At 40.3% G+C, this 144,179-nt stretch overlaps 4 protein-coding genes across 4 annotated transcripts; all 4 read left to right on the forward strand.

Moving 5' to 3' along the window:
- The first annotated feature begins 1,327 nt into the window (after positions 1-1,327).
- pus1 (pseudouridine synthase 1) lies at positions 1,328-4,150 on the forward strand. The gene is made up of 6 exons (XM_080510174.1): positions 1,328-1,546; positions 2,123-2,343; positions 2,431-2,568; positions 2,833-2,935; positions 3,042-3,742; positions 3,838-4,150. Exons 1-6 carry the CDS (start codon positions 1,483-1,485, stop codon positions 3,868-3,870), a joined length of 1,260 nt encoding a protein of 419 aa, XP_080366300.1. The 5' UTR covers positions 1,328-1,482; the 3' UTR covers positions 3,871-4,150.
- A 731-nt stretch (positions 4,151-4,881) lies between these two features.
- On the forward strand, positions 4,882-10,129 carry noc4l (nucleolar complex associated 4 homolog; the record flags this gene model as incomplete). Its single annotated transcript, XM_080510628.1, has 15 exons — positions 4,882-5,034; positions 5,175-5,295; positions 5,468-5,574; positions 6,676-6,783; positions 6,959-7,105; positions 7,190-7,292; positions 7,416-7,450; positions 7,544-7,594; positions 7,702-7,813; positions 8,703-8,763; positions 8,888-8,998; positions 9,112-9,275; positions 9,430-9,512; positions 9,652-9,765; positions 9,875-10,129. 15 exons carry the CDS (start codon positions 4,882-4,884, stop codon positions 9,992-9,994), a joined length of 1,590 nt encoding a protein of 529 aa, XP_080366754.1. The 3' UTR covers positions 9,995-10,129.
- A 4,241-nt stretch (positions 10,130-14,370) lies between these two features.
- Positions 14,371-83,002, forward strand: rimbp2a (RIMS binding protein 2a; the record flags this gene model as incomplete). The annotated part of the gene is made up of 24 exons (XM_080510589.1): positions 14,371-14,508; positions 24,125-24,271; positions 50,465-50,554; positions 53,612-53,734; positions 58,578-58,682; positions 60,721-60,771; positions 63,603-63,807; positions 65,632-65,789; positions 65,953-66,032; positions 66,144-66,253; positions 67,933-68,751; positions 69,000-69,023; positions 70,047-70,198; positions 71,296-72,072; positions 72,304-72,459; positions 72,825-72,971; positions 75,793-75,895; positions 76,915-77,031; positions 78,337-78,506; positions 78,610-78,778; positions 78,892-78,992; positions 80,028-80,099; positions 80,256-80,423; positions 82,775-83,002. The coding sequence occupies 24 exons, from the start codon at positions 14,371-14,373 to the stop codon at positions 83,000-83,002; spliced, it is 4,410 nt and encodes a 1,469-aa protein (XP_080366715.1).
- Positions 83,003-99,924: 16,922 nt separating this feature from the next.
- LOC308140237 (transmembrane protein 132D) lies at positions 99,925-142,057 on the forward strand (the record flags this gene model as incomplete). Its single annotated transcript, XM_080509922.1, has 10 exons — positions 99,925-99,979; positions 104,583-105,510; positions 114,099-114,245; positions 121,109-121,280; positions 125,915-126,058; positions 131,884-132,092; positions 135,114-135,294; positions 137,465-137,578; positions 137,659-137,850; positions 140,573-142,057. 10 exons carry the CDS (start codon positions 99,925-99,927, stop codon positions 142,055-142,057), a joined length of 3,627 nt encoding a protein of 1,208 aa, XP_080366048.1.
- Between the last annotated feature and the right edge of the window lie 2,122 nt (positions 142,058-144,179).

Genomic DNA, 144,179 nt, shown 5'->3' on the forward strand with positions numbered 1-144,179 from the left:
AACCCAAGGTCAAATTGTGCTGCATGTAACCTCTGGCTGAAATGAATTCGACGCTAAGGATTTTTGGACGTTGAGTAATGATTCTCAATGTGGGATTCTGCTGCACTCAGGTGGACAGAAATTTTATTACACTTGGCGTTACCTAATCTTGAGTTTCAAGCCTTCTCATCAAATATTTCACCTCCTAAATTTAGTACGTTGAAATATCTGTGTATAATATATATGTTTAATCTTTTTTCTTTCTTTAAGATTAGCCTGCATATTAAAAGGCCTTTCGGAAAAAAACTAAAACAAAACAAAAAAAAATGTTATTTGTACTAATGACGCATTGTCAGCAGGACAACTGTTCAAATTACATGTCATGAACATGATCTATGACAATTTATTAAGAAGGAGGAAAATGATCAAATAAATAAAGAGGTAAAGGAGAAAAAAGGAGAAAGTTACATTTCATGATAGACGATTTTGATTTACATAAATACAGTCAAATACAGATTTCTACAGCTTTAGTCACATTTAATTTGTCAGTGTTTATTTGAGAAATTGCCATGCTTAAGCTTGTTGTGAAAAGTAATAAAACATGTTTTCCCTCCAGTGTATTTATTCAAAACAATGAATGTCATATGTTTACATCAAGAGTAAGTTAGTAAAAAGTGTTTTTTAGCATACAGTTATCAAAGAATCCAAATAACACCCCCCCCCAACAAAATATCAAATGATTTTCAATATTGCACAATTTCTGCCAAAGCTTTTTTGTATAAATCTGTTTAATTTATCTCAAAATACGTTATTGTAATTGAATAAAGGACGAACTTGACACATGTTCCCAAGATCAATATAGTCAACAGTAATTCAAGCATGAAGGAATTCTTTAATTAAATACTGTATATATCAAAATTGTGTTTTCTTGTACAAAGGGGACTGATTCATTTGGAATGTATCAAATGTTTTGTACGAAGTTGGGGATTCCTATTAATGAAAAACTTCAACTTCAACCACAGAATTACATTCATGCCCAATTCATCATTTACATTCTGAAACATCAGCCCAAACGTTATCATATTTTCTGTGATGAGACTCAGAAATGAATCAAATCAGACCAAAACTTTTGTATTTTAGTGCAGGAGAAGAACACATGGTCTGTTGTCTCATCGTCAATACCATCTGCGTTCAGTTAAAAGGCAACGTGCACCATGTTGTGCACTGCATCACGCTGCACTTCCAGATAGAAACGAGATCTGAGCAAGTCTCGCGAGACTTGCGTCAGAGGTCAAAGTTGGTGGTGCCATGTGTTTTATTCCTCATCTTCGGCATAACACCACACAGACAAGCTGCTCCCTTCAGTTAACAATTTCAATTCATTCGTAAATATTGATTTGACCGAAGGATCATCTTACTTGATCGCCATTGCTTCGCTTCCTCCGCTCAGTTGTTGTGTCGTTTCGCATGGAGCTGCCGGGTTTAGTCACCATGATTTAACTTATGTTTGAAATCCGACCGCTGCTTGGTGTCTTGGTTAACTATAGGTGGACGCTAAAGACACACGGTGAGTGTTTAAAACAATGGGACGTCACCAGACACACGAGCCATTTACTGTGTTGTTTGTTTTACGATCTATGTTTAAACTCTTACGTCTGTGTACTAACGATTTGGCCATTGTCATCTATTACACATACTCACGTTACTGTTACACCAATGGATGCTTATAGTTTAATTAGTATATATCAATCACGCCATTTCATTCATTCGTACAACTTACACCATGTATTCTACTCCACTACTGTTTGTTTCAATTTAAATTTGTCATCCAAACTTGTGATTGGCATTCTTGTTTCAAGCAATTTTATCCTGCAGTATATCTACACTTGTTTCTCGTTTGTGTAGACTGTATGTGTAAAACGTCTGCTTTGAAAATAGGTATTTTATACAAGTGCATAGAATGTCCTTTAGAAAGTGGTATTTATTGTTTCTTATGTATAATTTCACCATCGTAAGAAGTATTTTCTTAACTTTTACCTGTGTCTGAATATAATTCAAACAATGTAACAATATTTATTACTATTTGAGTCAAGTAATTCAGTGGTCTTAAGACATACAATGATTTTTAATGCGTTCCTTCCAGGTGGCCTCAGCAAGGTCTTGAGAATGAGTGAAGCATCTACGGATCAACAGACAGCTAAGCTGTTGAAACGAAGCAAAGAAGAAAATGAGGACTCCAGTGAGAGGCTGCAGGCCACGAAAAAAGTCAAAACCGATGAAAACACTGAAGATGAAAAGAGATATCCAAAAAAGAAAGTTGTCCTTCTCATGGCGTACTCCGGGAAGGGATACTACGGCATGCAGGTATAACTCACAAATTAATTTAGTCTCTTATTTTGTCAACACTGTTTTTTGATGTTAATTGACCTGCATGTTTTTGTTTTGCTTTAGAGAAACTCCGGGAACTCTCAGTTCAGGACCATCGAGGATGATCTGGTGACTGCTCTGGTTAAGTCTGGCTGCATTCCAGAGAACCATGGTGATGACATGAAGAAGATGTCTTTCCAAAGATGTGCCAGAACAGATAAGGTATACGGTTTGTTTGTAGGTGAAAGACCTTGTTTTTATTGTGTTACTATCAGTGATTTTTATTATAGTGAAATATTATTTGGGAATCCAGCAATACGAGAGACTCAAAACAGCTTTATAGGACATCTTTTGTAGGCACAGTTGCAATTCATAGCACATTTCTTCAGTAATGGAGGACTGATGGACACATCCATTGAAACCATGACATTTTTGACTTTATCAACCGTTAACTGGGAATTTTTTTTTTTTTTTACATTTGTACAGGGTGTGTCTGCGGCTGGCCAAGTGGTGTCACTAAAAGTGCGATTAATTGAAGACATCGTTGAAAAGATCAATGAGCATCTGCCAGCGCAGATCAGAGTGCTGGGTGAGACTTCTCTTAGAATAATGACTTCTCAATGTATTTTACTGATGAATCCTGACAAAAAACACTCCGTCTTAACCTTTTTAAATGTCTTTCTGTGCGCCCGCAGGACTGAAACGGGTGACTCAGGGTTTCAACTCGAAAAACAACTGCGACGCTCGTACCTACTCGTACATGCTCCCAACAGTGGCCTTTTCCCCAAAAGACTATGACACGGCGAAAATAGCAGCCTTTCGCCTGGAAGCAGAGACGCTTCAGAGGGCGAACCGTCTCTTCTCCCTCTACAAAGGCACTCATAACTTTCACAACTTCACCTCCCAGAAGGCCCCAAGCGACCCCAGCGCCCGCCGCTACATCACAGAGATGGCCTGCGGGGAGCCTTTCGTCAGCAGCGACTGCGAGTTCGCGGTGATCACCGTGCGAGGCCAGAGCTTCATGCTCCACCAAATCCGCAAAATGATCGGCCTGGTGATCGCTGTGATCAGGGGCTACGCGAAGGAGGAGGTGATGGAGCGGAGCTGGGGACAGGAGAAGGTGGATGTTCCCAAAGCTCCGGGGCTGGGGCTGGTCCTGGAGAGAGTCCACTTTGACCGCTACAACAAGCGCTTCGGAGGGGACGGGCTGCACGAGCGCCTGGATTGGTGTCGCGAGGAGGAGGCGATCAAGGCTTTTAAGGAGGCCCACATATACCCCACCATCGTCGAGACGGAGTGTCAAGAGGGCTCCATGGTCAGCTGGATGGCCACACTCCCCATCCATGACTTTGAAACCACCGCTGGAGAAACGCGGGAAAACAAGGATCAAAAACAGGTTTTTCTGCATATTAAGCATGAAATTGTAAAGATCGAGAATTGATTTTGTAATTATAAGCTCATTAAATTATTGCTCTTTCTTTTCTTTTTCAGGAAAATGCAGATGAAGGAAATGAATCGGATTAGTTCAATGGCTCGACAGAAAGCAACATTTCCCCATGCAAACATTCTTTCTTTTCATGAAAATTTGCTTTTATTTACAATGGTGTGTGAGAATGTGTGTGAATGGGTGAATGTGATGAATCATGTAAAGTGCTTTGGGGCTGCTCTCAGTGAAAAGGCGCTATATAAGTGAAGTCCATCTACTATTTACCAATATGACAGTGTTGGCATCTGTTTTTTTTTTTATGGAGATAAATTGCTGTCTCATTTACACTTGTTTATACCAAATAAGATAATAAAAGAAGCCTCTGTTGTTCCTTCTTGAAACATCCTTGTCTTATTTTCACACCAAAAATACACATGAATACCTGGTTTATTATGTTTCTACAGTGACACCAACATATAGAGTAGGACAGTAGGTCCTCATTCTTACCACAGCTGATGTAGGTTTATAGATGTCATCGAAGTAGTCAAAGTATTGGTTGCAAATTACAATCTCGGGGCTACAGGTTGCATTCTTTTTCCAGACATTAAATTCCTTCGTCACATAAGTTTAATGTAATTGTTAAGACTGATAAGTTATTTCTACATTTTATAAATATGCTCGTGAATGGTCAATTAAGGCCATGATGACGACAGTGCTTTTACATTTCATGCACATGTTAAAAAGTTCTTTAGTATGTTCAAGCTGGTCTGGACCTGCATTGTAAGCTCACTGGAAAGTGTTTATTGAAACTTCGACTTCCAGCCACCAGGGGGCGATACTTGCTGTGACGTGGGGGGACTAATGTCGCATTCAGGAACTCGCGGGTTCCTGGATGCCTGAAAGGTTTTAACCTTTTCCATTCAACGTTGCTTCAGAAATAAAACATGTATGTGCACACGTATGGCCCTACCCAGTAATTTCTAAACAATTTTATCTAATTTTTACAACCGCGGTAAACAAACCAAAAAAATTCTAATTTGTTGGTGTTGCGGTCATGATCATTGTTTTTCCTACGCTCTCGGAGTTACCTAAATGCATCACCAGTCAACATGGCGCCGACCAGAAAGCGCATCGTGAGTTCAGATAAAACATCAAATCAAAGTGTAAAAAAGGCTAAAATCGACCCCAGCAGCAGCGTTGAACGTATATTAGAGAGCAGAAAACATGCCAACGACGTTTTTGACATTCTTGAGGTCCTTCAGGTAAAATTAACTTTTATTTCTCTTAGTTTCCTGCCAAGGTTGTGCTTGTGAACTTTAATTTGCATCACTGTAACTGAGCGAATCTTGTACTGATTTGTTTTATTGACACATTTCTGTGAATTCACTATGTGTGTTTGCAGTCAGAAAAAGAAAAGGACGTCATCAGCGCCGTTGAGGCATGCAGCACGTTGTTTTGTACTTTGTTGGAAAGGAAAGATCTATTCATGGGAAAACTCCCTGCAGAAGAGGAGGCATTGAGCGGTGAGTATAGATGAATAATTCCTTTAAATGACTAGTTATGAAGTGGAGCCAAAATATCAAGGTTACAGGAGCTACACTTCATCCTATTTTGGACTCTCAGTTGTCTTGTGTTTGATCCTGGCAGCTCAGTAGGCATGAATGTTTCTGAAAATGTGTTTTTTCATCGTTAAAGGAGGGTACTCTGCCGAGGAGAAGTACCGCATCTTTGTGCGACATCGTTATACAAGTTGTGTGGAGATACTTCTTGATCACCTCAATCATGAGCTTCATACCATCAAGGTGAGGCCAACCGTTTCTCATTCCAAATCTTTAAATTTGGACCACAGGAATTAAGTTTTATTCCACATACTTTATGAATATAGACTTGACGTTATTCCTATATAATGTTTCTAATCTAATCAAGTGTGATTAAGTGCAGTTGTATTGCAGTCTGGTATTTCTCCAGCTTCACAATTGGTGAGTGAGAAGGAAAACAAACTTGTTCCATAGTACACCACAGTGTCATGTTGGCATCAACTGATCTTCCCTTCACACTGCCTGAAAAGTATATCATAGAGGGAGCGTAGAGACACAAACAATTACACACTGTTGTATACGTTTAATACATGTTTTTGGATGCAAAAGGGCTTGCAGAAGTGGGAAAAACATGCACAGGCAGAACATACTTTAAAGAAAGCTGGAATCGAAGATGGAAGCTTGTAGTGAGATGACAATCCTAGACTATTCCGTCATTTTGCAGCATATAAACAAAAATTATCAATAGACATGTACTTTAACTCATTAAATTATACCAGAATACAGCACAAATAATGATAAACATGATATATTTCATACAATAGAAAGAAAACAAACATTTGTTTTTCTCGAACACAGCCATTTATAGTACCAAGAAAACATCACTATGATTGCTCACTTTTGCACCTTACAGAGCTTATAATGTTTCGGGAAGGACTCGGAGCCCAGCAGCAATTCACATAGTTAATATTGAGTCATGACATTATGAAGAATCCCTCATAGCCTCAAATTAACCCCATAGTTGTTCATAAGGATTGCAGACCTCGAGATGTCTGTGTTTGCAACATTTACAGACTCTTTTTCACTATTCACACCATCTTCCCGCTTTAGCTTTGGATGCAAAACTTACTCTTACTCTTTAAACAGTTTAAACTCTTCAGACTCTTTACAATTTGTCATAGTCTCGTATCAGGGGCTTCCATGTTGATATACAGTATTGCTCACTTTAGTCAGTGTGGGTAAAATGATGTTCATTCTGCATTTATCTTATTACTGTTCCACACTATCTTTTTAATTGGAAATTCCATTTTTTATTCAATCTAAGGTAAATCACAATATTAAACTCTGAATGCTTGTTGAATACAGGAGAGTGCCCTCTGCTGCCTGATAAAGTTTGCTACAGCAGAAGGACAGCATCCTCTTGAGGACTTGGACTGGAGTGAACATTACAGCTTCCCAAGGGAACTGATACAGGTGGGATTATGTCACCATCTATGGTTAAAAAAAAAAAAAAAAGCACTGCTTTAATTGTCTGTTTAAACACTTTGATTTTCATTAACCTACACAAAAATACTGAGACATGAAGTTGAATATTAACCTTTTGTCCTGAGTAACTCAATGAACCTTCTGCTGTGCCTACTGTTGTCAGGAGGTGGTGGACAACCTTTTGTCTCAAACTGCAGACAACTCCCTGCTGATCTCCAGGTTTCACGAATTCCTGGAGATGGAGGATCTGCGCTATTACGTGATGAGCTCCATCCGGGACAACATAGGCAGAGTGATGGAGAAAAACAAGGTGGCATGGAAACACATCACATGTGCTCGTAACGAAAGTCTCTTTTTCATGTGCTAAATGATGTTTGCATGCCCCCCCCCACAGACTGTGATGGCCATATATCAAAACAACGTGTTCACCCTCATGTCCAACATCAGCATGCCGAGCAAGGAGTCCGAGCTCACCAACTTTATGGTCAAACAGGAAGGTAAGCGCAGAGTTTTGAATGTTCTAAATGCCTCATTATGGGTTTCTGCTTTGTGGTGACGCTGAAGTGTGTCTTGTGTGAGCTACATAGCTGTAATCACCAAATAAATGCTTTTATCTCTAGCCAAGCATGACGACTGGAAAGCTGCAAAACTGAATGTGAGTACAATATTTTGAGTCATATCTGCAGGTTTCTGCCAGGAATTAAAATGTTTTATTGAATGACCTGCAAAATGTTTTTCTCCATCTCAGGAACACAAACGTGCATTTGAGAGGATGTGGCTTGGGTTTCTCAAGTATAAGGTAAATATCTAGTTTTTACTTGGTCGGAACTGTTCTCTTCATATCTGTAACACGGCATCATCCACATTGTGTTTAATCTCACTGGCTTGTTCATTTCTGTGTTCTAGTTGCCAAGCAGCATGTATAAACAGATCTTGGTGATCCTCCATGACTCCATTTTGCCTCATATGAGCAAACCCACTCTGATGATTGACTTTTTGACTGCTGCCTATGATGTTGGTAAGCCGTTTCTCTTTAAAATCACTTTGCCTTTTTATTTAAAAGAACTAATATTGTCAGCAATTGTTGTAATAGTTGCACTTTTTCACTAATTAATAGCTTTAATTTGTCATTGAAGCTCCTCTTGCACCCACATCATTGTTTTAAAACCACAGCTGTCCAGTAATTTATTATACACAACATTCACTGATGCACAAAAGACATAAGTGGGCGATTTGATTTATACAATTTATATATCCACAAATATAAGAAAGCAGTAGCTCTATAGTCATTTTGTATATGAAGGTGAAACTATGACTGAGCCTGTGGTTGGTCAAAACACCAATTCACCTGATCATACAAGTCACAGCAGTGTGAAGAAATATCAGCATACGTATCATGTTGACCAGTTCCTCCTAACATGCAGCCCCAACTGCCATGTAATGTTAATTACCATTGTAACCGACCTTAAAACCAGTAAATCAGAGCTAGTTTTAGTGTTTCATTCAAGTTCATGTGGATTTTAGTGAGAAGCACAATTACATATTTATAGTTTTCTCTTCTTTTTTTCACTATCATCATTTTTCACTTTTGAATCATCTGCACTTTTTGTATTTGTCCCGTATATCTCTCCTGTCACTGTAATTTCGTTTTTGGAAACATAAACAGCCTTCCGTTACAAATTCGGTTGTTTCTAAATGTTAAACGTTTTTGAGCTGTGATTCACAGGTTTGGGAAACAAAAATAAAATGGATTTATCAGGAAAGATTGATGCTCAGTGTAATAATTAAACTAGTCTCTGTAAAGACTGATGAAGTGCTGCAGACATTCTTCTCTGGGATTAACGTTGATAAACTTCCACTGACGTCCAAACCTTTAAGATAAATGTGAAACTGATTTGATTGAACAGGTGGAGCGATCAGCCTGCTGGCTCTCAATGGCCTTTTTGTTCTCATTCATCAACACAACCTGTGAGTATTACAAGAAGAGCATCCTTTGCATTGAATTGCAACGTTATTTCCAATAACTGTCTTCTTCTGACTCTGAAGATGACTTTTAAATTAGTTATATTAAATACCCTGTGTGTGTTTGCAGAGACTATCCTGATTTCTATAAGAAGCTCTATAATCTTCTTGAGCCCTCCGTCTTCCACGTCAAATACAGAGCGCGCTTTTTTCATCTGGCTAACCTCTTTCTTAGCTCCAGGTAAGGTTGTTTCGGCCTCAACGGCTGAAAGCATTATCAAAGTATTTTATAGCCAACTTGCTATTCAAAATGCCTGCCAATGAAAACACCTCTTCTGTGTGCCCGTTCTGCAGTCACTTGCCTGTGTACTTGGTGGCTGCCTTTGCCAAACGCCTGGCTCGCCTGGCTCTGACCGCACCGCCCACGGCCCTTCTCATACTGCTGCCCTTCATCTATAACCTGATCCGCCGCCACCCATCCTGCAGAGTCCTTATTCATAAGCCAAACGCAGAAAAAGGTGAGTGTCAGCCAGATTTCTGTTGATAATAAACCAAAATTCCTGCTCAGACGATGGTAGTTGATTTAAAAAAAAAAAAAAAAAAAAAAGACCTGTATATGATGCACAGAAGTCATTTAAAATAGACGATGTATGTTTGCATTCATAACGACAGAGGCTGTCGAGGACCCGTATCTAATGGAAGAAGAGGATCCTGCTCAGTGCCGTGCCTTAGACAGCAGCTTGTGGGAAATTAAGGTGCGTTTGATCGAAAAGGTGGCTTGTGGATCACCAGATTTGCTGTTTATCCATCCTTTTGCATTTTTAATTTTGTGAAAGAAAATGAGAAATTGGAAGTGTCATAGAAGATGTTTATTTTTTTGTGTTTTCCCTCCAGACACTTCAGAGGCACTATCATCCAGATGTGGCCAAAGCCGCCATGTTGATCAACACGCCGCTGTCGGATCAAGAGGAAGACATCAGCGAGGTGCTGGAGATCACGGCACATGAGGCAAGATTCTTTTCCTCCGTTTCCTTTGCTCCCAATTAAATTTCATCGACACTCATCGTAGACTCACCCGAGCAGCAAGAATAATGTGTTTTCATGCTCTCTTTCACAGCTGATGGAGAAAGACCTGAAGCAGTCCCAGGTCAAGAGTGTCCCACTGGAGTTTGAGACCGCGACACACTTACTAAAAGGAGGTGGAGAAGTGCTGGGGCAGCATTTTTGTCTGGTTTAGGATGTGTATTTTATTTTTGTAAAGTACAACTTCACATTCTTTTTATTCATAAGGGACAGCACAACTGACTGATCCTACAAGTTGTTTACAGGTTTTTGAGACTTGCAGAAGGAGGAATACAAACAAAATCATGTCGTTGAGAAGTGTAATTGTGACCAATGTACATCAATAAAACCTTTTTCAAAGTTTACGGTTTGGGGGAACTCGGTTTTCTATTTTTGAGACTGCTGCATGGGGATGCACATGGCTGCATCGTCAGAAGTCCTTGTGTAACACTGATGTGTTTGTAGTCTGGATGAGGTTTTGGATAAAAGCATTACATTTCGGCTCATGCCACATAGAGTGAAATATAGTTCAAGCTTTTATTTCTTGAAATGTAGATTATGGCTTACAGATAGTGAAAACCTAAAATTCAGTGTCTCAGACAATTTGAATATTGTGGAAAAGTTCAGTTTTGGAAAGTCATGGTGTCGCACCCTCGGCTAATTAACTCAAAACACCTGCAAAGGTTTCCTGAGCATTTAAATGGTCTCTATCTGGGGCACTAGACTGCACAATCCTGGGGAAGACTGCTAAATTGACATGTCCAGAAGACACTCATTGACACCCTTCACAAGGAGTGTAAGCCACAAAGGGTTATTAGTAATAAAGCTGCTTGTTCACAGAGCGCTATATCCAAGCATGTACATAGAAAGTTGAGTGGAAGGAAAAAGTGCGGTAGGAAGAGGTGCACCATTAAAAGGGATGACCGCAGCCTTGAGAGGATTGTCAAGCAAAATGCATTCAAGAATTTGGGGGAGCTTCACAAGGAGTGGGCTGAGGCCACTCCGCACAGACTAATCCCAGACATGGGATACAAATGACGCATTCCTGGTGTCAAGCCACTCCTGAAGAAGAGACAACTTCAGAAGCATCTTGCCTGGGCTGTAAAGAAAAAGAACTGGACTGTTGCTCAGTGTTCCCAGGTCCTTTTTTTCCCCCCAGATGAAAGTACATTTTGCATATCATTTGGAAATCAAGATCATAGAGTCTGGAGGAAGACTGGAGAGGCTCAGAATCCACATTGCTTGAAGTCCACTGTGAAGTTTCTTCAGTCTGTGATGATTTTGGCAGCCGTGTCATCTGCTGGTGTCGGTCCACTGTGTTTTCTGAAGTCCACAGTCAACGCAGCCATCTCCCAGGAAACTTCAGAGCACTTCATGCTTCCTTCTGCTGACAAGCTTTATGGAGATGCTGATTTCATTTTCCAGCAGGACTTGGCACCTTCCCCAGACTTCCAAAGTTACCAAAAGCTGGTTCAATGACTGTGGTGTTACTGTGCTTGATTGGCCAGCAAACTGGTCTGACCTTGAACCCCAGAGAGAATCTATGGGCTATTGTCAAGAGGAAGGTGAGAGACACCAGACCCAACAATGCAGATGACCTGAAGGCTGCTGTCAAAGCAACCTGAGCTTCCATTATGCCTGAGCAGTGCCACAGGTTGATGGCCTTCATGCTAAGCAGCATTGACGCAGTAATTCATGCAAAAGGAGGACCGACCAAGTATTAAGTACATAAAAAATGACAATATACAAACTTTTCAGAAGTCTTACATTTGTGTTTAAAATATCCTTTTTTTCTTGATCATGTGTAATAATAAAATTTTCAGAGACATTGAATTTTGAGTTTTCATTATCTGTAAGCCATAATCCTCAACATTTCAAGAAATATAAGCTTGACATATTTCACTCTGTGTGTCATGAACATATATCATATAATGTTGAACATTTTCATGATTTTCTAATTTTTGCAGACCTCGAGATGTCTGTGCTTGCAACATTTACAGACTCTTTTTCACTATTCACACCATCTTCCCATGTAATTTTAGTCATACTGAAGTGCAATTTGCACCATGTAATCAACTTCAGTGAAATATATATATATATATGTATGTATAAATGTAACACTGAATTACTGCCCATAAATTCATGTGACTATGCTTTTCTTTATGCTCTCTTTGTACAGGTGAGTGGTTGGCCTGAAATACTCTTTTTCCAGCTCATCTCCACGTTTCTTGCTCTTGTTAAGCGTGCCATATGGTCACACAGCCGGCAGCCCCGGGTACAAGAACACCATGAGATAAAATTCTGAATCATAACCGACTTCTGTTTGGAAAGAGCAAGTCATATCACTGGGAAGCAACGTACCTACCGACAGCAATGCCTGCTGACAGCATCAACATATATCTGAAGTGATGGAAGCTACTGGATGGGTTGTCTATTCATGTCATTTCAGTTTGATGTGTCTTTGTTTTTTTTGTTGTTGTTTTTTAACTTTGCTTGGCACACAGAACAAGAGTGAGAAGCTTGCCCTAAGAAGAGGATGAGAGAGGCACAAGTCCTTTTATTGAATGGGTAAGTTCAATAATTTATATATTTTTTAAAGTAATTGAAACTACAGCTGCATCTCAGAAATGTGTTTATTTGTGCCATTATTTAAGTCCTATTACACTTAAGACCTGTTTAGGCAATCATTATAACACTATAATATACTAATCAAAATGTAAAAAAAAATGCTTATATCTTTGTGGTATGCATGTTGTAAGTATAGAAATAATTGAGAAAAGCATTTACCTTGATTTTCATTGTTTTATACAAGCATGTATGTTAAATTAAGCTAGATCATGGCTTCAAAGCCATCCACAACTATGTTTTGTTACATTTTTCAAATATTGCAAGAAACAACCTTTTATAAAACTTTTTCCAGCAACTGTCTGGACAATTTTGTGAAAACTGGAGCGGGGAATAAAAAAAAAAAAAAACAAGTAGAAAATGACACTAGAATTTTGTAAGGAGGAACACAAAGCTTCATAATATAAGTCATATTATGAAATTAATCAAAGTGATGGGTAGATTAGTTAGTGTGTGTGTGTGTGTGTGTGTGTGTGTGTGTGTGTGTGTGTGTGTGTGTGTGTGTGTGTGTGTGTGTGTGTGTGTGTGTGTGCGTGTTATTGTTGTTGTTGTGTGTGGCCTCCGCCTCCACAATCCCTGTGAGGAAATAGAAGCTGTCCAAGGTGAGTCAGTACAGAGAATCTGTTTGAACATTTGGCCAAGATTTCAAGACAGGCAAATGAAGAGAGCCATTTTTAAAAGATGTTTTTGTCTCTCGTGAACAACAGCCCCATGGTGGCGTAGTAAATCGGCCTCTTTGATCACAACAAGAACAAGTTTCTCGGTGTCGTTTGCATGTTCTTCCTGGGTTCAAAAACATGCACGTCAGATGAACTGCTCACTGTGAATATGAGTGTTTTTGCCCTGTGATGGAACCGTGACCTGTTCATGGTGTATCCAGAGTAAGCTGGGTTTCCCCCACCCTGACCCCCAGTTGGATAAAGTGCTGTACAAGATGGATGAATTATATCAGTTTAAAACTCAGTGAACAGATGACACAAAGCAGAGGCGAGCACTTCTCGTGATGAAGCAGCAGCAGGAGGATAAAACCTGCTGAGGTACAAGCAGCATTAACTTTCAACTCCCTGCCTGTGTCACCGCCCTGTATTGTGTTCACTGTGAATACTCTGGCGTGCCAGGAAGTGTGTGTTTGCACAATGTTACAAAGCAGACCGGCGTGGACGAGGATTTAGCGCCAACTTATGAAAGCTTATGTTTTTTTTTTTCCCCACTCTCTCCTGATATTGTGCTGCTGTCAGACAGTAATCCTCTCTTACGTAAGAGAGTGTAGCTTCCGCTCTCGCACCAAACACACACACACACACACACACACACACACACACACACACACACACACACCAGTCAGCACCCACGGATACACTGATGTGGGGGCGACAGTGTCAGACGGGAAGGGTAATTTTACTATCATTTCATGTCTGATTTTTTTTGTCAGGGTATCATTATGTGGTTTTTAAACTGACAGTAACAAGCAGGTTTTAAGTGATTTCTTTTAAGAAGATGAATCAGCTATTTAATAAATGAATGTTCTGTTTATTTTTGTGTTTATTTATGAGTTACAATAACCATTGCTCATATTTCTCTGCATGGTTATTTTAGCAATATTAGAATTACATGCTGGATTTAATTGCAATTATTTGCTCTATTTAAAAAAAAAAAAATCTGCTGTTAAAGACTGACATGTATTGTTTTAGAAGTATGGAATATAAAAAAGGTAAAACAGGCAATACATGTTACTAAAATGAGTAGACTATACAGTATAATACTAAAGTAAAATATTTAACTGTATGCCTGCTCTTCTGTATCTGGTATTGCTGTATTTACTGTGTTGAATTTTACAGCCAGCGATTGTATGGAGGTGTGAAGACGACGGAAGGATTTTGTTGTCTATTCAGTCTATCGTCTGTGGTTGTTTGTTCGCAGATCACAATGCGGGACCACAAGTCCAGCACTGACTTGGAGGATCTGCTGAGGCAGTCCCAGATGGAGTTACAGTGGATCCAGAGACAGTTGGCCATGATCGCTGCCAGAAACCTACACCATCACCACCTGCACCCCAAGGGCAAGGTAGCGCTCGGGCCACTGTAGGACTGTGTATCTAATGTGGAGATTTATAAAGCTACAGCACTGTAAAACCACGAGTATTGTCAGTAACACTCTAGTAAATGATCGATACTATTAAATTGGTTCATTACAACACACTATCAAAACATTTTAAATAGGAGCCAAGAGTTAAAGTAATGTTAAAGATTCTTCTATTAGTATGTAGTTATTTTTTGTTTAGGTAGCTAGTCAAGTACGTACAGTTCCTATCAAAGAAGAAACTCACTCCCACCCATGACACTGGCTGTTAGATCATAAAAGCCGAATAGCTGCAAGGGCAGTGACTGTGCCGGGATCGAGCCCCCACCAGCCCTGAAGCTCTGCCCTTCACTATCACATCACACTACTTACTGTTGTAGCCAAGATGAAACTGACTGAGGGGAGATTAATCTTAGCTTAATCTTTATCCGGATATAAGTTTAAAGATCCAATTGACATTGGATCTCAGCGGATCTGTGGTTACTGACCAAACTGCTATTATCACTAAAGGCTGAATGTGTGCCACGTCTGCAGGGAGGAAGAGGTTTTATAAATCCTATTAGTATGTCTGGAAAAGGAAAATGTACACCGAAAACATTACATGGACAATCTACATTGGCCATTGTGGTGATTTTCTTTTCCCGCCTCGATTTGTTTTCTCTGAGAGGAGGAATCAGAGAGGTTGAGCAGATCAACCAATCAATCAATCAATCAATCAACTATATTTATATAGCACTTTTTTTTTTATACAACAAGGTGATGCAAAGTGCTCAACATGATTTAAAAACAGTGCAGAGAAAAAAAAGATAATTAAAAAGCAAGTGAACACACACATACATGCTGACACACACACACACACACACACACACACACACACACACATAAATGAATACATCTGAGATCTGAGGAATAAACAGTGCAACACCTGCGACCAGTTGTGAAGGTATAGTTGTTTGGTTGTTAATTGTTTAGTTTGTGCAAATTTTGAGTTTGGAGTAGGTTTTCAATCAATCCTTTCCTGTGATTTTAATCTCTTTTGATTCTCTGTTTGCTTGATGATATTTACTTTGAAAAGCAACACTTGAACTGCAGTATTCAATATACTTATATGCACATTAAGAAAATATAATCAGGAAACAATTACCTAATAGGGAGTTCTAGTTATGTGTATTTATGTTCTTCATACATATGCAAACAGAGCAAATGTGATTTGAGAATAGAAATGCTTGTTCTCTTTTTTAACATTTTCTTTCTGGTTCTTGTTAAGCTACAATCAGCTACGCACCTTTTCATTCATTTTCTTTCAAATACATATAGTTATTGGTACTTTCTTGCTCAACTTTGAGCTGTGACTGACAGCGACTGACAATAATTCATTTATGTTGGCCTCATGAAAAAAAAAGTGTATTACTGAAACACACAATATAGGGACAATGTTTTAAAAAAAAAAAAAGGGATTTTCATTCATCCCCAAAACTGCTTCATCAAATATTGTGTCACAGGGGGCTGGAGCTGACCTCAGCTGGGTGGAATCCATCACAGGACAAACAGAAAGAACACAAATAAATAAATAAATAAATAAATAAATACTTTTTTTTTTTTTTACTTTGCCATTGTCCAGATATAAAGATCTGCATTCATATTAAAATGTCAGAATACACCTTAATCACCTAATTGTTACGAGACGCTGTTTGCCAAAAACAAAGCTCATTTATATATTTTATAATGCATTCCCCGATTTACTGAGCACAACAGCAGAAGAGAAAGTTCATTCTGTAATTTTAAAACCCATGCAATGAAAAAAAGAAGTAATTCCAGCATTCATGTTAGTTGTGCAGCATAATCACCACTTTTATTCTGGTCATTTTATCACTAAGAGTTTTTTTTTTTTAATCTCAGTCCCGCTGTGCACTTACATGGTCTTTTCAGTTATTACTTTGAGAGATTTGTGTTTCTGACCAAATTTTTTTTGCCCCCCCCCCCATGTATTTATTCTTATCTTCACCTAGCTTGACCCGCACAAAAGTAATCCTGTCTGCTGTTGGTTTGAAACTTATGCCAGGAAGTTTTCAGGAGCACTTGACAGAAACTGGCAGGTCTGACTCAGATTAGCTGTGTGAGGCTCAAAATTTAATCCTCCTTTGATAAAAGGGAACAACAGATTATCTATCACCATCCATCAGCTGCAGTGAGGGTTTATTATAACCATATTGCACACCCTCCCTCAGCACCTGACTCTCACGTTAATAATTATGTTGAGATGATATTGAAGGCTTCTATTCATGCTATTTGCATTAAAAAAGACTTTATTCATGCTTGTTATCAGCATTCAATTTGAATTTACTTGTCTTGATATATATTTAGAAATATCATAATGTTTTGACTTTAAGCTGATTTCACATTTTAATTGGCTTCTGTGACACCAATAATAGTGTGTTTTCTCAAAATGTATGCTTTGATAGAAATGATTATTTTAGGCTTCGTTTTTCCATTCTGAATGGAAAAAGGAATAAAACGGCTGTGAAAAGGCCCCTTGATCCCAAGATTTTCTCCTGCTGCCCCTCTGGGGACTGTCCCACACTTTGAAACACCACTTAGGTATGCGATTTAACCTTCAGCGCTGAGTGAGCTAACAGTCCAGAGGAGGACAGCACACGTCTGCAATTAAAGTCCACTAAGTTGGGGCCGATCCCAGGCACTGTCGTGGTCTAAAGTTAGAAGCTTGTTTAAGTGGTTAAAAGACCATCTGCCTCCAACTATTTGCATATTTAAAAAGGAATTTGCATGTTTCTGCCCAATCTGATTTCCATCTGTCCCTGAACCCCGGTCTCTCAGGGCTTTATGTCAAGCCTGCAGAGCAATTTACAGCGAGAACCATGCGTCGACGATAAAGATGGGAATAGACAGTGAGGTTGCTAGGCAACAGAGTGGCTCTGCACATATGTTGTGCTTTCTCCTCTCACTCATGCTCACTTAGTGTCCCTTTCATTTCGTCCGCTCCTCTGTCCTATATTAATATATGTTTACCTTTTATAACAACCTTGCATACCACTACGATAATATTAAACCCATATCAGAGGATTCTCACTTCATAAGGAGCTTTTCCTTTTTTTTTTGCTGCAATCTGGAATATTCTGATACAACATTGACTGATTTCAGGGTGCAATAAATGAGTGTATGTGTTTCTATTATAGCTCTGTGATGGACAGTGGACTTGTCCAATGTTTTAAATACATTAACATCTTACTGTATTATGTTAAAATTGCTGATGTTTCTACTTTTGTCGTACGCAAAAACACTTGCTGAGTCCAGCTTACTGTTGGTATTAATGTTGAAGTTGTTGCCAATTACAATTTTACTGAACTAAAATCCTGAATGTGTAGGATAAAACCGATATTCTTCTCACTGCAATTATAGCTACTTCACCTGCAGGCCAGACAAAAAACAAGAAGTAGTTGTGTTTTAAACTCCCAGTTAAGCAGATGTGCCAACTCTAATGGTTGTAAAGGAAAGTCATTATATCTCTAAACTCAGAGGCACAGGCTCAGCAATGTCATCAAATGTCATATCATCGGTATAAAACACATCCTTGCAGGCGAGATAGAGGCTCTTTGAAAGATGACCACGATAGATTAATAATAATAATAATAACAATAACAACAACAACAACAATATTTATTATTATCATCATCATCATTATTATTATTATTATTAATAATAATAATAATAATAATAATAATAATAATAATAATAATAGTAATAATAACAACAACAACAACACATTTTGTTTAGTTTGCACTTTTTAGGACACTCAAAGACAGCACAGGGTAAAAAGAAAAATATAAATAAAAACATCAGGAAAGATATGAACTTACAATTGCTAATGTTGTTCAATACCTTTTATTATTTTATATTGTCTTATATTTACATCTATATTTACATCCCATTCTGTTTAGAAATGTGTCTTTAATAAATGTTTTAAACTCCGGGACTGGAAGTATATCTGGTAATAGGAAACATTTGTACCCTTAAATATATTTTAAGATACACAATGATCATGTTTGTCATATATTTTTTTTAATTTTACTGTATGTAATATACACTTTACTTCTGTTTTCGATGATGAAAGTCACTGCACACCAACCTATGCCACGCTGCCGCGCGTGTGACGCGTGCTTGAGCCAATTGAGCAGCACGTGCACATGTTCCTGGATGGAGACGGGAGGGAGGGATGGAGGGAGGGGGCGTAGTACGGCCAGTAGATGCGCCATTCATTCACACGCTGTGATGGGCGCGACAGAGCCGGATCGGTGGCTGTTTTTAGCCTCATGCTTGCCAGCAGCCAGCGGCTACAGCGCGGACGCACACGTGCACGCACGCGGACGTGTCGCCTCCGCTTTCCCAGCCGGTGTGTGATGTGACGTGAACTGCGGCGAGTCATTTTGGGACTAAAAGGGGGGGGGGGACTTGCCTGCAAGGTAGGCACATTGTCATTACGATCTGCAAATGCCTGCACAGTAATGGTCACACTCTTTACTCCCTTCAAAATTAAAAAAAAAAAAATGTGCTGGTGATTTTCTTTGTATTTAAATGTAACACCATACTCCCGCAGGTGATGAATTTCTCAGTGTTTTATACGTTTTCATCAAAACATCCTGTCACTATAGGTGCAATTATTAAATTCTGATTTTATCTACATATAAATATGTCTGAATGTACATCCGCGAGCTAAATAATGACAGAAATATGAGTAATGTGTCTGATGGTTGTAAAACTTGATGTCCTTCCAAAGATTGAACGTACAGATCAGGCGATCTGTTTCTTCGTAAGTTCAAAGCTGTCCACTCTTGCAAGTGTTTCCTTCACACACCAGATGGCGATATGAGCATTTACTTCAACCATCCATCTCTCCTCTACGGCCAATTCTGCTGGAGCCCATCCCATCTGACAGTGCGAGGAGGCAGGTTAAAGCCTGGACAGGCTACTAGTCCATCACAGAGACAGACAACCAAATGTACACTCACATTCACATCTATAGCCAATTTCATGCAAACTCTACAGTGTGCAGCCCTGACTACCAGTTGAAAAGAATCACACTACACATTTTCACAGTGGCCTCGTTCAAATCCACTTTCCTAATACAAACTACAACATCCATTTGACGTAAATCAGCCAACACTGCAGAAATCCCAGGAAAACAATTCCAGATATGTTTTATATTCTAATGAAGTAAACTGTTGAATGACTAGACACAACATTTATCTTCTTCATGCTGAATTAAAACCAGTAGCTATTAATTACCGGAAAAGGGGAGGGAAGCCTGGCTGTGCGGGCAATAAAGTTGTAAAAAGCCCCTATTACATAATTATATGCTGTAACATCTTAATAGCTACCCACATTATCTGCTTTGGTTAATAAACAGTTTCTCCAGCCCCCAGTCATTTGGCAGTTTTAAAGAGATAATCCATTCAGTGTGCAGCCATCATTTTCTGTCTGCAGCTTTGTGCAGGCCAGACAGTTATTGTAGAAAGTTATTTTTGCCTATTTTTTAAATTTTTTTAGTAGACCATCAACAGCTGGCTTTGATTTCATAATATTACAAAATGTATTCTACTCGTGTTATTCCTGGGATTGAATGAAAGCTTGCTTAGTGTGTTGTTCCGAAGGTCTTTCCCCTCAGCAATACTGTTTTAGTGTTTTAAGCCGGTGTGGTCGGGGACTTAACAGGAGAGACATCAGTATTTGCCTTCAGAGCAGAGTTTTGTTTCTCACAGCCCTGTTGTACACAGATTCTGAAGACACTTGCATGGATGTTGTTTAAAAGCATCTCAGAGACCGAACTACAGGGGGGGGGGGGGGGGGGGTCAGAGGACAGCAGGGAAGTAGCAGCTATCCACCTCATTACCCTGTCTGTAACCACAGTGCAGCTTAATGTCACCTGTCACTTTACGCTTCTATATTTTATTCGAAGTTTTTATTCTTTTTTTGCTTTTTTTGTTGTTGTTTTGCTATTTCTATTTAGTAAAGGTTAGTGACGAGTCTCTATAATATTGTACATATTTATTTATTTAATTAAATTCAATTTGTTTAGACTTATCCTATTTTATTTATTCTTTATTCTTTGCTCTCTGTGTGCTGCTCCTGTCCTGTAAAAAGCTGCTGGAACTTGAATTTCCCTGAGGGAGTCATCCCAAGGGATTAATAAAGTCATTCTGAATCTGAATCAGATCAGAAATGTGATTGTGTAGATACTCTGTGGAGGCGACCAACACTTCTAGGACCCCTTGTTCTCTTAATAAACACTGGCTGCATGTTTCAAGTTGTTTTTCTTTGTTGCAGAATGAATGGTAGTATATGATGGATGAGATATATTATAACATCCCAATGCTTTGCCAATTACTACATTTCTTAAGTACTTTTGGAGTAATTTGCATGTTTTACTGTCTAGCCTTTGAGAAATGCAACAGCCTCTGGTACTTCTTTTGTTTTTCATGGCTTTTATGATCTTGTTTGCTGATTTATTGGGGATAAAAGTCATATTCTTTTATATTTAATTGTTTTGTCAGACAAATGAAAATATTTCCCAGATATTTTTTCACAATTCATTATTTATAAATATTACCTTCAGCTAATAAAGCTGATAGAACTTTCTAAAAATATTGCAGCATATTGTTTATTTGATCTTCGTTTCGTACGGGGAAAAATGTATTAAGAAAAAAAACCTAAAACAGACTTGTAATGTTTCAATTTCTGAATAATGAATCCAGACAAAATGGTAAATGGAAATGGTGTCTTACTTTGTGGGTGACTTAAATAAAATAGTGTTCATTTATCAAATAATACAATTCAACCAACAACTGCTGTTCAAACCAGTCAAGTAGAATCAAACACAAGCATCGCCTTTATCAGCTGTTGTCAGTATCCTCATCCTGAATTATACTGCTCCTATTATGGAATAAAATAGCCATTTGTAATACACTGTTTGATTACACTGGATCAGAATATCCATATAAAATACAGATAAACGCTTGGGAGTGACTGCACTGTTTTATTTGGATGTGCTCAACATGTAGTTTAGAAAAGGATTTAGAAAAGATTCAACAACACAAAAGAAAACCCTTAGATGGTAAGTCTGTCAAGGACTGCTTGAGGGCTTTTCCTCTGAAATTACCTTGTATGCAGTATTTCTGAAGTAATTATTTCCTTCTGTTCTGCTGCCATCCTTGACATATTATGTTCACAAAACCTCAACCGACTTCGTATGTTGTTGCAAAAACCTGCTCAGAATCTTCCCTCCTGGCTCATCTTTACAAAGACAAATTGTCAATATTTCTTGTTTATGAAAGTGTTATGATTGTCGGAGTGGCTGTGGCAGCTTGTTACTTGACGTCTCCGTCCTTGACAGACAGCACATTTGGGCTCCTGTCCCACGCGAAGGTGGCCTCAATCAATCTTTGTCTGTCCTATCCCACCACATCTCAGCCATCGCTCGTCTCATCCCACTGATTAACCGACGTAACCTATTGTATCTTATTTGCTAACGATCAGAGTAGTTGAGTCAGCCAAACAATAGGGGAACTTGGATATTTAGATTTTTTTTTTTTTTGTCTGAAGAAAAATTAGCCGTAAAAGTAAGTTACAACGCTCCCTCGCACCACTTCTGTGTTACACCCACTGTAACCGCAAAGCTTCATATCTATAGTTTTAAACTGTTGTTAGATGTGTTAACTGCAAAGTAATGGCGGCGCTGCAAATGAGCAGAAATGGAGTGTGAAAATAAATTGTGCCTCCTGAGCTTAGTTTCATCCCCCTCTTAGTTGGTGTTCATGATGACGAGCTTGTTTCAATGGCAATAAAGCACCAATTCCAAAGGCCACATTCCTTTTTTAGTCTTATTGTGAGATCGCTGTAATGTGGGAAATGGAACCTTCTTAACTGGTATCTGTCACGGCTCCCAGCCGCGTGACTGCAACATTATTTATTGTCTTTATACATTGAACTTGTGTTTTCTGGTCTTGAGTGTCTCATAAATCAGCTCTCACTGGGATGTCCATATGGCTCAATATCTTGCTCTAAATAGGCCAACTGAATGTGTTAGTCCGACTGTCTGTTTGGTAAACCAGCAGCACTGCTTGGCAGGTCCATCTATCTCTCTGTCTGTTCTTGGAAACTCCACCATATTCCACTGGTGGGTCTATCTGTAGGCTTGTCTGCTTGGCAGGTCTGCTGTATTAGCAGGTGGATCTGGCTGTCTTTCTGTCGGGCTTGGCAGGCCCGTCATCCTGGCTTTGGTTGGCTTTCGCTGCCTGGCTAAACTGACATCTTGTCTGCAACTTTGTTTTTAGTATTTGTTTTGTGGTGAGTGATCAACTGGCGCACGACCAAGGAGATCGAGTTATCGTTTGCACGTGTGTGTGAATTATTTCTTTACCAAATACCAACTGTTTTGCTAACACGCTAATTGATTTATTAGGAGAATGTAAACTGATGTGAGAGCCATCTGTTGGTTGGTCTGTCGGTGATGATTTTAAGGAAAAAGTGCTCGGAAAGAACAACAGACTTTCACCGCTTCCTTAATTTGCCTCCGAATGGAAATGTTGACGTGGAAATGTTGAAGTTGAGCAGCAATAGGCAGTGGAAAGATAAAAGTGAATAGATTTCAGACGTATGATGCAGCAAAAGGCAAAGGTTTCTTTTGTCTCGGGCGATAATGTTTTCCTTTTATAGCTGTGGTAATGTTGGAGTGGCTGGGTTCGCGAGGAGTGCTTTTTCAGGAGGCAAATAGGAAGACTGCTCCCCATTTGGGATTTCAGATCGTAGCTCTCCAACATGTTTCCATTTCAATTGTTATTTTTTTTTTTTATCTCTCAAAGTAAAGAGACTGGAGAGCAACATCAAATCTGTTTTTGGATTAACATACAGGGAAGAATCCTATCTCCTGACAAACGCCAGAGCAAATTGCGTCTCCCGATCCTCAGAGTCTGCTTCATTTCAGGAGGACCAGACTGAGTTTACATCCTCTTCCTCTAAATCATCTTCCTTCTTACCTCGTCCCAACAGCTGCTTAATTCCCCTGTGATTTGAAAACCCTCTCCTGGCTGCAAAGTCTTCACTTTTTTTTTTTTTTCAAAAGCTACCAGATTGACAGCACAGCAGTTCTGCTCCAAAAGAGGACAACAAGGAACTTAAAAGTGTCACCAAGTGGTGCAAATTGACAACTTTTCTGGAGGAGGACTAACTGAGCAACACAACAGACTATCCACAGCTGTCAAGTGAGGCTTCGAGCCTGCTCGTTACAGATATGCAAGTACATTTCCACGGAGAGTTTAAGAGAGCTATAATTTGGTTTGAAAGACTATAGCCATCACGAAAATTAGCAATGTAAAAAAAGAGAAAATAAAACACTTGTGTTCAATTCTCAGAGGCTCAAAACCTGGAGCAGCATTGGCTTCGTTTTCAGGCTGATTAATCCTTCCACTATGGCTAACGCAAAGGGCCAGGACCAGGTTGTGGTGATCTTGTCTTAAATGTACCAACTAATAAATCGACAACACTACAGATGTCCAAGCTTGATAATATATGTATATCTTTTGTCTTTCAGTCAAAATATGAAATTTTATCCCAGCAAACAACTGGCAACTCTACAGTTCACAATGTGAACCGCTTTCGACTGCTGGAGGAGAGGAACCGCGCTCTGAAGCTTGAAGTAGCCACTCTCCGCCAAGAGAAACAGCACTACAGGAAACTGGTATGCTCCCTTATCTCTCCACCCGACTTCAATAATTTGACTTCCACATATGCCGTACATACTCCATATACATTTTGTGTTTCTTGATCAGTCTTCCCTGATAACACACCTGTAGTTGAGGTGTTAATTTCTTATGAATTTCAATTTAATGTTTTGAAATGGAGCCTTCTTTTTGGCTTATGGTCAGATTAAAAACCTTTGTATTGTCGAGTTTCGGCTTTCATTTGTTGTGTGTAACAGTCAAAAGAGGCATGTGTGTGTGTGTTTGTGTGTGTAAGATTCATAATGTAAAGCATCTTGTGGGTTGATAAAGCGGTGGAAATATTGTTGGAATCCATTCACAATTTAGTGTCTTTCTGCATCATTAATGCGTTATGGTATGCCATTCGTGGCAGAGCCCCCTCATCCTCCACTTATTTGGGGAGTACCTAAATATACCTACAGTGACTTCACTGAGTGCTCATTGCACTCACTTGTTACTGTTGCAATTTTTTATTCTTTAAGGAAGCTGTTGATTCAAGGTGGATTGCATGGTATTTCCCACACATACTATACTCCTTCTGCTTGGTCCTAATTATGCAGACATGTGGGTGTGCACAATCTGGTGTTAAACAGAAATGTTTTATGCAGTTAGGGGAGTGTTGTGTACGGGGGTTTGTTCACAGCACCATTCGTATTTTCCAGTGCATAGTATGTTCATGTATTTATGTATTTAGTCAATTTGTCCTTTGGGGGGGCCTTCTCCAGGTGGTCTCAGATGGCAAGGTGTGTGAGCTGTTGTCTTGGCAACACGCCCATATGCAGCAGCGTGGACATGCTGGCAGAGGGGAACTGACAGAGCATAATGGCTGGCTTCTGTTGTAAGCCTCAATGGCTTGAAATGAGTTCCAGTAACATTGAGCGAAATCCGCATGCTGTGCTGTGTGTTCCCAAACCTGATGATAACACTAACCCATAATAGGAAACAAAAATATTATCCCAGTGTTTTGTGTTTTGTTTAAGGATTCCTTGTTCATTTATCTCTTGATGTCTGACAAATAATTTACAAAATGTTATTATTGGAGCATTTCTGCCACCGATTTCCTCCTTTTATATTGTAAAATGTTGTTTTCATGAGTTCTCCTCCTCTTGTGGGAACTTTCTAAGTGTGTATCTAAGAGAAATACAGCTACTTGTCCCCTTTGCACCAACAGCAACACTGATGTTTGATCTCGACTCAAACTGACAATCAAGTATGGAACACACTAATGTTAAGTTTTTTCCCTTGGGAATATACAAATATTCCAAAATTAAGGACCACACGGTGGTGTAATGCCTTAAAGGAGAATATCCCTGGTTCAGTTCCAGGCTTGGGGGCCTTTCAGTGGGGAGTCTGCATGTTCTCCCTGTGCATGCTCCCTCTCTGACTTCATCTCACAGTTCAGAAACCTACATATTAGATGGTTTTGTGTCCTGGATTCACAGTTGTCTGTCTCTCTACAGTCTACATACACATTACATAGATTGGGACATGGATTCAAATGAGAGAAAAAACTAATGTTTTTTGAGCATTTGCTGCGTTTATCCACTGAAACTATATGGAGGAAACAAAAAAGATCATTGATAATGTAACGACTCTGCATTCACCATTTCTGTGTGTAGAGCTTACGGATGAACTGCTAATGCAGTTTCATCTAAGTGTATGAGATAAGAAAGACATTTGCCCTCTTTATCAGGGCATACAAACATCTGTCTTAGAAATGTTTGGATTCAGGGTAGCCTGGGAGATTTTAGCGGAATTATCTGTCACAGTAGCACAAATCATGTGGTTGTGTAATTATGCCTGTGTCTGTTAATATGTGTTGCTTTTCTTTTGTTTTCATATGGGAGAGTTCCTGTTTTGAGGCCGTTCTGCCTTCTGCCTGAGAGTCTTTTCGCTGCTGACAGCTTCACTCACACAGGCTGCATCATGGTCACTCATGCAAAGACAGACTCGGCTATGGATCAGTTAATCTGAGAGCGGCTCAGTTATGAGGGTTGGTTCATTCTTACATATTTGCTTAAGCAGATATACTATGCACTGACACTGTTAGTGTATTTAAAGTGAAAAAGAGACATTGTTTTTGGTCATCCCTTCCATCTGCATTAATTTGGTTTTGAATGTCTTTTTTTTTCAAAATCTGGTGAAGACAAATATGCTCAAATACATCCCATTTTTTTAAGCCTCTATTGATATTTGGATTTGGGGTCAATTGGCGCCTATACTTTGACTGTAGGTGTGAATATGAACATGTGTGTGAGTGCACTGTCTTTCTGTGTTTGCCTTGCAATGGACTGACAATATGTACGGAGAGCTTTGGATCGCAGATAGTGAATTAATCTGTTGGACAAAACCCACAGTGGTACACTTGCTGAGTTATTAATTTAAGGACATGTTTCAACATGAAAATGCTATTTCATACCAGAAATGTAAAATTCCAAATGGCTCACATTGCTAATCTGCACTACACGCGTTTCCGGTTCAGACATGACTCATTCACCCAAAAGTCTGAATGTGTGTGTAGGATGGCTTTCATCTGTGTTTGCCCTTTGATGAAATGCTGTACTATCCAGAATGCACCCTGCCTTTTACCCATAGTCCACTGGGATCAGCTCCACCCCGCCTCGTGGGTATTGTAGATGGGTGGAAGTATGACTAATCCCAGACATGTGGCATAGAGTACTGAATTCATATCTGCTTTGTTATCAGTAGCCTGAGCGACTTTCGATCTTCCATCATGATCTTCTGGTTCCTCTCAAGAACGTCCGGTTTATATTAGTGACAGTATTTGTATTGTCATCATATTGTAGGGAAGCATTTCCATGGTGGTGTTATGTTATGGGAATAAGTGAGATGTGTTTCTAGAACAACAGGATGTAGAAAGAGAAACGCGTGCTTGACTGGTCATGTATTTCCCACCACGTTTCCTTCTTCAAAAGGTGGTCTCAGCAAAATGTCTAAACTCCGCTGTAGTATTCTCATTTCTATACTTGTATCACTGAAAAGAATCTTCATAGGCTACCTCAACCAGACTGTAATATCTTTGTCATTCTCTTGTGTTTTGTTGTTTTTCTACCTAAATGGCAAGAAAACAGACAGAGAAGGTGGACTGTTTTCCAGGAAAACAAAGAAAATAGAATGAAAAAAAAAAAAACCCAAACAAAACAAAACTCTTTGGACTAGTTGCCTGGAAACAATCTCTGATGGACAGTCGGAGAAAGGTACCCTCGGTGAGGAGTGACCTTCTGTGTGGCATGTAGCTGCTGCTAAAAGGCCACAGCTGTCTCCCTAGACACCGTCCCTATGGCAACAATTGTGTATTACTAGCAGCTGGTCCATTCAGATGATAGAGGCCGTTCCAGTGCAAAGGGGACCAACGGCTAATCAATAATCACTAATAGCTGTGTTGTCTCAGCGTACCCTGCAATGTCCATCTGAAGTTGCTCTAATCAGATGCACAGACAAGTCCGGGGTTAATAGTTGTTCAGCATAATGTGAGTCGATTCACAGTTCAGCTGGAATAACACTGCCACCACCCACAGGATGCTTAAAAAAATGTAAAAAAAAAAAAATATTGTTTTGACTTGCAAAGTTATTGTAGCAGCAGATATTAAAAGGAGTGTATTCTGGCAGAGGATTTCATTCTTCACTTAATTCAATTTACCTCAGACAGTGTTCTGTCAGATGTTCCCGTTTAATTATATTACCCCCCTCCCCCCCCCCCAGTCAATTCTCCAGTCCATCCTTTGTGTTATTTCTGAAGAAATAATCCAAAGCACAATGAAGAAGACAATATAATCAGAGTTCTTGAATACCAGAACTGAGATGGACCACTTCAATCAGCAGATTAACTGTAAAATTATTTTAACTCAGGAGATTTGGTTTACTCAGCCTTACCTACTCCTTGCCCAATCTTAACCTGGACTGGGTTGTGTTCGTAGCGACTAATCTGTCCGTCAATTAAACACAATGTCAATTAAGACTCGTCGACGTGTCTAAAATAGAAAACCACACAAAAAAACCCCATCCAATTTTCACATTGCGTAATCAATCTCAACATATTCCATTAACTTGGTGAAGCCTTCACCATCAACAAAGCTGAATGGAAGCATATCTTGTAAGCTCATTGTCATGATGAGTTGCATTATCCTCTCAGAGTGGGTGGCATCACGGTGTCTCTGGGTGAACATTGTGAAATTACCTTGAGCCTGGTGAGTGCCGCTAACAGCAGCTCCGTGCAGGTTAGTGTCCAAATGCTTGAGTCGAGTGTGGTTGCTCCAGTGCAGTGCTTATATGTCTTTTTTTTTCTGACATGGCATACATGCTGTCTTGTTTTCAATTGTATGGATGAGGGTATACTGACAAGCTGTGCTCAGTTTTCAAGAAGACATCGCTCCAAATTCTCACCGTGCTGTAGCCCCAACTTGTGCAGGCATGACAGCTGAGCAACCACCTAACCCTAATCTTTGTCATCGTTTAAAAAAAAACTTAATAATTTTAAAATAATTTTCCTTTTTGTGACTTGATTTCTATTCTGAGAAAGAAGACAGTTCAATCAAATATGTAAACAGGTTTTGGTACACAGAGTAATAAACACACATGCACTTCATCGGTGTCCATACCAAGATGAAGAGGTTGACTGAGGACACTGGCCCAGCCTGTCCAGCTTCCATGCTGGCAGTAATCAAAGCAGATATGATGTATATCAGGTTGGGCTGTGCCTGTTCATGATCGAATTTGAGATGTTTTCTGGGAATTCATTTTCAGCGCAAATTTAAAAGAAAGGATGCGCACTTCCTCGTGCTTGTATCACGTGGCACAGCATCATTTGAGGTTTTCTAGTGGTCATAATGTACAATCAGAACGTGCTTTTGTAGTTTACTTCAGTGTCCATGAAAAGAACATAGAACAAAGCAATGCTTTACAAAGGCAATTAAACTGCAACAAACACAAGCACCTAAGCATCAATGCAGCCCTCCCAAATGTGCAGATGCAGCATTCTTTGCAGCAGACACCCCTACAGTGCAAACAGACATCCACCAAGCACACTGCACCCGTGCACAGAAATCTTCTCTGCCCTGGGGTAAAAAATTGAAGACATAGAGGCAACTTATTGTCCCAATGGCTTTGGGAAAAAAGCCAACACATGGTTTGGCAAAAACCTGCAAACACAACGTTTCCTCGTGGCATGCAGGGTGTTCCTTCACAGTCCCAAATGATCCACTTTGTTGTGTAGTGAACACACAAATGCCAGCAGGATTAATGATCTGGCCAATTTGTGAGGGCCAGCGTTGAGTTCTGGAGGAATGCAGGCTGAGCTGAGACTTCCAGCACCGGTCAGCACTGAACAGCTCAAACCTTGAATCCTCAGCTGGGATACTTGTGCCAATACATAGAAACTATCATGAAAATGTACATTTACTGGCAAATACAAACAAACATTACAACAGAAGCTTTTTCAAGCTGGTGTGTCATTAAACTGCTTCTGAAGTTTCTCTCACTAATTCTAATATAATACATTTCATCTGCTGTAGTCTAAAATACAAACTGTTTGTCATGAGGACCATTTTGTCTGAAATCTTGCAAAGGTTTGGACGTTTTGTTATGTTGGACTTGATTGGCAGTTGCTAAAGGCCCTTATTAGTAAATATAAAATGTACATCACATTGCTACTTGCTAAAAATAAACCTTTATTTTAGCCCTTTTTTTCAGTTCAGCCTTGAGAAACAGGAGACTTCAATAATAACACAATGGGTGTTCACATGTGACATACAGAGCAGCATAGTTATGTACTGTAAATGCTGAGCACTGGCTGGATTTAAGAACACAATGATATAAATCCAAACCACATTTGTGGTCCACCGTACACTTAAAAAAATAAAAATAAAAATAAAACAAATTCTGTTGCATTAGTAGGAAAATGTGCTAGAAATTTGTCATTGAATGTAGGGCCCTCCTGGATTAATTGAAAATCCCTTTAACTGGATTAAGTCATTTCAGGGGCTAACTGTGGCGTACCCACACTCACGCACACTTGCATGGACATGCATGAGTCCCCACACACAAGCTGATGTCAATATGATATAATTAGTCATTGTGACAAGGCAGTGTAGGCAGTGTGATCGCAAGTGTGTGCTGTGTTGTGGTTAAGGGCTAAAAGCTGTGAAACTGCGAGGATTACACTTGGAACCGACAGGAAATGGAATAATGGGTCATATGGGGACAAAATTTAGCCTCATGTTTTGTGACATGAAGTGAATTTTATAATGAAATCCCAGCTGTGAAAAAAATACTTGATATTGAAGTGAGATGTTGCCTGGTTCTTGTTCAGCCTCTCTGTTTGGAGTTTTATCTCCTACATCTGGACAGTAAGATCAACGGTTGGATATACAGTAGTTCCATAGTATTTTATGCAGATATCTTTGGTTCCCAGGAGGTAAATTTACTCTTTTCTACTCGTGCCAGCGTGATGATTTTCCCATGTTGTTTTACTAAAACAACCACCGCCTCTTAGTCAGCTCAGAAGAGTCTGATCAAACAGAATTTAGATTTTACACCTTATTCTAAAATTGGGTGTAGCATGGTTATTCCGTCTCTTTATGTAATATTTCCTATTCTTCACCTTAAATCTTATACCTTGGACAAATACATGTACCTGAATAATTGGCTGTACTTTATGTGAGCATAGAGTGTGCATGTTAATACAACTATTTTGGTAGACGATGGGACTCCACACATCCATCGTTTACACTGCTTTATTAAACTCAGGGTCGTACTGGTTGGATTCTCCAACGTGGAGTTTATCTCACCCTGGACAGGTCTCCAGTTTTTGTTCTAGGCGATACAAAAAAAAAGAAAAAAGAAAAAGTCCACTTAACCAGCATAAAATCCCAACCTTCATGTTCTTTCTTTACAGAGCACCACAACAAACTGAAAGGCTGTTTACTTATTGCATTTAGTATTGCAGCTAATGCAGTACGCCACAAATGTACAACAGTTGAAATGTGCCAGCATGGAATAAAATAGACTTAATTTGTGAGTCACTCCCTGCCCGCCAACAGTGCACTATAAAGCATAATTACATAAGCAAATAACATCAGACCCCAAATGCAGTGGCATAACTTGCTACCGTAAATGAAAGCGCAAGGAAACGATTCAAAGCAGCAGAGAGAGACTCAGATCTTCGTAGAATAGGCAGTGATAGTGGGCATTCATGTTAAATATAGGCTTTTGCGCTGGGATGACTTGCCAGCTGAGGTGCTCATCATCACTGGGGATGTTCGTGAAAGATCAAAAGTAGCATCAGTCAAGTAACGTCAAGGATAAAGACACAGAGGAGCGGAAGTGAAGAGGGCGGATCTATCTGGGAGCAGCCTTCCAATAAAGCGTCTCTATTGTGGAGTCTTCCAGATGTCTATTTCATCTCATTGCCAGTGATACCTTTCCTCCCAACTGTGTCCCACTGATGTAGCTGATGGTTGTGGCGGTGGAGCGAGCTGATTAATTCAACAGAGTGGATTTCTGCAGCTCACTGCACACTCGTACAGGCCGAGAGAGGAAGGGGAGAAATTGAGCAGAGGAAGGGAGAGAAAGGAGGAGAGACAGAGCGCGTGGAAGAGAAAAGGAGAAAATGATGGAGGAAGGGTGTTAAGGAGGAGGGTCTTCGGGGGTGGGGAGAGAGTGAGAGGAAAGGGAAAGAGAGCATGTAGAGAGGGGGCGGAGGAATGAGCGAGGGAGAGAGGGAGAAAGAGAGAGAGACATACACACAGGCCCCGGAGCTGCTGCTGATGCTGCTGCTGCCGCTGCTGCAGCCGTTTGACTATTCCCCACCCATAGAGAGGAGAAGGGAGGAGATCAGAGCAAGGAGGAAGAAGGAGTAAGCGGCACCTTAGTAAAGATGCTCCTGTGCTAGCCGGCACACACGGTAAATACAAATCCTTTATCGCCACCCGGCTCTCTCGTCACCGCTGCTCTTTGTCTGCGTCTCTGCACCATTGGCTCGAGTGTGTTTGTGTTTGATTTAGCTCTGTTGAGTCCTATATATAGTGCACAGGGTTAGCATAGCCCAGCAGCTGGGGAAAACCTATCTGTACAGTTGCTGCGGAAGGAGACAGATGTGCACAGTGAGGTGGAAAGGAGTGGGGTATTAGTACATTTTGTCTCTTCTGGGATTTAATGAGGAGAAAGCAACATCCAGGGTTCACTGTTTCTTGACTGAGGCAAAGCCACCTGTTTGGAGATGTCCGTGTGTGTGTGTGTGTGTGTGTGTGTGTGTGTGTGTGTGTGTGTGTGTGTGTGTGTGTGTGTGTGTGTGTGTGTGTGTGTGTGTGTGTGTGTGTGTGTGTGTGTGTCAGTGTGAGGGGTGGGGTTACAGCGTACGGTCTAATGGTGTGTTTAATGCTCGGTGAGAATAATGTGTGCATGTGAGAATAGGTGTGTGTCAAAGTGGAGGGTAGCGCTGCCTTTCCACTGCTGTCAAACCATGAATAATGAATAATCTTTCTATACTATGTATACGCAAGAATTATGTGTGAAACACCATCTGTGCACACATGATCACTTAGAGACTCAAGAAGAGAGACAAGCATGCAATGCTTTTTCAAACAAATTGATTTAGTGTGCGTTTGTGTGCGCGTCGATGTGCGTGCGTGCGTGCGTGTGCATGTGCGTGTGTGAGTGTGCTTTGACGTTATCGGCTCCGGTAACCTGAGCGTTTCCTGATTCCTGCCTGCTGAGGGGTTGCCAGGTGTTGCTGATGAATATTAACCCACTCATGGCTGATTATTTCTTGTGCTATCCTTATGAGTAAAAGTCACTCACTGGGCGTGTTTGTCTGACTTCACACCCCGTGAAATGTATGTTATACACTGGGAAGCGTCATATTTCTGATTGTGCCGAGATATGTGTGACTTTTATTGTGGCTATTCTCTGTGTGAGAACAAACCTGATATGAAGAAGTCATAATCACAATTTCTATCTCGCTTTAGTGCTCACCACCACAGGTGAGTTTAGGAAGTGGTTTACGGTTTTCATGCTCACTATCCCTGTGCATTCTCATTGGCTATTCCAGATCAGATATGTTGTACAAATACAGCACAACGACACGCCAGGACAAACTCTGGTGTGTCACTGAACAGAGCTGATTTGCTGATGAGGAAAGTTTGCTATTTCCAACAGGAGCTGACTTCTGGAGTACTGATTAAAACAGACACATGGATGTAACAGCAGCTTTGGGGACATTGACAGTGGAAATTTAAACAACTAGTGGCTACATGTTGCTTCTGTGTGCTGCATTATTTTTAATTTGATGGGTTATAGAAAGTCGGTTCAGCACTTTGTGGTTATAAAACACATGTTTAAAAAAAAACAAAAAAAACAGATTGTGAGGCAGAAGCTAAAGTACCTGGAGCAAACCTTGATCCAGATTTGAAATGGAAACGTCCAGAAGTGAGATGACCATGGTAACCACTGCTCCACTGTGCCATCCCATTCCACCTGACAATGAGTGAAAGGCAGTAAACATCCTGAACAGGCTGCCAGCCTGTGGGAACGGTTGTGATTCTCTGAATTTATCCGATCCATTTCTGCAACTATTAAAGCAATGCAAAACATTGAACCCATTTTTACTGACACTTGCTCTGTGTTTTAACCCCTCACAGAATAGTTGTCGCATGCTTCACCTACTAGCAGTATTCATATATTGTCATGAAGCCCAATTTCTGTTTATTGTTTACTGTTTCTGTCTTTGGAAGTGCCAAATTATATATTTTTGAGACGTACAGCTTTTGACCCCTCTATGGGATCACTTTCCAAGATGGCTAAAACTAAAAGACTGGAAACGCCTGATGTTTTGAGGTCTGGTGTCAGTAAACATTTAATTTTGTACATAATGTTTAAGAAGAATACCAGTATCTCCAGTCGAGCACCAGAAATATGTGTTTAAAATAATTAAAATTTGAGTGACAGTCCAGTGCTTTTTATCACGTCCCACTGTAATCCTTTCATTGTGAATCAACTCAAAGTTCCCATTTCCTGCACAGAGCAGAAACGTACAGAGCTGAGCGCCTGCTGTGCCCTGATGAGTAGAGCGGATGTTGCTTTTCATCACGTTGGTTGTTGGAACGAGAAGGAAATTAAAGCTATCATGACACAGCTAATCACTCAGCAGCCTCTTTAACTCGTCTGTTGGATGCGTGTGAGTTGTTGCACATGCTCCAAAAAGCCTCTGCGTGCACGCAGGTGAGATTATTCAGGGTTTGTGTGTGTCCACCGTGCATATGCTTGAGTGTATGGCTGTGTGGGTAGGTGAGACACCAAAGGAGAAAATACTTGTGTGGCATAGGAAAATGAAAAGGAGAGAACCCGTGCACAAACGAATCTGCTTAAATTTAATTTTGCAGCATTTTGCTGTCCACAAGTGGTATGTCTTTATTTGTCCGTCTGCAATATTTAGTCACTTCCCTTCAGTGTTCCTTTGAAAGATGCAAAGCCAGGTTGCAGGAGGGCAAGTCTTAAGTTTACACCATCGTTCTTCCTCTCCCACTTCTTCATCTCCATGCGGCAGACTGGTCGGCTCTGCCAGCTGACGTTCATTTGAATGCCAGAGGGCAAAAAAGGGAGAGAGATAGAGGAGAGTAGATACGGGGAAATGAAACATGTGTTTTCAGTCTCATGACTGATTTCTCTCCTGCTCCTCTCTTGAGATTATCAGGGAGTCTGGCAGCCAAAGACAGCCTCCTCAACTAATCAAAATGTTCCTATACGGACACGGAGGCGCCGCCAACATCCCCACAGTGACAGCCTCGGAGGGCTGTGGAGCCACCCATCACTACACACACACACACACACGCACACACACACACTGCGTTTGCACACATGTGCTGTCATGTGGAGACAAGAGTAAGTCAACAGATTCAAAAATACATCCACAGAGTCATACATCAGCAGACCTTTGTGTATTTCATGTGGACGGAGACACACATTTCCATATTTACTCCGGATTACATGCCTTCATACACACTCACCCACATTTTCACTCTATTATTAATAGCATGGCTCGATGTGTGCTTACACTTTGTGTACTCAGAAGGTCCGTTGCACATCCGCATCAAACAGCCCATCTCCAGTATGTTGTATATGTGCATGTGGATATTATATTTTACGTCAGTTTTAAAGTGTGCCAGTGTGCCTCTTCAGTATACTAACATTGCATTGAACTGGCAGCTTTAAACAGCAAATACATTTGACGGCTTTTGTTTGCCATACAGGCTCACAATTACACTGTCAAAGGGCATCGGATATGTTGCATGTGATAGTTCATTTCATTTTCCTTTTTTTTATTTTTTTTATCATCCTGACGCACCACACCTGAAAGAGAGCTGTTTCTATAGCAACCCTGTCACCCCTCCCCTCACCCCTACCCCTGCCATGTGTGTGGTGCACGCAACTTGCGCAGCTCGACACGTGAACGTATGCCAGAATGTGAGTGAGCGCTGTATTGATTGTGAGCGTACACAAGTGTTGTCACTTAGCCAGTTTGAGGGGGGGGGGTTGCAGAGATAGAAACAATAAAGGAACATTTCCTCCTCACATTTCCTGGCAGCTTTTCAATATACACAGAAGTTATATTAAAGACACAGAGGACTGCAGAGGGAGAAGGAGGATGGGTGGGGCAAGGAAGGAGTATCTGTGGAAAATAGATGTCTGACTGAAGGATAAATGCAGATATAATAGCACGAGTAGCGTTCAAATTATGTTGTCATTCAGGTGGTGTATTTGTACTTCTGAAATAATCAGCAGTTTGAATGTAGCTTAGGTGAGTCACAGCTCAAATGATGGACTCAGTATCATTGTGCCTACTCTGTTTAATTATACTGAGAATATTTAGAAAATAAATGTACTGAGTATGATTTCAGGACAAGTCTAGAGTGTCCCCTCCGTGACATGGCTAGAAGTCACTTTGACCCAGAAGCAGGTTATATGATGCTGTTTATATTTTTGGCTCAAAGTGCACTCTCAAAACTTAATTCTGTGGCCTATTTGTATTGCTACATAGTCCCAGCATGACTCTGCCAGACTAGGTGAGCCCTTTGGCATAGAAACATGATGATAAAAGCCTGTTAATTCCACATCACTAACAGTCTCCCACTGTCCTCTGTAATTTAAAAAAAATCTTTTTAAGTTGTCGTCATTGTTTTACACCCAATTTTCCTTCTCTTTAGGTGCCCTTCTCTCCTGATTAGACTTTTCTCTCTCACACCCTGTTCTCTCTGTTCCTCTAAATAACATCTTGATTACCTTCTCTTACCTAAATTGTCCCTGTCTTGTACCTCTATCATTTGCTACATCTTCTTTCGCTCAGCCCTCTTCTCTCTCATTTAGTCCCCAGTGTTTTGTGTCTGGACGGGCTTGAATGATTAAATATAGGGCAGAAGCCTTCAGTGGACTGAACACCAAGGGCAACTAGATGGAGAGAGGAAGAAGAGGAGTCGGAGGAGGAGGAGGAGGAGGAGGGCAGGGTTAGAGGAGCACACAATGTCACAGAGGCAAGCCTGTTCGTATACAGATGACATGACAAGACCTGTGCTCCTGTAACTGTCACCTATTGCACCGTGCCACTGAGTCCTACTCTGGGGAGACCCAGGACTCGCTCATACGTCCCATAAACTGTGACGGTTTCCCGACGAGAGTTTTCCATGTTTATGTCATTGAGTCTTAAACAGAAATTTAAGAACAATGAGAACAGATTTAATCAGTAATATTATAGCCCCACTGAGTTTTTTGTACTCAAATTTGTTTTCCCCTTTATATTTCAAATGTTTACTTTGATCGGACATTTTCCTACCTAACTGAAGAAAGATCATAGTCTATGACAGTTCAAGGCACCGTTGTCCATGATTTGTTAAAAAGGCTAAATATAATCAGAAAACCAATGTTGATTCTTTTTCAAAATGTGGCTCACAAAATTGGCCAGAGTGAAGAGATATTCGTGTTGGTTACCCAAAACAAACAAACACAATCACAAATACACTACATATGAGGCAGATGATCAATAAAAAAAAGTATTGGAAACTTTGATTTAGAATATCTAGTCTGATCTGGTCGCTTTGTTTCAAAACCAAGTCTTGGTATTTTTGGTAAACTATTGTTTATCAGCACAAGAGTTTTTTTCAGTTTCCTCTTATGTGGAGAGAACAGTTGAGCTTCTCTGTGTAGAGCTAAAAACAAAACTATGTTAATGAATCCTTAGCCCTCCTGGCAGTGGAAAGTGGCCAGCACTAGCGTAACACTCCCCCTCGCTTGTTGTCTTTATCAGAAGGGGGTCTGCAGCACTTCGAAGCATCTGCTGATCATGAGGAAAACAACTTTTTGCTGTTTATCTCCACATTGGCTTCCATATCGTAATGGTAGGAAATGATAAACAGGGACCTCTGACCCTGGAGATCCCTTTCCTGGATGTTTGACTTTTTCTCCCTGTTACAACACACAACCAGATTGCAATGGGGGTATTATGAAGTATTATGTTCAGATTTGCAGAAGCAGAGAGACATTTAAAACACGCAGCAGATGGGATCTCCGGAACCCCGGGTTGGAGAGTGATGAGGAACAGTGTTGAGGAATCTTCTGTTGAGGCTCGGTTAAGTGCGTTTCTAGTATATAGCGTACATTTTAGCAACTATGCAATGGGGTCAGATGTAAATTATTTAGCACTTATGCGGTGTGTTTTCCTCCAGATCGGGGCCATGTGAGTGTGTATCATTGGGTATTATGTGCACACATAGGGGCATGTGCGTCCCTGACTCTGTGTGTATTAGTCAATGAATATGTGTGCACTTGAGGATTTATGGGCTGACTTGTCTGTGTGTGTTTGTGCATTTACTTGTTTTGAACGCAAAGGTTCAACCAAGCATTATGTGAGCATGAAGGTCTATCCAAGCACATGTAATCCTTAACCAGCTCCTGGGCTCCTCATTAGCATTACACTGATCATTCTTAGAACTTTTTTTCCATCCCTCCGATAGTCTCCGTGGCTGGAGGGAACACAATGGGGCCCGTTCACATCAAATGTGTTATGTCATCAGTGTGACTTTAATCTTGGCTGCCCATGTCAATTGGAGCACAATTTCACCATCATTGCATACAGCGAGTGCACACGGCACGCATGCACACATTTCAGTATGTACACTCCCATGCCCTAATATTTCCCTCCGGGAATGTGTATTCTTCAGGGAAGGCAGTGTTTTCCCTGAAGGCCCTCAGTATACGGTCCAGCTGGATCAGCGAGGCCTCTCGTATATAGACAGTCAAGGTTTTCACACATTGGCTTTCTGTCTATCCCTGGCTTTGTTCAGGCTGCTTCCAAATAGCAACAAGGAGATAATGAAAATCATATTCAGCTTTAGCTTGTGCACCGAAATTGTATCTAGTTAATGCACATTGCACAAATGTACATGCCAACAATGGTATGTTCATAACAATACATACTTCATTTGGAACAGTTGGGGTTTGAGAACAGCTTCACTTCTTTTTTGTTCCTCCAGAATTGCAGAAGACTGTGAAAGCTAATGTTTTCATACACAGATTCTGAGTTTTGGACACCTGGTCTGAAGGTTTTAGTAATCTAAATATGAAAAACATTAATCAATAAACATTTTGGTAACATGTCTTTCTTGTCTCTATCTATCTATCTGTCTATCTATGAACATGTACAAAAAACAGAAAAAGAAACAAAGCAAATTGAACAGAATCAGATCTTTATGTTTTCTCTTAAACTGTATTAAGTTTGATCATTGTTTAATTTCTATACATAATTATTCCATGATTTTACAATGCAAATGATGATACATAGTAATTACATCTTTGTAATGCTTGCACAGATGACAGAAGTTTGAAAGAAAGTCTGATAATGTTATATCTGAATCAGGTGAGATCAGCAGGAGGAAGGACAACAGAGATTTTGGTGGATTGAGAAGCTTGACCATATATTGACTGTCAGATAGCATAAATTGTTTAATCACTACATTGTTATTACCAGCTTATCAACTTTCAACCATGTGGCATACGTATGGAAAAACAGGGATGTTGTGTGCTATTTCTGTATGATAATATTTATCATATATCCAAATATAAAATGTATTGAATTATTAAGGAGTGCAAACCAGTTCTTTGGTGTAGTGACTGTGGGTGGTATCATGGCCTGTGTCAGGTGTTTCATCAGGTGTTAGTGCAGGGAGGTAATTCAAAGGTGCAGTCAATCAGGTGATGCAAGGGTCACAAGAAGATCACATGGTTTTTACCACACATAGCCACATGGAGCACTTATTGGCTTATTGTTTGTCATGATTCTATATCTTTGTTGTCAGAGTTCTCTGAATAAGTGGGAACATCACTTGATTGTTCCTCGTGTGTGGAGAAAAACACAATAAAAGTCGGTGAAGAGGTATATGTTTTAAGTCATGTTTTAGTAATAGTTTTTTTCTAGCCGTATCCATGCCACTTTAACTCACTTAGGGTTACTGGGGCTAGTGTCACACACACTCACACTCACATTCCCACCTGCAGACAATTTAGACTCACTATTAAATGACAAATGCGTGTTGTTCATCTCTGGGAGGATATGAGAGGTTGTTCAAAGCCGTCTAAAATATGTGTATAACGGCCATCACTACTTGTCACCATCTGATTTTGTCCAAATCTATCTTTTTTCACCGAAACACATCAAATTATCGGCTCGAGTACACAACGAGCAACCAACTTCCGTTTTGAATTATGCCCAGTCACGAGTGACGTGATTGGTCAATTGATACCATGTGGTGTTTACCTTTCGAAAGGTGGCCTCTGATTTGTCCATAATTCTCTCGTTCATCTTGCTGCCTTCTAATGGTGAAGCAGAGCGTTCATCCAGAATCGAATCAAGACACGGCTGCATTGCCACTTGTCTATAGAGCGACTGGATCTGCTCATTTGACTTTCATACGGGCAAATCCCTTTGGAGGATGCTGAGGAATTTTATATGCACAATCCACACAGGTGGTATTAATTATAGGGACCTATAATCTATCGAATCTCTCATTTTCAAAATGTTGACACATATTTGAATATATTTCGAGAATGAAATATTCTTTGCCCTGAAAATGTTGATTTTGATATATAAGCAGTGACAATCATGCTTGTTCCCTCACCAATTTAATTGCGTGACTGTGACATACTAAGGTCTTGGGACATCGCTATAAGTGGCTTGCAGACAAGAAATCCGCATCCAATATTCAATTAACAACTAAAAAAAAGGTTAATACGAAGTATTTCAGAGTTCAGAGTCAACAGGTACACAGTTTACGGGTGCAGATAGAAACAATGTGCCAATGGCAGGAGGTTTAAACAAGCACATGCATTGAAGTTTAGAGTTAGGTGAGTCAGGTACAGGTGGGAACCATTAACAATGAAAAGAAGCAATTACCTAAAACGAAAATAGACAACATTTAATCAAACCAAGAAAGGATATAGGATGCATCAGCAAAGATGTCAGGCAGGAAAGGAAATATACTACTCTTTAGAAGCTAAATCTAATCGCATGTCACAATGCAGTATTTAGTCATCAAGAATACATTAGAATGCCCCCTGGACCCCCTTGGCACTGGTCGCCGCCCAAACATATTTTGGACACTCTGATTTTTTGGATGGACGCCCAAAACACCAATTTCTGCCTATAACCATGAGCTGAAGCCATGAGCTGTAAGACTAAAGAGAAGAGCAGCACAGGAGGTTGAACGGTGACATGAATGAGGATGTGTGCTACGTGGAGAAGTTAATCCCTCCTGACGGTAGCGCTGGCCTCTCCCCGCCTCTCCTCCGCCTTCTCCCTCATACGACTCTCCGTTGTCTCCTGGTCTGTCACAGGCAAGCAGACCAGTTCACATGTGTGCACACACACGGACACGAATACAAACCAGGATGCGGAAAAACCAGGGTGTTTGGACAAAACTTTCGCTTTTTGCCTGAGAAGTGAACAAATCTTCAATCTACATATCCCAGAAGGCGCTTTATTTGCACACAGATTTGAGTCTTTGCACACAACATTCTGGATAAAATCCTGAGTATGTGCTTTTACTTAGCACAAAAGACTGTACAGCGATTCCTTCTCTGTAAGAAGATTTTGTATGTGCATAAAATTTTGGCTGCTCCAATATCCTGATGTAGACTTTTTGGGCTCGAGACTCCATTAATATTAAACATTAGTGACTGCGTAGGTAGGGTTTCCTTTCAAGCTTGACTTCTTCCACATTATTAAATCTGCAGGATTGAGTCATCCGTTTCATATTCAGACCCCCCCCCCCCCTCCCCCCCAAAGCTTTGTTTACATATCCATAACAACATGGGGTTCCCTTAACCTATTTATGGTCTGTTGCAAGAATTAACCTGGATTAGTGTATGTGTTGATTGTGTGAGGTAGCATGGATTTGCTTGAAGAGATTTTCAATGCTTGGGCTTCAGATGAAATGTCTGGAACATGCTGTGGGTTCAGATGAGCTTAAAGCTAATATACGCCTGGAGATGCTAGTTATGCAACTCATTCAGGCTTGCACGCACACATACCAAGACGGACTTCAAGTCATGCGTCACTGTATTGGTAGTACCCACTGCCATCTGCGTCCACAGTCTACACAGAGTGTAAATGGTCTTGCAACTTGCACATATGTGACGTACTCACATCTGCATGCACATAACGATGTAGATCTCTTACTATAAAACTAGATCGCCAGTGTTTTATGTGTGGATGTGTCAGTTCGACTGCTTATAAACTTTATTTATGATGCGCATTTTAAAGTAAAGAGTTTCATGTGAAAGCAAAGGTGTAATCAATGTACTAATTACAATAGCGCATTAAAACACGAGAAATATAGAAAATGAGACACAGATAGAAAAGTGTTTACTTAATTTAAATAGGTGTGCTTTTCCAAGAGATATTAAGATCTGAAAATTACAATACGAGGCTGAAATTATTTTCCTTACAGATTGTTCCAGAGTGGTAGGGCCCTTGCAGCAAAGGCAACCAGTGAAGTGAAGCTCCAGGTTTGATGCCCTTTGTGAGGCCGAGCAGCTGTGTTCTGGGTTAACTTGAGTTTTGCTTTGTGTTTCTCTACACTCCTTGTTTAACTAAACTATCCAAACAGGGTCTAATGAAGGGATAACCCAGAGGGAGGAGGAAAAAAAAAGTCCCATGCAAAGGGCATCATATCAACAGCATGTTGATGCATAAGCCAAGGTTGACATTTTGGTAACAGGTACCATGAACTCATCATAAGCACAGAGAAAAATGGTGAGTTGAGCAAAAGGTTGCAGTCTTTGCCTGAAGGGTAGATATTCAAAATGAATTGACACACATGAACAGGACTTGGCTTAAAGGTTACAGCAAATCGCTGCTTTTAAGTGCACTGCTCAGCTTTTGTAAAGCGGTTGCTTTCGTGTCATGCCTGTGTTGTAAACTAAAGGCAATGCACAGTATTAGCAGCATTATAAATGATTTATCTCGAAATGCTCTCCAGACTTAGCACAGTCTGCCAAGGAAGCTCATGTTTGGCTGAAGATCAAGTGGGATTCAAGTCGCACTTTCTCTCATGAAAAGGCAAACACCTACAAAGCCCTTCAGAGGACAAACCCTCCGTGTGTTATGCATCGTCTTTTTTTTTTTTTTTTAATTCTGCGGCAGTGTAGACCTCACTAATGCCCACAATAAATCCTCCAAAATGTCCCTCCTTTCCATAACCAATTCCTTAAGTGAGGACATACAGCATTAATATACACAAGTCTCAAAGTTATAGTCAACCTTGAAAGTGAGTTCTCTCTGGAAAACATCAAGCTGCTGCTAAGTGGTTTGTAATCTGCAGAGTGTGATCATATCACAGCCTCAATTTGTATTTCAAGGAGATTCTCCTTTTTTAAAAATTCGTTGCAACTACATTTGTAACTAATTCAGCATGCACCGACTCAGCAGAAAGTCTTCACTCACACCCACCAATGAAATGCAACATTTATAGGAAGCGTGTTGTGATCTTTGAACTAATAGTTCTTGTCTAACTGTCTGTGATTCTGTTGGTAATTTGCATGTCCTTTTTGTCAGTGCTTGTGCTCTTTTCTGGTACATCAACTTCCTCCCACAAAAGCCATGCTTGTTGTGTTAATTGGTGAGTCTATATATAGTGATTGTCCATCTCCCCGTGTTAGCCTGAGTGATGGACTGGTAACCTGTCCAGCTTGTGTCTTGTCCTTCGCCCAGTGTTAATGGGACATGCTCCAGCTTTCGACACCTGAACTTAGACGAAGGAGGTATTGATAATTAAACCTATGGATCATTGGAATTTCTTTTGCCCACTAATATAACCATCTTGTAGTTAATACACGACTGCTCTGAAGCATGTAAATGTCTACAATTGATCATGTGATGTACCGTGGTGTTTTTTTTTGTTCATTAAAGGGCAACGATTTGTGGATGTGAGCAGAAATTATGAAGCCCAGAGTGTACTTTTGAGATCTAACGTTCGATGCTCATTTTTTAAAATGATTTTCATGTAACGCCAACAAGGGGTGTTCCTGAATATTTTATATCCATCTTTGTTTTCATCACACTGTAGAGGTAACCCGTCTGAGCAGTGAGCATGTTGTTTCTTTTTTTTTTTTGTACATTACAGCTACCAACTGGTTATAAGTGGACTCATGCAAAATCTGGATCATGAGCATGACTCCTTTTTTTAACCTGCCTGCACATGCAAATGTGGAGTTTCCGCTGGTGATATCGTTGCTTCATAGGTTTTGATACAACATTGAATAGTGTGAAAGGAATATAGCTCAATCCTGCTTGCATTGCAAGCGAGAAAAGAAAACAACGCAGAACATAATAGCTTGATGTAGAAAAACATTGTAGAACTGTGACTATGATGGAAGGGGGCATTGGCTGTTTTGAAGTTTCCAAGGGTCTGTTCACTCAGATTATGAAAAAAGTTATTAGCTGCTGAGTCCTCGGTGGAGGAGCTGTCCGTGGTGCTGACGGCTCCACACATTAAACACACTTTCCCTGCAGCAGCTGTTGGTGGTGATACTGCAGCCGTGGCTCCGACCCCATTTGTCCGCTCTGAAACCACAAGTGCAGAACAATCTCTCTCTCTCGCTCTCGCTCACTCTCTCTCTTTCTCGCTCTCTCTCACACACACACACACACACACACACACACACACACACACACACACACACACACACACACACACACCCACACACACACACACACACACACACACACACACACACACACACACACACACACACACACACACACACATACACACACACACACACACACACACACACACACACACACACACACACACACACACACACACACACACGCACACACACACACACACAGACAGCTTTTAAACCACTCAATTCAAAGTGTAGTGGAGACTAATCTGTTTTTAGTATCACAATATTTAAATAAGATCAAAATAATCTGATGCAAGTTGTCTTGTTGAACGACTCTCGGCTTTAATTTGATCGTTTTCAAAGGGGAAATGTGGGGTTGAAAAGTACACCATTAACATTTAAATACACAGATCTGTTCCCTTTTTTAGACATGAAGTTCAGGTTAACCAACATTTTCATAATCCTGTCACTACCTCCAGCATTTGGCATATGGACTCCTGATAACTGTGACTCTTGGACCATTTATGATGCTTCAAAAATTCAAAATCTACCAGAAATCATAGAAATATAGTTTTGGCCAATGTACTCTTTGCTATGAATGGTCCCTGGACTGCTGGATTATGACTGTCCATTCGCACACAAAATTCACCCCTGTTGCACATTTGTGACATGGGACTCTCAATACCATGAATTAATTGCAAACTTATCTTGGTGAAAAAGGATTGAGTCACATTGTATATATTGTGACAAAACTGAAGCCTAAGAAACAAAATTAATCCAGATGTGCCAATAATAAGAATGTTAATTTGAGTGTTCTCACTCAATCTTTGCTTTTTCCCCCCGTACAGTAGTTAAGTTTGCACTTTCCATGTGGAGAGCCTCCTCAATAATTATCTGTACCAAGCAGATGGTACATCTTTGTGACTCTACTTGTGCTGAGGCTTGAGACAGCAGACGTTATATCTGTCCTCCCACAGCTAAGTGGGACAAAGTGTTTCCTACGTGACACCTAATTAGTAACGACCCCCCCACCCCCCCCCCCCCCCCACCCCCCCCGCCCCCACCCCACCCCCACCCCACCCCCAAGAATCGCATTAGCCATCCTGCAAAATTTTGCATTTGAGATTTAATTTTTCACCAACTCAAAATTATGGTTGCATCAGCAACAGGCTTATTTGGTTAAATATAACAATGCCATGTTTCATATTGCTATTATTATCCCAAACCTTTTGAACTGGGGAGAAGTAAGATCTGTCTCCATTTAATCCTCTTTTGATGAGCAAAGGAAAACATTTGAATGTTGCAATTAATTTTCATTAATGGCTTTTTTTTAATTCATGTTCAACAAACTCGGAGTTTGACAGAATTAACAGTCCTTAAATAAAATTTAATTAAAATAACATCTGTGAAATCCCGCCTATTTAGAATGAAATCTTTAGCTGTGCACAGGAATTTGAATAGGCGTTTTATTGGCATTAGATCAAACCAAGCTGTTCTGTCAGCAATTACAGTCAGATTTCTTTTTTTTTTTTTAACCCAGTTTAGTTCAGTTCTAAGACGTTTCCCAAGTATGTGCATTCAATTAAATTATTTTCAATTACATGCCCATTGGGGATGTAACAGTTTTGAAGTGAACCGGAAAACCCCGGGTCAAAGGAAATCAGGGTTTTTGTGATTCAAGCTACTTCACCAGCAGACCAGACAAAACGCACCATATAAATGTATTATAAAATCCATTTGAAGCATCTCTCGCGTACTGAGAGAAAAGCTATTGGCTCTAAGACCACATGCCGCGAGTCTCAGCTTCAGGGGCAAAGTTTGGCAGATGTTGAGATCCATGAGGAACAAAATAACATAACACTGAAGGTTGTTCATTAGAGATTATTTTGTCATTTTGAGATTTTTGAATTCCTTTTACATTCGTCTTGTAAAAAACAGTGGAGTGCAAAACCAATATTTATATTATTACAAGTCTGATCTGTAAAAATCTACAGGCTTTTTTTGGAAGGTTGTTGTAAAACAATACAGACACTGTTAAAACAATACAGACACTGTTAAAACAATCCTCTCTTGCATCTTGTTTTCTACCAGCAATGTTTCATAAAGGCATTTAGGGTACTGTATAAAACAAAAGTGTTAAGTGGTTCATTCATCGATAAAGTTTGGAAATCTCTGCACTAATACAGTCACTTTGATTGGAGCTGAGACATGAGTGACTCATAAAAATTCACAGTCTGATCTGACTTTGAATGCGTGGTGGGACACTGACTGACCACAGCGAGCAGCGACGGGCCGGCAGCTAAATTAGTGGGTTTAGGAAGAGAATGATAATCACGGTGGTGATGGAAGGGAAAGAGTGTCTGTGTCTGTATGTGTGTGTGTGTCGTTGTAAATGGGGATAAAAGATAGAGGAGCAGGGAGTAAGAAAGAAGTTAGAGTGAATTAGTCATTAGGGGCATTAAGGTCTCCTCCCCGTCCTCCCCACCCCACTTTGCATGCACATATGGATCTCAAATTTCACAAATATGCATGGATTCACACACGAACACATGCATGCCACATTTTCACTGTCGCACACGTCTTTGCACAGATGTCCCCGATTGCTGTTAATTCCCCGTTCGTGTTGTTTATCCTTAAGAGAGGGCCGAATTACCATCTCCCTTTTTTTTTTTATCTGAAGACCAGATTTGTCTGCCGATTTGTGCATATTGAAGGTTTAAATTGGCACAGTAACGTGTGTGTCCCCTGGCTTCACAGCATAGCACCGTGTTTACAAGATGTTGTGGAGTGTTAAGTCGAGCTGTGAATGTGTGATTCACTGGAAGTGGGAGGAAGTGGAGAGGCAGACATCATTCCTGAGGCCCTTAAAAAGAAGCCCATGAAAGGTCATCCCTTCCCTTTCTCCATTTCTTTGTTTTTCCTATTTTTGTTTTCATGCTTCAACAGTCTTAAAAAAAGTTTTTTTTGTTGTTTTTTGGGTTTTTTTTTTTTGCCTAAAAGGAAAACAAACAGAGTGAGTGAAATAAAGTTTGATTAGTCGCTTTCGGAGTTCTGATTGGCCTCTGTGGCGGCTCGCACCGTCAATTTTCTGTCCACCACATCTCTGTTTCTTGTTACCTTTGCATCCCTTCCATCCCCCTGCCCTGCTCTCACATGGCGTAAACCGATTTGTCCTGAGGTGCCGTCGCAGAGGACGACTGCATCTGACACCTCATGATGTGCCACGTCCGCTTAATTAGCAGACGACGTCGGTTTGTGGCTGTCGTGAGGTGTGGTTCAGAAAATCTCTCGTCTGCAGGGGTGGTGGTGGTGGGAGGGGGGGATGTTTCGTGACGACAGAGTTACACAATAAAAGCAGCGAGTGAACTTGCTCACCAGCCTCTGCGTCTTCCTGTCCTTGTCTGTTCTGTATCTCTGTCTTGGTTTGATAGCGTCTCGCTGCGACATCCCTGGCTGTGCACACAAAGGGATGAATGAATCTGGCTGCCGTCACTCCCTCACTTCGCCTGGTTCTCTCTCTTCTCCACTCAGGCCAGGGTTTATTGACTTCCTCGATGTGGGCTGATAAATTTAATCATAAACCCCTGGGCTGCACAATCTTGTCTTGTGCAGATGGTGACATACAAAGCTCAGACCCTTTTTTTTTTTTCTTTCTTTCTTTTTTTTTGCTTGAGTATACAACAGTCAGGTTCAAGAACTCATATTGCATTTATTATCTCTGAGTTATAACTGTTTACAGAGCGCAGCTCTTCTAAGTCCAATGAAAACAAGAATCGTGTTTTTCTCCTCAGACTGTTTCTCTCTCTGGACTCTTGATTTGTTGCTTTTATAGTACACTGCATTCAACGTGAACCTCAACCCATATCAGACCAAACTAATTATTTTTTAGAGAATTTGTTTATTCATTGAATGCACTTTTTGCTATTTTGGCAGGTTTCCTTTTTTTTCTTTTTTTAAACATCTATTGATCCATTCTTTTTTTTTTGTGCATCTGGGAAAACAAATCTATTGCTTATTAGAGATGAATTAACTATCTGACTTAACAAAATACATTATTTAGTAAAAGTGATGAAATTCAATCAAAATTCAAATGGACTTCAAGCAACTAAGAGTATACAAACAGTCAAAAACAGAAGAAGCAGAAATCGCTATCAGAAGCCACACCGTGTAAACAAATCATAAAGGTGCAGCACATATGCAGACACATCGTATTCTACTTTGCTTCAGTGGCGACATCACTGAATATTATTTTGATCAAATATCACGTGAAACCAAAGCTGCCATCACAGTTACCAATTTAGTACAGATGCTTTGCATGAAAATTTCAAAGTATCTGTATAAAATGACAATACGATACAAATTAATCTTTCTTGTCTACTATCCATAATTTTTTGCTGATTTCAGACCTAAGAATGTTCCATGTATGACTGTTTTGTGATCCGCAAATCATCGACATTCATATCAGCCTCAGACTCAAACTACCTTAGGAGAGAGGTTCCCAACTCGGGGCTTCAGGACGTTATCCTGAGATCACAGAAGGGGTCTGAGTCAAAGCTTTATTTTTACATGTAGCCCAGTAGACCTTTGCTATGGAGAAGAGTTTATTGTTCCCTTAAGCTTCCAGTCCAGTCAGAAGTTACTTTAACCTCTGAGTGTTCTGACAGTGCATTTAAAACACTGCTAACCAAATATAAATCCAATGGTTTTGTGAGAACATCTAATTACTCAAACTTATTCCAACTTTTGTAAATTAAGAAGGAGCTGGGAAAATCTATTTGGCGCAGATTTACCTCTGTATGGTAACCTGTCTCCTTGAAAATAGCAGTAATTAGAAAGCAATTACAGAGAAAGGAGAGCTTTTTGTTTTTATTGTAGGCAATATTACTACATCAGTAATATATAGGTTCACTTGGCGGATTTATCCTGCTTTTCTTACCATGAACATAAAATAAGTCATTCGAGTTTCTTTTTATTTAAAGACAGAGCTGATTAAACTAAGGAGCTGACTCCTATTATAAATGACTTATCCGCATTTTACCGGCGCCATGCTGAGAATGACAATCAACAGCCTGAGCTCAGCGCACCAGCATGAAGTGGTATTATGTGCCAGGATATGACCAGTCGCAGTAAAATCACTCTTGAATACTCAGAGCCACGATAGGAGGAGAGCATTGGCCTAGTTTTCAGTCTGCCGTAATTATGTAATGCTTGAGTACCTGCAGCACCAGCGGCATGACAACTTCTGAATGTGAATCTGGACTGTGGAGTGAGCAGACAGGGGCTGCACACCTCTCCCCAATCCTTTTACATGCTCTGCAACTTAATCGCATCTTTAGCTGATGACGTTTGCTCGGTTCTTCACGCGTGTTTCTCAAATTTCTGGTTTGTTTTTTTTATTTATTTGGATTTCTCCTTAAAATCCTTCCTCCCCTCCTGTTTATCTTTCCCGCCATCCCAGTTTTTCTTTCTCGTAGCCTCTAATCCACCCGTCCCTTCATCTCTGCCTTCTTGTGCTCCTGTCTTTTTCAGCTTCACCCGCCCCCCCCCCCCCCACCCCCCCCCCCCCCCCCCCCCCCCTTCCCTATCGTTTCCAAATGCCACATACCAAATGGAGGGTGACAGTATGCAGCTGTGGGTTTTTGTCCCCAGACAGCATCTTGGAGCTAAGCTTATCCCCACACACACACACACACACACACACACACACACACACACACACACACACACACACACACACACACACACACACACACACACACACACACACACACACACACACACACACACACACACACACAAATGCAGATAAAGGGAGGGACCGCCACAAACTCCAGTCTTTCATCTCTCGTTTATATAACACTTACGGATGGAGTCAACGTATGTGGCTTACATACATGTGGAAGACAATGCACTGCAGAACTATCTCAACAAGACACAGAACTTCTTTTTTTTTTTTTTCCTCTTTGTTTCTTTCTCTTCAGAAAACAAAGCTCCATGCTGCCCTGCAGGAGAAAAATCGCCTGAACCTTGAGCTCATCAACCACCACCTGAAGGCATCCAAGTATGACCAGGTAGGGCAGCCACACATGTAGCAGTATACACACTGTGTATTGCAAGGACACACAGGTGATGATGATCAATGGTTTACCAGGTGTTGGTACATGGTAAAATCTATTTCACTTTGCAGTATCAGTTATGCAGGAGCAGCACTAAATCTTATAAATGGGTCAACCATATGTATGAGTTTGTGATCCATCTCTCCACAGATCAATATGCATGCAGTGAAGATGATAGTGTGCTACTTCTTATTAATATACTGCATCTAGTGAGATCTAGGATCTATGTGTTAATGAAATCAAATCTTCTATTTTACACACACACAATATACATTGCTTTGATATTTCATCCCCCAATTGTGTGTGTTTTTTTTTTTGGCGATTTGCCAAGCCTTCACAGGTTGCATACATGAATATGAACACACAGATACAAACACATGCCCAGAAGGAGAGACAGTGACCGTCTGTGATGGTAGGCCATTAGCTGCTCTGGCGCTAATAGTGTCTTTCACAGAGGGGGCAGATTTGACATGTGTCCAGGGACTGTGCTTGGAGCTTTTGCTGCATAGTACCACAAAAAAAAAGATGCCATCTGTGCAGTGACAAGGTGGGCACAGAGATGAAAAGAAAGTGGGGCAAGATAATGTCCAGTGGTGCCAAGTATACGGTATGAATGAATGGGACTGGCTTGTAAGGGCAATCATGGCAAAGGCAAAAGCGGAGTGTTCTGGATGGTGAATAGAGAGCAAATGAGCAAATATGAAAGGGAAACAACAGAAGCTGACAAAGAGTGAGAAACAAAGGGATGAGAAACATGACAGTGGTGACATAATTAGGAAAGTAATCAGAGAAAATAAATTGCACTCATATGACCAAAGCTCCACTTTGCTGATCATAATGAGAAAATGTTTACTTTTAAAGGAGAAATTAAAAGACTAACATGTTTCAATTAACTATTTGTGAGGTTTAATTTATATCCCTTGGCTCCAGCGTGATGAGTCAGTCCTCGCAGATAAGCTTAGGAAAAGATGCCCAACCATAATTCTTCATTGACTTGATTAGTCTATTAATTTCCAATAGGGGGGTCATGATGATGTTATATTTGAGCGATGTAGTAGTTATATGAAGACATTTCTGACTACATCAAACACAATAAATAGGTTAACACATCCTCGTGTTAAAAGGACAATTTCCATTCATTTTTAATGACTGGAGTTCATTGTTGTAAATACTGCCAAACCTCTCTCTCTCTCTCTCTCTCTCTCTCTCTTTCTCTCTCTCTCTCTCTCTCTCCTCTCTCTCTCTCTCTCTCTGTCTCTCTCTCTCTCTCTCTCTTTCTCTGTACATTTATTTTACTGTCATGCTCTGACATGTAATTACTATTTTTACTCATTTAATGACTGTAAGGAATGGAGGAATGCTTTAAAAATGCGGGATTACTCTGATTTAAGTATTCTATTCTATTCTCTCTCTCTCTCTCTCTCTCTCTCTCTCTCTCTCTATATATATATATATATATATATGGTATTTGACATTAATAAAATGGCTATTTCATCAAATAAAAGACATGCTAGCTTTTTATTCACTAAGTCTCCCTTAGTGAATAATATTTTGCCAAATCTACTGTGTAAGTGCCAAAAACAACCGTTGCTCTGTTTGTTCAAGGACCCCCAGGTGCTGATAATGTGGTTAGCCTATTGCCACTTGGTTGTAAGAGCGTGTGAGCTTTGGCCTTGCTACAGTATTCAAAAGACGTCTGTTCCAAGAATCAGAAGGCCGCATTTGACCGATGTGGATACAGCAGGTCAGATCATTCCAATTGGGCAACTGAGTCAGTCTGAGCGCTCCTACAAGCCAAGGGCAAACTGATGTGGATCTCGTGAAGATGGCAGTCTCGATAATGGTTTTCTACTCTTGTCAGCATTTAGGAGAGAGGTTTGCATGATGATATGACCGATGCCTCTCTGCCTTTATGATTCAGAACCAACAACACAAAGCCAGTCTCATCGGGCTACAAGGAGGCTTGACATGGTTTTCCTTCACCACCGGGTCAGTTTGCACTGGTGTTGGCAACATCTGCACTTCGACCTTAGCGTGTGGAGGAAAGTGATAAAGTCCAGATTTACCCTCTGGTAGCTGATGAAAAGGTTAAAGTGCGGTGACCACACAGAAAACACTGTTTAAATAAATAGTGGCCAATGAGGAAAGCTTAATGGAGAGAGATGTCAAGTATTGCCTGCTCGTTCCACAAATGCATGTTCCTTATCAATGTAACAGGCTTTCCAATGTATCCAAGTTTCCATAGCCAAGAAACATTGTCACAACAAAGAAAAAAACACATATTCCTTCATGTTTTTGCTGTTTAATATGACTCATCTTTGTTCCACATGATAGTGTTGATACTTCAGGTTGTACAAACAGTTCTGACCTCAGCTGTAGACGTGAATTTCAAATACTAAATCTTCTCATTTTCTATTGCGGCAAGGGGTGTTCCTGTGCACTTTGAGAGAGAGCGAGCTTATCTATCGTGCGCTCATCTGTTTTGCTAATTAATGAGACGGCGGGTGTGCGACTGAGGGATGGTCGGACGCGCTCCTTTGAGGCCTCCTTCAGAGGAACCAGCTTAGCTCAAGGCCTCTGACTGATGAAGGAGCGAGAGGCAGAATGCTCCAGTCAGCAGGCCTGTCCCATCATGGCTCAATGGAAATGTGCCGATTAATTTCTCTCCTCAGATTGTGAATTCTCAATCAACCCTCCAAGTAAAAGAAAAAGAAAAAAAAGAAATTGTTTCTGTTCATAAATGTAAAAAAAAAATAAAACAAACAAACTGGGTCTTCTGTGAGAACAAACCTCATAAAAATTGCATGCTTGTTTTTCTTTATAAAAAAAATATTGTGAGATGCTTCGAGTAAAACAAAGAGGAAATTAAAATGTCCTCCAACGTTGTTGTTCTTTTATCCCCTGTTTCTCAAGACTTGCCTTAACAAAACCTATTTAAACTTTTGTCCACAGTCTTCGTAACTCTCCCCCCCCCACACACTTTTTTGTCCCTTGTTTCTGGACTGGCTGCAGGTGAGATCTGACTATGACCAGCTGAGACAGACCTTTGCTGTAGTGAGCCAGGAGAGAGACGTGGCCCAGCAGCAGAGACAGAGACTGCAAGGCAAAGTTGATGGCCTGGAACAGGTTCTGAAGGTGGGATATACGCATGTGAGCTACTTCCAAATATGCACACTGAGCTGAGTTGCTCTGTGTGCTTGTGTCATTTAACAGTGTGCATTGTTGTAACATCATACGTTCATTCACTGAACAACACAGTTGCGATCAGGCCGACGAAAGAAAGTTACAGACCAACAAGACCTCGAGTGTGATACTGCTTTTATACAGCTGTTTAGCATAATTTATTGATTATTGTACTTTTCTCAGTTTTTATAAAACTACTATGTAACTGGTGTTCTGTAGTATTGTATTTCTTGTGCTGATTGAAGAGTGATAGCCCGGATATATACTGTTCTGCTTGAGGCCTTGCATGAATTAAATGTCACAAGAATAAGATTAATTAATCTTATTCTTGCGACAATTAATTTCAGGCTGAGAAACTTGTGAACACAGATTAACACCGCTAAGACACTAGATGATAGAACAGGGGTGGACGGTCATGTCCAACAATCGTGCATGGTCTTAAAGTGTCTCTGTCCCAACACATTGTGATTGGAATGAGTGGCTAGTTGACAGGCTTTCTGCAGTGTCGTGATGACACTTTCATTAGATTACAATGAGTTGAAACAGGGAGACACTGAAGAGCTGCAGGACCGTTGTGCTCTGCGCCACAGAGTGGGATTTGGGTTTTGCGAGATAACTTCACAGTTAGCTCTGTTTTCAGTATTAGGACTGTGGTTATCTTTGTATTCAGGCACGTTGCCATAGCAACTTTTGCTTTAAGTCGAATGTAATAATATCCTTTTACCCACAATGGGCATTTGGCATGTCTGCTAATGCAAACTTCTTCACTGTTTAGAATTCGTGTGCATTTCAAGCTTGTATATTAATTTCCATTTCTTGTGCAAACAGAGAAAACAGTTTGTGTCTTTATTGTTTTCCTGGGTTGGATGGATTATTGCTGTGATTAGAAATGACTGTTTAAAACATCTGTGTGGCATAGTGATACATGTGTACAGGTGCTTGTTGAATATTTGTTGTCCACTCATATTCCTCTGTCAGTATTGGTGATTTGCTTGAATAGATGTTTTCAACAGGACTTTCACTTTTCCAGATAAACTAATGTCAAAAAATTATTTGAAGTTCAGATCAAATAAATCCAGTGAGTACAGGCCCAGTGATGGATTTCCACCAAATAACTTAGTATCTGCATTGATAGATGACATCGTCAGCTTGATTCCACCACTGAGCTTCGTGTCTGTATGGTAATCTCCTGAACTCGTTTTGCAAAACTGCCCATATGAAGCACAAAATTAGGGAGATTCAAGATCAAACCATTCATTACTTCCCCAATATCATCATTAAGTCCATCTGTCAGCCTTTTCGCTGGCTACTTCCATGCTTGTCTCCCATATTTCCGTCTTCACTCTTATCATTTCATCACTTCAGTGGTCTTTTTTTGGCTCACGCCTTTCATAACATTTGGAAATCTTTCAGGATCAGCTTTCTTATTTGGAAACATTCCCGTCCCTCCATGTGTTTGTTTTTCCGAGAAGAGTTTAGAAGGAAACTGATGCAACATATGAAGTGGAGTTTCACTGCTTTCATAGAGCCCCCCCCCCCTTTATCATGTTCTTGTCTGCCAATAGTAATCAGACACAGTCTCACTGCACTGCGAGAGACACTCTCATTACAAATCCTCGCCTCCCCGCATCTCCTATTGATTGTCTGTTTGTCAGGATATTCGAAAGAGAAATGTACCCTCATGAGAAAAACTGACCTGTTCCCCAATACAGCAGAGGAAGGTTTGTCACTGTCTTATTGTGCATTGATTACACAGACAAAGAGACTATTTAGAGAAAATTACATGGGGCAATGTGGGTGGAGAACACAGTGATGGTGGAGACACAACATGCAGACAGGGAAAAAAAAGACCCTTTTTAAACTGTATTATTCAGTTAAAACTAATGAGATACTATGCTGCCAGTCTAGTTTTCAAGTTATTGAGTCTGATTACAAATATTTATTTTTTTTAACTTAGTTTGGAGTTATTCCCATGGACAAATCTTTCATATGTGTTTAAAATGAGCATGATCTGAAAACTCCCACCAAAACTGCATTAGTTTAACGAAATGATCTCACAACCCAACAGGTATGTGGATGGTGGGGATTCACAGTGCAAAGTATTCTGGGATTGTTTCCCCGACGAAATCAGATGGAATTCATTGTGCATATACTGCTTCAGTCTGATGAATTTATTCAGTAAGCTGTGGTTCTTCAATAAAAAAGAATTCATGGAGCTCGCTGAAGACGTGACCATGGAAGTGTAGGGACTGTTTGAGTAAAAGACACGACATAGGGCTGACACAGAGAGCTATGCAGCGATGGAAGATATCGACTTTAATGTGAGCGAAATGGCGTTAGCGTCCAAATTATGCAATGAGTTTGAGATTTGAAAAGGTTTCAGATTGCACTTCTCAAAGAACAAGAAGTTCTGAATAGATTTACCTCTAATGTGAAAATGTACCTAATGAACATCGTATGATAACCTATTTATAGGTTATCATACGATGGTTTTATTCATCTGGCCCAATCGAAGATCAAACACTTTGGTTACTCCTCATGTCCAAAGTCTGGCATCGACGAGGAACCATGCACCGTGCAGTTGTTTGTGCTACTTGTGTCTGCTTATGTTATTGCTCTTGACTTGAATTACGAGTCAAGTCTAAAGACTTAATAAAGCAGATTAAAAATTGGTATGTTTCATGTGTCAAATGTTGATTTTAATCTCATTAAATACGACTTTAATGGAGTCACACGTCAGTCAGATAAAGACATACATAAGGAGTCACATCCCAGTCATGTTTCATATCCACAACTTACGTGTGACCCCAGTTGCCCTTTTCCCACTTGCCCTTTCTTCCCAATTCATGTTTCACCTCTTCCTGCTTCGAAGTAAAGGTTAGCAGTAGACCGAGGGCTTCAACCTGTTAAAGAGTGAAATCAGTGAGCAAAGCACGTGATTTTTAAGATGGTCCCATTCGAACGTAACATCCCAGAATGCCCGAAATATACTGTAGTTGCAGCCATCACTTGTAACATGTAAGGGTTAAATAAAAAGTAGTTTTCAGTGAGGCTGTGGTGACAGCCTCTCTGCCGCCTCACTCCTCTGCAGCTTAGAGCTTCTCCCTAATTATGCAAAGCAGTGGCTGCCTGCTCAGGACACTTCCAAGCCACTCCAGGAGGTAAAGAAGCTTTTCTCCCCCCCCTCCATGGAGAAACAACACAGGGGGAAAAAAATGAACGTCAGAGATTTTTTTCTCAGTGCTATTTTCTTTTTAAACTCTCAGAAAAATGTTGTCACCTTATTTTTTTTTCTCCTTTTCCCGAGGAAGTGGCAGCTGGTGACTTTGTGGATGGATACTGTATAGTCATGACTCGGCTAATTTGGCTGATCATGGTGTGTGACAGTTTGAGTGAGATGGATGCTCCAGATATAGACCACAAACAGTAAAAAAAAAAAAACAGTCCCCACTTAATGCCTTTTATTTGTGTATTCATGCTTTTGTTGCACTGCAAATGAACTGTGAAATGTGATCTTAAAAAAAAAAGAAGAAAAGATTTAATGCGTCATTTACTGATCTTTTTGGTTGTTAATGGAAAGATTTTCACACTGGTGTTCACAGCCAAGCCAGCTGTTTTATCTGACTTCCAGCAATCACAATTAAGAAAATAGCTGCTTTATGTTGCATTGTGCAAAGTCTGCAGACATTCAAGTGCTATTATTGACCTCATCCAGCCTCATGCAACCCCTCACTGTCGTGGTTTGCTTTAATATTTGACTCTGAAGTGATACGTTGCTGTAGAGGATTCAGATGTGTGATCAGACTTCCACAGCAGAATAAGTGACGTGAAGATATGTGAAATGATATCACATGTTAATAATGCTATTGATTTATTTTAGATTGTAAGACACAACCACATGCTGCAATGAAAGATTGTCAAGTGAAACGTTTCACAAGTTTCACAATCAATCTGATTCCCAGGTAGATTTAACACGTAACATGAAATGCCAAGTGAAATTTCTTCACTGTATATCTTGCTCTATTTCATCAACTTACGCTGGTTTATTAGTGTGAGCCAGCGACACTGTTGTCTAGTATTCGGATTTAACTGGATGAGAACTATTTTAACTTGTGTCAGTTACACCACAGAAGTAGATGTCCCACTGCAGAATTAACCCATCCTATACTGCAGTAGTTACCAACAAAGGGTTTTCCTGGTTTGAGGTTGTCAAAAATAGATTTTAACATGTTTAAAATAAATAAATAAATTTATAAATAAGAACACTTTGGTAAACTGTCAATTGCTTTTGAAGATTCCTCCCTCCCTTTTTTTTAATATTCTATTGAAAGTAGACACATCCAATTTAGCTTCATCATCTTTTTTTTGCAAATTGGAGGTCAGAAAAGCTCTGCAGCCTTTGTTATTGGAAGGGTTTGTACAAGGGTGCACTGCTTGATGAAATCTGTTGCCAACAGGAGGTCTGGGACCTCCTTGGTGGAGCACCAGATGTTTCAGAGTGTCTTTATATGTACATTTTAAAGAACCTTGATTGGGTGTGTAGACCAGCGGTGAACTTGGTGGTAATGTTTTGGCAGAGAGGGAGTCCATAGCCTGTATTAGATACAAGCTAAATGGTGGGAACCTCTCGTGTAGCACCATGGAAGATCCTGTAGTAAGTTGCAGCCTTCCTGGTTCTGATAACTAATAATACAGAAATAGAGTGGTTTGGTAATTCTTTTGAATTTTGGTTTTAAAAACCGTCCGGTTTGAATGTCCACCTGTCAATCCTTTGCCTCTCTCTGATTCTTCCCAGCATATGCATGAGGCTGTCGAGCTGAAGCAGCAGTTGCAGACAGAGCATGAGCACGCCTTGGTGGCCCTTCACACCAAGCAGAAAGAGATCAATCAACTACAAAAGGTATGGTCACACAGCGTACACATAAAAATTGTAATCATTATTGTTCTAGGAATATATATAGAAATATACGGAGTGTTTTTGACTTATTGTCCTCAAACCATTGATTTGGTGCACTGATTTGATGCCAAAGCCTCTTGGTCAGTTATTGATGTGTCAGTGGACGGTTTGTGCTGAATCACTGTTATCGAATCACTGCTACTGTATGGGAAAATATAAAGACTTCAAAAGGGCTGTTCAAAAATCAGCACATTTCTATTAGAAATGCAGATTCAGCTTCACTGCCTTTGATCGCATGATGATGAGCCCTCTGCTGAAAAGTCTTTTTAGTTGTTGATGAAACTTTACATCGGGCAAACATCTTTCATAATGCACAGTCATGACTTTTTCCTCTCCGATAAGTCTGTTGACCTTTATATCTGTTTTAATTTGAAAAGAGTAAAAAAAAAAAAAAAAGACAAATAAAACTATTGCAAAGTTGGATATAATTGTTTTGAATAGTATTGAATCTGTCTAAAGGTCTGCTGTCCCTTTTACTTAACCTTGGGCATAGTTGTAGCTTCATTTAACTATTAAACCGCGGTTTTTTTTTTGTTTTTGTTTTTTTTTGGTTGGGTTTATTTTGTTCTCTACATTTTCTCCCAAACATGCTCAATTAGCCCGATGACCCACAGTGGTGCAGTTCTCAGGCTATGTTTGTTCACTTTCTATCCATGAATATGTATGATTATCATTATTTTTATTATTAACTGCTGCTTTTGCCCAATTGCTGAATTAATTCTGTAACCCTCTTAAAAAGTATCACGGCTTTTTGAGATATTTTTTGTGTCACCAGTGGCTTTTTTTGTTTCGATGTGAAGATACACACAACACAAGAAAAATAATTTTAAAGCATAAGATAAAGTAACACAAGGATTAGATCTCTAATAACTAACTCCTGTTCTGTTTGCATATTCGTTTATCTCAGTTACTTTGTTGCTGCTTCTGTCAGTTTTGAAAGAAAAGTGCAAACCCCTGGTGGGAGCATAGTTGAAAAGAACATACTCTATACTTTATAGTGATTGATTCCTTCAAATTGACAAAAACCAGATGTGTGCAACACAGTTTGATTTCCAGCTAACTGAAGTAACTTTAGATTTATTTAATGAGCTGAACTATTGAGACATAAGCAGTAACTGTATTACCAAGTAGTAATGTTCAGTAACTTAAAAAAAAATGCATGTATGCATCAACTATTTTGGATGTGAATCATATCTATTAGTGAAGATTTCTGAAGTACTCAAACATGTGACAGTCCAAAAGTAAGAGCATCTTTGCAGTTTCTCTGTTTAATGTACTTAGCTCTATATTACAAGAACTGCACAGCAATGACTTCTGTGAAAGACTACTTGCAGAGAAATTATTAGGCTATCTGAGTGTGAGACTGTAGTGCTTTGTATGGTCACAAACACCTCCCATGAATGCCTAAACATCTACTTTCTTTAGCACATGAAGGACCTTTTGTAATGCCTTCATGACCAAGCGAAGTAAAACTGTGAGGACAATTAGTTAAAGAAATGTCATGAAAATGTTCTAATATTTTAATGGCAGGTGGTTGAACTATTTAGTAAATATGTAGATGGGCGGCTGTTTGACATCTAAATATTACAATTCAATCATAACCTAAATATGACGTTTTAATGCTGTATTATAATTAATGATCATGAGCAGTCAAAAATGTGCACATTATTTAAAAAGGAGCCAAATTGATTTGTCAGTGCCACAAAGGCGATAATAATGTCGATGACAGCATTTTCACTTCCTGTAGCAGCTGCTCCTTGAGCACTGACTTACTCTAAAATAAGTCGGTCTCTGTTTGTTGTTGTTTGTAGCTGTGCCATCAGGAGTAAGCATCTCTTGAAGTACCAGTACCATGATGAACCAGTGAGCCTCTGGCAGAGCATTGCGTTGACAGTGTGTCAGCTGTGCGCTGTCTGTTCTACCTCGTGGACTGTGATCACAGTGTCAGCTGTCACTGCCTGTTTCTCTGTGTTCTGTGCAGGCCTGGGTTCAAATTGACCAAGAGCATGAAGAAGCAGTGCACCTGTTAGAGGTACAGTAACATGACCACTGATGTTCACTCAGCTTTACCTCAGAGGTCTGTACTAATAAATATGGCTTCACTCTCTGGTTCAGGTAGACGCATTAAAAGAACAAGGTGGTACAGGACTATAAGAGCCGGGTCAGCTTCAAACAATGTAACATAGATAAAAAGAAAATTATTTTCTTTTTATCATGACAGGTTTGGATTTGTTGATATATGTTAAACATGCTGACCTTTACTAAGTAACAGGGTGTGATTTTTATGATAAAAGCACAAGAAGGATATTTTAACTATGAGAGGTGGAGTAACAACCAAGAATGTAATAATGGCCAGTAACATAATACCTGCCAACAATGGAATCATTTTGGCCATTTCCAATGTAATGAGTAATAACATAATAACTTGGTAATAATGTAGTCAAGTAGTTTAAAAAAAAGGATATGCTTTAACTGTAGCCAATAATGGAAATAACAACTTTTGTGCCGTTTGCTTATTAGTGTTTATAGTGTTTGAGATAGTTGTCATATTCATTCTTGGGAGATCTGCCTATCTGTCTGTCTGTCTGTCTGTCTGTCTGTCTGTCTGTCTGTCTGTCTGTCTGTCTGTCTGTCTGTCCGTCTGTCCGTCTGTCCGTCCTTATCAAAACAATTGAAATATGAGCAAAGCCAAAAGGCAAAGCTGTGAATTTATGAGCTTTTACACAGAAATTTGTTCCATGCCTCCTCGTATAATTTTATTTCCCCCCCATCAAAGTTTGCCTGCAGTGGATTGCTTAATCATTTGTATACTGCAGTTTATTTCATCAATAAAGACATATTTGTTAGCCCATTTTTTATCAGGAGTATCCAGACACAATGGACCCTGAGGATGTGGCTTTCCTTGTGATAAGAAACGGTCTACTAATGCAGAACAACAAAACCAACAAAAATAAAAGTTGTTTTTTGTTGTTGCATCAAACAACTTTTTCCTCAAAGAACATTAGTTTTTATTTTCCTTATACATACATACATATATATATATATATATAAAACAAATATATATATATATATATATATATATATATATATATATATATATATATTTGTTTTAACCTTTTCACCTTTATTATATTGTCATATTACATTAGCCATGACCATCATCCTATGGCAGTAGTTATTGTTAACATCCCTTTAAAGCAAATTGTCAATCAATTATATATTGCCTGTGGTTGTTAGTCGTACTTATAATTCAGCCTGGGCCAAAGTAGTTCACAGAGAATCACAGAGATCCATTGATTGATGCTGAACTAAAAAAAAAAAATTATTCGGATAATTTGAACAGTTAAAGTGCATCCAGAACACCCACGCATGTTTCCAACAAACACAGCTCGTTGCGCCTCTTTTTAGTCTAAAATTGGCAGAGCTGTGAAGGGAAATTACTTGAAGCCTCTTCCAATGAGATGATACGTGTGAGGAGTCCCGTCCTTATTGGTGTAATAAAGCTAACAAGAGATTGGGGAATGTCAAAAAAAGCAGTCTGCACACTCCCACGCAGAGGAAGCCTAATAAAAAGCTGCGTGCGGGGACATCTATGAACAAGTTGTGGCTTAAAAGCTGAATTTGGTTGTTTTTCTGTCAAGATTAAAGAGGTTTGTCAATTTAAGTATGTAATTGCATCCCTCCCTCTTCTTTCTCTTCTACACTTTTTCCAATGGTGCTTTGTTACATGTTACTCCAAATTCTCCTGTTTCCAGACTCACATATGCCATTCATGCTGAACCCGGGCTGACCTCACCTCTGTGATCAAACTGCTGACCTGCTGCGTTTCATCATGGCCTTTAAGATGCTTGTCAGCAGCTCATCCACCCCAAATTATTTTCTCATTTTACTCTAAATCCTTCGGTCAGGACAATAGGTTGCCGACTCCTTTGAGAGCAGTTCATTTGAGGTCGTGTTATTATCCATTGGGGACACTTTAATGCGATTTTACAGAGTTTGGCTGAGATGAACGGTTCGGTCAGAAAAAATGCAAACTCAAAGACTTAGTTCTCTTATGAAACATCTTTTAAATGAGTGGTTAGTCTCGGATACCGATCCTGTTTTTCCACTCTAATGGGAAAGTCCACATGAAGCCTGTAGAAGTAAACAAGCCTCTTCAGCTTTTCCATCTTCCGTGTTTTGTTGTGTTTTGTACCTTTTCTGTTTGATATCTATATTTTTGAACTCACTTTGTTATGTTTTTGCACTTGTTTTGTATACATGCATGTTTTTCATTGCTTTTCATTTCATATTTGGTTCTGTTTTAACTTTGTTTTCTCTTTAATTCTTTTCCCCCTGTTTATGACTTTTGTCTGAACAGACGAATAAGGACATAATGTTTCAGGTACTTATCTCCCCCCCCCCCCCCCCTGTTTAGTTTAGTCTCCCTCCCTTTCCAAACGGAGTTTTCTTCAAACTACCAAAGCTTAAAAAGCTTTTTCGCAGCTATTTTGTGCAAAATGAGAGTCCATATGAGCACTGAACAGGAATGAATGTAGTGGTTGTACACCATGTCGAGGGTTATGATATGACGGCTTAACTCCTTGCAGCAGGCTTTCTTATCAGCATTTAACAGTGTTGTGTGTCAGCAGATGACTCTTCCCATCCACATGCTTAGATTACACTGCTGGAGGTTTCACACTGCTGAAGCTTGGAAATGCTCTTTATGGATTTGCTTCTAATTAGGTCTGTGTTTGATGAGCCTTAATAGATAAAACAGCATTTCTGTAGGAGACTCGTATCTGTACTATTACATGAATTCTCACCCCCCCCCTCCAGGGCCTTACTTTTTTCATCTTCTTCTCCTCTTGTTCTCTGTGGAAGGTCAAGGTTCATGACCTGGAGCAGAAATGCAGGACACACAGTGAACACTTCCACCTGCTGTCCACAGAGCTGCTCAACTTCCATTTGCAGTGGGAACTTGCTGATATTGTGAAAATTGATCCTGCTCCCACTTCAGAGATCTCACTTGAACCGGAGAAGAAACTCCCACAACTCAGCGTCGTATTGGAAACCAAGTTAGAAACAGGTGAGACATCAATCCTATGTCCAAGGCAGATAAATAGATAGATGGATGGATGGATTGAATTGAGAGAAAATTAAATTTCTCTGCTGCTTACAGTGAATATAAGATAGAAGATACAAGTACAACCAGCCAGAATTAATACAATATTCACTACGGATAAAATAAAGTACACTTGTTAATGTGACTATACTAAATGCAAAAATGTATAGATTCAGATTCAGACACCTTTATTTATCCCACAAGGGGCACATTATTTATAGTTTCTCATTGTGTACATTTACATGCATGCATTCAGTCATCAATCTGTCTAGAATTAGCATGTGACATAGGGAAATGTCAGAACAGAAAAAAACAGATAAGATAAGCACAAAGCAAGGTTGTATTAAAACAAATGGTAAGAACAGTAATAAAAACATTAAATAAGACAAGGCAAAGAAACTTCTGAATTTTATGACCTCCTTAGTTATTAGGTAAAAGTAATGAATTAAATTTATTCTCTTGAAAATGAAGTATTCAGTTGTGTTAGTATCCATGCAAGTCAAATAGTATTGGAAATGTAAAATGCTAAAGAGTATTGTAGATACTGAGAAGATACATAGGTATAATTATTTTCACTGGTATAATACATTAGTGAAGCCTCTTTCTTTGAGGCGTTTACTAAATTTAGCCATATACATTTGTGTTTCCATGAGTTTATGATAGCTGTGTATTAATGAAGTCTTGAGATAAATTATGAATTTGATATTGAATTGGGTTTAGCTGCGATTTTTGACATTCTCCCCCACCACCTAGTGGATCATGTGTGATATTTGAGATGTGATACACTCACTGCACGTGCACCAATGCATCGCACTACGGGAGCCTTTTTGATCCGAACATTTTGGAATGCCAGGCAGTTGCCTTCTCACAACACTCAACACCACAATATGAGTGGCACCGCTATGAAAACACCTTTTCAGGCCAGTGTCCATCTGCATCAGTGCAACTGTCATATTCACAACATCCCTGCCGCACTGCACATGAGCCCCAAAACATGACTGGGGAGCCCCAAAGAACAGTGTGTCTGAAATAGATTATGTACTACCGATTGGGTCTGCCTATTATAAAAGATTTGTGCACTTTACAGCCCCCTGATAAAGGCATCTGCCACATTTCATATGATCAAACGGCTTATAATCGGATAAAAAAAACGAGGGTGAGTGTGATCCAATCCCCCAGACAGCTGTATCAGCTCACTTTTGACACAGAGGTGGGAACCATTAATTGCGGTAGTGCTTATTCATGATCAATACATTTCCTAATTGATCAAAGGCCTGATGTATGACACGAATGTGATTTAACACATTAGTATTCCATCAACACATAGTGCAACCTGCACAACCAGCAGATACAGCTGTATCAGTGATGTAGATTTATACAGTCTAGCACAGACCAAAGGTCTTTGAAGTGCTGGAAGCCCTGTTTTATCTCTCTCTTCACTTGAAACGGCGCTCACTGATGCTTTTGTGGTCGTGCATAATATTAATCATTCGCAAACCATAAGAGCCCAGAGTTGCTGCGGATCCATGTTGTTGACTTATTTTAATTTCCTCAAGGAATTTTGCCGTTTGCGCTCTTTTATTTTGTATATTCCGAATTTTTCAAGAGTTTATCTTCCTTTTGAGGACTGGTGTTTCGGGACACACATGTAGAAAAAGGGCACGGCTGATGATGGGGGTGGAACAGTCTTCGCCTTGAGGGGTGTCGGCTGCACCATCACTTCAACAGGAGATCAATACCAAGGAATGACAGTTGCTCTTTATTTGCTATGGAAATCAATGTCTCCAGGTGATGAGAGTGTGGCTAACACGCCGCTACTGATCTCCCAGTTCTTGTTGAGCACGCCTCAGACTGGAGACAGAGAGCGACCAGAACCGCAGCCTGTCAACTCCCGCACCGTGACGACGGACCGCCCCAGCAGCCCTTCACAGCGTACCCCTTCAGAGGTGAGCCTGACCGAGCCCAGACTGTTGAACATAATCTGAATAACGTGTTTGAGATAAGTGAGACCATGACATTGGTTTGTTGTTATCCTCTAACTTCTTCAGTCACTCCTTCATTTTGTTCTTGACTATCCAAACAGCATTTATCTTTCTCACTGATCTGTAGATGGAGGATGAGGCCAGCCCATCACCCAGGTCCAAACCTCGCTACACAGGCCAGGTCCGCCTTTGCACTGCCCGTTACAGGTGAAGGAGACACGCGTTTGTATTGATGCTTCTGCGCGTTGTCTTGAAATGTATCAACTCATCTTTTTGATACAATGAAAACAACTGTCATCATCTCTCCTCCTTAAAAAGTTACAACCCTTATGATGGACCAAATGAGCATCCTGAAGCAGAGCTCCCCCTTGTGGCTGGGAAGTATCTGTACGTGTATGGCAACATGGATGACGATGGCTTCTATGAAGGTGAGAAGTAAAATGAGAGGACACAATTACTATGTTTCAGTTTGTAAAATAACACCGGCATTGAACGGCAAGCTATGCTAATCCTGGCACTTATACTGAGCATGGAAATTATAGAGCATGAAGAAGAAAGGGCTGGTGTGCAGGAGGAGCGGCCCTTTGTTGCTTTTCAAGTCTGTGACTTTTTTTTTCTCCTTGCGTCTTGTCTGCTGTTGCTGACAATGCTTGACAGTCCAAACAAGTGTGTGCATCATTATGTGTTGTCTCCAAAACGACACAAAACTGCCAAGAAGTGTGTGTCAGCTCACATTTATCCTTCATTGAAGTTGTTCTATTTACAGTCTTGTCTTGCTGTGTTCGCACAGCCCTTATTATCATGTCGAAGAGCACTGACTGTGGGAACATTTGTACTTCACATTGTATCTTATATGTACGGTTGTTATGTGACATATATTACAAGTTGCCTGTGATGCAGCATGTGCCCTTACCTGTCACTTTAAAGGCATAGTAAAGTAGCACAATCAAACTTTATTTTGAAACAGCAAGCTTGCTGATGCAATCATTTTTCTCAACAGTGCTAGAAAGATGCCCCTTGTGTCCTTCCAAGACAGTTTGCATCATTTGTGACTCTCGTACTGAGTGCGTCCGTCATATACCCACCGGCTGCACTCATCCTGTGACCTCCTTGTCAAAGCAGCGTGTCACCAAGAAAACTTTGTGTATACTTTGTCATAACTGGTGATTGGAATGATTCTCTGTTTAATCCCTTTAGAATTATGAAGGCTTCTCCATCAGAGGCAATCCTAATCCCTCCTACTAGCAATCCTGCGGCCAGCACAGCCTGTCATAGATGCAGTTGTACTCAGCTGCAGTGATTCATTAGCTGTAGGCGGTCAGATTGCATGGCATTGTGGAGGAGACTTGTATACCACACAGGAGGGAGACGGTCCTCAGACCAAGCTGTTGTCAAGATGGGACCTTGGTTGCTTTTAGTTTGATGACTAATCCAGCAGGGCTCAGCTTAATCATCAGTGCACACACACACAAACACGCACACACATACACTCATATGCATAAGCGCAGACATACACAGATGGTCTTAAGGTCTCCGAGGCCTCTGTGAAAAAAATGATTGAAGGACAAGATGATAGGAAGCTTTGTTTAAGAGAAAGTTTTTACCTTAGGGATGAAAAAAAAAGAAAACTTTCCTGCAATGTTAAGTTGCTTTTTTTTCCTTTCCATGAATATCACATCCACATGCTCTTTAGTGTTCCTCGGAATGTTGAAAAGCAACAAACTGAGGTCTTGAGTTCCTAGAAATGTTGAAAAGGGTTGTTTCATATCAAATAGGTCATCTATACAAGATAGTGTCAGAAAACCTGTGGTAAACTTTTGTCTAAGCAAGAGATATGTACTGTATGTTTGCATTTCTTCCACCTCTCACTCTGACTCATTTCCTCCTCTCAATGAAAAAGACTTCTACTGATGATGGTGTGCGTTTGCCTTGTAAGGAGCCATTAGAGAAGCCTAAGAACTTTAACAATTGCGGGAGGCATCATTAGTTTTGTTGCAATTTTCTGGAGAGTCTTTTGTTCTAGTGTGGTATTTTCAGGTAGCTGATATTAGATTAAGCATTTTTTTAACATCACATTTATTTCTACGCCTGTGTATCATCTTTGCAGGGGAGCTGCTCGATGGCCAAAGAGGACTTGTTCCCTCCAACTTTGTGGAATTTGTCCAAGACAAGGAAAAACCAGCCATTCTGGCTGGGGAGGGAGGGGAAGACCTGGCTCCACTGGACCATGCACCCCTGGCCTTGACTGCAGGGGATGGAGGTGCCTCCCAGGACAGCCTCCTGGGCCTATCTAACGCCTTGGTTCCCTGTAGCAATGGGACAGGGGGGCCCTTGGATCCCGAGGACCTTGCTGAAGACGTTGTGCCTTACCCCCGAAAGATCACTTTGATCAAGCAGCTGGCACGCAGCGTCATCGTGGCCTGGGAACCTCCGATAGTGCCTTTGGGCTGGGGGAACATCTCTGGCTACAACGTGTTAGTAGACGGGGAGCTTCGGGCTAGTTTACCATACGGCGGCCGGACCAAGTGTTTGCTGGAGAAGCTGGACCTGGACGGCTGCGTTCACCGCGTTTGCGTGCAGAGCGTCACAGATCGGGGGCTGTCGGACGAGCTGCGCTGCACCCTGCTGGTGGGCGCCAACGTGGTGGTCGCGCCGTGCGGCCTCCGAGTGGATGACATCCAGCGTGACACTGCTGAGCTCTCTTGGTTGCCAAGCAACAGTAACTATGGTCACACTGTGTTCCTAGACGGGGCAGAGCACGCGGTGATAAAGCCGGGGAGGTACCGTCTACGCTTCCTCAACCTGAAGCCACTCACCGTGTACAAAGTGACGGTGCTGGCACAGCCACACCAGGTGCCCTGGCAGCTGCCGCTGGAGCAGAGAGAGAGGAAAGAAGCCGGAGTGGAGTTCTGCACTCAGGCTGCAGGTCAGAATCACTCATATTAGAAGTCATAAATGCACAGCTTTCAAAGCCGATGCTTGCTTTTAAACAATACTAATGGTATTTAGGATGGCTGAAGTCTACCAGCTGCTGCTACTTTGTGTATTTTAGTGTGTTGTAATGTCAAATCTGATAAACATCGTTTTATGTCCTTTTTTTTATCCTTCTCTATGCTGTAGAATAGTATGGTACTCTCTTTCCTTACCATGCCATTGTTGTGTATTGTATTCTAGGTCCAACACCATTTTGCAGAACAGGTCAGAACAAAACACCAGTGCTGGGCTGGGTTTCCCATGTGCATTAAAATAACTTTAGTTAGTTTAGCTCTGAAAGTGAGAACTTTTTTTTTTTTTTTTTTTTTTTACAGGCAATCATTTAAGAGCTCTGGGCAAAATGGCATTTGGTTAAAAATGTTGTTTTAGCTTATTCTAAAACACAAGTTCATTCACTGTGTTGTTTAATTGGAAACCAAATTCACATGCAGTTTTGCCTAATTTGGCTGCACAGCGCACATCACTAATTAGAGAATAACCAAGCATCATCAAGATATGATCAGCTATTACTCTGATGACTAATTTCCTCAGCCTATAGCCTACCCTGGAGTAACTATATAAAGCAGTGCCCCTCCACTACTTACTGAAATTACCATTTTGTATCAGGGTGCATTTTCTTTTGCCCGAATGCAGTTGTGCATGTTTTACCCAGTGATCCAGGAGAGTGATACACAACAAATGAGCTGTAGTCACTCTCTTGATTGTGTCCTGCATCTAAGAGCTGTAGCCTTTCTAATTGGTGAACAAAAATTAAAAAAAATTCTAATTATTTTCTTTTGTATTAACATTTTGTTGTTGTTTTTGTCGACAAGAGGAATGACGACATCATTTAAAATAGTTTTATGAATACATCAGAGGCATGTCTCATCTTTCCTCTCAGTGTGACTGTGAAGCATTTATGTTTGGGAAATGTCAGTGTTGGGCCATAATAAGATATGCGCAAAAGACACTATTAACCCACAGCACACAAAGTCCTCCACCAACAATATCAACTTTTTGCATGAACTACCTACAGATAATGAGGATGTTATATGATTATATAAAAGATATTAGTATTCAAGGGCAATGTATATTCCTTACGTAAGCATTTCTCTGCATGGTTGTGTATGTCCCCATTTGTGCATTTCAGGAATGCTTCACATTTCTCTTTTGCTTGTATGCCAGTGACATTATACCAGCAATCCATTGGCTTCTCTTTCTCTTACACCTGTTGTCTTGCCACTGCAGGTCCTCCCATGCCTCCCCAGGACGTCCAGGTGCTCTGTGGGCAGGCCCCAGGGGTCCTGCAAGTGCACTGGAAGCCCCCCATGCTGTCTCCCACAGGCACATCGAATGGGGCAAATGTCATCGGTTATGCCGTCTGCACAAAAGGGCAGAAGGTGAGATAGCATCTCCTACCATTGTTGTCTTGTTCTAACTTTAACTCACATTGTGAAAAGAAGATAAAGGAGCGGTCTGTTAGGAAGTGTCAATCTTGTGGGATCTGCATTTCAAAAGACCACAGGTGCAATGCACATATTAAATATTAAGTATTGAAAACACAATTAATCCAGTTAAAAAATTAGAACATACAAGGCAGATGGGATGTTTTCTGTTAGTTATTTCAAGCATTATGTCATCAGTGTCCTCAGTGCACCCAGCAGTGCCCCCTGCTTGTCATTAGCATGCAGCACGGGTCTGTCAGTCTGGGACCTGTGTGTATCTAATAAAGGTCTCTCACTCCCTCTGGTGACTTACAGAGTATACTGAAGCAGTATAACTGAAGGGGTGAATCAACACAGTGACCCACAACAGGCAGGATCCTGCACTAGGATGGACAGAGTAGTTTTCCTCAGCCTTCAAGAGCCACATTTTCACGTTATTGTGAAATTTAAGGAGGCACCTGCAATGCAGTTACTGGTGGAAGGCAGGAGTGATACAGGTTCTGTAGTCTCACTGTGTGCATCAGATGGGGATATTAAAATGGTAATAATGGCTTGCTTAGAGCTTTGGTTTGTGTTTTGTTTTTTATTGTTTTATTTGGCTCATTAATCATAACCGGGGGTCAGAAAAGGCTGCCTCTTTCTCATGCAGCACTGAGATGTGCACTCACAACACCATCTTGTGGCACAAAGTAGTTTCACAATTTCAGTCGTCACAGGTTTATCTGGATTCATCAATGTTTCCTAACTTGATTGCAAGTTGTTTGTAAAAACATCAAACCAGTGACAAAGAGGCTCCCATACAAACTTCTGCACGGAAAATAAGTGAAATCTGTGTGGTGCATTTGCTCAGAACAAAGAGATAGTGTTGGATTATTCGACAACGGGAGCTTGAAAATGTATGGATTTGAACCATTGACCTATACATGATGCAGTATCAAGGCAGTGATGAAAACATGTGGGAGGTTTGGCCATTAAAATGGAATTTGTGTGATTTCAACTTGTAACGCAGTTGCTGTTGTTGCTGATGGTTTATTTGCTTTATTTAAATGCAGATAGCGGAGGTCTTGTTCCCAATGGCAGACTATGTTTCTGTTGAGCTAACAAGGATTCAATGCCTGGAGGCCAGGGAGGTCATCGTGAGGACGCTGTCAGTACAGGGAGAATCCCAGGACTCCCACGTCGCCGTCATTCCAAACAACCTGCTCGTGCCTCTACCTCCTATTCCCCTGCCACCACCGATGCACCCTCACCCAGGCCCTCCTCCCCACCCCCACCCTCAGCCCCACCTCCAGTCTCCCCACCTTCCTCATCCCACACCCCAACTCCCAGCCCCGCCACCCCACGGACAACCACTTCCACCCCATCCTCCCCACCCTCAAACCCACCCCAGAATGCCCCATCCGGGTGGCCCCCCGCAACCCCAGCTGCGGCCCCCACATCCCCAACAACCCCAACCCTTGCACCTTCAGCCACGCGCACCCCACCAGGGTCCCAGGCCACAGCACCAACTGCCTCTGCTGCCCCACCCCCACCCCCACCCTATACCTCAGAGACCAGTAAGTGCCAGAGACCTGGATTCCAAAGAGCACACGGCCCACCACGGGGGAGCTCTTCCACCCGGCCAGCCCGGCTGGGACCACACGCGCTCCCCCTCTCAGCCTCCTGTGCCCATGCAAGGCCACACCCTGGAGGCCCCACCCTCTGCCAATCCACGCTCTCCCTCCCCTCAGAGGATTCTCCCTCAGCCCCGGGGAACACTCATCCCGGACACAGTGGCCAAAGCCATTGCTCGGAAAGCAGCACAAAGGGTGGCTGCTGAAAGTGGCAAGGTGGGAGCTGGTGTTTCAACACAACACAAGACTTACTGAATGAATAATGTCAATGGAATAATACACTTTAACGCCACAGTGTTCACTCCTATGTTTATCTCATCCACTAAAACATTTTAGGATTCTGCTAAAAAAGTAAAAAAAAACGACGAAAGTAATAATTGCAGAAGTGAAAGTAATCATTTACTGTTACTGTGACTCACATGTCCAATTTTTCATGCACGTACTCAGGGAGACAGGAGGCAGGGCAGATATGGAGAGCAGGGTCATACATTTCACCAGCATCACTCTGATGAGGAAGAAGAAGATGAAGAAGGGTTTGCACGCGGCCGTCGGAGAGGACCCTCAGTCGATGAGTTCCTCAGAGGCTCGGAGCTGGGGAGGCCGGTAAGAGCGACACTGGGACGAGCCATCAATCCTTTTTCTTCTTTTGAATTGCAGCACCGATGCGTTGTCCATTGGAAAACCTCACATGCGTGTGTACGTTTGGAAGTGTGTGCATGTACGTCTGGGTGGTTGCATGCATACACTTTTTTAGCCTTTGTCTCTTTGTGTGCGCGTGTGTTTGTGTGTATTTTTGCACATCCATGTATGTTTGGTGTGTGCACGTATGTACGTTTTTACGTATGTACGTATGTACGTATGTATGTGTGTATGTATGTATGTGTGTATGTATGTATGTATACATGTTTGTTTGGGGACTTACACAACTGCGTCTGTGTGTTTGTGTTTGTGTGCGTAACGACCAAAAGCCTCACTATAGTCACAATGAAGAATATCACAGCGAAAGCAGCCGGGGCTCTGACCTGTCTGACATCATGGAAGAGGATGAGGAGGAGCTGTACTCTGAGATGCAGCTGGAAGAGGGACGTCGACGCAACTCGCACAACACACCCAAGGTGCAGTTCTTTGCACTTATTATAAAACCCCAAGAGTCATCCTTCCAAATTTATGATTATGTAGTGAACTGCACAGGCACAGATACTTCAACTGAGACTGATGCCTTGACTTGCATTTAGTATGTGTTGTAAGTGTGTGTGCTGAGTTATAATTCAAATTTATAGAGAAAAAAAAAAAAAAGAAAAACCTAAAAGGGAAGCAGGGGTTGCTTCAGCCTAAAGATTTGGAGAGCAGAGGCAGGTTATGGTAGCATGGAAAACAGAAAAAAAGACCAGGGGTGTTTCTGCATCACTCCATCTTTCAAGGATGCTACACCATCACCATCCGCCAAAGGACAGAGTCCCTCCTTCAGAGAAATTTCAAGGATCCTTCAAAACCCCTCATCCTTGTGCCCACATTGAAGGCTTTAAGCCATACATTGCATTACCAGAGGTGTCAACCATACATTGAACACACTTTGTCAAAATCAGAACAAAGCGTTGTTCCGTACACTAAAAACATTTATGTAAACACAGGTTTTTTTTCTTTTTTTCGTTTTTGTTTTTTCTGGGTTCTTCTGGGTTCGCCGCAGCAAATCATGTGATTCACATGTTGGATTTGGATCAAGTTTTACACCAGATGTCCTTTTTGCTGAGCAGTTGGGGCTTTAGGGCCTTTCTCAGGGACCGCGCAGAAGTGACCTGTGCTGGCACCAGCCAAATTCCAGTTAGACATTCACTTCACTGACCTCGAGGCCACCAGTGCTACTCAAATGAAATGTTCAATTTTATGACTGTCTAGTTTGGATTTTTAATGCAGAAAGATTGCCACAGCAATGCATTTTATACCACCGGAAAGCCTGATTATTTCGATCTTGTGTTTTGCTACATTTGAAAGCTAAATACATTTTTTGGGATGGAACATTTTCCAAATCTTGCTGTTGATTCTTGTTTTGACTTTCTTTGACAGCTGTCAAAGCAGAGCGATATCGAGATTAAACTCTGTAAACAGTGACAATCCCATATTACCACAGTCTGATACCGAACTGTCCTCCAAGATGATGATGGGCACCCCACAGAGTGAGGTTAATTAGAAACTGCCTTCAGAATGCAGAACTGGAGAGATAGAGTGGCCTGCCAGCTGTCTTGACCTCAAACCTGTTGAATGTTGGATCAGCTCTAATGTGCTGTTATCCTGATCAGGCTGATCAACACAACCACGTTGGCCTACCTTCAACAAACGCTGGTTAAAGAATAGCAATGGTATGGCATGGTATGGTTCTTCGACACATTACAGAGGCTACTGTTTGTTCAACCAGTAAATAGTCTGTATTCAGTGTGTCTTCTTTCTTCAGATTTCAATCATTTAATCCATCAAACAACACAAATAAGAGCCAACAGCAAAGGACATCTATTTGGCTTTGGCAGAGTAGATTTGGCCCATGTTCAGCTCTGCTGCTCATCCCACAAATGTTCCATATCAGGCATCATCTAAAGGAAAATAAACAGGATTTTCAGTGGCGTAAAACAGCGGTCCCCAACCTTTTTTGCCAGACAATATTTTCACGGACTGGCCTTAAGGTGTGGCGGATAAATACAACAAAATAAAATGATACGACCAACACAAAAACTGTGGCATTTTGTAAATATAATAATAAACGTTAATCCACTGTGAACTTGTATGTCTTCCTACTTGTATGTTATTCTTCTGTCTCCTCACTGGGTCTTTTCCCCTTTGCAAAGAAACTTTCCAAAGATTACTGTTTTTTTTCGTCATTTTGCTGCTTGTGGGTTTAATATCAGCACCAATGTATCACGGGACCGAGACCAATGTGAGTCCTAGACAGATGTAACCGAGAGCAGTCGGTCATTTTTTTAAATAAAAGAATGTTCAGACTCGGATAATCAATAAAACAGAAATAATGCAAGTTATTTATTCTTTCTGTGCGGCCTGGTACCAAACGGCCGGGTGTTGGGGGCCCGCTGGTGTAAAACTCATTCCCAAGGAGTATTGTTACAACAAAGAAATAATCTAGCAAACAAACATGTCCATACTTACTGTGGGTAGTTTGTTAAGTTCGCAGATAATCCCTAAGACAAGAAAGAGCACATTTCTCCAATCTATACTTCTCATGTAATGAGATTTGAGAGTTTCCTGGATGATAGGAAGGACTCTTGCCTTTGTGAAATCCAGCATAGATGGTTCCTTCCCACAAATGGTGCATCCTTGCAATCATGTTATGGCAGAATCAGTTTTTAACTATTTCAGTTGCTGCTCTTGCAAAGAGGAACTATTGATGATTGAACCCATTCAAAGTGTGATCACGGCTTACTGTGTTGTAAACAGGAGCTGACTTTACCTTTGCAGTGTTAGTTTAAATGATATCCATCATCACCAGTGAACAGGTGTATTGGTGTAGCGATAGCAAGGTGAAGTTTGATCAGGTTGCGTTTGAGGGAAACAAAGATAGACTGAGCTGGTTTGCTGTAGACTTGTCTGGAAAACAGAGGAAGGAGGGGAGAGAAAGGCTGGGCTGAACAGTTTGAGTGGTATTACTCAAAGCATGCTTAGTGGCATCTTTGCATTAGTGAAAGTATTTACTTTGTAGTTTGCTACCAGTGATTGCTTAGTTCCTCAGTGGTTGAATCTTCCAATGGGCTTGTGTGTGTTTGAATGTGTGTCTCCTCGTCTATGTTTCAGTGCCTGCCTGCATGATTATGTCTACAGTTTGTATGTTGGCGTGCATTTTCTCACATGCTGCTTTATGAGTTTGTCTGCGTGTCTATGTGCAAATGCAAGCTTAATGTCTGGGACTGCTCTCTGTGTTTGAATATATTCCAGACAAACTCTTCGGCTGGAGGCCGTCATGATCGAGACACAGGGAGACGGATTCATCAAGGCGGGCCCCAGCCTCACAGACGACCTCTAATGGTCCCATCTATCGGTCGGTATCAGCGAACGCATAGAAAGAAGTAGAAATTCCATGTTTCCTGTGCCATGGTACAGCAGTGTTTGTATCTTTTAAAGCTTTCATTAGCTTCTTTGTGTCACCAGATCACCTCTTTGTCTACGAACCATGCTCATACCTTCTACCTGACTGATTTTAACGACATTACTTAACTGTCTCTGACTCAGATAATGAAGAGATTTACCTTTGCAGAACATGTTGCTTTTCCTGGCTATACTTGTTACGATCTTATGCCAACAAAGTTCCAAAAAAGATGGGATGTTATGCAAAATGAAGAAAAAAAACAGTAAAGTGATGTGAAAATCATTTAAACTCATTAAGCTTAAAATACAATTCATTTTTTTGGGCAAGACGTTTGGGAAGAGAGCTTGTGACCTGAAGTTTGTTGATTAGAATCCCACTGTGGTGGCTCTCAAAAAACAAAAAACAAAAACAAGTTTAATGTTAAATATGATTTTCTTTATTCTAAACTGGACACATGTTGAGAAATGAATTAATGTGAATCAAATTAAAAGTTTTAAAATTGGCCTTAGTACAAAACTGTCCTTGTAGACATTATATACTGAAAAGACCAAGTAAAAGCATGTACCTGGATGGGAGTTCTGCCTGTTTTTTCCGATGGACCCCAACAGCCAGCAACAATCATATTTCAGGATGTGAAAAACATTAGGAAGTCTGAGTTTCAGACTTAAATGATGACCTGGTGTAAAACAAAGCACATGCAGCGTGAACATTGTGGGAACTGGGATTCTCAATGTGACTGAAGTTATTTAAGGACGGTCTCACTCTTCCATCGTTTGAAAAACACCATGTCTAAATGATTTACACATTATTGCAATCTGTTGCTATTTAATCTTTCACAAATTTCCAACTTTTTTGGAAGAGGTGTTGTAAATTTTACGAGGCAACGCAGTTTGTCAATGTTACATTTTTTAAGGGCTAAACTTGAGCTTTGCTTTGTAATCCCACCACCTTCTAACTGGTGTTTCCCATAGAGGTAACCTCTGAGAATAACAGTGAGGGGATCACCGAGGATGTTTACTATGGCAGAGTAGCTCGGAACAGGACGTGGTCATCCCGCAGGCACATGGGCGGCACCAGGTCACCCCATGGTATGTGCCGGCAGGCCTCTTTTTCCCACCACAGCATGGCAGCAGAAAGGCCACCAGCACCTGGCAACATGGCAAGAAGTAGCTGTGGACACTTGCAAGCGCCTGTTTCTTTTGTCCTGTTAAGATTCAAGTTATTTTTATGCTTCCAGTTGAACAGCATGACTGCCTTGCACTGAAATGGTGGACCCACTGGCAAGCCAGGCCCTCGGTCCAGGATGAAGCTTTCCACAACTGCAGATTACCAATGATTTACTTTAGATTTCAGGGAATGCTTCACACTCTGCACTCTCTGCACTGAACCCCCCCCCCCCCCCCCCCCCCCTCCCCCGGCACCACTGCACCTGATAGACGTAGAATGGGACTATATGTGCATGATTGAAGAGATATCAGATGGACATTTAACAATGGCTACATTGTTGTTGCTGTTGCTTCCTCTTTGAATTTCTTTGAAAGTGTATTTAAGTGTATTTTAAAGACTGTCCTTCCTCATGGTTATCTCTGATCTTATCACAGAACTGCTCGTGAAGCCATGCAATCACTGCAACAGCTATATATTGGCCCAGAACCAGAAATATCTCATACACGTTTTCTCTAAGATTACATTGCTATATGGCTTCCTCTGCAGGACTGCCACCTCTTTCTTGCAGTGAGGGGAATTTATACAAAAAAGCTGTATCTCTTGTCTCAAGTGGATTTTGTAGTCTTTTTCTAGCCGGCATGTCACAGTCTGGTCTGTTGACGACGTTGTGTCATGTCCATAGATCACGTTTTGTCTGCGTATTGCGCCATAGTTCGTCTCACTCCTCATTTGTCACTCAAAACATATTGATAATAGATTAAAAAAAGAAAACACACCTGTGTGTCGTTCTGTGTTTTGAATGCATGCATGTATGCTACAGGGACTATGTCAAAGTGATCACAGGTTCCTTTCTGCATGTTGAGAATCACAAATACGAGATGAGAATATAAAATCTGTCACACAGCATTGCACGATCAAATCAATAAGATATGAGGAGGACACATCTTTTGATTGAAGCATGGCTACGACCAACACAATCTCCCACTGTAATGGTTCACTCTGTACAAATGGCAGCAAATGATTTTCATAGTTTTGTTGGCGAGCTCTGATATTTGCTCCATCTGTGACCAAACATCATAAACACAGGCGGCATAAACAAAAACTTTTGAATTCAGTGTTCATAATCACTAAGAAATGCCTGTTGCGTATGCCGGGCCACATTTCTCACTTTGTCCTCCACTAATTCTGGATGATGGGATTTTGTTTTGGTACTTTGTGTCTTTAAGATGGCTACAGGGATCGAGATCGCCGCTCTCCCACGTACTACGACGAGTCAGAGCCTGAAGAGTCCTTTCGGATCTTTGTGGCCCTTTTCGACTACGATCCTCTGTCCATGTCCCCTAACCCAGATGCAGCTGACGAGGAGCTGCCCTTCAAAGAGGGGCAAATCATCAGGGTGGGCTTTTCAGACTCAGTCACAAAGACAGTCAACAAGAAGGTACCTCAAGTAACAGCGGCAGGAGTTTTCAACGTTACTCTTTCTCTCTTTTATTTACCAGATATATGGTGACAAAGATACAGATGGGTTTTACAGAGGAGAAGTGAGGGGCCGGATGGGGCTGATCCCTTGTAACATGGTGTCGGAGATACGAGCCGATGACGAGGAGACTATGGACCAGCTCATCAAACAGGGCTTTCTCCCCCTCAGCACCCCTGTGGACAGAATAGGTACCACACAAGCACATGCAGGTCCATGCACAAGTAAATACCTGATTCAAATGTCTGTAAATGAGAATATGCAGTGACAAAAGCTGGTGAAATATCTGTATTACTGTTTACAGAGCAGAACAGAAGAGCTCAACGTCGGGATCAGGCCTCCAGGAGGATGGTGGCTTTATATGACTATGACCCCAGAGAGAGCTCGCCTAATGTTGATGTTGAGGTATCACCTACTGCTCAATGTACAAATACTCAATGGTTGGATTGACTGCTGAAAACTACTCAGATTATCTTGAGCAAGTCGTATTTTCTCATACAATTTGTGAGAACACAAATAATTTGGGTTAATATTCAAACACTTTAAACTGCATTTTTAATCAGTTAATCTATTGAACCAATGAAAATCCAGCTTTTAATCCACTTTTGTCTATTTAATTATATGCCATTTGTTAATCTTTGGCTTCCTTCATGGTTATGCTTTGAATATCATTTGTTACTGGTGAATTCAATCAAATGTCCCATCTGTTCCATTCTGTTTAATGTAGGTTAGAAACAACAAACCAGTAGTTTTGAAGACTTGCATTTTGCATTTTTACAATTTCCTGTAATTAAGTGCAATATAGCCATTGTCCGTAAGTACACATTTTCAGTATTCATTCCCTCTGTCACCTCTACTGAGATTAAAGGTTCATGTGTGTAAAATTCTAGTAACTTATGTGCATTAGGTGATGGAAGTGAGCTACAGTTGTATCCAACAATTTTTAATTCCTTTCCTCATTGCAGCATTTCTTTCTGTTTTTTTTTTTAAATTTTCATTTCAGGTAATTATTATGGAAAGCTTTAACAGTTGTTCTGTTTCCTATTAAATTTGCATTTTATTTTTTAAATGTATTCAATTGAGGACAGAACAGGTGTTGGTTTTTTAAGATGGGACAGTCTGGGGCTAGCCGATTAGCTTCCTAACTTCAATATCCGCAACATGAAACCCAACAAACAGACATCAACGAAAAGACATTATGGCTGTTTTTTTCTTTTACAGCTTGTATTTCAAGGTGTTTAAACTGCATCTTTTATTGTGAGTCACCTCACATGTTCACTTTTTCAAAATGTTTTCACACCTGTATGATATGTGATTTCAGATTTTCTCTCAAAATATAGTCATAGATTAGAAAAAATTTTAATAAAAGAAGTTACTTTTTAGATATAAATTTAATAACACTTCTCTTGGATTTCACTCCCTTATTTGTGTCTCTGATAGGCGGAGCTGACTTTCTGTGCTGGCGACATTATCGCTGTGTTTGGAGATATCGACGAGGATGGGTTTTATTATGTGAGTTTGTTTGAGTGGAAATCTTGGTTGGATGTAGTTGTGTAGAGCTTGATTAAACAAGCACATTTGGAATAAGCTTTGCTCGCCCACTGTTGGCTGTAACTTGGTTTCTCCTCCTTAACCCCGCTGACGCCCTCCCCTTGTTGCCATCCACAGGGTGAAATGAATGGCCACCGTGGTCTGGTCCCCTCAAACTTCCTGGAAGAAGTGCCTGATGATGTGGAGGTGTATCTGACCGATACTCCGTCCCACTACCCCCAGGAAGAGCCTGCCAGCCGGCCCCCTACCAATTCTGCTGCCGCCTCCGTCTCGGAGGGCAAACGGGTACATCACCATCGCCGCTCTCAGCGCTAGGCCCTGTGTTCATCCATCCTCCGTCCTCTCTCTTGATTTCCGTCTCTCGCTTCCTCCTCCACTTGCCGTCTGTGTGCTGTTCATTGTGTGTGTTTGTCCATGTGGTGACAGTGGTGACTCTATACAGACTAACAACCTCCCTCCCTCCACCTCTCACCCTTTGAGGAAAAAAGAACAAAACAAAAGGGGGGACAAAAACAAAGTCCAGTGTTGACACCTTTCTGAGTCTCAGAGAAAGGAAGACGCAAAGCCTGACCTGGACAGAGAGAGAGAGGATAGACTGTGGGAGCCCGGCGGGTGGTTTGTTTTTGCATGTAGCACTGGTTAAGGAGGACTTGAAAAAGGCTCAACTCATTCCTCACACAAGACAATTTGGTACCTCTTTGCACTGAAACACAAAATCAGTTGTGGTTATTGTGTATAATTATAGTATTATTAAGTGCTTTATTACCACATAAGAAGTTGCTACTCGATGACACTAAAGGAAAATATTTGAAAAAGAGAGAAAAGCATGCCTTTTTCAAACTTGATACATTTTATAATAACTTTCTTGGCTTGAATGCTGTGTTTCCTTAGAGAGGCTTTGTTTCTTTATGTATCTTGCACACACATCAGATCTATTTTTCAGCCCTGTCGACAGTGGATATGCCATGTTTGCTCTGAGCTCGAGAGACTAAACTAACCGCAGCAGTGAGACATCCATACTGTATTGTTACAATGAAACAATAAAAAGACAAAAATTGGATATTAAAAACATTCTTGTTTGCGCTCTGTGTTCATGTGTGTTGGTGTCGTTGTTGTTGTCGTTGTTTTCTTCTGTTGTCATAGTGGTGTGGGTTTTACCGACAGTGACAGTGCTGCCGCATCTGATTTCTTTTTTGTTTTTCCTCACCCGCTTGGCAAAACAAAAACAAACAGAGGAAGATTGTTCATTTCACACCATAACTGGCTCTGTCTGCCTTGTACAGTAAGTTGGCAACTTGAGATACCAGACTGGCGGCTCTAATGCACACAGCTTGTGGCCGCGGCGAAAGGCTGTGAGGCGTCATGCTGATATTACACAAACAATTTGTGAAGCCTTCCTAAGATAGTTTCTGCCTTTTTTTTTTTTCCATTTTAAACATTAGAATGCATGTCTACTGTCAGGAGTTTTTAATTTGTGCATATAGGAGATTGTGCAGCCATTTTCAATTTGTTCAAAACCATACATGCCACAGTTAACAACAGTCAGTCTATACATAAAGACCAAATATTGTAACTCATCTGTTTTTGATCATCACTCACGTTTTGATCATTTTAAATAAGAAATCTTTATTGTCTTTGAATTACAAAAAGTTAATCACAGGGCAAACAAATTGTGTGACTCCATCCTGTGTTTCTCAGCTGCTGCATTAGATGAAGCCTGGTATCTACAGTTGTGTCCCTGGGTGTTGTCCCGTATTCGACTGTAACTGTACGCTCCCTCATGGCCTCCCGGTGGTGGACTTCTTCCCTTCAGCTCTGTGGTGTGCTGATTTTGTGTTCAACATTTAATGGCTTCTTCCTCGGTGTTTCTCCTCTTTGTACAATGTGTGAGTGAAAATAACACAACTCTACTATCTTTTACATTTTGTGTAACAGGCAGACAGACAGTACTTCATACTGCCGCTAAGAGTGTTTTTAAAAGCAATGTTTTTATACGCATGTAGTGAAATGTATGATCCCGAGTTAAATGATTTATACTAAAGAAAACTGATCCTCTGAACCTGCTTTGGCAAACATCTCATCTTTCATGACATTTTACTGCATCAAGCAACTAATATTAAAGAAATCTAACTTCAGCATTTCTGGCAGACAACCACATGTTAAATGTGCTATCTGGCAACGCTAAAAGTGCCAAAAGCTTACTTCCTCCCATGATCGATTGGATCCAACGTAAACTAATCACCGTCTGCCACTTTTAGTTATTGTAGTTTTTTTTTCTCTGAGCTGTATTGATTAATGCCACAACTGAAACAATCACAATTGGGATTCACCATGTATTTAAACTCTATGCGGTAGTTTCAGTCAGCTTCTTTTGTCATGAATATTCAACACGTTCTTGATGCAGTTTTAATCTGAATCACACTTTAAAAGACAATTACAATGTTTTTGTTAAAAAAAATATTTCTTTTCCTGCTAAAATCTCCCATCACTCCATGTTACTGGGGAAATAGAATACAATTTCTGAATGTAAATAACTTTTGATGGGAGATTAATACAGTCTTTCATTTGAAACGTGTTACTTCATTTGTAATGCGTTGCCCCATGCCTCCATACCTCCCCATCACTTCTCTCCACAGGCGACCACAGAAACCACCGACACGGTCGCCAATGACACCACGCCCATTCGAGCGCCGTCCCCCATCGTTCGCCCCCTCCTCCCCGGCACCATGAGACCCCTCAGCCCAACGAGGGGTCCCCACCTCCCGCTGGACCCCCGGGACCCGCAGGACCTGGCAAACAAGAAGAAGAAAGGACTGCTGTCAAAGGGAAAGAAACTGCTGAAGAGGCTCTCACCAGTGAAATAAAACAAACAAACAAACAAAAAAAATTAAGGCGTACATTGTACAATATGTGCACATGCTGGGCTCTGTATATTGCATCCATACAATCAGCTCTGGTCTGCCATGACGGAGAGGATGTGTGAGCTTTGTCTGCCGGACTGTGCGAGCCTTTCTGCAGTATAAGAAGTGATAACAAGTTATTCATGTTCAGTGATGGAAGCAAATCCAATTATGTATAGTGCAGTGCCAAAATCGGGTCACCTGCAGACACAAACACATATAACTGTGATGTATTTTAAATCAAGGGATGATTCAAAAAAAAAAAAGAGAAGAAAAGAAAATATAACTAGGATTTTCATGACATCTATTTTTTCCCCCCTCTTTTCCCCTTATTAGGCAAAAGAAATTTTACTTTTGTTTATAAGCAGGGTAGCTGTGAGAAAGCAGCATCTGGTTACTTGAAAGTATCCACGAGGCTTTTCTCAGCAAGAGAAAAAAACAGATGAGACGTTGGTGAGTATCTGGTGTCATAACGAGGCAACGGGCACCAAACTGCTGTTAGAGAATCTCAAAAAGACTACACTGTTATCGAGGCATTCTGTGAAGTAATGCTGGCTGCTAACACAAGTTCTTTATTCTGTGCAATATCATAGAGAGGAGGTAGCATCTTTTTTTGCAAAGAAGAGAGACATTTCCACTTTGTACCTGTGATTCAGCTGAGAGGAAGTGTGTGTCATGAGAGGAGATTAAATGGAAGGAATAACACGGGCTACAGGGCATTAGCATCAGACAACAAGGGCTGAGCTCGGCTGTCTCAGTGGCCTTTACGAAACCAATATGAGTGCGACATTCCTGCTTCGATTACAAGGGTGATTTAATTAATATCTTTTGACTTTCTTTACGGTGGGTTGCTTTTCCAAGAGTCAAACACAAGAAGCAGCAATGTTCGTAGTGCGTCGTTGTCAAACTGTCATGAAACGCCTAGTTGGATGCTAAATTGTATGTCTCCCTATTGCACAAAGGTGGGTGTTTTTGTCTGACGACCGGTAGAAGACATTCTTGTGTGCCTGTGTGTGTATGTGCAGCAGTATGTGATGCATTCATGTTTTTGCAAATGACGTATTTCTTGTTTTATTTCTATAATTTTTTTCTTTTTTTTCCTGAAAGAGAGGCCTCCTCTTATTATTGGTTATTGGTCCTGTGGTCTGGTGATGTGCTGCTACCTTCTCTGCACACTTTAGTTTGGTTCTCTCATGTTGACATACAATTAGAGGGACACATTGAAGCCTGGTACATACATGTCAAGATGTGCATTGTCTACTTTTGTCATATCATCTTGATGTCTGTGGAGAGAAATATTACATTCACTCAACATAACAGTTTTGTGTTGAATCTATTCCACAGAGTCTAGTGCCGGCATTTGTCTCTGGGAAGTGGGAGAGTTTCCATTTTTGCGTGGGAAAAATACATATGAGCACAATCAAACTCTGCGCTTCTCACCGGGATATTAGGAAGATTTGTAGAACTGTGAGAGGTAAACATCACTAAACAGCCACTTTTGTAAACACATATTGATTACTGATGATGCACACAAAGTGAGCTAGTGATAAGAAATAGCAGTTTTTCTACTTGTGTGGAACCAACATCTGCAGTCAAGATTGTCTTTACAAGCATCACTTCACCTTTGTTTTGTTTCTGAGAGTGACGACAACGGGATTTGTTTTTTATCTGCAGCCTTACTCTCACTTTGGAAATGGGTCTTTCCCCAACCACTATCTTACCCAGTTCCCAGATGCAAGAAAGCATCAGTATAAAATATATATATGTAAGAAAATCTAGTACAAAGCATATTTTAAATTTTAACTCTTGGAAGATTAAACAAATATGTGAAATAAGTTAATTAAATCAAAGTTTATTGACATATAAATGTCAATACTGTCTTGTTGCATTCTCAAATTTATGTGTATTTTTACTAAAACATTTTTGCACCACAGAGAATTATCAGATCCATAGATAAGAGTCAACATTGCAGATTGTCAAACTGTTGATTTAATCACATCCTCAATTTTATTTTCAATTTTATTTCTGTGTAAAATGATAAAATAAGACACTGGAAGCGAGTAGATTTGATCGGACTGTTCTGTGTGATTAACTAACTTCCACACAGACATTTAATTTCCAACTTTTCTTTATAAAAATGTATTTTCACAATCAAAAGTATATAAGATTTAAGAAGAGACAGATGTTTAGGAAGGTGGCAGTGAGTCTGCTGTAGCATTCAGTCTGCCCTCAGTTCTAGTAATATGCATTTCTACTTGTAGCTGTCTCAAGCTTCAGCTATGGTTGTGTTTACCTTTTCATCGACCAGTGTTTACACCTGCCGCTGCTTCCTCTGTTATTGGACAGAGGATGGACTGGATGCTAAAGATATTCACTGACTACACCATCTGTGCATTAACGTGGATTATAATGTGTTATTCTTTCAGAAACTAAAAGAAATTCTTTATCAGCTCTCGTTGGATGTGGAAAATTAATATACATTTAAATATAGAGATAATATGTGTGACGCAAGTGAGAAGTAAGGTGGTTAGGGTTTTGGAGGAATCCTTTGATTTAGGTTTTTAGTGCAATTTGTTGAAGTCATAAGGAGTTTGTATTTTCCATCCAGGGGGCAGCAGGGAGAATATGTGACGTCCAGGGTGGTTGGACTCATGTCTCTGAGGGGAGGCAGTGGTCTGTGCATGATGTGCTCCACACAGTGCAGCAGCAGGTCAGGAGGTTCTCTGGTGGGCATAAACTAAATCTCTCACCATACTGAAATGATTAAAATAGCACATTGATGAAAATATATATTCAGCGACCTGAGCACAACTGAACCTGCCGTTTTGTTTTTGGCTTTTGAAGCTGATGATTTGACTCTTGTATGAATATGAGCTCAACAAGAGGGCTCACACATCGTACCAAACATCTCATGTGCTGTGGAAATAATTAGAAGTACTCAGAAGCTCACCTCTGCAACCTGGAGAGACATCTCATAGCTTTAAGGACCCTGTGAAATAAATAATACATGTTCCCAGTTTTAACCTCTTGTCTCTGGGCTGATTGTCCATTTAAGTTATGATCTGTGCCAAATAAATGTCAAGGAAGTTATTTATGAGGTATTTTCATATCCTTCCTTTTCATCTTCTGTAAAAAAAAACAAAAACAAAAGGAGTAATGACTAATCTTGCATTCATGGACGTGCCCTATTTGCACCCGATGAAAATACGGTATATATAGCTGATTTCTCCTTTAAAAACAGCAGAGCCAGCTTCTGTTCAAACTGGCGTGGGTGTCTGACACACATTCAGCAAAATTGGCTCCCGCAGATGCCAATCAAATCTGAAACTCAACTTTTCTGGTCTTTAACGATTTGAAAACATTTACTGATTCTAACTGATTTTTCTCGTGTAAAGCTGCACTGAACATGCGAGTCAAATATGAGCTTTCTGAGTGAAACAGGGTCACCCTCGTTATTCCTCAAGCAGCAACAAGTGGGATTAGCTTAAACTGAATGTAGTAAAAGGTTGGCTGTAGATTTATATATTTTTTTCTCTCCCAGAGCTCTTTATGTATCGATTCTTTTTACTATTTGTCGCAAGGTTGGAATAATATGATGTTTCCAATACCAAAACATTCACTTGTGACTGGGTGTAGTGTCTGAATGCTGTAGCTCTTTTGTACTTGGATCCATTTGTAGACAATTTGTAAATGTTTCTACTTAATTTTACGAGAGCCTTTTTTCCTTTTTTTTTTTTTTTTCCAGTGTGCTGAGATTTCCTTGCCCTGTAACAGACTGAAAGCGTTCTCCATAGTGTCCTTTGAAACCAGATGTATCAGTCCACCGTATGTGCTTGCTTTGTGAATCGAGTTCAAAAAAACAAAAAGGGAAAAAAAAAAAAGAAATCACTGGACAGTATTTATGATGATTAATTACTTCTGGGTGTGCATGTGAAAAAAACAACAAAACAAAACACAACTTTTATAACCAAAATAAATTTGATATTTTTTAGAAAATGGTTTCTTCTGGTTAATCTGGTGTGATTGTTTTGCATTTATTGGATGCAACCGGTTCTGTTCTGAATGTGTCTGTGTTTGTGACGTATATATGACATAAATGTAACATACTTAGCAAATCACACACGTTGTCTCAGTGGACGGACACATTACAAGAGGTTGAATCGGTTTGCGAGAACATTCTGGATTTATTGACATTCCTTTCATCAGGTTACTGTCTGGTAACATGACATATCATTGGGGAAATAGAATACAATTTCTGAATGTAAATAACTTGGACCCCCCCATATATCTGTTGGGGGGGGGGGGGGGGGGGGGGGGTCTCAGCTAAAAATGAAAGCAGTGAAGTTTTGTTTTGGATAATGTGGTGGAAAGGAGAAGAGAGCACCGTTGACTCACAGCAAGAAACTTGACTGAAACAATTCTCTGTGGAGTTGCCATGTTCTCCCGGAGGTTTTCCAGCTACTTAGGTTTTCTCTCATAACTCAAAGACATACCTGTAATAGGCTTAGTGGTAAAACTACACTGATTAGGCAAAATGTGCAGTATGTTTTCTCCATGTACTCCACTTTCCTGGACCAGTCCAAACTGATGTGTTTAAGGTTAGGTGGTGATTTTAAAAATATGTGCCTGCCCTGTAACAGACTGGCAACCTTTCCTGGTTATAACCTTTCCATACCCATAGTGAGCTGGATATGTTATAGCGTTAATAGACACTTTTCAAGTACTAGAGAACTGAGAACATTTGTCCTCATCTTCCATTTACCGTGGTTTTCTGCATCATTTCGTTGAAATTGCCCTCAGAACAGAGGTAGGGAATAATACAGTCTCAGATACAGTTTTACTGAAGCATATTGTAATGGTTTGTGCTTAATGGCAGACACCATTACCGAGGTGTCCGAAAATAACACGCTCACTTTGCCGATTTTGGTTTCCTTTAATAGGTGCACAAAGCAAAGCTGCTCACAGCCTGGTGCAGAGCAATATGTTTAGAGTTTTCTCAAATGAATGGACTGAGGGACTTGGTTGACTAATATCTGTCCTTACTGTAAGCAGGCTTTTCAATAGACACTGTCCTAATGGATGCAGTCCAGTGTAATCCAAGGGGTTGTCTTGGAAATGCAATACATTAGCACACTCTTTAAGACTTTGCTGTGTGGTGCCCAAATATGGATCAGGCTTTTGGGAAGCTTCAGGGAGCTCATAGTAGCAAAAGCAGATGCAGCATGCTACCAAAATGACAAGGAAGCAGCACATCCACTGCTGCAGTTAATCATGACCTTTGGTTGTAATCAGCTGCAACACGTGGTTGTTTGGATGAAATGTCCCTAAACCAGCTTAAGACAGTTCCCTCTAAAGCTTTATCCCCCCTAACAGATGACAGTCATGAGTACAAGTGGCACAGAGCGTAAATTTTTTTGGTAGTGAACAAAATAACACTATTAGCTAAGCAATACAAGAAACAGACTGTGTGCAAAGGCCTTACAGATTGAGCAAAACAAGAACATGTGCACAGTAGAAGTGAGTCTTTTGTATTTAACCCATTCTGAAAAAAACATTGAGCAGCCACTGGAACAAGGATTTCGGTGCCTTGCTCAAGGGAGTTGAGAGGTGGTGGCTTTCACATTCAAAGAATTTTATTTATTTTTTTTTTCACTCCAGTGACCTACTAGTTTCAAGTTCACTTCAATAACATAGAGGGCATGACCACCCAAAAAAAGAAGCATTTGTAAGGAGACCAATGGGTTTCAGAAAAAGCTGGAATACAATATCCCAGAGAGGGTTTATACGGAAGAGTGTTTGGGCCACAGAAGGAAAAAAAGCTCTCATGCACTTCAACAAGCCAAAAATCAAAGTTGACAATTTTTTTCGGGGAGCATCTATGTGGGAACATAGATGGGCACTCACAGACTCACTGACAGGATTAAAGAGTAAATAAATCAATAAATCAATAAATAGAAGTAGCCACCAAAATACCATTATGACAACTTGTAGATAAAGTTAAAAAAGGGACAATAAATAGATAAAAATCAGGTCGAAATCCGTTACTAAACAAGACCCAAGAGTTGTTTGAGTTGCTTTCAAGATTGATTTAAAAAGGAAATGGCAGGAAATGGCAGGATGAAAGTCTCCCGTTGTTTTGAAGGACATTGTAGTCAAAAATGGGGAAAACTGGGATGCGACAGTAAATCAAGCTGACACACTTTCTGTTTAGCACTGTTTCGCATATAAAATCAATTTTGTATTCACTATTTCAACAGGACACACATCCGTTCGCTGTTCATATTGTGAAACTACTCCATCACTATATTGTCTGATAAAAGCCATCTGATATATTTCCTTGCATGGATTTTTTTCATTGTCACTAACTGTGACAGCTGGATTCTTACTCTAACAACGCATTTAAAACCACCTTGAGTCTTAATCACGGCCACTGACCTATTGTAAAAGTCCATTCATGTGAAAGTGAGTTCCTCTCATGGATTCATATAATAATAATAATAATAATAATAATAATAATAATAATAATAATAATAATGCATTTTAAATAGCACATACTTCACATTGAAACAATCTCAAAGTGCAACATTTAAAACAAATGTAAAAGGTAGGTCAAAGAAAGGCTAGCAGTTGAAGTTTAAAAAGAAACACAATTAAGAGAGGCTTTTTAAAAAGGTACATTTTTCATTTGAGTTCATATGTGTGCTTATACAGTGTAAATCCGAGTTAGGTAACAGAATGGGGAAAATAAAGCTTTCTACCTCCTGGAAAATATTTTAAATGATACACTTAATGGTTTAATATTTTCAGAATTAAACATTCACATTTTTTTCTTCATGTCGCTGGCTACTTGAAGCCTTAAAGTCCAACCTTTCTGACTTCCTCTTATATATTTGTGTGACTGCATGACAATGACCGTGTTCACATAAAATCACTGAATGCGTCAATATTATCCAATGTATACAATGTGGATGTGGTGTGGAATTTTCTCCTGCAAACAACACTTTTGAACATTGGTTGAAGCATTTAAAATGCCACAGCTTCTCCTCAGCGGTGATACAAAACAACATTGTCAGGGTGACTGTTGATTATGTTCCACATACGAATGCAAACATTCCAACGTTTACTGATGGGACAGCATTGCTTTTGTCTTGTCCTGATTATCCTTAATGCTTATCAGCTGTGCCTCATTAAACCCATTGTCTGTACAAGTGTGATCCCTCTGCTTATCAAACGCACTCCATCTCTTCATTTCACCCAGTTTAACGCTGCTGTTTCACTTGGATTCTTACTCCTGCGAGGATGTCTCCAACTCCAGTTTCGGTCTGTATTTCTGCTCGGTTGTCTCTCTTGATTAGTTTGGACATCTTTTGGGGAGAAACTTCTATTTATAGTAATCATGATTAAAAATCACTTTTTCTTCCAAGTCCTCATCTGGGTCCTCCAAACACAACAGATGTTGAAACAAAATACTGTAGACAGTGACTTAATCCTCCAGCAGCAGTAATTCCTATTTGCATATCAAATTATTGAGCTTAAAAAAATACACTGTATTACCTCTAAATTATTATTCAGTATTACCTTCGCAAGAAATTTAAATAATCTAGGTTTGTGGAAATGACTTCATTATTTTGAACATGTAGTTTATTCAACGTTAGCATTAAAATTCCCCAATTAGTTCTCCGTTTCAACGTCAAAAGTCTTATCCTGATATTTTGAAGCATTACTTTGAGAAATCATTCAACAATGAAATATCCAGTGAACTGATAACACCAGGGCCACATAAGTCCACTCTGTATATCCAAAATGTCCTCTGTTCAGAATATAGGTCATCTGTCTGGGTTTTTTTTTTTTTTTTTTTAAACCTTTTTTTAGGTTTCAGCACAAAAACAACTCGGGATTTGGATTAAAATAGAGCCATCACATTTACATTAATAAAGAGTCGGTCATGATTCCAACAGCCACTAGATGGTGCACTGAGGCATCATTAGGGAACGAGCTTCATGCCAGTTGGTTTTTAATTCATGGGCGAACATTCACAGCAGTCTATTAAAAACTGATTTGACAAAAAAAGAGCAGACTTTCAGCCGTGATCATCACAGAGGGGCAGACAAGGTCTCGGTGCTGGCTGAAGTGCTGCTGTGTGCAACTGAGAGTCTAACAGATGGAGAACTGTTTGGCTCTCATCTACGTTGGTTTATCTCTGACTGGAGCAACTCTCTGTCTGTGAGTGTCAACAAATAAATCTGCTCAAATTTAGAAGTAACACTTTGAGTTTTTAAAGTTTCATGGAATAAGCATGCAAACCATATATGTTTTATTTAAGGCATCTGTTGTGATAAAAAAAAAAAAAAAAAAAAAGACAAGCGAGTAACTTAGTTGAACAGCCAGAAAATCTGTGTTCAATGGAGCCTTTAAGATTTACCTAATACACATTGCAGTTATTGCCATAGGAGTTTGCTCCTTTGATGAATTACCATAAAACACTGATTATGCCCACAATATTGCTCATGGCTATAAAAGTATTTAGATGTCCTCATTTACAATTCAGAGCAGATGTATCACTCCCGGCCTTGTTGTTTGTTCAAGCGTGATTATATTTTCATTTCCTCGCACTCCAAAGTGTTCAAAAAGGAGAAATAAAGTCATTATACTTTCTGTGAGAGCTCTCCCCTTTGCTATGCTCACAGTTGGAGAGCGAGTAGAACAGAGGTTAACGCCATGGGTGAATTTTAACGCAGCCATCAAACACCACCTGAAATGATGTGGGTGGATCCAGGAGATATAGAGAGTTGAAGGGTACCTTAAAGTGAAAATGAGAGATCTGACACCATAAAACCAAGAGAGTTAAGACTAACTGATCGATCAAAAATGGTCATTTCCACCTATCCAATCTGCAAATTAAGCAAATGGTGTCAGATCTCTCATTTTCACTTTAAGGTACACTTCAACTCTCTATATCTCCTGGATCCACCCACATCATTTCAGGTGGTGTTTGATGGATGACTTTAATTGTGATATCGAGCAGGTTTTGACTGCTTTTACCCTTGTATGTGTTACTTGTCTGCATAATAGCATGCCATTAGTCAAATGTACGGTATTTATCAAACTGTCTTTATGAAATGATGTTAAGAGTTGCACTCTTAAACTTACGTCATCACTTGAAGAACTTTGAGCAGTCCACACTTTATATTCAGGTAATAATTACAAAGTAGACTGATATATATGGAAGCCGGCACATTCAGACTGTTTGTGCTTGTTGTTGATGTTGTTATTCAGGTTAGAGAAGTGGAGTCACATGATCAGAAGTGGACTTGTATTAATGCAACAGCTCTTTAAGATAAGATAAGCCTTTATTGATCTCACAATGGAGAAATTTACTTTAGTAATATGCACAGCCTTTATGCTTGATAAAGTGTCCCTTTAATATGAGGTTGGACGTGTTCAACTCAATTCAGTTTCATTTACATAGCAACAGTTACAACATGCGCAAATCATTGCAGACGAAATCCCACATTGGTGACAGGAGAGAGGAAGAATTTGCTTGTACGAAACGTCCGGTAGATCCAGACTGTCAGCTGCATTGTTTGGGATCAGTGGATTGTATGGGAGAAAACCTGAGGACAGTGACAAAGAGCAACAAACAAAACGTCAAGCACACTGCCACAACCACACACTTTCAGCAGGAAGGTATGGAGAGTGACATGTAAGGTCAACATGTGGTTGTATGAGGAGTGAGAAAAGAGCCAATGAAAAATGGAGCCCATGGAAGCCACTACCCCGTGAAATACACAAATCTGTTCATTATTTGTCTTTTCTCATGTTTCCAACAGGTTATGTGTGTGCATGACGGATAGATCTGGTTGTGCTGTGATACTGCAGGCCTCATGAGGGCAGCAGTGATTTTTCCATGAGCTCTGACAGCATGGCGCAGGCCCCCAGCTTAGCAATGAATTAAATCACATTTGCAGTGACAAACATAAAGGCCTCAGCAGTGTATTTCATTTGATGTCACAGACAGAAGCCCCATATACAAAAAACTCCAAAAGGGCTGAACTTGAGAATAAGTCCTTCAGCCGCCTCCTCTTACATTTTTTTTTTGGGTAAACTCCCCTGCATGCATATTTGTTTTTCCCATTTCCCAGAACTGAGTGTTGATTCAAACAGTGGGAGAAGCTGAAAGCCTGAGGAGCACAGTGGGAAAACACTGCAGTTACTGAGCAAGGTTATGATGAGACACTCGCTCTGTTCTTGGGGAGGGAAGAAAGAAGGGAGGTTGAATTTGTGAATCAATGAATCTTTGTTTTGTTGCTTCTGATATATTTGCCTTTTCCTGCCCTTAATCTCTTCTGGCTTCTTCACAGTCTCATCCCTCCTTTGCTTGTTTTCTCCCTGTTCACCTCCTCTCTCCTCCTCTTCGCTCCTCTCAACTCCTTCTCTTTTGCTCGGTCTTGCCCTTATTTTCCCTCACTATCCAACAGATCTATATTGAGCTGTAACTCTCTGAAGTCCCCCAGGGCCATTGGATGTTTAAAATTCTTGTGTGTTGTAACCTCTCTATCACTCCCTTTCTTCCTGCCTGCCACCCCACCAGAGGGGGGCACGATGAGACATCCATCTTCCACCAGACTCTCTGAATTCTCCACGAAACCTCAGATATCCACTTAAACAGTCCACATCCATTTGAACCCCCTTTCCCCTCAAATCACAGCAGGGATCGCTCTGGTAAAATATTTTAATTCCACTTTGATATACCGAGGGACCTTTTGTCGTGCGGAGAGTGAAAGATTTCCTTTGAAGTTGGTGGGCTTGATCTGACGTTTACTGGGATTGTTGTAAGCAGAGGAGCTGTATACTATGATAGCAAGTCCAATGTGGGTGCATCTCGGGGGGAAGCAACAAATACGAGTTCTAAATGCTCGGTTTACGCAACACTTAAAGTTGTACTTTTAGCTAATTTTAGGAGTAATTTCACTCATAAACATACTTCACACCATTTAAGAAACTTCACCTTTTTCACTTATTTTAAAAATACAAGTATTCACATCGTATAGTGGAACAGCAGAAAGTCTCCCCCTCTGAGCCTGGTTCTGTGAAGTTTTCTTCCTGTTGGAGGGATTTTTTTCCTTTCCACCAATGCTAATGTGGATATGTCGGGTTTCTCTCTGTAAAAAGCCCCTATAACTGATGAATGTATTAGGATGAACATTAAAACATTAGGTTGTATGTTTTAGGCCAGTGCTTTTAAATAAATCCCCTTTCTTCACAAAAAACATCAGATTAAATTTGTTTTATAACTGAGGCTATTCTTTCAACGGAGAAATGACAAATTCGTTCCTTGATATCACTTTTTTTTCTTTTTACAAATTGTCATTATGTCATTTTTATTTACTTTATCTTAGGAATGCGTTTTGAACAAAGATAATTTTACTAATGGAAATTTTATATATATTGAGTTGTTTGTACAGGTAAAACAAACTGAAAAACTGCTTCTGACCATACAAATGTGATAGATTTTTTTGTGGCCTACTTTAGTTTCTAATTGAATACAATTCATGCGTAATAATACTCGAATACACATTTTTGAATATGTTTTCCATCTCTGGTGCATACAACCAATCTTTGAGACCAAAGGGAAAACCTTGATCAAATGTGGAACATTATTTCATGCGTTTACAAATGCTATTACCTGCCAACATGAGTGAGAAAAACTCTCTGATCCCTCTGAAGGGGACTCATTAAAGGCCTGATAATGGAGAATTTCAACACTTCTGTGTTGTTAAAGAATAAAGCTCGAGTAAGTCCTTTTTTTGTGTGACTTTTTACAGCCAACCTTAAAAACACAACTAAATGTTATAAGTACTAATAAAGATATGTTGGAAAGTGTAAAACTGACCAAAATTACAATGTATTTCACTATTTAATTATACAAAAGGAAACCTATACAGAAGCTAAAATTACCACTGTGTTCACAGTCCCATTTTCTCATCTTAATGGCCAAATGGGACCAGTATCCTGCAAAAAAAAATAGTTTTTTTTTGTTTGTTTGTTTTTGTTTTTTTACAAAGAAGTGATGTGTTTTGTAGTTATGACCATACACCACTTCGAATTACTTTGAAGTCACCATAGATTATTATTTGTCCCATAATGGGCAAACCAATGGGGAGGTCCACAAATTGGTCACAAATTGTGTGTATTAATGGAATAAGTAGTTTCAGTGGTTTTTAAGATCCTATAGTTTAAAATGTAGTTTCCCCAAATGCTTTTGTTTGGTGATGATTATTCCTTTATCCAATAAGATGGGGCCACACCCCAATACCCCTGCAGTAATTTACACCTATGCTCATGTCTTTATACACGTTTTATATTTGGTGGTCTACTAAGTAGTAACTCGCATGAAAGAAAGCCCTTTTAAATGGAGGAAAAATCAAAACTTGAAGTCTAAAAATTTTAATCCCGGGTTCTCTAAGTTGGGGAAATGCATAAATCACCTCAAGGTTTTCTTAACGGTTGCATATGTACAATACTTATCAAACGAATAAGCAATTAATCAAATGATCACAAACTAATTGCCACACAGTGAACTTGCAGCCTTTAGGTCCTCAGAAGGTTTGGAGCCCCGAGGCAGCGGCTAGGTTTGCCAGCAATAATTCAGTCTTGCAAATACACAATGATTAAAAAAACCTGCATGAAATCTCAGTGCTGAAACAAACTACATGAAGAAGATGAGTATGGCCTGTGTGAGTAGTAAACAGTCAGTCTATGTTAATTAACATCTGGAGGATAATTATTTGACCAGAAAGTGACAGTTCTTGCCAAAAGTAAAATCATCTGTTCCTGAGAAATACAAAAAAAACATGTTATGTTGTTTTCATGCCACATGTAACAGCAGCTTGATGTTTTTGTTTTGTTTTTTTTAGTTGATGAATGTATGCTTTATTTTTGTGTGTGTATGTGTGTGTGCCAGTGATGTGAACAGGAATTTGAGAACTGGATTAGTAAGACCTTTTATGACTTAAAAAATAATAATCTTTTTCCATTATTCTATTCCATATAACTGATAATACATTATCTGGAATATTTAGAATGTTTATTTCAACTTTGTGACCTGTCCAGGGTGTCCTGCCCTCACCCACAATAAGCTGGGTTTGGCTCCAGTGCCCCGTGACCCTGAACATGATAAGCGGGATAGAAGATGGATGGATTTCAACTTTGTCATATAAATACTAAAGAGCACTGCCTTTTTCTTCATAAATCAGATGTCCCTCAAGTTAAATCTGTGCACCGAAACCCCCCCCCCCAAAAAAAAATAAATAATCTGGACCTGCCCCTGCATGAAAGGTTGGTGTGCTGGGTTTGTTCATTCTAGACAATGTTAGAAACATGGCCATGCACCGTCTGGCTCTGGGACTCACTCCTCATGTAGAAATGATCAAAAACTCAACGGGTTGCTTCAATTCCTTCTGGTCCAGGAGAACAAAGTCAGGACATATGAAAAAACAAGCCAACTCAAGTTGGGAATAATAGTTTGTGCCAGTCATAATAATGCTCTCAGGTGACCAGCAAACAATCGGAAAAGAAGCGATCGTCCATCTTCGATATATAATCATAGTTAAAGCTGGAGCTGATCCGAGCTGGGCTAAGGCAGGGTACACCATCATCCAGCTTCATTTTGATTTGATTTGATTTGATTTGATTTTGTGTGTGCTTGCGTGTGTGTGTGTGTGTTTGCTGATCTTTAATTCTCTAATGAATTACATGCAAAGTGATACACACGTCTGAAGAAATATACAGTAACATCACTTTTGTACAACAAAGTTCCAAACATGTATCCAATTCTAAAAGCACTCTCAAGGTATTTGTAGTCCGTCACCATGCATTTTAATTTACGAGCACATGCAAAGCCAGTTTGACTCATTTTTAGTCAAGAACATTTGTCAACAAACAAGCTTGAGCACATTGAATACTTAATTTGAGCGTCCGTCCATCTCCTCCCACATTAATGTGCTCTCCAGCAAGGCCGTTTGGGGTTGAGGCTTTTACCATCCCCACTGCACTCTGAAGGAAACGAGTTGATGAGAGGCTTGACGACCAGGCTGGCAGCCCACTGAAGGCATCTCGCCGGGCTGGAAGGCGTTCGTGGTGGCCATGTTCCGAAGATGAACATTCGATTTGTTATTAGCAGAAGAGTGCAGCTTATGTCAGTGAAGGGAAGAAGCCAAGGACCAGAGCCTCGCCTAGGGGATTCATTTTTGGCTGCCCGGAGTGGGAGACGTGTTTGGCTGAAGAGCTCTCTGAGCTCCGGTGCCACAAGCGTTGAAATGATTGGCTGCTCTCTGGCTGGCTGTTGTGCTAAGTGTTATTACGCAGGTGTAACGACAGCTTTATGTTGAGAAACTACACTCCAGCACTCCCTGAAGATCGCAGTGGAAGCAGTTTGCAAACGATTTCCACTTGGATTATTTCATCACTGCAATTGACTTGGATGTTCTCGAGCTACTTTCCCTGTTATCATTCTGTTCATGTGATTCCTGCCATGTGAGGTCGTCTCAACACGATGAGACTGATGTCACCCTCATTTGATGGACTGATGAAAATTAATTTGATAACCATTTGGCTAATGTGGAGTAATACAAGGTATTAAGGAATTATCAAGATGGAACATGGCCATATTTCAGGATCCATCCCTGAGCTGGATTACCGTCAGCAAAGGTTAATAGAGCCACTCATCAACTGATGACTTCAGGTGGCGCCGCCGTTTCACAGGTCAGAGTTGATTTGCATGTCAGGTGAAAGGTCGTCAAGGTCGTCTGTGATGCAGACTGTCCCAGTTCAGTGTTTCATCTCAACAGCCTTGAAACAGTCACATTCTTTTGTATGGTTGATTTGTTGTCTCTTGCAGGTTGACAAAACGGATAAATATTGGTTGTCGACATGAGATAAAGCAAATTTTATCGTTCCCTGTGGGAAATCTGTCTTTGGCATAGTTTTACATTTCTTCACAGAGCAAGATGCAACCACGTTACACAATGAAAACATAACCACATGAACAGTTTTTCATAAAACGATTACAAAGGCATTAGGCGGCTCAAAGCCCAGCATATTGTGCCCAAGTGTTCAAGGTTTATTTGGTAACAACCGCACAAGTCTAAATCTCTACAGAGAATCATCACCAGATGTTAAGTTCTGACTGAAAGGTCAGAACTTAACACTCCTGTGTTTGTAATTTGGATATAAATCCTCAGCATATCTATCATAGACACTTTACACAAATGGGAACAGCTTGTTTTAAGTTTGATGTACAGTGTATCGTTAAGACAACTCTTGTACAGAAAAGTGATCGATTAGGCAATGGCTCAATGCCCAGTCAAGGCATCACTTCACTTTTTGTTTTACCTATTGAAACACATGAGAAAACCCTCTAGGACCCCTTTTATACATATAATATAAATCCTTTTGAACTCCTCAGTCAAGATGACTGACTTGTGATTCTTACAGTGGCAGGGGTTCAATTCCCATTCAAGCTCTGGTTTTTCTGCTTTGGTCATGTTCCCACAATGTATATTAAATAAACAGGAGAAAAACAGACCCAAATTAGTCCAGAAATACACATTATATGGATGGGTAGTCTAATGCTTAGGAGGAGAAACATTTAACAATGCAAAAACGAAACATAGTTTTGTCAACACAACATTGCACAAAAATAAAGTAATTGAATGTGTTACATCTTTTTTATTGCACATTGGTTTGTATTGTACCGTTTATTTTTTTAGTTCACCTGACTGCATAAATACTGACGAAATTCATAGGAGGACTGTTTTTAGTTTAAGAAAGAACATAATTGGTTGTGTACATTGCTGAGGTACTCAAAATCAGTCCTTGGTCATTTCAGACGACAACGCCTATTACCTAATGATCCAGGATGCACAAATCTGCCTTATCTTAAATTTTACTGCAGTCACAAGTACAATGCACACCAACATATGCATTATGAAAGGTACTCAAATATTCCTCTTTTTAATAAGAAACATGAATAGGCCCCTATCACCTGGATTAGTGTGAATCTCCACTGTTTATTCACAGGATCCTATCACATTGTCAAAAGCATACATTTGAGTGAATTTATTTGTCTGGAATACTTAAAGCACATTTTTTAGACAAGCAATAAACTACATAACAGTCACAAGTTGGTATGAAGTAGAAACTATATCTGCAATAAACGTTTTGAAAGATGAAAGTTTTGAAAAATGGACATACTCAGTAGCAACTTGGGATTTCATAATTAAAAGAACGAAGTGCCCATTTAACTTAAATAAATACAAAATAAAAACATTAAAATGCCCCCAAAACACCAGCCTCTTTTGTTAGGCCTGCATTGAAAGTGCCGTTTGGTTCCTCTTTTGGTCAATCACCATCGTTATAAGGCGTCATAGACAAACCGGCGATCTCTGACCTCGTGTACATTTAATTTGCTCGCGGCTCCGAGCCCGCCGGCGATTACGCCCACGTGGGTCCTCTTAATCTGACCTACCGCACGTGTTTACTGATTTCTGTCATGGGAAGAGCGCTGCTGTCTGCCGCAGCCAGTCTTCCTGAGGGGGGGTTGAGAACAGCTGTCATCTTTTAGAGCAAAAAGACACCACATTAAAAAAAAAAAACTACTCCAGAATAACATTTATGTGGATAAGGACCTGATCCATTTTTTTTTTGTTTATTTGTTTTTGTTTTTACATATTCATTCTTTTGAACCTTTCACAGTGACAGGAGGGAACTTCACCGTGCAGGAGGCAATGTGTTGATTTGTTTTGCTGCGCTTGTTGCTGCACACGCGTGCGTAAAAGTCTCCCGGGTGCGCGGACTGGACGGACTCTTCCTGCAACTGTGCGAACATGAAGATGAACTTTCCGTTTCGTGTGCTGCTTGCTGCTGTGGCAGCTGTAAAAGGTGAGGCGTGTGGCTGCTTTTGATGAGAGATGAACAGCTTCTCCTGTTGGTCTGATGAGTTTCCTCCGTTGGAGCAGACTCCAGATGAAAACCTTTTTTTTCATGTGCAAGACAACTGGGCTGGAATTGGCTCAAAGGCTTCAGCTGTGTTCACATAAGAACATTAATTAAGATGAAATGAGTATAGTCTGTATGCTTTTATATACGCTTTGATGATGTAAACACACAAGCTGCATATGCATTTTCTGCTTGCCTCTTGTTGCACGATTCTTCTTTGTTTTATTTGAAGAGACAGATGGTATATTGTTGTTACAACAATAGTATTAACTTTATTAAGGTTACGTTACATTGCGTTGGCGTTTGAAGGGGTATAAATAGATATATTTTGGACAATGTCAACAGAATCTTCCTGAAATATAAATTTCTTTTATTATTTGGAAGATTTATTCATATAGGGATGCATTTTTATTGTAAGGATTTACCCATGGCCTCAACCCCATTTGGTTATTCCTCTGTCTAAATGAAAGTGACAGCACGCTCTCCTGTGTGCATCAGGAGGCTTCATCTGTGGGATTAAAGAGGCCTGAAGCTGAGGCTGCACAGCTGTTTCTCTGGTTGTTTAAAGATAACCTGCATTGGGACCTATGAAGTCGCAGTAAGCAGCCTGTCTCCCTGTGATACCGATATCATGCAAAAGACTACTCTCTGAGATTGCCTGGGCTTATATCTACAAACGATATCTCTATGGACATTTTTCATCATGCACATGTGTGGCTATACTGCACGTCTGTCAGTGCAGGCAGGACCCAGCTGGGTTTTCCATGCGTGTCTAAGTGATAGAGTCCTGCCTTTGATATCTTCTCTCATTGGGAATTATGCATATGCATGCCAGTCTTATCTGTCAGTCCAGTCGCAGATGTGCTAATGTGTCTGAGTGAGTTAGAAATACTTCCTACTGTCTCTCTAATTGACACACGGGTATGTTTCCTTGCAATTTAATTGTGTAGGATGCTTCAGTTCAATGTGGAGCTGTGAAATGGGTCTGAGGTTCAAATATTGGTGACTTCAAATGAAGAGCATTATACTCTTATTGTCTTTTTGCACTCCTTTCAAATACTTTAACCTGAAGTACAGGCTAATGTTTGTCAATTAATATTTTTATTTATATGATAAGTAGAATTTACAACGTTGAGATGTTATGTTGTCTTTAGACTGGGGGGGGGTTCCATTTTCAAACTAATAACTGAAAACATTCAGACGTATCACTCAGGCTGCTTGGTGTAGAATAATAAAATAAAACAAACCAGATGGCACTTCGGCTTGAGAGCACAAACATCTGGAGGCAAGGAATAATTCTCTTAAGTTAACATTTAATAAACTTTTGAGTTTTGCTGTTTTCTATCCTTTATATATTTGATTAGGAAATGGAATCTTGTCTCATGATTTTGAAGGATGGTTTCATTTTCGATAACTGTTTTTGGATCATCACCAGTACAGGTGAACTTCAATATCCTCTCTGTGCAGTGGATTGAATACAAACCGGAAAGCTGAATAACTTTTTATTTTATTTATTAAACCCTTGTGTCTCTCATCACTTAAAACTAACCAGTGTGTAGTGACCACTGTGGAAGTAGATATGTCTGGTCGTTCTCAGCTCTCTGTCAATGAGAATGAAATTAGCGTAATCCCCTTTTGAGGAACTTAATCAACAGTGACTGGCTGGTTTGTATAAAGGTGGCATGTCACAGCTTTGCATGACCATTTTTGTTTACAGGCTCTCCAGAAAAATAACCCTAACCCCAAAAAACAGTGCACATTGATTGGCACTACTACACAAGACCAGTCCTCACACTATCTAAGCAATAATTTAATATGTAGAATCAATTTACAAGCAGCTATTTTTGATCATTTGCTCTTTGTTTTACACATTTAAATACATACATCTCACATCGTAATTTATACATTATACACGACTGAAAATATCAAAAAGACATTACGCGTCCCTTTGAGGAGATGATGTAAAGGAAAATTGTTAATAGAAAAAGACAAATGAAAGCAATTTGATATCCTTGATAAATGTTACATGTCAGCTCTTGCTGAGAGTCACTGACTCCCCTCAGACATGGTTCAGTGTCTTTACAAAGAAACCATATTAAATTGTAATGAAAAGGTACCAACTTAGAACACTAGAAAGAATGAAAGGAGAAAAAAAACCTTAAAGCCAAAGTAGATTAGAGTGTTCTCTGGTCTTTAGAAGAGATTATGAATTTGCAGAATATCCCTCTACTGTCAGCGATAGCAAGCAAAGACAGATCCTCTCCAAGCACAGGCTCAGTGACCACATATTAGAAAATTAGACAAGACGTCATGGATGCCAAATAAAAACAGAGAATTTAAACAACAGCTTAACATATTGGTTTACATCCTCTTGCAGTGTAAAGGCTTCAAACAAGCTTGAAACATTTACTTTAACATTTTTTATTGAGACTTCAAGGAGCTTAACGCACTCTCGCAATTACAAATGACCTTTCCAGGCAGAAATGGGGATGATCCTCCTTTTCAACATGTCTATCAAAGCTGAAGAGAAAGTAAAAAAAAGAGACTTGCAAGCATTCAGACAAAAAAAAGCCTAATTAGGTAGATTATATACTGTATTTAGAGTGTACGTCAAACTCTATTAATTCACATTACTGTATTTCTCTATTGCGTGATATGATGGACAGACATGATATAATGGGTGAATAAGAGTAACCACGAACATGTAGGAGGTGTCTGGTGGATCAAAGGTGTAATCTGTCATCAATAATTACTATTTGTCACATAAATAAATCAGAAATGTTTCTCCACAGTATTTGATTGTGGCTTTTAAGATATTGTTGTCAAAGTACATGTGGCCAGATTCAGGCCAAGGCCGCAAAGATTTGATTTGTGTGGGATTCATGCCAAGAAAGAGTTAAACCTAACCCTTAAGTAATGCGACTTTTATATATTAGGTGACATTAGTGATTCCCCAGTAGTAAGTTTATTTTTATATTGGCTTTAAGCAAGAGTTCAATCCTCCATTGTATTCAAGCTACATATTTCTTAATGGACTGAGTAAGGACTACATGCTTTACCAAACTCAAACTTGTTGGGTTATTGGGTTTATTTTATTAGCCTTTTTTTTTGCTTTTAAATACAAAAAGAAAAATACTGTGGGATGGGCAATGTAGTCAAATATCTAGGTTGCATTCATTAAAGAGGTGGTTCATAGCGACAAATGCATCTTCTTCATGTATAGTAATATCAATAATCTACAATGAAAGCAACCTTGTGAACAATGTAAAATGTATTGTTGGGAAGTCTTGCAATGACAAAGTAATTATATCCCAAACACAGGTTTCCTTACTTTTTATTATGTTGGTCAATAATTATCACCAGGATTTTGGCTTTAAAATGATCTCCAGTAAACTGACGTCTTCACTTCGCATGAAGAAAACTTATGTACATTCACAGATCTTCATGAAATGTAGTTTGAACAGAGTGATACATCACTCCTCAAACTTTTTGGGGAACAGGAAGAGGCTTTGTTTTGGTGAAGGTTTTTGCCTTCAGATAAGACATTTTTATGAAAGGGAAAGTCATATACGCTCATTAATTATAGAGCACTTCAACATGGAGGAAGGCAAATTACCGCGCGTCTTTGACAGTGAGGAGTCGGATCTGTCACATAGAGACTCCTAAAGCATCCAGCAGTCACTGCAGAAGTGACTTGTTACCTCTCAAATGTTGCAGGTGGTATTTACTTCACAGTGAGGCAGATATTGTGTTTGGAAAATGGAGAACAGAGTTTCTGTGGTGAAATACAACAGAGACTAAGGTGATCAGAATTGCATGTATGGAATAATTACAAACTATTTCTGAGTTTTAGTGCTTGACATGGTATTGATGAATGATTTTCTGTAATTTAATCATTTCGTCAAAGTGGCCATGATTGGCTGCCATCTGGATATAAGGGTTGCAGTAGAAATTACTCTCTGCCGTACTGTCTATTTCACACTACTCTATAATGACAGCCATCGCTGTTAAATACAGTGGTGCACTTTGAGAAATGTGAATAGAGACACTTTAGAAGGACAAAAATAGCAAAGGTTTCTAGTTGTTTGACAGCAGCTTGCATGATAGTACATTGAGGGTATGTTTGCTCCTCAAAAATGTAACTCTTTTTGTCCTTTCCTCTGTTCAACACAGGAACTACTCTTGGAAATAAACCATATTTCCTTTATAAACTCTGCCTTCACCTTGATACTCCTCTTGGTTCCCTGAGATGACAAAATACCCTGATCAGCTTTTTGATCCTGACTCAATCCTCCTGGCTCCCAGTTCAACCCTCAGTCATCAGCTCTTTGGTTTGTCTCTCCAGCCACAAACTCTTTTGTCCTTCCTGCATTCTCCCACAATCCTCATCCAATGTTCCCAGCTGTAATTGCTCACTGACTCAGTAAATTTCAACTGTGAGTAGCAAAATGGCGGATTTGATATCCAACATTAAAATGTTTAGTTATAGCTGTGGTCTAAGTCAATGCCCCTAATCTTTTTCTTGTTACAAATCTTTTTCTTTCAGTTGCTGAGAATCAGAAAGTTTCTGAAGATACTGTGACAGCCCAGGCTCCAATTCCAGTTTATCCCAACGTCAACTTCCAGGTCCTCAATGTGGACCACGTATTTTTGAGACAGGGTAGTACAGAGCAGTTGGGGAACTCCAGTCTGAAGCCACAAACTCAGACTTTTCTCATCACTGGACCTGGCGGCGGGCTCCTCCAGCCGGCAGTCAATGCATCATATGGCCCCCTTACTGTGGATGCCCCTATACCTCCAGATCTTCTCCTCAGTGGGCGCAAGATCCTGCCAGTCATTTTGGCTCGCCAGGTTCGATCCTCATCCCCCACAGTCAAGATTCTCTTTCACATGCCCACTGGCAACAACATCACTCTTGGGCAACAGACAGTCTTGTCTAAAGACGATGTTGGGAGGAAAACCGGTGACGCAAAGGCCAAGGATGGAGCTCACTGTGTGACGGCTTACGCCTTTTGGGAGACGAGGGAAGTCCGTGGAGCTTGCTTGGTGTCTCCTGGTGGATTCTGTGTCGCGCAGTTGAAGCTGGAGCCGACTTGGTTCAGCTCAGCCAGCAGATCAGGAAGCTCCAGCAGGGAAACGGACAGACCTGAAGGAATTAAAGGGATTCGGGGGAACCTTGTAGAGGTTTACTTCCAGAGTCGGTGGGACCGGACAGGCCAGTGCGCTCCGCAGGATAGCCTGCAACGAGTGGGAGTGGGTAGAGGAAAGGACTCTGGGGGATCCGGGACACCAATGAGACGAATAGGAAGTGTCAATCTTGTCAAGGCTCCACCAGGGAACCCCACTTTTCTTCGACTCAGGCTTGGAGGTGCTGTGGTGATTCAGACTTCTTCTAAACCCCTCAAGACCACCGATGTAGCCACATTCTACGTGTTTCTTGCGAGCACGTCTTCCATGGAGACCTTCACCCTCAGGTAAGAATGAACAGACTTGGCAACGTTGTTACTCCAAAATGTCCATCTGTAAGTTGATGAGTCATTTGGGAAATGAGCTGATCTAACAGTAGCTAAATACTGCGAGAAGCTCCTGTTGTGTTTTCCGACTTGTTTTGGCAGTGTGTAGAAATAACCTGCACGGTGTGTTTAACTTTACTTCATTATTAAAGAAAACATAATGAAAACTACAAATCAGATAAGCGCTGCTCACATACAGTTGGTGCAATGTCATATGTAGGTATTATAATACATATTTAGGTATTGAGGTGGCTTTCAATTAGGGATGCATTGATCCAAATATTTTAACTTCCAATCTGATCCCGATACCCGGACTTGGATATCTGCCAATACGATACTATTCCGATACCAGAGTTCTGTTTGCTCTTATGATTGTTTTCATTATTATTGTTGGTTTTATATGAAGATGTGATAAACTCCTCTCTACAGGAAACTGTGAAATGTACAAATGCATGCTTCCAAAAGGCAACTTGAGGTTAGTATGAGCTCAGAAAAGGAAGCAGTACAAAATATTTTTATTCAGTTTGGACAATGTTGGAATCTGCATGACGTCATCATCTCATAATAAACTTGTTATATCTTTAAAACCTCAATAACTTTATTATTCTTTGGGGAAATTCTTTAGCAATGCAGCACAAGCAGCATTTTTTTGAGCACTACCACAGCACAGATGACTATTTTCACAAAGTTTTGTGTGGAATAGGGGGCAGTTTCACAGAGGTCTGAATTGCCTGCTGACAGCATGGAGGAATGAGCTTTTCATTGTTTTGATGGCACTGGCAGTGCTGTTCTCCTCGGTGAGCTGACGGCCTCACTGTACAACGGCTTTGTAAACATCCACGTTTCTGTGTTGCTTTGCTGTGTTTTGAGTGTAAAATGCGTCCAAGCAGTGGACATGTCAAGAAACTTTGGATACCCACAGTACTACTATGTTAGCGTGCTCGCTGGCTCCAAACTGTGCAATGGATTCCCTGACTCATTATTCCACGTGCCATTGAGACGTGCCGCCATTCAGGAAATCCATTCCACATTTTGCAGCCAGCAAGCAGAGCAGCCGGCAGGGAAACACTTGTGGAGTCATTTCAGCAGAAGCGCAGACGAGGCTTCATAGATCAGAAATGTCCGCAGGTTGAATTGAAAATGTACGATCCGTAAAATACATTGGTATCAGAACCCGATACACATACTGGATTGGATCGGCCACATCCGTACTTTCAATTGGAATATTGCAGGTTTGATTGCCCATCTCCACCTGTCTACATGTAGAAGTGTCCTTGAGCAAGACACTGCACCATATACTTAACCCAGATAGCTCCCAATGGATGGACTGAGCGACATGGCAACCGTCTCTATTGGTGTGTGAGTGCATGTGTGAATGGGTGAATGTGATTAACAGTGTAAAGTGCTTTGAGGGCTGCTCAGGAAGTGGAAAAGTGGTATATAAGTAAAATCTCTTGACCGTTTACCATTTTACTTGATTGTAAAAAGTACATTAGTCAGAGGACACTATCCCCCAGGAGAATGAAGACTACTGAGGGGTAGGACTACTCATATGTTTAAGCTTAAAATGGAACAAATATTTGTCATTTGATCAGTTCAATGTTTTATTCACATTCTATTCAATATAATGCACACATGAAGATGGTTCAAACCCAATTTTCACACTGGAAATTGAAAATTTTACTTTAGAGAAGCTAAGTTTTTTATTGTCATTGGACATTACCGGACATTTTATTTGAAAACTTTCTTTTTTGCAGATCCATATGATGAAAACAGATGTAAAGAATCGGCATCAATTTGCACATATTTCAACAAGTACTTTTTCATGGTTAAAAGTTATCTTCTGCACCTTTTCTTATACTTCATTCTCTAGTATTGGGGCTACGGTTAGCTCTTGCTAATTTCCCCAAATCCACCAGAAGTTCCTGTTGTGTGGACTCAAAATAATGTACCAAATACCAACGAAACCTTTAATCTGTCAGTCTGTCCGTCTGTGATATTGTTCTAGAACTTTGAGGGTCCAGGCCACATCTCCTGTGATTTAAGATGAGTGTTGGTAATCTCTACAATGAGTCAGTGCAGTTGGGAAGTCAACTTTCAGGTCCTTTCAGGAGAGGCAGTACATAGGAAACAAGTTTCCATGAGTTGGCAAATGCTGCCAATTAAATCAGATTTATTTTTCTTTTTAAACATTTTTCATTAAGGTTACTACCAATCATTCTTTTATTTAACTGAGTTCATTGGATTTTTATCATGAAATATTCAAGCCATTTGGCCATATAAAGAATACAGAGAGGGGTCTTATTTTCCATTTTTTGAATTTAGGTACGTCGTGTACAAAAAGTACAAAGCATCATTTCCAACAGCCGTTGCTTCATTATGTCATAGATGAGGTTGAGGACAAGCATCTTGGCGGTATTGCGTCAGAATTGTTAGTAAAACTCGTAAAGCATAAAAAAGACATATTTGAGTATACGCACCGAGGATTTGCTTCATGCATTTAAACGGTTGCTTAAGACACTTGAATGCTGATCAAGGCCCACCATCAAGGCCGTGCAGTCAAACGCACGAGTGCCAGCGTGACTTGTGACGTCTGCCACTTATACCAGCTTCATTAATCACTGACATGTTATATTTTGCCTGCTTCTTCGTCTTTATAATTATCAGGGAAGATTGGCGGAGCACTTTCCCATAAATATGGGAATAATTGGCAATTATTTCATTTGAACAGGTCCCTCTGGTTATTCTGCTTCATAGAAAATATGCTTATTTGCTGGGCCAAGAAAACAAACACCTTGCCTGTACCCTTTGGGTAAATGTGAATGTTATACAGAGCAGTCTCGTCACCTTGAAAAGCACTGCTCAATCTTTTCTGAAACTTTCTCATAGTTGCCACTTGGAGCACATGGCTGGGTGCAGTGTGACAGTTTTTATCAGTGCCACCGAGATCAGTGGAATGTAAACCCTTTGCAGTTAGGTTTCTGTTTCCAGTCTTTGCACTACTTAATAGTTTTGTTTGAAAAGCAAGACAAATTTCTCGTTAATCCCATGATTTAGTGATATCATGCTGCAAACATACCAAGCCCGCTGTAATCTGCTGCAGGATGCGGGCAAATGGAGAGAAATGTTAAGACATGTATTAATCCACAGGGCGTGCAGTCGCTGTGCGTCAGTCAAACCCCAGGGCTCTTCTCTAATACGAGACTTACCATTCACAGACACAAACATGCCTGCAGATGCACACAGACCCACAGTCCCAGTGACCTGAGTGCAGCTTTGCCTGCATTGTTGAAATGATGTGAATAAGATTTGGTGGAGAGACGCTGACCCTTTTAACATCTGCTCTTGTTTGGACTATTTGTAAGGATTTGCAGCCTCTTCACCTGAAATGCCCCAAATTCAGAGTCACTGCCTGTAACCGATGAAGTTCCTGCAGTTAGGCCGTTGATTTTTTGCTCCATGTATTTTTGACCCACTGCCACATCCAGAATGAGATTGGACAAGAAGAGGGGGACTGAGTGCAGCCGCTAAGTCCAAGTGAAGGCTAACTCTGAGGAGCTTGGCAAAGTGATTGATTCCTCCTGGGAGAAATCCCTGCTCCACTTCCCTCTTTGGCCAAAGATTGAGTCCACTCCAGCAGGGTTAGGCCAGATAATCTGTGGCCCTGATTGAAAATGAATCAAGAGGTTAACTCTTTAGGGTAGGAGATGATCTGGGCTGACTGCAGGGATTAATCGTCGATCTATGTAAGAGTGCTTGTGTGAGATTTCGCCACACCCACCTGTTAAGCGCATACGTACTTTGTCAACAACTGTTATTAAATGTTAAAAAAAGAAAAGGGGAAAAAAACCAAGCCCTGGCCATACACGGCATGCAAGCAAGAAAGGGTCATTTTCTTTTTCACGGGTGGTAAATGTCACCAACAAACAAAGTTGTCGAAAGTCTTTAACGTTTCAGTTTTTAACAGAGACTTGCGGGTTTTTGTTAACGGCAATAAAGAGTTGTTCAGTCTGCAATATCTATTCTGCTCCCCACCTGTGGTCATGAACTCTTGGTAGTAAGTGACAGAGACAAAAGAGGGAGGATAGAAGTGGCCACAATGAGGTTTCTCGGCAGGGAGGCACTTGTCTGCTTGTGGACAAGAAGCTCAGTGATCCAGCAAGATCCTGGCATTGAGTTACTGCTTCTCCACACTCAATAGGAGCCAGTTGAAGTAGTTTGTACCCTAGGGAGGGATGCTCATCAGGTGCTGTTGTCACTCTAATACTGAACTGGACAAGCAGCAGGGAAATGATTTATTGAACGTGGCAACGGAAATATATTTCAAACTTTGGGAAAACAATAATCATCTCTGGTTACAACTTTCCTTGGCTTTAAGTCAGTCTGTGATTGCTGTGACAAATGATCACCTGTTAAAGACGGATGTCTGGATATGAGATTTAAGAAATCACCAGACCTTGTTCTGTAAGAGGCCTTAGTTTTTTGATCTGTATTCTGATCTGATGGCTTTAATCAATCTTTCTGTCACAAAAACTCATTAAAATTGTTATTGCAGATGCTTTTTTTTTTTGTCTGTGCTATAAGAACTTTGATCTAGAAAATGACCTTCACATAAGTACTTCTTTATATTGCTTTGGTTGAATAGTCCGCTCACTAGTCCCCCACTTCTGGGACCAGTAGCTTTGTATGTGTTCATGTGTGCGTCTCTCAAAGTTCTTGGATACTGTATTTTAGCTTTGGCCTAATCCTGGCCTCTGCCTCAGTGGTTATTGATCAGTCGAGCTGCTCTTGAATTACAAATCAGTATTTCCAAATGTCTGTATTTGGATGTAATGGCATGTGTACTACCGCTGACCCATTTTTCTGGCATGAATGGATTTTGTATTCATGTATCTTTTCATCTGTCTGTCAAAATGTTCTACAGCTACTCGAGGGCTGTTTGGCGGCTGAAACCACAAACAGCAGGTTGTTAAACAGAAACAGATTGTTTGCTGTCACTTCGCAGGTTGCCTCCCGCTCTCATGTGTTTGAGGACACACATGCAAGAACACAAAAGAAGGCTATTTAATACAAGAATACAATCAGCTGAGTGACGAATGTCAGTTTATCATTTAGACTGATTGTTTAGGGACAACATTGTTGGCAAAAGAAAAATCTGCCAGTGAGGAAACATCTATTCTTTAGTGTGTGTTCGACTTGCTAACTAAATATCTGAAGTTATATTAAAAGTGTTATTATTAAGGCAGTTGTGCAGGTTAATTAGCAAATGAGAAGAAAATCTTCACATTGGCTCATGCTAAACCATGACTTTTGCCCCTGCCGTGTAACAGAAAAGTACCAAAGTGAAGTTTAGCGTCAAGGTGAAAACGGAAATCTGCTAGTTTTACAAGAAAAAAAAAAGCATGTGGCATGTGAGGATGGCTTTAGAATCAAATGCATGTCTATGCTAGTATTGTTAGGTTTTTGTCTGTGAACGTGCCATTAGATAGTTATGTTGTAATTTATTTTCTGTGTAATTAATGTTCGCTACCACGAATACTGTAAATATGGGTACAGATATGTCTAAAATAAATCACCAAGTGCACTAAGTTAATTTGTTTAATAACTTCTCATTGATATTAGATGACAGAAAGAAAAGCCACGTGAGGCCTCCAAACTGCACAATGCACCTGGACTCTCAGTCTGCCACATGCCACTTCAATCTGCTGGTTTTTGCAGTTGTAAATCCAATATGACACTTTGAGCTTTTAGTGTTTTTTTCTTCTTCTTTTGTTTGAAAAAAATATTCGCAGCATGAATATCCTGCTGACAAATCTGCTGGAGCTGAGCGATACTCTCAAGCCACCACCGGCTGAATTCCCTCTGGAGCGATCTCTGCACCTTGTTGAATCCTTGCCATGAGGAAATGGTCCCGTTTTGGAAACTAACTGTGCTTCCACCCTGTAGCGAGGTGTCTGCATGAGTGCAGATAAGTGAATCACTGCAAGTTAAACTTCGGTCAAGAACATTTCATACCTCTTGTATCATTTCACCAGCCTCTAACCCAAATGGCTGCTCTTTGAAAGTTATCATGGGATGGCTCAATGGAACAGTTTACCCAAGGGACAAGAAGATGGGGGAAAAAAAACCCTCTTGGCAATTGTTAGATATGTAAGCCTGTGTGGTTCTTCCATATTTATTTATAATTAATGATCCATCTCTCTGCAGTCATGAGTGTGCCTGAATCAGACATCTGATTAACTGATTCCCAGCTCCTCTCGGGCCTAATGGGAATTAAATACCTCTGCTAACTCTCACACTGCAAGCAACCTGACACATCAGTTTGTCTGTGACTCTCCTTGTTACTCAGAGCATGAAGAAACGCACATATGAACAAAGATAAAACGCATAGGTAATCACAGAAAATGTATGGCACACAAAGTTGAAAACCCACCTGTATATTAATACAAGTCACTGAACAGAAACTAATATAAATATGAGGAACTTGTCTTTTGAAATGTCAGATTTATTTTTGTGCTGCTGTAGATGCATTGAAGGTCAATTCATACTCCACAAGAACAAGACGAAAGTTTGTCAGTGCGGAGTCCTGCCGAACAAAATTACGTTATTTCCAACCATCCTGGCCGAAATGTGTAGGAGCCACACTGCCCAAACTTCGGCACTGACGTGTGCTGCGCATGCGTGTTCTGGCTCGCTAATCACTATCAGTCATATTTTAATCATATTTAGCTTGTAACATCGCTACTGTCTGAGCGTCGCAGCTCGTTAAAATGTTGTGATGCACCTGAAAGCATCACTCAGAGCGGTCAGCTCCTGCAGTTAAAACCGGACAAACATCACGCTCATACAAAAACTCTCTTTTATTACAAAATTTTGCCATCTGATGTCAGTCAGACACGTCAAATAATAGATTATTTATAATAAGTACATAACATTAAAAAAAAAATTTGATTTTACATGTAATATATCAATATGAAATCATATGAATACACAGCTGCTTGTATCATCTCTCACACTCCCTGCATTCACCACATCACTCCCGTCCTCCAACAGCTCCACTGGCTCCCGGTTCAGTTATGCATCGAATTCAAAATCCTCCTCGCATTCAAGGCCATTCACAACCTCGCCGCGCCCCCACATCTGACCGACGTCCATGTTATTCACTCCCTCCCGTTCCCTCAGATCCTCTTCCTCCATTCACCTGCCTGCCCCCTCCGCCTATCTTGCCACCATAGGGAGCAGAGCTTTCAGCTGCTCTGTCTCTAGAACTCACTCCATCCCCAACTGAGAAACCTGGACTAATTCCTCCACTTCAAATCTCAACTCAAAACAAATCTTTTTAAAGCTGCATATTCCCTCCACGTGTCAATTGCCCTGTGTCTTGTATTATTTTTACTGTTTTTAATGCACTGTTGTAAATTAAGTATGATTGTACGGTGTCCTTGAGTGCCGGGAAAGGTGCCTTCAAATAAAATGTATTGTTATCATCATCATCATCATCATCATCATCATCATCATCATCATCATCATCATCATCATCACTCAAACAAGCTTAAGTGAAGGACTTGATGTTTTGTATCTATGTTTTTGTAACTTCGGGTTCGGATGCTGCATCAGCTCTGGGGTTGTCAAAATGGCATTTGTGCATGTCGGGGGAAAAAATAGGACTCTTTTTAGACCGTAAGAAGTGCAGTTTGTTTCTTTTGTAATAACAATGTTTTAAATATTTTCCATTGTAAAAATTGTAAATGGATTTCACATATAGCACTTTTCAACTGCTTGAGCAGTCCAAAGTGCTTTACGCTTTTATTTGCATATTTACACACTGATTTAAGGCTGTTTTGAAAATTTTTCACACTTCACATTTCTTTGGGCCTTATTTCTTTATTTGTTTGTTTGTTTATAGCTAATATTGAAATTGATGCTGTTGTGAAGACCCATATGTCGCTTCAGGGCAGCGGGTTGCAGATCCAACCCCTCTGGTTTAAGGAAAGGTCCAGTACATGGTCACCAACAAAAAAGTGCCACTTCACATGCTGAGTAGTCCTCTGTGGTCAAATGTAATCCACTTTGTAGTGGAACAAATGCACAGCCGCCAGTCTGTAAAGGTCAGATTTGATCTTTTTGGCCAGCAGGAGCACCTTCATGCTTGCTGTTCCTCTGGCCTCTTCCACACTATTAACTGCACTTCCTTGTTGCTGCTATAAAATGCATGTATTAACACATGTCCTTGTACGGTCTGGGAAATCAGTGTCTCTAGAGCAAAAAAAACCTCAATACCTCATCTGATGCGATCATGGTCACTTGAATGATCCTCAAAGTAAAGCAAAACTTGGAATCACGTACACGTCGACTGGGTCTGTGATCATATTTAACAGACTTCTGATTCAAATTGGGGTAAAAATTATTATTTTTTTAAATAAATGAATAGTAAATTACTGATCCAGCACATACTATGAAGGTTTCTTTACATGTTTTTTTCCATCCACCCCCAAGCAAACTTTTGTTCATGCTTTGTGGTAACTGCTCTGTGTGTGTCTGTGCTACAGGGCAGCTGTTAAAACGAGCCTGTCCTTCAGCGCAGCTCGGCCCAGTGACTCCGCTCTGTGGGACATCGTTGTTGAGCCGGGCAGAGGAGCAAATCCGAACACCGTCTCCGTTATCTGCCAAAGGAAGGTGGCTGTCACAGCAAAGAGGTCAGTCTTCTGCCTGTGTGCAACGTCTGTGTGTGTGTGTCTGCACCAAACCTCGTCAAAGCGGTTCTTTCTTTGCAGAGGAGGCGATCTGTTCCTTATTGTTTGTGATTATTTCCTTTTTTTTCCCCATGGCCTTTCAAAAGTCCTTGCTGCTGTCATAAGAATAAGTGATCAGGTGTCATGAAAAAAAGATCTTGCACTATGTTACATTCGCGCCACAGAGCACAAGTGAATCGAAAATGAATCAGGATTTTTTATTGAAAATGTAATTATTTATGGCCTTGTGCTCAGTGGTGCGCACACTGTAAGCAGCTGAGCACCAACAATATTGTTTTAATCTGTATAGAGTGTTGCTCCCTGCATTTATATGGAGTCCACATCAATTTTTTTTCTCTGAGTAGAGGTTGGAAAGTATCAAAGTAAGTTCAAAAACCTTGAGATTTTTTTTTGTCAATTATTCCCTTTCATGAAAGATAGACATGATTAAAGAACACACTGATTATTTCTACAGATATCTAGTCCTAATTTTCTATGTCAGCATGAGTTCGGACCAGAGCCGGCCCTACCCTGTGTGGCAAGGTTTTTTATTCCCCTCCCCTACCTCCAATGGTGATTTACATGCAATAATTAAATAGCAATGCTTTTACCATAGTGTTTCATTTATAAGATAACATGTCGCCCCCCAATTTACATGCTTAACAAATTACAAATCAATACCAAAGAAATCTGAAATACAATATAAATACCCTTACCACAAAATGGAAATTCTGGACATAATTGAATAAATGAGAATAATAGTGATGAATTATAAATACAACAATCAACATCAAGCAATTTAAATAACCAGACTCTGGGGGCAGCTCTGGGTCTGAGAGCCACAGAATATTTGCTGGCTGTGTTGACTGTGAGATATATGGTACATCATGGCTCGGTTGGTAGAGATATTGTCTCCCAATAAGGTTGCAAGTTCAATTCCCTGCCTGCCTATATGCCGAAGTGTCCTTGGACAAGACACTGAACCCAAACTGCCTGGGTGAGTGCAGTGTGATAGTGAGTTGTTGGTGTTGTTAAAAATATTCGAGTATATGTTGTATTTGCTTTATTTGATGCACACCAGTTGATTATATCCGCCCCACGTGATGCAGATGTTGGCGGCAGCCGACCCTGCCCAGCAACCTCCCGCCCACACAAACACACACCACCCGGCGTCCGTCCGACCCACATATCCGTAATCATCCATAATCACGGCTACGTTATCCAGGCTTAAGCGCTTGCACGGTCACAAGTGGCGATTAGGAAGCGGAGATATTCCAAGTCATGTCCAGTGTGCCGAGCCGGGAGCGCACACACACCCTGAACATGGTGGCACACTCATCCACGCTCAGAACTGTGTTTTGGTGTGGTGATGCACCCCAGGGTTTGAAGTCCCTCCTAATAGATAGATTTCTAGGAACTACAGGCTTCAACCTCTTCTGTCTGATGATCATGTTCACTCCACTGGCTGTGAATAATTTCAATCCCTTTAAAATCTGTCGGAATTCATCTTATTTACAGAAAAATGATGAAAGACAAAAACGTATTAAGAACATGAATTGGACATTTTTGAATGACTTTTTTTGTAATAAAGGAGACAGACACTGTATATATATTTATATATGAAGCATTCAGGTATATCTCAGAAAATAAGAATGTCCTTTACAGATGAGATGAGATATTATATACTCTTATAACAATGAGCTGAGGGCACAGGTGAAGGGGTGTTATTGAATAAGTTTACATATCTTCCTACTCCTAAATGTTTCAAATTAATATCTGATCTCATTGCAACATTTTGAGATTCAGTGTTTTTGATTTTTTTGGGCTAATAATGTAAAATTATAAAGATTAAAACATAGATTCTTTATTTGTGTCATAAATGTGAAATATTGGGAAATCGTGTAGCTGCATTTTAGCCCATCCTATTCATAGTTAAGCTTGGCAACACATCCTGTGCACAGTGGGTTACTGCAGTGTGGAGCCTTGCTCAGTGGTAACCTGTCAGCAGTGAGATTCAAACCTTGGAGCCTCCAAACACACACTTGCTTTCCTAAACACTTGTCCAAAACTTCCTCATTCCTCATTTTGCAGGTTTGATTGATTCATAGGAAAGATTGATTTGAGTTTGAATGATATTTGAGACACATAAAAATATATTCAATTTAGTGGAGCTGCATTCATGCAGGCTTCGCTAATTTTGAATTGGTGAATAGGTTTCAGAAAAGCCTTCTTAGCCACAGCAGCAGAGATGTACGAGTTTGTACTCAGCTCAGTGCTAGAAACCCTCCATTTCATTTCTGGACATCTGGGTCTTTCTGTGTGGAGTTTGAATGTTCTCCACCTTCATGTGTGGATTATCTCCAGGTACTCTAGTTTTGTCCCATAGTACACAGACCCTGGTTAAATCAGCTCAATTTAACTCGAACCTCCCTTGACCCTCACTGGCTATACTAGATAGTTGATATATGCTCAGAATATCTGGCGCACGTTCTTTAATGTTACATTCTTATGATCAGCAAACATGGGCAATAAATCATGTATAAACTTTTGTATAGTAAATTGATATGATCTACAATTCTCTGCTTTGACTTTAAATAGCTAGTTGGGTCTTTTCTCTGTGGAGCTTTTAGTATCATTGATCCTCTTTGCTTCATGTTGCAGAAAAATATCGCCCTCAGAAATGAGAAACAGATGTACGTTTCATAAGCTCCCTAAATAGTCCAAAATGAACTCACTGAATTGTGATTGCATCGCTTCAAGCACCAGCTGCATAATGTTCGGACTGTCTGTGGTCAGTGCTTGTGCTCTACAGGTTTGCCACAATTTGTTGATGTACACAAAAAAAGAATATGTTTTGCAGTTTCCATGTGTTCATTTCAGTTTTGTCACAGAGTGGTACACATAATTTTTTTCTTTTTATAAAAGCCTCATTTTCACAACTTTCTCCATTCAATTTTGCACGGCATTCAGTCCTTGGGTTTCTTTTGATAGAACATGTTCACACAGGTACACAGCTTTCAGGTCCTCTGGCTTCATTCAACATTGTATGTTGGGGTTGAATGCTGAAATCATTTGAATTTATTTTCCATTTCTCAACCTCCACTCTATACCTCATAATGGTAAAGTGAATGGTAAAGCGCTTTGGATGTTTGGAAATCTATCACAAACAAAAACCTCCATATTGACTCAAGTATTACATTTTTTTTTTTGACTCAAGTATTCAGACTTTTTGCTCCAACACTTGGAATTTACCTTGGGTATACTTGATCTCTCTTTTACCTTTAGTCGATTTGTGATGAATTTCATTGATTGGACATGCTCTGTAAAGGTTCATCGCTGTCTATGTAAAGCTGCAATGACAAAGAAATAAGCCACATTGTTGAAGGACCTATGCCTGCAGAATTCCGAGACACCCTATTAAAAATGCACATATCTGGGGAGGAGTTAAAAAAAAAAGAAATCTTGCTGCAGGGAAGTTTTCCTCAGTGGAACAAGCAGGACTTCAGTTGGCTGTCTGAGCAAACTGAACAATGTGGGGCAAAGGGGTTTCAATTGAAAGGAGGTGACCAAAAATCCAAATGTCATTCTGACTGAGGGAAAGAGATGCATTATATCCTCTGATCTGAGCTAGAGCCTCTTCACAGTGGTAGACAAGTGGAAATCCATCTCCAGTTGCTCAGAGGAAATCACTACCAGACTTTTGGATAAAATATTCCCTGCTATTGTAAGCCCAGACCTGAACAGTTGGCCATGATTGGAAGCATTATCGCTATAGAGCAGTGCTCATTGCCTCTTTCTTTCTTTTTTTTTTTTCTTAGTTTATTTCCAGAGGACAGTGTACATTAATGGACACTCAGTACAGTCAGTTTGTGTAAATCCACCAGCTTTAGCCATGGGCTACTTTCTATCCGTTGTCGTCATACATTTAAGACGACAACAGTTATTTAAAAACAAACAGACATGGACATAGAGTATTTACACTATTTACAACTACCCCTGCAAAAGCACGGTGGTGGCAGCATCATGTTGTGTGGTAGTTTTCAGCAACAAAGACAGGGACACAGGGTTATAGTGAGGCAAAGCTAAAAGAAAGAAATTGTAAAGACCTCCTGTATCTACCTGAAAATGGCATTTGGGGTTTGGATGTAATTAACAAGTTATACAAGTCTAAAATGAAAAGCTGAAATTACAGCAGTTGAAGTGGACTAAGACAAAAAAAAATATGGTAAATGAAACCGCTGACAAAACTAATCAGGATGAAAGATGAAAAAAAAAAAATTATCCTCTGAATTGAGTGTGCAACAGCACGCAGTCAGCTCCGACCAGCATCACAGAAAGCGACATTTACCTGGAGAAGGGTGGCTACCATGAAGTTTAAACTCGTGTCCGGCCGATCTAGAGTTTTGGGGGCCTGATGCCGATTAGGGAATTAAAAAAATTCTGATCACTATTATATCGGCAGATTAAATTTTTTTTAGTTTCGGGTCGACACGTCAACGTAAATACTTTGATTACTAAATGACATGCGTCGATGCGTCACATCAAAGACAGCGACCGTCCGTTTAATGTGGCAGCAGTGATAAAAGTATTGACGGCGAACAGGGCAACATATCAATCTAGCGTGACACAATGAGGCACGACAGAGGAAATGGGGAAACTTATTGACTTGTTTATCACACAAACTAGTTTAAACTTACTACTGAGGTAAACCACTCGGTTTAGTAAATGCGCTGTTTGCTTTTCACTCTTCACTACTTCACTCCCCTGTCGGGTGAGTGGAATGTGGATGGTCCTCTACTGCATACGTAACACAAGGACATCAGAAAAACACCACATTACCTGCATTTTTTTAGTGGAGAATAAGTGTGAAAATCTGTGTCAATCAGACCACACTTTTGGCCGATTCGGGTTAGCGTTGGACCAACTTTTGGCCAATTACGATTCTTCTCTAATGGCTATAATCGGCCGATTTGATCGATCAAACCCTAGTTTAAACACACAGACTAAGTATTAATTTAAAATAATTGTGGACAGATACAGTATGACATCTGTTTTGGATAGTCAGAGAAGCACTGAGAAATATCAGATCACAACTGGTGAAAATGTCGATGGGGTGAACGTTTTCCATCTTCAAAAGCAAGAGTTTGAGAGAATTCCTAAAATCAGGCGTTCAAAGCTTGTCATGCCTTACTTAAGAAGACACAATGTCATAATGACTGAAACGGGTCATTCAACTCAAAGTTTGCCACAGAGAAAACTATTATTCTATTACTTTTGCTGTTTTAGTGTATTAACCGCACACACGCAAAAGGGAAACCCAGCAGAAATACTTTCACTATATTTGCCTTTCTTGCCGCTGATTTCAACATTTTGGACCATTTTTCAAGGCACGTTTCAGCCATGTAGAGGTTTATTGTTTTGCTTTATGCAAAGTTTTGCTGCACTTCAAAGTGCCGCAGTCCCATTCACTCCCTGCTCTATTTCCCCCTTTGATCTGTTCCTACTGACAGGTGTGCCTACACACTCTCCTGCATCAAATACCATCACTTGCCATTTCTTTGACAATCCTTTGACCAGAATACTTGGCTGAAGTCTCTGCCAGCTCACTTAATCTCCTCTCCACATTCTCACCTTATTCTTCCAGCCCCTGATGGAAATGAGCCCTCTTGGGTATTGTCTTTGTTTTCCTTCAAACTCTTCAGGCGCTATTTCTCAAATTTCAGAGTAATTTCATACCTTTTATATTTGTAAGCCGCATCTTTCTGCATTAATATATATTCTTCAGAAAGTTCTAAAGACCAGGCACCTTACATAACCCCTTTTGCAATAATATATTGACCTACCTTTCATTACAAAAGCTGTATTCTCTCAGTTCAAGCCAACATAAGATATATTAAAAATGCAGATGGATGTAGTTGCTGCAAACATGTGATGCATGGTTCGCTTTGATTGATACAACCATCTTTTATACTGCTTCATCCTATAACATTTGACTATGGGCAAAAGCAGGATACACCCAGGGTATGTCAATAGTACATCACAGGGAAAACAGAGACAGACCCACACACTCACATTCACATCTGATAATTTCATAGTCACCAGATAGCTTTAAATGCATTTCTATGGACGTGCTTTGGACATACAATCCTCAATGATACAGTCTGTTACCCTAGTCAAATAACATTCATAAGCGTAAACAGAATGCAACACAACACATTGTTGGAGCGGCCAACATACCACAAAGTATTGACTCAAAGGTTATGAATATTTTTGCATGCCAGACTTTTCAGTTTTTTTATTTGCAAAACATCTGAAAACGTGTATCATTTTCCTTCCACTTCACAATTATGCTGCACATTGTGTTGCTCTATCAAATGAAGTCCCAATAAAATACATCCACATTGCTAGTTGTAATGTGACAGAGTGGAACATTTCAAGAGGTATGAATGCTTTTACGAGCCACTGTATATTCAATAGAAAAAGAACACATAGATTTGATCCTTTTTCTGTGTTTGGGGGTTGTTGAGCTCTCGTATAGCTTTGTACAGACTGCAAGTCTTGGTGCTCAATTCCGATGCCTTGCTGAGATACGATGTCTTTGCATGATATTTGATACTCTCCATATCCTGTCACATGTCTCTGATTTATGTTTTCTATATTACCATACACCATGCCATGTTTTTTGATCCATGCATCAGATTTAATTGTAGTTAAAAGCAATTAATTTATGTTCTCTTGTTTTCACATTTAGTATTAATGGATGTACAACAATATTCTCCTACGTTGTGATAAACAATGTGATAATTATGTTTATTTTCTGCAAACAGGGGTCTTCTGGAGGTTTTACAACTGGACTTTGTACCGAAAGACATTTCTGACCAGGTTGCGAGCCAGACCATCTCCTGGCGTCTGGAATTACCTGGAAATGTGAAAGATGTGGGCCTGATGCGAATCTACACTACCCGCAGGGACTATGTGGGATTGGCCCCTCTGGTGATGGTAAGAGCCAAACCTGTATACATTTATGAAGTGTGACACAACATATATTTATTTTTGCCATTTGCAGCACAATTAAGCAACGACAATCTGCTGCATCCAGGTTTCACTCTTAGTGTCTTTATGCAACTTCTTTTTGACGAGTGTGGTGGGCCACAGGAATCATGTTAATGGGTTCTCTTCTACACTCAAACAGCGCCCACTCATTCAAATGTAAAATTGTAAGAACACAATTGAGGAATTACTACATCGCCTGGAAAGTTTACATTTTCTGCTTTGCAACATTTCCTTAACTGTCTTTATTAAACATGTCATATGTATCTTGGCATAAATTATTGTCTTTGCGAGTTGGTTGAAGTAGACGGTCACAATGTGCCAATACTTCATTGCGGTTATTTAAATTGCGGCATCCTTAACATGATTCGCAATAAATGGCTTATTTTATCTATTATGCTCCCTTTACTCCTGATCTGGACATATAAGGGCATCCTGTTAACTCACAAAATAAACCACATTGGAGTTTGCACAATGAATAAGCACTTGTTAAAGTGTCACAAAATATTTTACTTGTGGCTAAAGAAATGAGAGAATGAAGCATGTTTGAATATTTATCCATTTTTCTGCCATCTGAGAGTTTTCAAAGTATGACACTGGTATCCTCATTAAAGAAAAATACATTATTTGGAAGCTTATTTTTATTGTACTTAGCATTATAATTAGTGTCACTATATCATTCTGTAATTATATAAAAGGGCAAAAGTCTTAAAAATAAGTTGTTTCGCCGAACAGAAAAAAAGAAATCCCATAATATATGTGCTATGCTTTCTGTCAGTATTTTTTCCCCTACCCCAGCCACTGTATTACTATATATAAACTGGTTAACTGCACAGAGTAATACACACAAATTATGTCCTCCATGATGCTGGTATGTGCTTGTCTGAAAAGACAGAGAAAACACAGCGAGGAAATTACAAAGTGGATCCATATCAGGCCTGTTTTATGGTACGATAGTCCTCATGAATCAAACAGCCATTTGAGAGCAAATATGTTTCATCTCAGTCGCTGGTGGGATTCACATGAGGAAAAAACTTTTTTTTCCTCCTGTAACGATTAAATGAACAAACCTTTTGCGTGACACGTCTCTCACTCCCTTTGAAAAGAGCACCAGGTTTGGCCATTTGTGAATCCCTTGCTAGAGACAGAAAACTTTGCACAGTACAATGGTTATTTGTGAAACGTTTAATTAAACTGTGGGATAGAAATCAAGGTGATGTGGAAAGTTAAATTCAGCAAAGATGTCAAGTTCCAACGCAAGTGATCTTATAAAGGTTACATTGAAGGGTGAAAACGGGAAGAGGATGGCTGGGAAAGTTGGCCTTTAGTTTGAACAGATTCTGAAGGACTCAGAACAATGAGAATACTGGAAATCTGCATGGGTGTTGTGTCATTGTCTTGATTATATGTTTTGCTATTTTTTTTATTTACATACTTCTTATTTATTGTTCCTATTTGTTTCTTTGCGACTCTTCTATTTATTTACTTTTCATTTGCTGTTGTAATGAGGAACTTTTCCCAATGTAGCACAAAGAAAGGAATAATTTATCTTAATGTAGTAAGCACACATACTTTCCTACAGTACATTACTAATGCAATGATATTATCTCTCATCTGGTACAGATGTTTAATAAAAGATGTTTCATTAGACATCTGGCATGGATGGTCGGTAGCCTTTACATTGTTGGGCTGACCTCATCTGGGGCGCCGACTGGAGAGCTTTGAGGGGGCGTGGCAGTGGGATGCTTTTTCTATTTACATTTTTTAACTAAATTACAATTAAAAAGAATTAAGGATTGTAAGGTGAACCTATCAACTGTTTCAACACATCACACATAATGTGTTTACTGATGAGGACAGTCACCTTCTTAAATACCTACAGCTGCAAACAGTGATGTCATATAATGTGAAAAACTTTAAGAAATTAGTATTCAATCAAAATGTTTTCTTTGGTATTAGACTGAGCCTGCAAAGCATGATGCTCAACTTCCCACACTTTGAAACCCCCCCAACCTCCTTCTTTTTTTTTTTTTATAAAGCAATGAACAAACAATACTGTGGTTTACCAAACTATTTTCAGAAAAGAGACAGATTTAAACTTAAGTCTCAACTATTTGGGCTGTGCTTGATCACCATAAACCAGATTACCGTGAAGCTTGCGGCAACGCGGGATGTTAAGATCTCTCAGTGTGACACTGGCATCACTGCAGAGCGTTGCCTTTGCTTTCTGATTTTCTGCTCCTCCTGATCCAGTGGCTTATGTTCAGGTCAGAGTTACAGTCTGAACTGGAGCATGTCCTTTTGGAATTGCGGTCAGCAGCTGTCAAGCTGACAGAGTTCAAAATGCGGCGCTGCAGGGAAACATCTGCCCTGTGCTGGCTGGTTCTTTAGTCCGCAAGTATCAAAAGGAAAAAAAACACACAAAAAAACACTGATCAACCAAAGCTTCTTATACGCACACTCTTGCTACCTTGAAAAAAAAAATCCCCAGATCTTATTAACTGGAAAGTAGTTGTGAATCCATGTTGAAGGAGTAGTTTAGAGTGTAAAATTAAAGCGACATGAGGTTTAATGGCAAGTTACTGGGTTTAAAGCATAAGAGCTAAGCCGCTGCCCAGCAGTGGCACAGATAACCAGTACAGTGTGAGAAAATGGGATGGAAGATTACAAATCTAATCAGGTTTAGGTGTTAGTTTGGTGAGATGTGTTGATTTCTGTTCTGCAGGACTCATTTTCATCCAGGTGTGCCTATGAAAAACATCTCTTATTGCTACAGAGATTATATTTTGGGTTGGAGCATATCTGTTGTAGGATAAAAAAAAAAAATTAAAAAAAAATCTAATTTGTCAGCCTCTATTTCTTTGTTTCAATCAGTGATATTCTCACCAACAGCCTCATGTCTGCTGTTGTCTGTGCTCCCACACAGATTTAATGTGATAAAAAAAAGTTTGAGGCCATGATTTAAGTGTACTATATATATACGCAATAAGTGTATAATATAAGTATACGCAAGCTACAAAATGTTTTAGTAATTTTTTTGTTTCTATTTTTAACTTTACTTCTTGATGCCAGTTAAGACAGAACCATAAAGCAGTTTGGAACATTTTTGAAATTGTGTTTCCTTTTAGTTTGTTTTCATGATCGTATATTGTTTTTAAGATGATGTTATGTCATCTACTATTGTTTTCTTTGGCGCATTGTAGATGAACACCTCCCCTAAAAATGATTATCAGATCATAGTTTATCTAGTGCAGGGGTGGCCAACCAGTCAGAAACCAAGAGCCACAAACGACTACAAATAGCCACATCATAAACATGTGGGCTTTCAAACAAAGCCACAAATCATGAAAATAGATACATTTCAATATGGAATTCCAAAAGTTAGACAACAATTGGCAATGCATGGATTTCCAGCATTTTCAGTAAGTATTTTACCCTCACAACACGAACAAAAGGCTCCTCGGATCACTTTACAAATTGCAAAAATGATGCAACTGCAACGACGGATACAAACCATTTCAACTCCAACTTTTTCACATCCCTGGCCCATGCTTGTATCTCTAAAGTGTCTTTGTAAATGTATTTGAGCCTTTGTTTTCTTGCTATTGCTCACTCTTAACTAGCTTGGCCATGCCAAACTTAATTTTTCAGTTTAGCGTAGTTATATCTAATAGTTCTGTATTTCTGTCAATTAATATTATTATTTTTCTTTATTGTTGTGGTTGATCACGTCCCTCTGTGCTGCATGATGCATTTTCATACAAACCAAATACAGCCTAGCTGTTTTCCACAGCTCAATTTCTTCCATTGCCATTGTTACATGAGCTTGGCCCAATAAATGATGGTGGTCGTAACATGAAAACTATCTATAGGTGGAAGCGGCGCACGCTGATGGTTTCAATTAATGGATCGAAGAGCAATGATGGGCAAAGAGCCGCATTCTCTATATCAGGCCACCCCTGATCTAGTTCATAGGCTGCTTGGTTGTATTCAAGTAAACTCAAGCTATTAGGATGTAGAGACAGAGGTAGATTCATATTGCTAGTTTAAGGCTTTGAAATATTTTTTTTCTGTAAAACTTTCCAAACATGTCTATTTGTGAAACAAAGGTGCTTTTTTTGAGTTTGAATTAAAGCAAAGAGTGGTATTTTAACTATTGCGTACCTTTTCTATGTCTTTGGAGCTTAGTATTGTAGAAAGTAGTGTTTTTCAGCATGATGTTTGTTGTTTGTTTCTGGTCTCTGTGTCTAAATAGTGACCTTCAAAATAAGAGGGTGATTCCCAAAAGAAAATGATTCTAAAAAAAGGTTTCAGGTGCAAAATCACTGCTGTAATTAATCCTCCATGTGCAGCAGTTTTGCAAAACAAGAAGCAGAAGAGTTAATAAGACTATATCAAGAGAAAATTTTGTCTTCAAAGAAATATCTTTTTTTTCTCATCCCATATACAGCGCTTCCATCAAAGTGAGCTAATCTCAGAAAAGATGTTTATTTTTACCAACACTTGTGTCTGTGGCTTTCCAGCCCACACCACTAACCCTGACCCGTGTGTGTGTGTGTGTGTATGTGCGTATGTGTACACAGACCACAGACATCCTGAATACCGCCGGGCTGACGGGGAAAACCTTTTCCGTGCAAGTGAAAACTTTGGCTGTTGAGGCCAATGGCTTGGTCACTGACGTGACTAACTACACCAGCTGCAGGTCCACGCAGGAGGATGTACTTAAGGTAAGTCTTAAAAACTGTGTGCTTGGTGGCTTAGTTTCACTCTGAAAAAGTATTGTGCGAGCTGCAAGGCTCTACACTGACAGTCGTGACAGAATAACACTGATTTGCTCTTTATCATGGTGCTTTTTTTGTGGTATATATGAGGCCTGTACCAGACACCACAATACACTTTCCGAGACCAAAAGATTAGCTCACAATGTTACGGCTGATTGGTGTAGACTCTTCAGTGGGTGCTGTCAAACACACAGAGCAGTGGGCCAAACCTGCTTGGTACACGGTTGAATGCAGTCTGTGGGGTGTTAACGAAAAATCAAAAACTGTCTGACACATTAACTGCTATTAAAATTTTTTTTAAATAAAACCCTAATTTCCCTGTTTGTGCACTTTTGGGCTCTCTGTTCTAATAGGATTAGCACACATAAAACAGCAGAGAAGTAAAGTGGATTGGAGCCAGATGCAGCAATGAAAAGTGCCTACCTTTTTGTTGGCTGAATTATGTTAGCCACCATACAGTGACCCTGGGTTGGTCAAAAAATGGTTAAAAGTCTGGGAATCTTGTGCCCAGACTTCATTAAATTAAGCTAGAAAAAAGCTTTCAGGTAAAACTTTATAATGTGAAATGTTCATTAAATTAGCACATTTTCAGAAAGACAAACATTTAATTAGTTATATTTATTGGTCTTATGATATATTTTTACTGATGTGACCTTATTAAGATCAAGCAGGGCTGTACAAGGCCCCGGAACGAACATGACTTTGATTGACACTGTTTAAATGACGTGTAGTTCCTTGATGTGTTTTTAACAAGTTGAAAACAACATCTCTGCAGTGTTGGAATCATTTTCTGGTTCATGTTTATTTAATGCCAGTTTAATCTGAATTTAGGCCTCATTTGCACACGAGAGTTTGTTGGATGATTGAAGGTGATTAAACAGAATCTGGAAATGTAAAAACAAAATCACAGTCATGCTTCAGCCTGGTGCCTGCCAGTGGGTCTGTCCTGTCACTCTGCCATGACACTCAACAGGTCCAGCTGTGTGTGTGTGTGTGTGTGTGTGTGTGTATGTGTGTGTGCGCGCTACACAGCATTGTGGATAAAAGCAGCCACTTCCAATATGGCATTAGAGACTGAGCCCATGATCCCACCACTCAGTCTGTAAGCACAGTGATTTGACCTTTGCACGATGGATCCATGCTACGAGAATGGCTAGAGCAGAAAAAGAGAGGGGGCAGCAGAGAAAGAGAACCACAGATGAAGAAAGGGAATTATATTATTTTCCATTAGACGGCCCCTCAGCCACGGCAGTGTTTAAATGTGTGCGCTTAAGAGGGTGCGAAAAGAGCCGGGGAAAGGCAGACAGTGTTTGTAAAGATTTTCTGTATCAGTGCAGGAACTTAATCCACTTCTTTTTGTGTGTGTGTGTGTGTGTGTGTGTGTGTGTGTGTGTGTGTGTGTGTGTGTGTGTGTGTGTGTGTGTGTGTGTGTGTGTGTGTGTGTGTGTGTGTGTGTGTGTGTGTGTGTGTGTGTGTGTGTGTGTGTGTGTGTGTGGCCTTCACACTTCAGGCAGTCACTGACCCCTCTTAGAGCAATGCCACAAACTAGATGAAGTTAAACCTTGAAACCATAGATCCTTCTTATCTTTTATACGGCAAACGCTATAGACTGAATCTTTACGAGGGATTTATTTGCGTGCAGTTCACAATCTCTTAGATTAGACTGCATGCTCACATATATCTTTCAGTGTACGCATGAAAAGAATAGGTTGAAAAATCAGTTTGAGTACATTTTGTGTTTTTTGGATACATGAAGTTGTGCAAAATGTGTCAACGTAACATGAATCAATGAATCATGCAAAGTTGAATTTTTTTGACTCTTGTTGCATATAGGGGCTACATTCACTCGAGTTTAGCTCAATTTTGGTCTTCCCAACCTCAGGGGGAATATGTGGCTCTTCAGCCACTGAACACTCCACTGTATGTTCACCATCTGGTAGCCAACTTATCTTTTTTTTTCTTTTAGTGTGAGATAATCTCCAAATCAAATCCAAACAGACTTTGAAAAGTATGGTCATGGTTAGTATGGTCTGCTGCAAACTGTTTCAAAAATAACATTTTAAAGACCTGAAATATGGAAATATTTTAACATCATATATAATGAAAGATAAATATTTAAAAGAGCACTTGGTATTGATAATAGAACATTATTCAGATAATGGAGAATAATATTTTAATTCAAACGGGTTAAACCAGGATCCAAAATGTGTGCCTGTGACTTTGTCATCATTAATGTGAGAGCAGGTTTTATGTTTAACTTAAGAGATCCCATCACAGGAAGCTTGGTTTTTAAATCCTGCAGCACCAGGCTCACTTCACATGTCTCAGGGTCGGCGACTGAGAGCACAAATAGGTGCTCATACAAATAGTTATATCATACAAATAGTATGAGGCACACTCTCTGAGGCATAACCTGACAGAGCTCTAACTGGTTAAGAGATGTGCTAATGGATCAGGATTCAGATTTATTGTTACACATGCCCAAGTACAAAGTACAAAGTAATGAAAAGTTATTTAACAGCCTGAAGATAAGACAGTCTGTCTGTCTGTCTGTCTATCTATCAATCTACACGCACTGCTTGCACTCTCTGATTGACACATTGAAGGATGGCCATGGCCACGCCCCTTTAAACCACTTTGCCACCTGGCGACATCATCCTGCCCTCCTTGTACCCGGTGCGTTCGTCCAATCAGGACTTCTGTACGGCACAGCCCTATTTACACACCAAATTGGCAGGGAGACACACGCAGAGAACACACACACACAGACACAAATACAACTGCAGTCATAACAGCTACGTATATTGAAGTATGTACACATCATAAAATAAAGGTTTGAATGGGTTAATCCATCCATCTCTCTTATCTTGTTATCCAAGTCAGGGTTGCATTGCCTGAAGAACCAATCCAAGAGAACGCAGGTGAAAGACCGAGGAAACACTTGACAAGTCAACAGTGCACTGCAGGGCTGACCCACACAGCAAACCACAGCTGCCCTGTGACACAAACAGGTTATAAACAATTTACGCTTAAAGCTAAAAGGTCTGAGAAGCCTATTGATTGTTTTTTGAGATATGCAGCCGCTACCCTCACTGCCCTCAAATTCATGCTAATTGCTTCAACTGTGATATATCACCTGTAACACATGTTGCATTCAATATGTTTTTTGACATTAGAAACAAATGTAGCACTTTATTGTTTTTCTTTTAACAATTTAAAGCTGCTGTTCTGTGTATGTGAACTGTGCTGTGACTGTTGCTATTTAATCAGCCTAAATATTAAAATAGTTTTTCCTGTATATTTTGTGACAATGCAACTTTTACAACGGTCTACACAGATGGGATGCTTCTGGGCCTCACAATTCCAACAAATTTTAGTAGTCGAGAGGTTTTTATGCTGAGCACAAATGGATGAAGCATAACAGAAGCTGAAATACTATACAAAGAGTCAATGTGTGACATATGTGGAACTTTAAAAGTGAAAGTTTGAATCTGTGAATGTTCCTGCTACTTAGACACGTTGACTTGTCGAAAATCAAGTCTAATTTTACTCGTGTATTGTAAGGTATTTTAAACTTAAGTTCCCACATATTGTGTTTTTAACCCTTTTTAGTGCCACATTTGATTGTAAACACTGTTAACATAAACCTAGTGCAGATGACAGTATTTCAGTTTTGAATGCCCAATTAATCTGCTACCTTTTTTGCAAATACTACATTATATTATAATAAAGTAATATGAAAAACAAGTGCTCAACAGTGTATAAGATATGGCATGAAGATCACACTATATCATAAAAAATGGTCCGATTTGATTCAATTCAAAGAAATATTGAAGCCAAATAATGAGTCATACATGTGGGTTGGGAAGCTTCAGATATTTTCTTTTAAACGTGTTCTCATATCTATTAATGACATATGACATGTTTTTTGTACAGTCTTTACTGAGTTACAAATGGAAAAAAAGTTGAAGGTCACCCATGAATGGGTTGAAATTTAAGTATTTCAAAAAATACTTTTATATACCTTTAAGCACAATCATCAGCAGTTTTGGATGGTAAATGCTGCTGTAATTAAGGCACTTTGTGTGGAGTAGAGCTCTGCAGTGGTATGCTGAAAGACCAATATTACAGAGTAAAAGAAAAAAGAAATTACCATGCAAAGAATTCCTTTTAAAACATGTAGCTGTCTTGAGAAACTGTGTGATCACTTTGAAAACTCGAATGCTTAACAAGGTTATTTTTTAGAGGTTACTGACCTTTATGGCAAATGTCATTGCTTTGGAAAACAGTTTAAGACGTGAGAGACTCTGCTGTGGACCAGGCAGTCTGATAGGAAAAGAAAAAAGTCCTTAAAGACCGGCTTCCATCAACATTTCCGTGGGAGTTCAACTTGACTTACCTCAGAAGTCATTCCACCCCCTGCTTTTGCCTCACTTTTCTCTCCGCCTCCCCCTCTTCACCTCCCTCTCTCCAGTGCGACGCTCTATTCTCCAGTCTAGTGCTCTCCAATTACCTCTGTGGAGCCACTGGTTTGTTAAGATAAGTGAGGCGGTGCTGGAGATAGGCCTCCAATCTTAAATAAAACACACCAACTGCTGTGTCTCACCTCATTGCTCCCGCTGGTGGAGACTCTGCAACGATCCCACCTACAGTACGGCTCTACAGGAACGGTCGCACGGCACAGCTCATTTACATTCAGTAACGGTCTCAAAGAGACCACAGTCGTGAATTTACATGACGTAAACATAAACACGCTGCGATTCCCTGGCCAGACTTTGAAAGTAGTGTGAAATTATTAAACTGTGTATGTGTGGCCTATTTGAATTGGTGCCTCTGTCCCCCATCTGCCTCATCCACCAGTCCCCAATCATCCATACAAAAACTTTCTTTTTCTGTTTGTCTGGACTTCTCACTGGAAAAAAAAAACCCTCCAATTGTAGAAATATAAGTAGAAATATAGAAAAACAAATGCATTTTGTGATTTTACCAAAACTACCCACATCCTTGCATAATAAAAGTTTTATGCACAAACGGAGACATTTTTCAGCCCATTCACATCCAGTGCTGTGCCAATTACTGAATAGTAGAACTTAACTACAGCCAGCGGTCGCCCCCTTATATCAGTCCTGAAAAAAGTAAGCAGTAACTGGGAAAAGTGACTCCTGCATTAATTTCATCACCCTCAATTCCTGTCTTTATTATGTGATCATTTTTAATGTGTATGTATATAACAAAACTACATTTGGCTACAACTTTATGAGCTGTGTTATCTCATTTTAATGGTATGCATTCTGCAATGCAAGTTTTGTAAAATGTGGCTAAATACCTGAAGACTGCTCAGGTGTTGTTGTTATTATTATTATTATTATTATTATTATTATTATTATGTTTCATAATAAGCAATAGATTTTACTGAAGTCATTGAACTTCATTACAGCTTTTACTTTATTTGTTCCTCCTTCTTGTGCCTTTCCTATTTGCTTTGTTTTAATGTATTTTTGTTTATATCTCTACTGCTGCACGATGTGCCTTGTTAAGCACTGTGAATTGCCTTGTTATATATTGCCTTGATTAGTGCTGTATCAATAAACTCGCCTTGCCTATATGAGCTAAAGTGAAATTTGATTATTGTCATTGAATGTAATCAGTTGATGGCTTGTTAATGCCAGAAGTAGTTACATCACATTAACTTGTCACTTGAGAAGTAATTATTCCCGTCACTGCTTGTACCGTGTTCCATTTTCTTCAGCTCTCTGTTTTATCTGTGTCAGGTGTCAGAGCGCTGCGACTACGTGTATGTGAATGGAAAAGAGACAAGAGGGAGGATCGGCGTGATGCTCAACTTTACGTACGGTTTCCTCAGCGCCCAGCTAGAGATGAGTGTATGGATGCCCCGCATGCCCTTGTTCATCGATGTGGCCGACACCGAGCTCAGCCAGATAAAAGGCTGGAGAGTTCCTGTCACTACTGGCAACAGGAGGTAAGAGCCTGCCAGCTGCTTCACATCTGCTCTTGCAGAATTATAAAAAAACAAACAACAACAACAAAAATGAAACATGGAAACATAGTTCAGTATTTGTACCTGTCAGGTATACTGAGAAAACTGATTCCACCGTTCAGATATATTTTGATTTAGTATGTTTTTGCTGATCATCTTCAAATGTTGTCATCTGATTTCATTCTGGTATACCCCGCACAAACATTAGGATTGACTTTTATCCAGCATTAAGATTAATACTTAGTTTCATTTGGTATTCTTGATACCAAGATGTCAATCATCAAACTCCAATGACTTGAACTCTAAAGTCATGTGAGTTGTGAGTCATGTGACCTGCTTCCGATAAGTCATTATACTGAAGTTATGTACATTTACAATACATGTAAAGGTAAGTTTGTATGTGCACATTCCTCTCTTATTGTATTTCTTTAAATGTTTGCTTTCATGCAAAACCAGGCAGGTACAATGATGTGATGAAATTACCAGCTCACAAAATCTTGCAGTGCAGAATAATAATAAAGAAACTATAAACAATTAACACAATAGCTCTTTTAGTACGACCAAGCAGGTTGTGTTAAGAACATCAGACTGATCTGGAACCATTGGAAGGATTGGTTTAGTGTTTCACCAGAGCTGTGACACGAAGCAATAAATAAATCATTAAAAAGGTTAAAGCCTGGTTGTTGGATGACCTACATCCAACTGGAAACATTTGGAGGGAGCTGAAAACAACTCTTGCTACATTAAGGTTTAAACACATCGCAGCAAGAATGATTCAGAAAGTGGCATCAGAATGGTGCATGAGGCTTTGACATGGACGTATGAGACGTTTTGAGGCTACCGATATATACCGCTCCTATACCGCTTTATCACGAGGCACTGGAGCCTGTGAATGCTGGTTACACCCTGGATAGATCACCAGTCCAACACAGGATGAACATACTCACATCTACATGCAAATCTGAGTAGTCAATTCACCTTACATGCAGGTTTTCATCACTGTGTACAGATACAAAGCCTTTGTCAACCTGTACAACATGTCCATGCTATTGTTAGGTGTGCTTCTAACATTCGCCTCGATACTGTAAAGTGAGTCACAACGCCACTATGTCTGGTGCATTGTTCATACTCCACTGCTAAGGCAATAGATTTGCCCTCGAGAGAAAGGTTAGTGGGTTTTTACTCAATACTTACAGTAAAGCCATTATTTTCATGCTCAATACTAATGATGATAGCCGACTGATGGACTGTCACTTCCCGAAACATTCAATATCCAGCTCCTACCTCAAACAGTTACTGGGTCAGAGATGACGTTGTACAGATGAGTCTCAACTCGGCATGAAAATGAGATGTGTGGCTCTGTGTGTATTTAATAGTATGTCTTTCTTTTTGCTTAAAACATTTTGAATTCACAAAATCCCTTCGTTTGTCTCTGAAATCAGATGGAAATTAACCCTTACACTCAGTTAACATAAAATTATATAAACACTGACTGTGTTATGCTGCTTCTCTCATGCTAATTAGCAGCCTGGCAACCCTGTGCAAGGCGACATGTCTCGAGGGTTATTGACAAACTTTATAAAAAGTAACGTAACCATGGCAAAGGAAATCAACAGAGCAGCACTAAACTTGAAGTGTGCGTGGAAATCGGTAAGTCAGATTTTGAGACACAACAAAACACTTCATCAATTGATGATGAACGTTGACATTTTAAAGAGTCTTTAATCAAAGAAGGAACAAACGCAGTCTGAAATTGAAACTTTTCATTTAATGCAGATGGAAAGCAGGCTTAATAGGAATAACTCACACAGGTTTAACAAATGGAGGACTCACTTTGCTGTCTGACGTTGAGTCACTCTGATTTAATTCGAGCCGCATTCCCATCACATGTTAAGCTCTGACTTTAGGCTATGTAATAATGATGTTTATGTGGACTGGAGCTCCTGACAGGAGTGTTCTGCCTCCAGTGTAAAAGCTTATCTGCCGACTCTCCCGCACACCTGTGGTCTGCTATGTGTGTGTGTGTGTGTTGCGGACCAGCTGTGGGTATGATAATTATATGATCATTGCTGAGGGGTTTGAGGAGAGTTCACAGCTTAACCTCTATCGTCCGCAAACAAACCACTCAGCCGTGGGATCCTGGTTAATTCAACTTGAATTCATTTAGGAGAAAAGGTCACTCAGCATGTGCTGTGCCTCGGTAGCAGTGACGGGCACACTGCTGGTCTTCATTATTTTGCTATGGCTGGCCAACAGCTCACGTCGCAGATTAACAGCACGTTGTTGTTGTTCCATTGTATGCAAAATACTGGAGGCAGGGGGAGATAGCCAGCCAGCCAGTCTACACCTGTCCAAAGACTGAGGAAGGAGAAAAAATAAACAACCCCAAACAGGTTATGCACTCGACTGTATCCAGGAGTGATTGTTTGGACAAGGAATAATACAGCAAAAATAAAAAAAAAACCCACAGCAAATGTAATTTTCTTCACTTTGGTTCTTTCACTGATGGAATAAGGTAGTGTGTATCACTTGCCCAACTTTACAACTGAATGCAATTAAAAAAAAAAAAAAAAAAGACAAAACAATAAAATGTCACAAAACCATAAATGTAATTGCATGTATACAGAGTTGCATTGCAACTTAGGGACCAATCCACAACCATTTATCATGTATTAGGATATTTAGGAATGTGCAGATTTCAAGAAAGAAAGGAAATATGGTCGATGCCTGCAGATCCTCTGAGAGGCTGGTGGAAAGTGTATCTTCATTCCGACCCGGGTCCACAGTGAACCTACAGACTTTGTTTTGCAGCAGCATTAAAAAGCTCGCTCACTTCTTTTCACATCCATACTGTTTCATTCACTTAATCAGCAACAGTGTGCTGCACTTGGCTGATCGCCTGCTGGGGTTGCTTCATATCCAGCATGCTGGCGAAAAGTGTATATCAATCAAAAACCCAACAAAATATGTGACTCACCGTGATTTATTGCCTTTGTGTTTAAGGTCTACATGGGACAGCGAGGAAGAGGAGGAGATGAGGAAAGGCAGAGGGTGCATGCTGCAATACCAGCACTCAACACTGAGGGTGCTCACTCCGTTTGTAGCCCAGCCAGGTGTTGATGTGTTGCCAGATCCGCTAACGGGGGAAGAGCCTGTCGAGTATTTCCTTGGTTCCGATTGGCAGGTGAGAACATTTCGACAATGCAGGTTCCTTTTGCTAATCTAATTGTGGCAGTTTCAAATGTATTATTTTGTAAAATTCTTCACTGTTAATTATGTAAAATTCACCATGGATAATTCTTTTTATTAGGGACCTCGCCAACGGGTGGGCCCTAGGCCCAGCCAACGGCAGGTCTCTTTTGGATTTCGTCGTCGCCAAAAGTGTGGGGCCTCCGCAGGAGGCCCCACACTCATCCAGAACTCTCCTGACCCCCTCAGAGTGGGGCGCTACCACTACCTGGTGGCGAAATTATATATTGTTTTTCGAATGTTTTTTATTATTATTCCGTTTTTTTTGCGCTCTCACTCATTTTTCACCCCCTAAACACGCTCAAAAACTCACCAAATTTGGAAGTCTCGTCACGTCTGCGCTCCATTCGAGGTTTCTGTAAAAAAATCCCCAAGAAGTCCAAAAATGGCTCTCTAGCGCCACCTAGAAAATTTCAATCGCCCGCCACGGTCCGCAGGAATGTCGTACAGAAATGTCGCGAAAACGAAATTTGTTCGTCTACTCGAGCCCTACGACTCACGCGCTCTAACTTTTGACCTAACTCCAACAGGAAGCCGGCTATTTGCCTTTCAATGTAAGGTGTTCGCCCAAAAAAGGGAAAAAAAGGCAGAAACGGAAAATTTAACTCCTCATAGGGCGAAGGTCGCATCGGTTAAATTGAGATATACAAAAATAGAGGAGATTGTTTACTACTGAACTCTAGAGGGAAATTTTCTTACCTAGTCCAGTTTAATTTTTATTAGCCGTCCAAGCTCCCCACCCCCTAATCGCCTTTTTGGCTCCTATCATCCATTAACATGGGGAAACGGAAAATTCTCGCCGAAAATCAACGATTTAAAACTCCCCGAACTACTCTTAACTGTTTGCAAACCGTGACTCTCAGCCACAAACCGAGGGCATCGCCACGCACACGAGACCCTGCCGAACAAGAGGATGTAACATATGTGGGGAAAATTCCAAAACAAGTCCCCAGAATGACGAGTTAAAGTGATAGAGTAACATTCTTTTCGCCCCAGAATTTAATACTGTAGCGGATGGAGCCCAATCTGCCGTTAGTGCCAAACAGCGCCCCCTGGTGTCCACAGTTTACCTCCGACTGCTTCCAAGCGTACACCGTCTTAAAGAGGACAAAAATTCCTACAAAAGTATGGTATTTTTATCCACATACTCCCCCGATAAGTATAGATTAAGAGCACTTGTTCGCAAAATCTTTGAATATAATCCTCCCTGTCTCACTCTGACGTCAGAGTGTCCGCGCTCGGTGCAGCTGTGAAATTCTCCACTGTGATTGGTCAGTGCATCACTCCATATATGGGCAGCTTCCTGTAGCTTCAGGCTCATCACTGCTGTGTGATTGACAGCCTGTCATATCCTGCAGTTTGACCTGAGAGTGACCTCACCAGTCATTCTCAGGTCAGGTTACTCTCATGTGACCTGACCTCACTCTCATGTCTCATGTTCTCCTGTCATGAGGACATGCAAAACCTGTATGAGACCTGGCCTGAGACATGTAATTCATGTCGGTGGAAGTTTGTGAAAAACCTTCATTGATGCATCATTCACACCTTCGTTCACGCCGACAAAGGCCGGGCCTCCTAGGCCCGGCACTCCACCAGGTCACTCTCATGTCCCACACTGACCTCTGTAGGAGGCTTGGCCTGAGGCCATGTAATTCATGTCGGTGGAAGTTTTTGAAAAACCTTTATTGTGCCATAAGTGCTGTGTCTTTTACACTACAATTGAAGTAAGACCAGATTCAGGATCGGGGCCATCTGGGGAGTACCTAACAGACATTTTCAGGCAGCTCGGCTAGCTTGCGGCTTAGCATGCCTGCTAGCATGGTCGCAAACATTGTCTGATTGAGCCGAAATTTGGTAGGTAGCCTAATGGGGTTGCTGCGATCACAAATCACTAGCTAATTAGCTGGTTTTGACGCCGTTTTTTCAAAATAAAAGTCTTTTTTTTTTTTTTTTTTTTTTTAACTTAAAAAATTGTCTTTTTTATTAACCGTTCATAGCCACCCCCCCGACGGGCAGTCTCGAGGTCCCGACCAATGCTGCTTGCAGCTTTAATTGCAATTGTTTCTTTCATGTCACTTCACTGTTTTTCTCATTTTGATTGACAGGTGGATGTGACCAATCTGGTGCGCTATTCCCTGCAAACTGTAGATCCTGATGTAGCCAGGGTGCAGGATGGGGTGGTGCTGCAGGGTCGAGCCGTCGGCACAACTACTGTGCAGGTAAGATATGAGCTGCATGAGCATTTGCTTGTTTGTCTGTTTACAGATTTACAGTTTGAATGTGGATGTACTTGCCGCAGGTCCTGTCCCCTCTGACGATGTCTGTCCTGGCTGAGCGTAGCATACGAGTGGTGGACGATAAAGTGAGCGTGACGGAGTTGGGGGTACAACTGGTTTCTGGGCTCTCCCTGTCCCTGCGAGTCAGCCCCGGGAGTAACAGGGCCACTGTTGCCACGGGAACCACTCGAGAGATGATCACACAGCTCAAGCAGGTAAGTCACTGGAAAATTGTTGCACACAAAGCATAAAAGTGAGGGGCACAGCTGAGTTGTTCGTAATGGTACTTGTTCCTCTTCAACCCTGTTAGTTTTCATTCCCAGCACATAACCTTTGAGGCGTACCGTTCACTTTATTCACATTTTAAAGCCAAAACTTGACTTATGTTTTTATATTGTGACGTTGAATGTTTGCAGCTCCATTCAGAGACTGTAAAGTAGGGTTGCACAAAATATGTTATAATGCATTTTTTTTTCTCAAGATTTTTCCTCGAGGGAAAAACGCTAAATAACACCCATGTTTTTATAGTAGTAACTCCACAAATTCTCTTTGTAACCCACACTTTCAGCATCTCTGATGTGCTGTCAAGGGAACACCTGTCACTGTCATCCCTGTCGACGGCTTTTTTTATTTTTTAAATAAAAGTCCTTACATAATAAAACAAACAAAAAAAAGCAAAATTTGCTTCACTTTGATTGAATACCAAGGAGGGGAGGCACAATCTGTTTTTCTCTGCCTTTTATTTTCATATCTTTGCAAAGTGGTAAAACATTCTTTTGTCATTACGGGTGGGGGCATTTAGCAATTAAACCTCTTCAAGATATTACAGATTTCAAGAGACATTTTTTTTGTTCATTTTTTACGCAGTACAGTAATTATTTCTTTTTATTCTTATTTCTTCCTGAGATAAAGCTTCTCAATAACCCTTGGGTTTTCCCTCACTGCTGTGCCTCCCTCATAGTTCTTTGCTTCTCGTCCGGGGAAAACTGCAGATCTACTACTGTACACTGACCTTTTTAAGTTCAGATAAAACATTTTTTTTATTGTAAGCATATCAGAAAAAAGTTAGCGAGTAAAGAGTAAATGAGTATATTGAACTTACAGTGTCATAGTTGGAGTTGAGCCAAATAAACTGAACAGGTTTCATTTATTCAAATTAACTGCAAATGTGGCCTGTTTGTTAAGATGATTCAATGTGGTTAATTAACATTTAATTCAAATAGACCCTGTGTTCTGCACTCATCATATGTGTAGCCATGGAAAGTAACAACTTGCCTACTTCTTTCGAGCTCCCAAGTGTTTTCTAGAATAGTTGAGGATTACTGTATTTATAAGCAAGGCAAGTCATCATGCACAGATTCAAAAGGCTCTGAATATGAAGGAGAAAAGATAATTTTCCCTGTCGTCTCTAGAGATGTCTGGAGAGCATTGCATACATAGAAACTGTGGTGAAGCACAGGGAGTATTGTCTGGACAGAGGCCAAGGGAAAGAGACAATTTTCGTTTTTTGAAAGAAATTGAATGGTTCGGGATTGAAATAGGCTCTGATATCTGTTGACCAATCTTGTGACAAGTCCTCACTTGACTGGCACAATATCTTGAGAAAAAATAAAATGAGACATCAGAATTTTCTAAAAAAGAAACTGCTTTATACAGTTTTTTCTTTTACATGTTTTGACAAGGTATTCTGCTCCATTGTCTCTGCTATGTAAAAAAAAAAAAAAAAAGGTTTTAGCTGGATTTCATGAGTCAAAAGCAGCAAGACAGCCTGTGTACACCCTGTGTAATCTAGACACCTCAATATTCATTCAAGTGTTTCCCAGGTAACTTTCAGTTGCTTGAGCCGAGGCAGTCTATGGACAAAAGGATTCAAAGTAACTTTAACAGTGAGGGGAATTTGACATTATACGACAGACTCGCCTTGAAAATATAGTGTGTTATTAAATGCTCATTTTAAAAGAAAGGCGTAATTGTTCCCATGGAAAACCGATTTAAATTGTGAGAATTGCCTCAGCGAAGCAGATCCACGCAACACCAACCACTAGGGTTGTAATAATATTTGTGTTTTCTCTTTGCCTTTCCGGCTGCAAGCTCATTGTGTTCACAGCCCTGACTATCATCTGAAGTCACCATGCTGAGCGAGAGAGCGCAAGCGACGCAGGCAGAGTGCACGCACGATCATTTTAAAAAGCTCACTCACACATTTAGCTGTGGCAGCATGCCCATTTCAAAGCAGCTCCCCATCCGAGGCGCGGGGGCAGCAATTAGGTAGTCCATAGCTACTGGAACAACAGCTCACTTCACCTCCAGTGCACTGTCGCTGTTGCCAGTCTGTCCCCGTCAATACCAAACTATTAGAAGCGTGCCAGTGCAGATGACCAGCCAATTGTGTCTGCGATGGCAAGCTGTTAATGTTCTGCTCAGGGCGATTCATAATGTATTCAAATCCACAATATAGGTTAGCGCTGTGGCAACCCAGTAATTCACATCAGCAACAGGAAATGGGTCATGTGTATTAATGCTATTTGATTGGCTAATTCTGTTGTTAATGTGACCCCTATTGCTGTTTATTGTTTATTGTGAAGGACTTCTATTATACTCCCTTAATCTCTTTATAACATTCTCATTGTGTGAACTATAATTCAGCCAAAGTGGATGCAGATAGATTTACTATTGTAGAATGTAAAAAGATTAGCGTCGGCAATTTAGTGTTATTAACAATCAGTGAAGCCTGTAGTGAAGTCAGGGGGGGTTATTGATTTTCTGTATTTGTTCTGACCTGCTTTGTCACTCTTTCTTTCTCTCTTTCACTTTCTCTCTTTCACTTTCTCTCTTTCTTTCTCTCTTTCTTTCTCTCTTTCTTTCTTTCTTTCTTTCTTTCTTTCTTTCTTTCTTTCTTTCTTTCTTTCTTTCTTTCTTTCTTTCTTTCTTTCACAGGAAGCAGTAGTCAGCTGCTGGGTTCAGTTCAGTGATGGGGCAGTTGTTCCCCTCGGGCTGTTTGACCGCAGCATCTACTCTCTGACGGTCTCCACCCCAGACGAGGGCGTGGCCACGGTGCGTCGCACCCCTCAGTCCACGTTTGTGGTAGCACAAGGTGAAAGCGATGGCCAGGGGGCGCTAGTGAGGGTGGAGCTGAGGATCTGTGAGGAATGCCAGAAGTCTAAGCGGAAGAGCAAGTTGGCTGTGGGCACAGGACTCCTGAAGATCAACTTAGCCAGCAGTAGCAGGGCCGCAGCAGGACAAGCGGCGGGTAATAAAGACTTGGATGGTGGAGCATCAGAATTGGTAGGACAGCTTAAAACAACAATGACGTCTCAGATTGTTGTCACTAATATGGACAAAAGGTTATTACGAAGCAAAATGGCAAATGAGAAAGAGTCCACACAGGTGGAAACTACAACCTCAAACATGCAGCCACGTGTTGTGTGGATTGGAACAACAAAAGGTTCAAGTGGTATGGTTTATGCAAGTATGACAACAGCCTCCACTCCAGCTGTGAGTAAGCCAATATCAAATATACAACAGAACACAGCTATGTCTATAGCAACCACAGTTGGCATTTTAAGTAAAGGAGAAGGACAGAAAAGAACTTTTGGAAACATGCTTGACAATAACAATAATTCACCTCCCACCAAAGAAATCACTAAAGCAGAAATGACACCCAAGAACGAGCCTCCAAAATCTAAAACCCCAAAAGTCATAGAAAGTGACCTCATTAGAACATTCAAAGCAATGTCGGACTTAGAAATTGGCATGTATGCCTTGGTAGGGGTCTCCTGTGTAGCTATCTTGGCCTTTCTACTCAATTGTGTTTCATATAATCTCTGTTTCCGGAATCACAAGACCCCCATACATTCAGGCCCCCCTCCCGCTGCAGACCCAAAGGATCACAAGCATGACTGGGTGTGGCTAGGAAGCGGCAACCACGGCGTCCCCCCACCAGGTGCCCCGCCTCAACTATCCACGTTAAAACGTGAGCCTCACCGCACTCTGGAACCCCGTCACTCCATAGATTCAATGGGACACCGTAGCCTGGAGACCCCCCTACCCACTGTGAGCGCTCCCACTGTCCCGGAGAGGACTGCTACCCTGGGCCGCAGCAGGACGAACTCCCAACAGCAGTTTCAAACGAAGGCCATCGACCCTCTGGCAAACCGCTCAGCCACACTGCTGGCAAGGCCGCACCGCAGCGAGCCTCTCCACTCGCCGACCAGCAAAAGAAATCAGGTCCAGTTCACCACCTTCACTACGCTGGACATAAAGCACTTGGCAGCGCTCAAGAAGAATGGCGTGGACTTAAACTGGGCCAGTCAGCAGAAGCAGCAGCAGCAGCAGCAGCAGCAACTCCTCCTCACTGAGCCCCAGACACCTCTACCTGACATGCCGTGGCCTGTGGTTAAACCTTTAGGAGAGCCCCAGTGAGTTTTGTCAGGTCATACTGAGGTCAGTAAGAGAGGAAAGAAGGTACACAACAGCTTCAGGTATAGAATGTTTATTAAAAAGAAAGGAAACTTTGTTTTCATTATTTGATAAAAGATTTATAAGGATGTATTTCTTGAGATTACATAAAGGACGTTTTATATTTAACAGATATATGCTCAGTGCAATCCTGTAAATACAGTGTGAAATGATGTACCCATAAAAGTGACACTAACTACAAAGTTTTCTTTTTTTTAATGACTAAATGTGAATGATTTTATCCTGCACAATTCTTCTATTAAAACAACTAAAACTAGATATGCTCCATAGAACCCGTTGTGTAAATACAAATATATTTATATTTCACTTTTTCTACATTTCTATGTCAAAACAAATTCCCGCTAATTTTTGTACAGTTCCAACTTTCCTTGTTGCTCCAGTTATTGCTAGTTGTCAGGGTAAATGCAGTATTGGAGAAATGATTTCTTGTTAGTAATTCTATTCTTTTTTAGCCTTTTGTCAGTATTTTTTTTCTCAAGAAATTCTCTGGAGAATACCTGAGGAGTTGGTGCAATTTGTCAGTGAGTGTGGAACATTTATCAAGTTATATTGAGCAACCTGCCACCACAGACTTGGCCAGATATTTATTCAAATCAAATGCATGCTATGCAAATACAGTCTGTGCAGAATTTGAGACGGACATTGTTTCTGAATTTTTTAACCAAGTTACCTTGGGCTTCAGGCTGCTCCTGAGGGCCGGCTTCTACACGATGTAAAATTGTTTAATCTGGGTCTGTTGACACAGTGCAATACATATTCAGACAATTTGTCATGTGTGGATGAAAAATGACAATGCCTTTTCTATGTAATGCCCTCTCATTTAAAAAAAAAAAAAGATTAAATGTTATGTGTATTTCCTATGAGAGTCTACTAATAAAGAACAAATCAATATGTTTGTTAGTGTTAAATTAATTTCATTCAGACATTGTTATGAATTGCATAGTGCTTCAGAGGAGAGCACAGTGAATGAATGGCTGGGATTATAGGGTGAAGCTTTGCTATGAATCAGTGGGATTTGATCATGTTTAATCACTATTGAATGTGACTTAAGGCTGATGTCATCACTCAGCAAAATGCGTCCTGTCATACCGACAGCTGTGTATTTGATGCACCTGCCAATACTGCAATTTTGTCCCGTTCTACAAAACAACTCTTGAACTGGGAGTGAGAGGAGACTCAGCCGAAAGAAGGTGAATCTCATTTTGTGTCTCTTGACTCTGTCCCCAATGAATTACAGGTATTTTATCAATGTTGGAAGCACATTCCGTGCATCCTTTTCCCCTTCGTCGTCCTCCCTGTGTCTCTGAGGTGATTGTCGCTACCCTTCTCAAAATTACATTCTACGAGCTTCGGCGCATAAACAGCGTCCCCCAGCTTAAAGAAGCCCGGATAATCTGATGCCATGCACCTCAGGAATTGGCAGCTGTAGATATGACGGCACACATCGTCGCTCCCTGATTCACAACAGCACCGGGTGGATTTAGAGTGCAGATAAAAGCAATTTTAATAACTTTCCCCCAAATTCTCTACCCACTGGCCTCTCGTTTTTTGTATGTTTATAAACTCCCTTCCCCTCTGTGGTCGATTTATCTGTCCAGCAACGGTAGCAAAAGTAAACAAACTCGTCTCGGAGATAAGCATTTGATTCAAAGCTGTCTCTGTGGTGCATCGTGTCTCCGCATCTTTGATGATGGACTTGGTATATTGTACGGGACAGAGGATTCAGAGCTGGGCAGTTCAGACACAGGCCTGATTAAGATATAAAGGCAGTGCAGTTTGTATGGCGACAGTGCTCTCACATAACATGTCTCACTGTGCTTTTCCATTGTGTTGACAAAGCTTTTTCCATATATTGTTGCTGCCGGGCTCGTCTTTCAGTCTCCCAGATTAAAGTTATAGATCACTGACACAATGTCATTGTACAAACTTTTGCTGCAGAAAGTTCTTTGAGCAACATACAATAATCCAGTAATCCATCGATGTATACGCAGGAACAGCAGAACAGACTAATTTGCATATAATGACGAATGTAAATTCAGTGAGTTCATGAAGAAGATGCAAGTGA

The sequence above is a fragment of the Blennius ocellaris genome, assembly GCF_963422515.1.
Source record: "Blennius ocellaris genome assembly, chromosome: 15".
NCBI classification, from domain to species: Eukaryota; Metazoa; Chordata; class Actinopteri; order Blenniiformes; family Blenniidae; genus Blennius; species Blennius ocellaris.

Bases quoted from the DNA above. Each gene is read 5' to 3' on its own strand.
- pus1 (XM_080510174.1), top strand. From the start codon at position 1,483: ATGTTTGAAATCCGACCGCTGCTTGGTGTCTTGGTTAACTATAGGTGG. The intron at 2,569-2,832 runs GTATACGGTTTG...ACATTTGTACAG, and splicing joins GATGTGCCAGAACAGATAAG to GGTGTGTCTGCGGCTGGCCA. The intron at 3,743-3,837 runs GTTTTTCTGCAT...TTTCTTTTTCAG, and splicing joins AAAACAAGGATCAAAAACAG to GAAAATGCAGATGAAGGAAA.